We start from the raw sequence: 122,290 nt of genomic DNA, 5'->3' as shown, positions 1-122,290 counted from the left end.
ATAGAAGTACATCTATTACGTTCATGGTAAATATTGCTACGTATGATTGATCTACAGAAATCTTCAGTGAAAACAAAGAAAATATGAAACTTTTATATATGCTGTGGTATACTGTTTTATTTGGAACCATTTAAACATATGACTGAAAAAACTGTATTACGTATTTAAGAAATTTGGCACAAAGAATATTTAGGATGGTTTAATAATAACTGATTAAACAATATTTGACCTTTCAAGTCACTTATATGACTGAGGCCTAGCTTGCAACCAATTGTTTATATCTGTTGTACGCTGTTAAATGTTTTAAATTAAAAACACTAGAGTGTGTCCTCTGGGTCGGGATATAGATCCTTTTGTTGGGATCTGGGAGGGTCCCCTTCTTCCCTCCAGCAAAGTATACCATCGTGTCTGTTAAATGCTAAGAGTATTATATGTGAGGGTTTTGCGTCATTTACAGACTTTAGTTACTACAACCCCCTCTCAAAGCCATGCTCACTCACATAGTACGTGTAGCATTTTTTATGTTAGCACATACATTTATTTGTTTAGTGTCTTTGGGTTGTTGTGTTTGTATGGGAGTGTATAGTGTTTGATTTTGAGCAACACGTTCGTTGATAGCACTGAAATGATACTGGCACATGTGTGTTTTGAATGTATTCTGTAGGTTGGTAGCTTTGGCTTTCTGTGAATTGTACATGTTGTAATGCTGTGTTGATATAATTTGTTAGTGTGTGACGTGTTCTGATTTTTGTGGCTCTTTCCAGAATATTTAGGATCACTTTAATAACTTACTTGTCTGCAGAAATGGTCCCACCTGTCACTAGAAAAACTTGGTTTGGTTTATTTCGAATATCGTGCAAAACCATTCTAGGGCTCTCTGCTAGGGTTGTCCATAATTTAGATGTAATGGACTAGAATGAAAGGCAGCGAGTCAACACCACCCACCGTCAAATCTTGGGCGACTTTTTTACAAACAAAAAGTGGATTGACCGTCATATTACAATGCCCCCACGTCTAAAAGGGAACATTTTCGGTGGAAGGGATTCGAACCCGCGACCTGCAGAGTGCGATCCAAATGTCCCAGCTACCCAATTTTTAAAAAGGAAGTGGTTCTTTTCCACTTATTTCAGCTTGATTGGAACGGGTTTAAAAGTTTTTATCGGTGATATTATTTTTGATTGAATACTTAACACAGCAATATCCTTCACAAAATTAATTGTTGACACTTGTTCTATAACTTAGTTTACAACAGCACAACAATTGTACCATAGTTTTAATCATGTACAAAGAAGAGTCTGCTACGCGCAGAATCGTTGAATTCGCGTGCAAATGGATGGATTTATTACGTGCAGTATTGGGAGATTCTTTGATCTTAGCACATAACGATGGATTGTGCACAAAGAAGATGGATCTACAGACAGACAGACACAAAAATCGCATACCTGAAGTGACTTGTTGATGTACACCAAGGTTTTGATGATAAAATTTTTTTAAATGTTTTCATTACCTAAAGGCCTACAAATTCGTCAATTTAAAAATATTATTCGGTTTCTCAGTGACACGACGGTATGTCTTTGGACTGACAACGGTAGAAACTGCGTTTCGATACCCGTAGTGGGTAGAGCACAGATGAACTATTATATGCTTAACAAAAAACTTTGGTTCGAATCCAGGTTGTACCAAACATGTTCGCCCTTCCAACCATGGGGACGTTATAAAGTTACTGTCAATCCCACTATTCGTTGGTAAAGGAGTAACCCAAGAGTTGGCGGTAGGTGATGATGGCTAGCTACCTTCCCTCTAGTCTTACACTGCTAAATTAGGGACGGCTAGTGCAGATAGCCCTCGTGTAGCTTTGCGCGAAATTCAAAACAAACTAAACAATAAACTTTATTTTTTGTGTTTTTATATATTATTAAACCGTGTGTCATTTAGAATGTCAATTACATTTCGGTAAATAAGAGGAAAGAAACATTGGACAATCTGTTACGTCTACCGAAGGGAATCGTACCCCCTAATTTTAGCGTTGTAAGTCTGTAGCTTATCGTTATTCCACTAGAGGGCACGTAAGATGAGGAAGGTGAACGTTTGTGTCCATGGCTGTTAAAGATTTAAGTGGTGTTTCAAATGGCGTGGTTTATGTTTGTGTGCTTTTCTTATAAGAAAGCCATATCGGTCTATCTGCTGTGTCTACCGAGGGGAATCGAATCCCTTGATTTTCGCGTTGTAAATCCTTAGACTTATCGCTGTCCCAGTGGAGGACACTATTTCAAATGGATGCTACGACGTTTGTTTTGCTTGGGCGTTATAAAGTTACGGTTAATCCCACTATTCGTTGGCAAAAGAGTAGGCCAAAGAGTTGGCAGTGAGTGGTGATGACTAGCTATTTTCCCTCTAATCTTACACTGATAAATTAGGAACGGCTTACGCAGATAGCCCCTGTGTTGCTTTGCGCGAAATTCAAAACAAACCAAGAATATAAACAAGTTTTGCTCGTTATGTGAAGTGGCGCTTTCTAGCTAGGCATTCTCGTGGACGTTTTATCTTAATGTTTGTACCTCGGTTGGTTAGCGGAAGTTAACTGAGTTATAACGCTAACCTTGATTCGATCGCAGATGGTCCATTGTGTATTTTTGTGCTAAAGCAACATAAATGATAAACATCTAGATGTCTTCATTCGCTTCCTTATCTCGTTGTAACAGTTGGATCCGCTATTAAAATATTAAATAAAATTTTGAAATGAGGTCATCCATTTTGAAGTAAAAATATACCGTATTTCTGTTTTACGTAACCTATTGGGTGTTTCCTATGTGAATTATGGACAATTAAAATACTGTTGTATTATATTTCAAAAAAGGGAATAATGTATGGGCAGCGATAGAAATGAAATAATATAGATAAAAGATGAATTTGTTTGTTATAGATTTGCGGTAAATTTCTAAAACAAACAAATTCGTGAGTCCGTGGATGCGTTCTAAACGTAATGGGATGAGAACCTGGAACCCATGGGTAAATTAACCACTAGAAGTGGGGAACATTTACATAGAACGCAATAAATTCCGGTGAAAAAAATGAACAAACTGCGTTTATAATTTTAATATGTACAACGCACATATTAGAATGTTTTAACAAAGAAACTATAACGTGTTTCTGTTAAAAAGGCGTGCAGTTTATTTATATTTCTTTAAAAAAAAGTCATTTGATTTGGCTTTTTTTCATTCATGATGAAGACGAACTATTTGTTTTATCGGAGGTTTAAAATAATAGAATGAGACTTTTTTTCGATGCTTCGGTTTTATTAAACTAACAACTATATCGAAGTACAGCAGTATACTATATAAAGAACAACAACTAATTTTATATAAAGTAAACAGTCAAGACTTTGAATTAAATACAAACATGTTGTGTCTTTAGATAAATATATTTTGTTTTTATCTCTGTGTGTGTGACGATTTGATATACGTTTCATCTCTCGTTTCGCCTTCTTCCTCATTTTACTGTTGTAGGATGTTAATATCCTTCCAATTACTTCAATTAATCTCCTTTGTATATGTTACTAAACTACGTTTTAAATACAAACTTATATAATATAAATTAACTTTTATAGTTATCACAGATATTCAATATGCGGAGCCAAATCCACTCGTCATGAAATCCAAAGACTAATTAAATTTAGATTATACAACAACAGTTTTAGTGCTAACGTAAATGAACCAAATTAATAATCAGTAACAGCCCCTGGTAGTGTGTCTTCTGTGTCAGACTCGTGGGAATCCTCTATGAAGAGTTGCCGAATTTCTTGAGAAGACACCATTCCCAGCCTCGTAAGTACCACCATTGTGGCCATGTCTTCTTGGGATTCCGCACTAACCTCATCCAAGACATGATTTATCCAGTCGTTTATCATATCAAGGCGTTGATCCAAAGCATCTAAACGGCAGTTTATGGAATCCATGTCAGAGCTGATTGCGTCACAGAACACAAGAGCCTCAGTGGTTCCTGGAGAAAATTAAAAAGTCTTCCTTTATAATAGTGGGTAAGTAAACAGTACGATATAAAATAAGCTAAAATTTAAATTCACAGCAATAGAACAATAGTAAGTAAGTAAACAGTACGGTGTAAAATAAGCTAAAATTTAAATTCACAGCAATAGAACAATAGTGGGTAAGTAAACAGTACGGTGTAAAATAAGCTAAACTTTAAATTCACAGCAATAGAACAATAGTGAGTAAGTAAACAGTACGGTGTAAAATAATCTGAAATTTAAATTCACAGCAATAGAACAATAGTGGGTAAGTAAACAGTACGGTGTAAAATAATCTGAAATTTAAATTCACAGCAATAGAACAATAGTGGGTAAGTAAACAGTACGGTGTAAAATAATCTAAAATTTAAATTCACAGCAATAGAACAATAGTGAGTAAGTAAACAGTACGGTGTAAAATAAGCTAAAATTTAAATTCACAGCAGTAGAACAATAGTGAGTAAGTAAACAGTACGGTGTAAAATAATATGAAATTTAAATTCACAGCAGTAGAACAATAGTGGGTAAGTAAACAGTACGGTGTAAAATAAGCTAAAATTGAAATTCACAGCAATAGAACAATAGTGGGTAAGTAAACAGTACGGTGTAAAATAATCTGAAATTTAAATTCACAGCAATAGAACAATAGTGGGTAAGTAAACAGTACGGTGTAAAATAATCTAAAATTTAAAGTCAGAACAACGGAACAATACTAAGTTTATACGAAAACCTTGAATGAATGATTAAATTTGGTAGTAAGGCTTGTAGAAGATGTCGAGTATTTATTAGGTATTTGTAGTTATGAGCGAGTTCAGTCGTAAACCACAACAAAAGTGAGCAAAGAATGCTGAATCTAAGTGCACAGATTTGGAAAGAAGAAAACACGTGAAGTGTTAAAACTAACTAGTACCCACTTAAACTTGCTGTCGTTACGTTATTGTGTATTTAAACTGTATTTTATATCTTCCATTGATTTACAAATTGCCTAGCGCAAATATCCCTCATGTAGCTATGCGCGAAATTCAAAAACAAATTTACAAATCGCATATCACCAGGGGGGCGTATAAATATAATTTTATTATTAGCACAATCCTTTAAACAACTTGACCTTAAAGTTAAAAAAATATTACAAACAGATTAGTGGAGGAAAAATATTTTGTGTTTCAGAAGACACTGTCATCAGGACAATTAAAGTTTTTTGTTTGTTTGTTTTGAATTTCGCGCAAAGCTACACGAGGACTATCTGCGCTAGCCGTCCCTAATTTAGCAGTGTAAGACTGGAGGGAAGGCAGCTAATCATTACCACCTACTGCCAACTCTTTGGCTAATCTTTTACCAACGAATAGTGGCATTAACTGTCACATTATAACGCCCCCGCAGCGAGCATGTTTTGTGCGACCGGGATTTGAACCCGCGATCCTCAGTTTAGGAGTCGAACGCCTTAACCCACCTGGCCATGTCGGGCCGACAATTAAAATAAAACATTAATCAAGTTTACATGTCAGGGCAGTATGGTTATTTCGTTTTATTACTGTTGTGTATTGATACGGTAAAAATACAGATCAAATACGTCTTTTTTATAAAGATAATTTCTTCAATATTTCAGTAGAAATGAGTTATGTATTTAGTCTTAGTCTCTGCTGGATTCTAACAACAAATATGAATTCATAACTCTATAGAAAGATATTAATGGAAGGTGATTCATTAAGTAAGCACTGAAGCCATATATATTTTACTCTCTCTGACAAAAGTCTGTAAGTTGCTTGTATTGAATTTCGCGCCATCTATCTGTATGTTTTATCATACAGTTTCTTTGTTTGTTTCACAGGTAGGCCAAATTGGGCTACCTGTTCTGTCCATTGCGAGGAATCGAACCCCATATTTTACCGTTATAATTCCATAAACTTGGCACTGCCCTACCGGAAACAAAACGTTTGTGAAGCAGTAAAAACATGTAACAAATAAACAACAGAACGTGGACTGTGTGCCAAAAACTCGAGGTACACAGTAGGACAAAATAATTATGTGTAGGTTATAAATTTTCTTAGAGTACGTTAAATGTTGGGAACTACAGTATGACAATGTATACTAAAACAAAAGGACTAAATTACAGTCTTTCTGTTTCAACTTTTTCTATAACCTTAATTATAATTCACCTTCTATAACTTATATTTATTTATTCTCTTCCATGTGTGAATCTTCCGATTAGACATCTCTCTCACTAACTACAGTTAACACCTCAACACGTATAGTCAACACACCGAAGTTGGAAGAGCAACTACATCTGATGAGGGCAGGTTAACACCTATTCATAATCTTAAGCCTAACATACACTGCATATGTACGTGTTTTATCGCGTACATTTTAGAAATTACTCGATTTTGAAGCCTATAACTACCATATTTCCTAGGGCGGGAACAGTGGTGCATTCTCTGATCACTACAGGATTATTTATAACAGGACTGTGGTACAGTTAACGCCCTCGGGTAAGTTTGCTTGTTTCACTTGTGCAGTGTTGTTGTTTTTAACTCGAACACGTCTCTTGTTCTCACCTTCGTCATCGTTGTCTTCTTCATCGTCTACAGAGCTTTTAAAAAAGCTAGAAAAGTCTACGCCGAGCAGATCCTGCAGCTGTTTTAGTAGAAACTCCATGATTTCATATTCGTTCTGTTTTTCTTTTGTTGCTTCCTTCACAGCGCTGAAACTTCCGTTAACGATGGAGATAAACATGTTTAGCAAGATGAACGTAACAATCAAAACGTACGCCAGGTAGAAGCACAGTCCATAGTAGCCGTGAGTCATGAACATCGTCTCGAAGTCGATATCTCCTATTAACGTGAGCAACAATGATGTTATTAGTTTTTTGTTTTTGAATTTCGCGCAAAGCTGCACGAGGGCTATCTGCGTTAGCCGTCCCTAATTTAGCAGTGTAAGACTAGAGGGACGGCAGCTAGTCATCACCACCCACCGCCAACTCTTGGGCTACCCTTTTAACAACGAATAGTGGGATTGACTGTAACATTACAACGCCCCCACGGCTGAAAGGGCGAGCATGTTTGGTGCGACCGGGATGCGAACCTGCGACCCTCAGGTTACGAGTCGCACGCCTTAACCACCTGTCCATGCCGGGGCCTTATCAGTAAAGTATCTCGACAGTGGTCGATGTCTGTTACTGGGTGACATTGGAAGGAATAACACCTTCCTGGTAAAACTTTAAAGTCCTCAAACTTTATGACTTAACATTGTTTGATTGCTATTTTACAATATTTATCATTAGTATAGTAAATGGCACTATGATATTGTTGAAACTTAACACACATATGCTATGTTATAAGTATTTTATTATAAAATAATTGTCATTACGTTGGTATTTGCGATTATTTAGAAAACAAGTTTTTTTTTTTTCTTTTGACAAACAAACAAATTTTACTTCTGGAGCTTAACAAACTTTTTCGGTTGACCAATCAAATATCTGGTTCTGTGTCTTTAAGGAATTTGAAAATAACAATAGTATTATAAATAGGCTTACCAAAATAACTATAGTATTATAAATAGGCTTACCAAAATAACTATAGTATTATAAATAGATTTACCAAAATAACTATAGTATTATAAATAGGCTTACCAAAATAACTATAGTATTATAAATAGATTTACCAAAATAACTATAGTATTATAAATAGGCTTACCAAAATAACTATAGTATTATAAATAGGCTTACCAAAATAACTACAGTATTATAAATAGGCTTACCAAAATAACAATAGTATTATAAATAGGCTTACCAAAATAACTATAGTATTATAAATAGGCTTACCAAAATAACTACAGTATTATAAATAGGCTTACCAAAATAACAATAGTATTATAAATAGGCTTACCAAAATAACTATAGTATTATAAATAGATTTACCAAAATAACTATAGTATTATAAATAGGCTTACCAAAATAACAATAGTATTATAAATAGGCTTACCAAAATAACTACAGTATTATAAATAGGCTTACCAAAATAACAATAGTATTATAAATAGGCTTACCAAAATAACTATAGTATTATAAATAGGCTTACCAAAATAACAATAGTATTATAAATAGGCTAACAATAGTATTATAAATAGGCTTACCAAAATAACTATAGTATTATAAATAGGCTTACCAAAATAACAATAGTATTATAAATAGGCTTACCAAAATAACAATAGTATTATAAATAGGCTTACCAAAATAACTATAGTATTATAAATAGGCTTACCAAAATAACAATAGTATTATAAATAGGCTTACCAAAATAACAATAATATTATAAATTGGCTTACCAAAATAACAATAGTATTATAAATAGGCTTACCTAAGAGATGCATGATCATTGATTCGGCTGTAGTAATGATTCCACTGTATTTGGACATGTCAGTTCCGTACGCTACAAACAAATAATTTTGTTAAGACAAACTTTACTGCTAATATATAAACACCAGTTGTTGCTTTTAACCCAATAAAGGAGAGATATTAAAACTATATTTATTTCTAGGCTATCAAACATTTTACACTGTAACACTCTCTAATAAATGTCGTATTCATTCCTAGGTTCATAATGTATATGTTATAAATGAGACAACCCGCATCAAAGTAATATACAAGCAGATTAATGGACGTAAATCGGATTATATTAGATATAAACTGCAGAACATTCGTGATGACGAGAAACCCACTTGAAGATTGTTCGTTTGTTTTGAATTTCGCGCAAAACTACTCGAGGGCTATCTGCGCAACTCGTCCCTAATTTTGCAGTGCAAGACTAGAGGGAAGGTAGCTATTCATTACCACCCACCGCCAACCTTTGGGCTACTCTTTTACCAATTAATAGTGAGATTGACCGTCACATTATAACGCCCCCACGGCTGAAATGGCGAGCATGTTTGGTGCGACCGGGATTCGAACCCGCGACCCTCGGGTTACGAGTCGAACGCCTTAACCCACCTGGCAATGCCGGGCCGTCTCACTTGTATAAGCGTATCTCAGGACGGCATTTAAACTGTAGAATATTTTCTAAAGTTAATTCTATATTTGAATATAGAGCTCGTGTTATAAGTTGTTTCAATTATTTTTCTAGTTATATTTTATAGACATTTGTAACGTTACTTCTAAATATCTTCTTCAAAAATAAGGACAAGAAAACGTCTATGATCTATGTTCTGTCGTTATCTTCTTGACAAATGTTTGTAATAAGAACATGAAATAACAATCGGTGTCGTGGATAAGCTCCTTGAAAATCAAACGTGTCGCGAGGCTCGTGTCGTCTATCTATATTATTTATATCACGTGTATAAAGTTATATAAACAGTTGTAACATTCCAGGATTTTGCTATTTTTATTTAAAAAACAACTATGACAAGCTATTTTGTTTTAATGATTAATTAGTCGGAGTACAAAATACAGTACATATTTTGTAACCTGTGTGTGTGTGTGTTTTCCTGTACTCTACTGCCATCTAGGAGTAAAATTAAGTATTTGGATAAACAAAAAAAAAATTACAGGAGAATTAGAAACTTCGCAGTGGTTACTTTTCTTTTAGCCAGTTTGATCAACATCTTAAAAAAAAAAGATATTTTTAAGCTCAGGTTTTATGGAGCCTAGAATGTTACATAAGTTAGCAACGTATCGTATCAAGTTTCTTGCATTACGATCACGACAGCAGTTGTTTGCTTTGGAGGAACACTGCACAATTGTCTATCTGGTATGGGTTCGCCGCGTGGATCGAACCCCGAATTTTAGATTTATAAGGCTAAATCTCGTCGCTGAACCACCGGAGGACTCGAGTAATGGAAATCAGTGTTTCGTGGAGATAATCATTGTTTTATTTTATGTGAACAAGAAATCAAATAACAAAACCCACTGAAATAGAGACGTTGGAAGAGGAAAGGACAATTTTACCGATATATGCAAACTGAGCGAACGCCATAAAGATGAGAAGGAATGTGACAGAAAAGGTCATTAGGTCCTTAGAGGAATCCTTCAGGGTCATGGCTAGCAGTCTGATACGTGTATTGAATCTCAATAGATGGAGTATTTCCAGAAGAGAGATGAACACAACGAAACTCATGACGATAACGAAAAGTTCATTCCAGGAAGTAAAGATGTGGAAGTTCAAGAATTCACCTGTAGGGGAAACAAACGGAGGAATGCGGACATTATAAAATTAGAAGTCACAACGAATTTCTCGGTGAATGAAATACCTATTTAACACCTACTTGTCTTTAAACAGTATATTATGGTTTATAGAGTAATAACACTGACTAAATTGTTTATATAATTTTGTTTAATTAATAATAATTTTGGCTCATATGTTTAGGGAGTACCGTGTTGTTTATATGATTTACTAAAACTAACTCTGACTTGATTGTTTAGACAATGCCGTCTGGTTTACTGAAACTAACTCTGGCTTGAATGTTTAGACAATACCATCTGGTTTACTGAACTTAACTCTGACTTGAATGTTTAGACAATACCGTCTTGTTTACTAAAAATAACTCTGACTTGAATGTTTAGACAATACCGTCTGGTTTACTGAAATTAACTCTGACTTGAATGTTTAGACAATACCGTCTTTTACTGTTAACTCTGACTTGAATGTTTAGACAATACCGTCTTGTTTACTCTGACTTGAATGTTTAGACAATACCGTCTGGTTTACTGAAATTAACTCTGACTTGAATATTTAGACAATACCGTCTGGTTTACTGAAATTAACTCTGACTTGAATGTTTAGACAATACCGTCTTGTTTACTGAAATTATCTCTGACTTGAATGTTTAGACAATACCATCTGGTTTACTGAAATTAACTCTGACTTGAATGTTTAGACAATACCGTCTTGTTTACTGAAATTAACTCTGACTTGAATGTTTAGACAATACCGTCTGGTTTACTGAAATTAACTCTGACTTGAATGTTTAGACAATACCGTCTGGTTTACTGAAATTAACTCTGACTTGAATGTTTAGACAATACCGTCTGGTTTACTGAAATTAACTCTGACTTGAATATTTAGACAATACCGTCTTGTTTACTGAAATTATCTCTGACTTGAATGTTTAGACAACACCGTCTGGTTTACTAAAAATAACTCTGACTTGAATGTTTAGACAATACCGTCTGGTTTACTGAAACTAACTCTGACTTGAATGATTTAAAATTTCACTAAATATTTCGCTTTCTTCGATTTCTTTTTTCTCTCGGAAGGTTCTTTAGACACATTGTGTTGGGTAAAGTCATGACGTAACGAATGGTAATAATTTTTAACTTTTTCCTCTAACAATCCGAATCTGCGACATTATAACTCACTGAACTTGTAATGTAACATTAATATTTATTAAGAATAATATTTGATCAGATTTTAATATTTAAAACTGTAACACATTGTCCACCGAAGCTAGATTAGAACACCGAGTTTTGTTTTGTTTTTACCTTTCCTTGTTTCCAAGCTGCTCAACACGACGTTCAAGTAAACATTTTGAATGGCATACATGACAATTGTTACGATACTGAGAATCAACTTAGAAAACTCCATAACGTTCCAAAATTCTTTGAAATAGGAGGTCTTCTCCTGAAATTAGAGTGATTATTGAGAAACAGGTACTGATATGTATAATGCAACTTAAGCCAAATCACAGAGTAATATTAAGTTATTTGCACACGTCTTTTGTATTAACGTAAAAGCTGCTTATGTTTTGGATCGTTGTTTTCTGACGTTTACCTTCTGACCAGAGGAGAAGGAGCCAATCAGCAGCTTCCTACCATCCAAATTAGGAGACTGAGTGACAATCTTCTAACGCACTCAATAGCTAGTATTATAATTTTCTACAAAAATAAATCGCATTGATAACACAGTTTCTCAATAAATAGCCTAGTAATTATAATATTATTAACATGAAGTATTAGCTGCACGTTGAATTCTATTTAAAAAATAAACGTTTTTGTCTAAGAACCTAAAGAGTAAGTTGTGCTTTGATTCCTTGAACTTAGGATTGGTTTGGTTTTTGAATTTCGCGCAAAGCTACACGTGGACTATCTGCGCTTGGTGTCCCTAATTTTGCATTGTAAGACTAGAGGGAAGGCAGCTAGTCATCACCACCCGCCAACTCTTGGGCTTCTCTTCTATCAACGAATAGTGGGTTTGACCGTAACTTATAACGTCCTAACGGCTGAAGGGGCGAGCATGTTTGGTGTCACGAGGATTCAAACCCGCGACCCTCAGATTACGAGTCGAGCGCCCTAACCACCTGGCCATACAGGGTCTGATAGGTTTGAACTTCTAAAGTTGTACTTGGTTACAGGTACAAAACATTCTACCACAGAGTTCAATTTAAGTCACTGCCTTACGTTTCTATTGTTTTATTTTATTATTCTGTTTTACTGGATACCATGTTGAATTTTGCCCAAAATTACTACGTTAGCTAGCTCTAATTTCGAAGTTATTGGTTAGAGAAAAGTAACTGGTCAATATCACCCGCCGCCAATTCGTGTGTTATTCTAATCAAATAGTAAAATTTAACCGTTGCTGTTATAATGCATTTACAGCCTAAAAGCCCGGATTGCGGACTTTCAAATTTTGTTTTCGTGTCAGCAAATCCCAAACCAGGATATCAGGCTTGGTTCAGTTCGACTCCATCTGACGATTCTTTCTGAAAATGGGGCCCTCTAATGGGTGAGCTATAAGCATCTAGAGTAATGACGTAATGACGGTACAAATGGGACTTCGATTTCCCTTGTGGACGCAGCACAAATAGTCCATTGTTACGTTTCGGACCCCTTGTGTATATATATACACTGCTGGCCAAAATCTTAAGGCCAATGAACATAAAGAAAAATATGCATTTTGTGTTGCTAGACTCAACCACTTATTTGAGTAGAGCTTCGAAAGATGAAAATAAGAAAAGGGGAAAAAAACCTTTTTTAGCATTTAATAGGGAAGCTGTGAACACTATGAAATTAGCCTAAATAATAACTGGTCAAAGTTTATGATAGTATCAGTTAATGTATTCTCCTTTTTATGTCGTTTCAATTCGAATATTGAGACAGAATATATATAGGTGTAAAGTATAATTAAACACATAATTAAATGTCCACTTCTCATTGGCTCAGCAGTTCTTGTGACGTTAAAAAAACAACCAACATGATTTCATTGCACCGCGTTGGCATAGCTAAGATTGTTTGTTTGTTTTGAAATTTCGCGTAAAGCTACACGAGGACTATCTGCGCTAGCTGTCCCTAATTTAGCAGTGTAAGACTAGAGGGAAGGCAGCTAGTTATCACCCACCACCGCCAGCTCTTGGACTACTCTTTTACCAACGAATACTGGAATTGACCGTCACATTATAACGCTTCCAAGGCTAAAAAGGTGAGCGTATTTGGTTTGGCGGGGATTCGAACGCGCAACCCTCAGGTTACGAGTCGAACGACTTAACCCACCTGGCCATGCCGAGCCGCACAGCATGGTTTAGTTTCGCGCTTAAACATGAAACGTTTTTTTTAAAACGAATTAAGCGATAGGTACATAGGCTTATAAAGCTAAAAACAGGTTTCGATACCCTCTGTAAGCACAGCTAGCCATTTATGTAGATTTGTGCCAAACAACAAGGCAGACGAATGGTAACATAAGTTAACAATGTTAGCGACACCTTTATCAGTCTAAAGTAATAACTTGTAACACGAAAGTTAAAGTTTTATTTTTAAAACCAAATACCACTCTTCATGGTAGAAACCATAACAGTTTTGTTCTATTTTTCAATTGTATCCACCTAATGATGTTAGGAAAAATCTAGCGAAACGTAGCGTTTCTTTAAAACTAAAAACACATTACTTATGTTATCGATACATATGACTGTTTTATTAGCGCCATCTGTTGAACATATATATAAATATGTCGAGTTTTAACTCGCCATCTACAGAACAAAATAAGTACTAATATATAAAACGTAAATATATATTCCTACCTTTTTGAGTTTTTTAGTTTCAGTAATGAAGAAATAAATCAAACACACGAAAATGGCAAACTGGCAAACTACAGACACAATGGCCTGTGGACCAACGTAAGAGTAGAGCTGACACGTGTGGTAGTGAACACTTGGCACCACAACCGCCGTGTGAGAGAATTCCAGTAGCATGGACACTCGACTAAACAAATTAACATTGGCATTGTAGACAGTAAAATCTATAAAAATAGCACGGGTCAGCTTGTCAATCCAGTTATTCTCGTTCAGGTCCTGGAGCATGCGCTTTATCCTAGAGAGTGGGCCAGTCAGATCTGCAACGTAGCCTCCGGCATTATAAGTCTCTATGGTACCAACGTGAGGAAGACCTTGGTAAGAATACAAAATGCAGTGCTTATAAGTTTACCATGATACGTTTAGTGGAACAACATAGTAGATATACAAGAAAAAAAATAAGAAAAGAAAGCACTATATTACTGTGTTAGCGTTAACGATAATTATGATAACACAATATTTAGGGACAACAAGAAACCCTAGGTCCATCTTGGCTGCTCCATCCTGTAAATCTAAATAAAACCATTAAATAAATAACAAAACCCAGCCCTTGTCATTTATATACCTATCAAGAATTCTTTTAAACTCACTTATATTTACTGCCTCCACAACGTCTGAAGGTTAACCCATTTCAATAGACCAACCAATCTGTTTGAAAAATAAATGTTTTAGCTGAAGACGAATTTTACCTTGTCAAAATCCATATTTGTGTCCACTAGTTCTCGCTGTTAAGCATTATCAATTCCTTTTACAATCTTAAACACTTCAACCAGATCACTTCTAACTTTTCTTTATTCAAGAGAAAACCAGTTTAAGAATTCTAATCTCTCCCCATATAATAAGCCCTCCATACCAGGTATTATTTTAGTAACATTGTTCGAACTTTTTTCAACAACTCAATGTCTTTCCTAAGGTAAGAATCCCAAAACTGAATAAAATAACCTAAATATGGCCTACACGTGACATGTACAGTGAAATTATAACCTCTTTAGAGTTGTATTTAATATTTCTTTTGATACAACCTAAAATTTTATATGCCCTGTCACTAGCAATAACATACTGTTTAGATGGCTTAACTAACTGATTATCTATTACACCAAGAATAACATACTGCTTAGATGACTTAACTAACTGATTATCTATTACACCAAGAATAACATACTGCTTAGATGACTTAACTAACTGATTATCTATTACACCAATGATAACATACTGCTTAGATGACTTAACTAACTGATTATCTATTACACCAAGAATAACATACTGCTTAGATGACTTAACTAACTGATTATCTATTACACCAAGAATAACATACTGCTTAGATGACTTAACTAACTGATTATCTATTACACCAATGATAACATACTGCTTAGATGACTTAACTAACTGATTATCTATTACACCAAGAATAACATACTGCTTAGATGACTTAACTAACTGATTATCTATTACACCAAGAATAACATACTGCTTAGATGACTTAACTAACTGATTATCTATTACACCAAGAATAACATACTGCTTAGATGACAACTAACTGATTATCTATTACACCAATGATAACATACTGCTTAGATGACAACTAACTGATTATCTATTACACCAAGAATAACATACTGCTTAGATGACTTAACTAACTGATTATCTATTACACCAAGAATAACATACTGCTTAGATGACTTAACTAACTGATTATCTACTACACCAATGATAACATACTGCTTAGATGACTTAACTAACTGATTATCTATTACACCAAGAATAACATACTGTTTAGATGACTTAACTAACTGATTATCTATTACACCAATGATAACATACTGCTTAGATGACTTAACTAACTGATTATCTACTACACCAAGAATAACATACTGCTTAGATGACTTAACTAACTGATTATCTATTACACCAATGATAACATACTGCTTAGATGACTTAACTAACTGATTATCTATTACACCAAGAATAACATACTGCTTAGATGACTTAACTAACTGATTATCTATTACACCAAGATTCTTTTCTTTCATGAAACTGTTAAGGTTGTCCAAGTCCAAATTATATGAATAATTATAATTATGATAATACACATACGTTATCTTTCATTTATCATAACTTAAAATCATCTGCCATTTATTTGTCCAACTCACTAGATGATCTAAATCCTTGTGTAAAGCAGCATCCTCTTTGCAGCTAGAAACACCAAATATCTTGATATCATCTGTAAATTTAAGTAATTTATTGACCATTCCTTCTATCTCATCAATGTAAACCAAAAAGAACAAAGGTCCCAAGACTGAGCCATGAGGTGCCTCACTTGTGACAATAATCGAGTGAGAAGGAACTCCATTTACAACAACTTTCTGGTGACTTCCATCGAGCTACTTTTGTATCCAATCAATTAATTTATCCCTCACATCTACTAAGTTTTTTTACAAGTCTTTTATGTGGCACTTTGTCAGATACTTTCAGAAAATCCAGATACACCCAATCTACAACTTTACCCTCATCTGCATAAGCAGTAACATATTCAAAAAATGTTAAAACATTTCCTACGCAGAATTTTCCCTTCGTAAAACCTTGGTATCTGATAAAATTCTAAACTTTGTTAAATTCGAAAATTAAATAATTCTGATGGGGCATTGAAGTTTAATAACCTATTTATTTAGCTTACGTGTCAAATACACGTAAGTTGTAATTCAGATTGAATGGGTCAAACACCATTAATTACACTAGCCTGCGATGGTTTTACTGTCTTGAAATTTTTACACATCCTACAGTAATTCCTATATGTTCAATCTGAAATGTTGTCCATTTTTCTCCATCAGTTACAGATTTTTCACAAAACGTCATATGTACTCTTATATAAGTGAATCATTTTCACTGGAATCTGAACACATTTTATCATGTTGACATTTTAAAATGTTGACAACCATTGGCTGTAGATTTCTCTAGACCAATGGCGACGTGAGAGTCTTATCGATTATTCTAGAACCCAAACATAACAAACGTTATAATAAAAATGTTCATTGTGGTAAAGGAAATAATAATTTGATCTAAGTAAGAGTTTTTTTTCTTCTTCCCGAAATCTACGTAGCTGAATTAGGGAAAAAAAATATGTTACTAAAACCGAAACAACTTTTATGAAGTTTAAATTCTTAGGCCTATCTTACTTTAACTATCTTTATCACCACCGATATAAATGTAGTTGAAAAATTTATCGATAACTGACTCAAAAGAATAACAGTTTTTATTTGGAGGTTCACCATGGGTTCTGGGTATTTCATTACTCTAATACTGTATTAACCAATGGGAATGCGTTAAGTCAAGATGAAACGAACCGATAAATCATCCATTGTGACAATTATGTATAAGCAACATCTTTTCCTTGAAACACAGTTTTAAAAATTCAATAACATAAGACATAATTAGGTCACCCAATGAAGGAAATAGTTATATGAAGGATGTAGTTATATCAAAAAATCAATGATAGAATTTGATGACCACGATAAAGGACATTGTTGTTTTTGTTTTGTTTTTTAATTTCGCGCAAAGTTACACGAGGGCTATCTGCGCTAGCCGTCCCTAATTTAGCAGTGTAAGACTAGAGGAAAGGCAGCTAGTCATCACCGCTAACTCTTGGGTTACTCTTTTACCATCGAATAGGGGGATTGACCGTAACATTATAACGCCTCCACGACTGAAAGGGCAAGCATGTTTGGTGCAACAGGGATTCGAACCCGCGACCCTCAAATTACCAGTCGAACGCCTTAACCCACTAGGCCATGTCGGGCCTCAATAAAGGAGTGTGTGTGTGTTTTTCTTTTAGCAAAGCCACAAAGGGCTATCTGCTCAGCCCACCGAGGGGAATCGAACCCCTGATTTTAGCGTTGTAAATCCGGAGACATACCGCTGTACTAGCGGGGGGCCTCAATAAAGGACATAGTTACGTCATCAGATGAGGGTTGCAGTTATATTACCAGCTCAAGGATGTAGTTATCTCAACAACTGAAGGATACAATCAGATCAACAGAAAGAGGAAGGTTACTGGTTATGTAACCAAAATATCCGACTGTATTTGGAAAGATGGAGTTCAATACTTAAATACTGGAAAGGAAGGAACAATAAATTATACAATAAAACAATTATACAATTATACAATAAATTATGCCCTTTCAAAAAGTCAAATAACAACAACATCTGATATTTTGTGAATTGTCTTCGACATAATATATTTTTACCTTTCAGTTCGAAAATATCTTTGTAAATCCAAGGTGAGTTAGATGGAATTGAAGAGATGTCGGACTCATTGACCTTCTCCCAATGCTTCTGGAACATGGACTTTTCCTCATTGAAAAAGGAATACGGAAGGTAACAACCATCTATCACCCTCTTCATCATCTTAGAAACTCGACATCCATCTGGACACATTCAAAATATTCGTTCCATGTCTACTTTTTTTTTTTTTTCTCCAACTTATCATTTGATGAACAAAATTAATTAAATGATATTTAAAGAAAACAGAGTCTCTTAACTTGGCCAAAAAAGATAGCTTGGAAATTAACCATGAAAGATTAAACTCATCCGTGAAACTTATTAGCTAATAATGTCTTAATATTAATGCATTGTTTGAAACAACAAATTATCCTCTTATAATTTAAAATAACAACACATTTACTGGTGCAGCTCCTTATAATAATAACAAAAATTATGAATATTAATTTCGGTATACCTTGCTTCACCCGTAGTTGTCTTATTCTTGGAGCTCCAACTCTGAATGAAACCAAATTTGACATATAAGCGGTGTCCAAGCCTATGAGAGGTTCTGCATTGTAATGTTCTGTAGCAAATAAGCCTGGAAGAAGTGCTTCATCTATCCAGGTCCAGAAGGAATCGGGGTCAGAAATCTTTGCAAAAAACACAAAACAAACAATTACTTCTCATAATGACAAGAAAACTGCCTTTTGAATTCGGGGAGTTACAGAAGATTGCTGGTCCGACATGGCCAGGTGGTTAGAACGCTCAACTCAGAATTCGAGGATCGAGGGTTCGAACCGTCACACTAAACATGCTCGCCCTTTCAGCCGTGGGAAGGTTATAATGTGACAGTCAATCCCAATATTCGTTGGTAAAGGAGTAACTCAAGAATATTACGTTGTTAAAAGTAGGAACGGGTAGCGCAGATAGCTTTAGTGTAGCTTTGTGCAAAAAATTAAAACAACAACAAGTGAAACAACAGCTGCTTTAACTGGTGTTTTGTTACGAATAGATGAGTAATAAACTTATATATTAACTGGCCCGGCATGGCCAAGCGTGTTAAGGCGTGCGACTCGTAATCTGAGGGTCGCGGGTTCGCATCCCGGTCGCGCCAAACATGCTCGCCCTTTCAGCCGTCGGGGCGTTATAATGTAACGGTCAATCCCACTATTCGTTGGTAAAAGAGTAGCCCAAGAGTTGGCGGTGGGTGGTGATGACTAGCTGCCTTCCCTCTAGTCTTACACTGCTAAATTATGGACAGCTAGCACAGATAGCCCTCGAGTAGCTTTGTGCGAAATTCCAAAACAAAACAAACAAACAAATATATTAACTGTTTTCAGTTATTTCTGGAAGAATTCTCAGTCTTGCTCAGAACTTGTTTATTACTTATAAAATGTTTCTTTTTAAAATTTCGCGCAAAGCTAAGCGAGGGCAATCTGCACAAACCATCCTAATTTAGCAGTTTAAGACTAGAGTGAAGGCAGCTAGTCATCACCATCCACCGCTAATTCTTTTGCTACTCTTTTACCAACGAATAGTGGGACAGACCGACATTATAGTGCCCTCACGACTGAAGGAGCGAACATGTGGATTCGAACCCCCGACCCTCAGCTCACAAATCAAGCACCCTAACCACCTGGATATACCAAGCCTTGATGATACGTTGCCCTGTAATATATTTACGGAGTAAATCCTTTTGTTGACGATAATATATGGAAATAATATATTTACCGAGTGAAACCATCCTCATGATGATAATATATCTAAGTAAACTATTTACCGAAGTAAAGCCTTGTTATTGACGATAAAATATCTAAGTAATATATTTACCGAGTAAAACCGTTTTCTTAACTGTAAGATATCTAAATAATATATTTACCGAGTAAAGCCCTGTTACTGACTATAAGATAACTATGTAATATATTTACCGAAGTAAAGCCCTGTTACTGACTATAAGATTACTATGTAATATATTTACCGAAGTAAAGCCCTGTTACTGACTATAAGATAACTATGTGATATATTTACCGAAGTAAAGCCCTGTTACTGACTATAAGATAACTATGTAATATATTTACCGAAGTAAAGTCCTGTTACTGACTATAGGATAACTCTGTAATATATTTACCGAAGTAAAGCCCTGTTACTGATTATAAGATAACTATGTAATATATTTACCGAAGTAAAGTCCTGTTACTGACTATAGGATAACTCTGTAATATATTTACCGAAGTAAAGCCCTGTTACTGACTATAAGATTACTATGTAATATATTTACCGAGTAAAGCCCTGTTACTGACTATAAGATAGCTATGTAATATATTTACCGAAGTAAAGCCCTGTTACTGACTATAAGATAACCATGAAATATATTTACCGACTAAAGTCCTGTTACTCACTATAAGATAACTATATGATATATTTACCGAAGTAAAGCCCTGTTACTGACTATAAGATAACTATGTAATATATTTACCGAAGTAAAGCCCTGTTACTGACTATAAGATAACCATGTAATATATTTACCGAAGTAAAGCCCTGTTACTGACTATAAGATAACTATGTAATATATTTACCGAGTAAAGCCCTGTTACTGACTATAAGATAACTATGTAATATATTTACCGAGTAAAGCCCTGTTACTGACTATAAGATAACTATGTAATATATTTACCGAAGTAAAGCCCTGTTACTGACTATAAGATAACTATGTGATATATTTACCGAAGTAAAGCCCTGTTACTGACTATAAGATAACTATGTGATATATTTACCGAAGTAAAGCCCTGTTACTGACTATAAGATAACTATGTAATATATTTACCGAAGTAAAGCCCTGTTACTGACTATAAGATAACTATGTAATATATTTACCGAAGTAAAGCCCTGTTACTGACTATAAGATAACTATGTAATATATTTACCGAAGTAAAGTCCTGTTACTGACTATAAGATAACTATGTAATATATTTACCGAGTAAAGCCCTGTTACTGACTATAAGATAACTATGTAATATATTTACCGAAGTAAAGTCCTGTTACTGACTATAGGATAACTCTGTAATATATTTACCGAAGTAAAGCCCTGTTACTGACTATAAGATTACTATGTAATATATTTACCGAGTAAAGCCCTGTTACTGACTATAAGATAGCTATGTAATATATTTACCGAAGTAAAGCCCTGTTACTGACTATAAGATAACCATGAAATATATTTACCGACTAAAGTCCTGTTACTCACTATAAGATAACTATGTGATATATTTACCGAGTAAAGCCCTGTTACTGACTATAAGATAACTATGTGATATATTTACCGAAGTAAAGCCCTGTTACTGACTATAAGATTACTATGTAATATATTTACCGAGTAAAGCCCTGTTACTGACTATAAGATAACTATGTGATATATTTACCGAAGTAAAGCCCTGTTACTGACTATAAGATAACTATGTAATATATTTACCGAGTAAAGCCCTGTTACTGACTATAAGATAACTATGTAATATATTTACCGAAGTAAAGCCCTGTTACTGACTATAAGATAACTATGTGATATATTTACCGAAGTAAAGCCCTGTTACTGACTATAAGATAACTATGTGATATATTTACCGAGTAAAGCCCTGTTACTGACTATAAGATAACTATGTAATATATTTACCGAGTAAAGCCCTGTTACTGACTATAAGATAACTATGTAATATATTTACCGAAGTAAAGCCCTGTTACTGACTATAAGATAACTATGTAATATATTTACCGAAGTAAAGCCCTGTTACTGACTATAAGATAACTATGTAATATATTTACCAAAGTAAAGCCCTGTTACTGACTATAAGATAACTATGTAATATATTTACCGAAGTAAAGCCCTGTTACTGACTATAAGATAACTATGTGATATATTTACCAAAGTAAAGCCCTGTTACTGACTATAAGATAACTATGTGATATATTTACCAAAGTAAAGCCCTGTTAGTGACTATAAGATAACTATGTAATATATTTACCAAAGTAAAGCCCTGTTACTGACTATAAGATAACTATGTAATATATTTACCAAAGTAAAGCCCTGTTACTGACTATAAGATAACTATGTGATATATTTACCGAAGTAAAGCACTGTTACTGACTATAAGATAACTATGTAATATATTTACCAAAGTAAAGCCCTGTTACTGACTATAAGATAACTATGTGATATATTTACCGAAGTAAAGCACTGTTACTGACTATAAGATAACTATGTGATATATTTACCGAAGTAAAGCCCTGTTACTGACTATAAGATAACTATGTAATATATTTACCAAAGTAAAGCCCTGTTACTGACTATAAGATAACCATGTAATATATTTACCAAAGTAAAGCCCTGTTACTGACTATAAGATAACTATGTGATATATTTACCGAAGTAAAGCCCTGTTACTGACTATAAGATAACCATGTAATATATTTACCAAAGTAAAGCCCTGTTACTGACTATAAGATAACTATGTGATATATTTACCGAAGTAAAGCACTGTTACTGACTATAAGATAACTATGTGATATATTTACCGAAGTAAAGTCCTGTTACTGACTATAAGATAACTATGTAATATATTTACCAAAGTAAAGCCCTGTTACTGACTATAAGATAACCATGTAATATATTTACCAAAGTAAAGCCCTGTTACTGACTATAAGATAACTATGTGATATATTTACCGAAGTAAAGCACTGTTACTGACTATAAGATAACCATGTAATATATTTACCAAAGTAAAGCCCTGTTACTGACTATAAGATAACTATGTGATATATTTACCGAAGTAAAGCACTGTTACTGACTATAAGATAACTATGTAATATATTTACCGATGTAAAGCCCTGTTACTGACTATAAGATAACTATGTAATATATTTACCGAAGTAAAGCCCTGTTACTGACTATAAGATAACTATGTGATATATTTACCGATGTAAAGCCCTGTTACTGACTATAAGATAACTATGTAATATATTTACCGATGTAAAGCCCTGTTACTGACTATAAGATAACTATGTGATATATTTACCGAAGTAAAGCACTGTTACTGACTATAAGATAACTATGTAATATATTTACCGAAGTAAAGCCCTGTTACTGACTATAAGATAACTATGTAATATATTTACCGAAGTAAAGTCCTGTTACTGACTATAAGATAACTATGTGATATATTTACCGAAGTAAAGCACTGTTACTGACTATAAGATAACTATGTAATATATTTACCAAAGTAAAGCACTGTTACTGACTATAAGATAACTATGTAATATATTTACCGAAGTAAAGTCCTGTTACTGACTATAAGATAACTATGTAATATATTTACCGAAAGTAAAGCCCTGTTACTGACTATAAGATAACTATGTAATATATTTACCAAAGTAAAGCCCTGTTACTGACTATAAGATAACTATGTAATATATTTACCGAAGTAAAGCACTGTTACTGACTATAAGATAACTATGTAATATATTTACCAAAGTAAAGCACTGTTACTGACTATAAGATAACTATGTAATATATTTACCGAAGTAAAGTCCTGTTACTGACTATAAGATAACCATGTAATATATTTACCGAAGTAAAGCACTGTTACTGACTATAAGATAACTATGTAATATATTTACCGATGTAAAGTCCTGTTACTGACTATAAGATAACTATGTAATATATTTACCGATGTAAAGTCCTGTTACTGACTATAAGATAACTATGTAATATATTTACCAAAGTAAAGCCCTGTTACTGACTATAAGATAACTATGTGATATATTTACCGAAGTAAAGCCCTGTTACTGACTATAAGATAACTATGTAATATATTTACCGATGTAAAGTCCTGTTACTGACTATAAGATCACTATGTAATATATTTACCAAAGTAAAGTCCTGTTACTGACTATAAGATAACCATGTAATATATTTACCGAAGTAAAGCCCTGTTACTGACTATAAGATAACTATGTGATATATTTACCGAAGTAAAGCCCTGTTACTGACTATAAGATAACTATGTAATATATTTACCGAAGTAAAGTCCTGTTACTGACTATAAGATAACTATGTAATATATTTACCGAAGTAAAGCCCTGTTACTGACTATAAGATAACTATGTAATATATTTACCGAAGTAAAGTCCTGTTACTGACTATAAGATAACTATGTGATATATTTACCGAAGTAAAGCCCTGTTACTGACTATAAGATAACTATGTAATATATTTACCGAAGTAAAGTCCTGTTGCTGACTATAAGATAACTATGTGATATATTTACCGAAGTAAAGCCCTGTTACTGACTATAAGATAACCATGTAATATATTTACCGAAGTAAAGCCCTGTTACTGACTATAAGATAACTATGTAATATATTTACCGAAGTAAAGCCCTGTTACTGACTATAAGATAACTATGTAATATATTTACCGAAGTAAAGCCCTGTTACTGACTATAAGATAACTATGTAATATATTTACCGAAGTAAAGCCCTGTTACTGACTATAAGATAACTATGTAATATATTTACCGATGTAAAGCCCTGTTACTGACTATAAGATAACTATGTAATATATTTACCGAAGTAAAGTCCTGTTACTGACTATAAGATAACTATGTAATATATTTACCGAAGTAAAGCCCTGTTACTGACTATAAGATAACTATGTAATATATTTACCGAAGTAAAGTCCTGTTACTGACTATAAGATAACTATGTAATATATTTACCGAAGTAAAGCCCTGTTACTGACTATAAGATAACTATGTGATATATTTACCGAAGTAAAGCCCTGTTACTGACTATAAGATAACTATGTGATATATTTACCGAAGTAAAGCCCTGTTACTGACTATAAGATAACCATGTAATATATTTACCGAAGTAAAGCCCTGTTACTGACTATAAGATAACTATGTGATATATTTACCGAAGTAAAGCCCTGTTACTGACTATAAGATAACTATGTGATATATTTACCGAAGTAAAGCCCTGTTACTGACTATAAGATAACTATGTAATATATTTACCGAAGTAAAGCCCTGTTACTGACTATAAGATAACTATGTGATATATTTACCGAAGTAAAGCCCTGTTACTGACTATAAGATAACTATGTAATATATTTACCGAAGTAAAGCCCTGTTACTGACTATAAGATAACTATGTAATATATTTACCGAAGTAAAGCACTGTTACTGACTATAAGATAACCATGTAATATATTTACCAAAGTAAAGCCCTGTTACTGACTATAAGATAACTATGTGATATATTTACCGAAGTAAAGCACTGTTACTGACTATAAGATAACTATGTAATATATTTACCATTGTAAAGCCCTGTTACTGACTATAAGATAACTATGTAATATATTTACTGATGTAAAGCCCTGTTACTGACTATAAGATAACTATGTGATATATTTACCGATGTAAAGCCCTGTTACTGACTATAAGATAACAATGTAATATATTTACCGATGTAAAGCCCTGTTACTGACTATAAGATAACTATGTGATATATTTACCGAAGTAAAGCACTGTTACTGACTATAAGATAACTATGTAATATATTTACCGAAGTAAAGTCCTGTTACTGACTATAAGATAACTATGTAATATATTTACCGAAGTAAAGTCCTGTTACTGACTATAAGATAACTATGTGATATATTTACCGAAGTAAAGCACTGTTACTGACTATAAGATAACTATGTAATATATTTACCAAAGTAAAGCACTGTTACTGACTATAAGATAACTATGTAATATATTTACCGAAGTAAAGTCCTGTTACTGACTATAAGATAACCATGTAATATATTTACCGAAGTAAAGCACTGTTACTGACTATAAGATAACCATGTAATATATTTACCAAAGTAAAGCCCTGTTACTGACTATAAGATAACTATGTAATATATTTACCGAAGTAAAGCACTGTTACTGACTATAAGATAACCATGTAATATATTTACCAAAGTAAAGCCCTGTTACTGACTATAAGATAACTATGTAATATATTTACCGAAGTAAAGTCCTGTTACTGACTATAAGATAACCATGTAATATATTTACCGAAGTAAAGCACTGTTACTGACTATAAGATAACTATGTAATATATTTACCGATGTAAAGTCCTGTTACTGACTATAAGATAACTATGTAATATATTTACCGATGTAAAGTCCTGTTACTGACTATAAGATAACTATGTAATATATTTACCAAAGTAAAGCCCTGTTACTGACTATAAGATAACTATGTGATATATTTACCGAAGTAAAGCACTGTTACTGACTATAAGATAACTATGTAATATATTTACCGATGTAAAGTCCTGTTACTGACTATAAGATCACTATGTAATATATTTACCAAAGTAAAGTCCTGTTACTGACTATAAGATAACCATGTAATATATTTACCGAAGTAAAGCCCTGTTACTGACTATAAGATAACTATGTGATATATTTACCGAAGTAAAGCACTGTTACTGACTATAAGATAACTATGTAATATATTTACCGAAGTAAAGTCCTGTTACTGACTATAAGATAACCATGTAATATATTTACCGAAGTAAAGCCCTGTTACTGACTATAAGATAACTATGTAATATATTTACCGAAGTAAAGTCCTGTTACTGACTATAAGATAACTATGTGATATATTTACCGAAGTAAAGCCCTGTTACTGACTATAAGATAACTATGTAATATATTTACCGAAGTAAAGTCCTGTTACTGACTATAAGATAACTATGTGATATATTTACCGAAGTAAAGCCCTGTTACTGACTATAAGATAACCATGTAATATATTTACCGAAGTCAAGCCCTGTTACTGACTATAAGATAACTATGTAATATATTTACCGAAGTAAAGCCCTGTTACTGACTATAAGATAACCATGTAATATATTTACCGAAGTAAAGTCCTGTTACTGACTATAAGATAACTATGTAATATATTTACCGATGTAAAGCACTGTTACTGACTATAAGATAACCATGTAATATATTTACCGATGTAAAGCCCTGTTACTGACTATAAGATAACTATGTAATATATTTACCGAAGTAAAGTCCTGTTACTGACTATAAGATAACCATGTAATATATTTACCGAAGTAAAGCCCTGTTACTGACTATAAGATAACTATGTAATATATTTACCGAAGTAAAGTCCTGTTACTGACTATAAGATAACTATGTAATATATTTACCGAAGTAAAGCCCTGTTACTGACTATAAGATAACTATGTGATATATTTACCGAAGTAAAGCACTGTTACTGACTATAAGATAACTATGTGATATATTTACCGAAGTAAAGCACTGTTACTGACTATAAGATAACCATGTAATATATTTACCGAAGTAAAGCCCTGTTACTGACTATAAGATAACTATGTGATATATTTACCGAAGTAAAGCCCTGTTACTGATTATAAGATAACTATGTGATATATTTACCGAAGTAAAGCCCTGTTACTGACTATAAGATAACTATGTAATATATTTACCGAAGTAAAGCCCTGTTACTGACTATAAGATAACCATGTGATATATTTACCGAAGTAAAGCCCTGTTACTGACTATAAGATAACCATGTAATATATTTACCGAAGTAAAGCCCTGTTACTGACTATAAGATAACCATGTAATATATTTACCGAAGTAAAGCCACTTTCTTCAAAGGTGTTCTTCAGATGGTTATTAACCCAGAAGGCATTTAGATTTCTATGTTGGTGAGCCACATATAAAAGTAAACTCAGGAAGATCATATAGAGACATATGTCTTTCAGCACTGCCATCATTTCGCGCTCTTTCATTCGCTGTTCTCGTGCCTTGCGCAGAACTTCCGGATCCATAGGAGCGATTTCAATCTTCGTTCGATGTCCTATCAGAAAAAACAGAGTCCATAAATATCACGACGTAATACCTTCTAAATAAAACTCTTACGTACAACTAAATTAAAAGAAAATCGAAAGTTTTAAGATCCGTTCCGCTTCTTTTTTTTTAATAGCCAAAAAAACAGAAATTACAAATATCCTCATGAAGATATCATCGGTTATATTCTGAGTTTATATTATTTATTAACTTGGTTTTGTTTGTTTGTCGTTGAGCCCAAAGATACACATTAGTCTCTCTGTAATCTGCACATCCGTGTGTCCTAGGTTTCCATTGGTATCCTAGACATTTCTCCTTGTGTCCTAGGTTTCCATTGGTATCCTAGACATTTCTTTTATGCAGTTGGATATGAAATTATTTTTAAGTTTCACAGATGTTTGCGATAGAAACGTGTTGTTGTGTTTTTAATTAAATAACGTTTGGATGTTTCGTAGCTGTGTGTATCACAACTCTTGACCAATGGATGATACTGCTCTAATTAATATCCGCGGAGACATTTTCGTTAATACAAACACATTACTCAAAGTAATCACTCAAAAAATAGCCCATTGCAAATACATTTCTCAGACAAGTGTTTGAGAGATTTTGGTTGAGTTTGCTATTTACGTGCTAAGCAAAAATAATCTAGTAAATATTAAATAACGATTCTGTTATAGAGGTCACTTTATCTTCATGTACTTACGTAATTGGTTTTCATCGTACACAACAACAGTTACTGTTGTTGTTTTCATATTTATACTGGAACCCAGTTCTACCGTAAAACTAGGTGTGTATTATCTCAGCTTCAGTTTCTCTTTAACAAATAAGAATTCATTGTTTCAAAAAAGTGCTTGAAATACACGTCAATCTTGGAATAATTAAGTGGGAGGTTATTATGCAACAGTTGACAAAAATCATTGAAACGGACTACAGCAAACACATTTCGATTAATAAAGGGGATATTTGCCCATCCACTTTTTTCTTGTCCCCTCCCTCCCAAATTTAACCCTACATATGTGGAGCAAGTGCGATAAGAAAACACGTTCGCACGCGCACTACCTTATAACAGGAGTTGTTTTTTTTTTCTTGTATGCGAGAAGTCTGTTGTTTGTTTGTTTTTTTTCATTTCGCGCAAAGCTACTCAATGACTATCTGCGCTAGCCGTCTCTAACTTAGCAGTGGAAGACCAGAGGGAAGGGAGCTAGTCATCACCACCCACCGTCAACTCTTGGGCTACTCTTTTACCAACGAATAGTGGGATTGACCGTTATATTAATACGTCCTCATAGCTGAAAGGGTGAGCATATTTGGTGCGATGGGGATTTGAACCCTGGATCCTCAGATTACCAGTCGAACGCCTTAACCCACCTGGCCAGCGAGAAGTCAACCAGATATATCGTGCAATACTAAATACCCCATTTAACCATACTTTTTTATATACCAGAGGTACTAATGCACTAATTATTTATTTAATTAATCAAATAATGCTCGAAAGAACCCAGAAATAAAAGAGTCTCAAGTTTTGGTGTGTGGTCTTTAACTGCTGAAAGATAGAAGCTTGATCATTAACCTCATTTTCAAAAGAGTCTCGAGTTTTGGTGTGTGATCTTTAACTGCTGAAAGATAGAAGCATGATCATTAACCTCATTTTCAAAAGAGTCTCGAGTTTTGGTGTGTGATCTTTAACTGCTGAAAGATAGAAGCTTAATCATTAAACATGATTCTGAAAACTTCCCTTTGTATTTCCCATTTTCTTTACCTTCTTTTGGTTTACAACTCAGAAGTTCCTCGTCATCTTGTGGAAGGTTGTTCATTATGCTGTCATCATCTCTGGCATCTTGATAGTCTGGTTTTTTGAAGATTATGGAGATGACAGCAGCAATGATGAATACCTGAAATTATATAAAATTAACAGATTCACAACACATGCTTATTATACTACGTACTACACAGATTCGGGTGTTTTGGGGTGTTACTTTTGAGGGATCACTTGGCCACAGTTTGGTTTAGTTTGTTTTGAATTTCGCGCAAAGCTACACGAGGGCTATCTGCGCTAGCCGTCCTTAATTTAGGAGTGTAAGGCAGCTAGCCATTACCATCCACCGCCAACTCTTGGGCTATTCTTTTACCAACGAATAGTGGGATTGTCCGAAACATTATAACACCCCCACAACTGAAAGGGCAAGCACGTTTGGTGTGACGGGAATTCGATCCCGCAACCCTCAGATTACGAGTCGAGTGCCTTAACCACCTGGCCACTCCGGGTCAATCACAGTTTCAGGTGTTTTGAGGAGTTCATTCTGATGGATTACCTGACCACAATTTCAGATGTTTTGGGGTGTTTGTTCTGATGGATTACCTAACTACAGTTTCAGATGTTTTGGGGTGTTCGTTCTGATGGATTACCTAACTACAGTTTCAGATGTTTTGGGGTGTTCGTTCTGATGGATTACCTAACTACAGTTTCAGATGTTTTGGGGTGTTCGTTCTGATGGATTATCTAATATTAATGATCACATTTTTGTTTTGATAAGTGAAATTTCGGGAAGCATTTCTTTTATGGTCTGACCACAGTTCTGCTCACGTCAGCCCAAGTTATTTCGACTTTACTGTGACTTCAAAGTATTTCATAACTTATAATTGTGGTATGACTACTAAATGTGTAGCGATACACCGGTCCAATAGTAGTATCGTATCGTGAAGCCAGGATACGATTGTACTGATAAATCGACTGATGTGATACGATAACATTTATTTATCTTCACGAAATTTGGCAGACTTCTAGTAAACATTATAAATGTTTTGTACAGAGAACAGCAGAATTTCTAATACAGTATTGTTACTAAAAATTAGTGATTAAATAAACAAAGCTGAGTATTGAGTACTATATGTCATCTTAACTTATTTTATCAAAAAACATTACATGTGAAGTAACATAACAAATTAACAATAACAAAATAAATAGATACATCAACGTTTTTATTTTATTTCTATTAGCAGCTGTCATTTAGTTTATCAAATATAATAATTTGAGAAATCCCTGTAAAGTGTCAAACACTTACATAAGAATATACTAGTGATATAGATAATAAATTACAGACAAGACTGCCAAACTTTGTGAAAATTTGTTGATAAAACTTCTATACCTAGATAAGTATCGTATGAACTGTTGTGACGGAATACGCGCCCCTAACAGGTGCTGCGAGATCCAAAACAGTTGAATCATTAAATAATTGTAACAATAACTTACACTTTATTTCTTGTTTTGTTTGTGGTGGTTTTCCTCCTACGATCTTAAAAATGTGGTTTTCCAATACATATATATATAGTTTCTGGGAAGGCGTGAAGTGTTTGTGATGGATCAAACCAGAGGTTATATACTTTTAAACCATAACCTGACCTTCTTACGAGTTACTACTCCTTATGTATATACGAACCTATTTTAAGATCCAAAATTTGTGTTTTAAAAAAGACGCAGTACATAAGGTTTAAAAATATATATCTTTATTGGAAGGGAAAAACTCACCTTTAATGGTTGAACGAGAAGAACTGATTCGAAAACTGACAAAAATATCGCCTTCAACCAGCTCTCAGATTTCTCCTTCCCCCACTGCATACTGTAAGAGAAGACAATAAAAACAGAAACACCAGCGGAGGCAAAGACCAAGAACCAGCCAATGTAAAGAAACCAATGTGGAAACATTCGTTTCTTCTTTTTCTTGGGTTTCAAAGAATCTGTCGTCTGAGACTGTGGACGACTTGACACTTCGCACTGAACTTCAGTTGGTGACACTGTTCTGTGGTCTGACGTTTCCGGTTTATCCAAAGAAGTTCCCTCAAGTTGCTGTCTTCTGCGTTCCCAAAGAGGTCCCGTTTTTGATGGCTTGGGTCTGGTTTTTCGAAATATCTGATCCATTAAAACACTCGGAGGAAGAACAATGAATGATCCGCATATGCTGACCCACAGTTGATAAGTTGTTATTGTTAGTGGTCCCAGTTTGATCGTGGCCACTTTCACTCCTTCGTCACGTTCGTAAAACATGGCGTTGACCATCATGGTCATAAACAGCAAAGCCATGATAACGGAGACGCGTTGTACACGTGTGAAGTTACTCCTCTCGGGTCTTGAGAATACGGACACCCATAAGTGACTGTCTGTTAGGTTCTTTCGAGAGATACTGGAGAAAAGGTTTCCAAAACTGGTAATATCCTTATAGCCAGCTACCGGAACCAAGCGGTCAACGAGACCATCGCCTTCATCTACAGCTAGCCAATCATTACAGAGGAAGAAGAATCTGCAGCAAGAAAGAAAAAAAGTTATAGTTTAAAAATGAGATTCGACACCTTTGTTCAGTAACCAGTAAATATATCAGCTTTGAAGAGGAAAAGTTTTACCAATGGATAATTTATTGAATATGTCGCAATACTGGAGCATTATTAATTGAAATACATATATGTACTGCTTCCTTTGCCCAGCATCTATGATTACACACATTATTTTTAAAGAACCTAACACAACTGTGATTATCCAAGTGACTTTAGAAGACAAACATAGCATTTGTTCTGGTGAAAACCGAAAGACTTTAAAGACTTCATACGTACGTGCTTCCGTTCTGGAGATCCTGGACAATTATTCTGTTTAAGTACCAGCTGGAATTGGCCCCTCCACCGGAGTTGTCATGCCAGATCCGTAAATAGTTTAGAGCCCCAAGAGAACTCGGTACACTCAACACATATCGAATTATGCTACCAGACTCGTGCCCCTGTGAATGTCAATACAGAACTTCTGTGATTCAATTAAGATTAGGTTTACTGTTTGAGACAAACATCATGAGCCAATTACAGATAAGAACAGTAGGATTATAGCCAAAAATAAATGAATACAAAGTGCAGAGGAATATATAAACGTGTATATTTTCATTGAAAACAGGTTACAGTTTGTTATGCTTAAAATGTTGACAACCACTGACTATAGATTTCTATAGACCAATAGCGACGTGAGACTCTTATCGATCGTTCTAGAAGCTTCCTGTTAGTACAGCGGTAAGTCTACGGGTTTACAACGTTAAAATCAGGGGTACGATTCCCCTCGGTGGGCTCAGCAGAGCGCCTGATGTGACTTTGCTGTAAGAAACATACATACTCTCGTTCTAGGAACTCACTGCTGGTATATAAACAGTTAAAAGGTCGCACAAAGTGTCCTTTCTGGAAAGCACTTGTTTGTGTGTGCACTTTAATATAACCTTCTCTTTTCGATATTATATATTCGTCGCTATGGCAATAAGAGATTGTGTGAGTGACACAAATATATTATGTTACATTTGTGTTAGATTTGTTGTAGATGTGATCTAAGTAAGAGTTTTCTATTGGCTTTGTTTGTTTTGTTTGTTTTGGAATTTCGCGCAAAGCTACTCGAGGGCTATCTGTGCTAGCCCTTTCTATTGGCTTCTCGATTTGTAAGAAATTCCTGGCCCGGCATGGCCAAGCGTGTTAAGGCGTGCGACTCGTAATCTGAGGGTCGCAGGTTCGCATCCCCGTCGCGCCAAACATGCTCGCCCTTTGAGCCGTGGGGGCGTTATAATGCTACGGTCAATCCCACTATTCGTTGGTAAAAGAGTAGCCCAAGAGTTGGCGGTGGATGGTGATGACTAGCTGCCTTCCCTCTAGTCTTACACTGCTAATTTAGGGACGGCTAGCACAGATAGCCCTCGAGTAGCTTTGTGCGAAATTCAAAAACAAAGAAATTCCTACGTGATAGAAACAAATTGATATTACTTCGAAATCTAAGGAGCTGAATTACTGTAAATCCGTTATTAAAACCAAAACAACTTTTATGAAATTTAAATGTGCAGACTTGTGTAATCTATGACTGGATTATTTAAATTTAAATTTCATAAAGAACGTAATAATTATGTGATTTACTTCACATTAATAAAACACATTATGAAATCGATATTTTAGCATCCTATAAAAAATACACCAATACGACAAAAACTACTAAAGATATAAACAGTAAACATATACACGTTGTTTCAAATGAAATTATCGAAGATCGATTTCAATGAAGAGATTAAAAAGTTACCTTGGAAGTAAAAATCGTATATCGTTGGGTAAATTACGAATATAATAAAACCACTATAAAAGATTGAATAAACCTGTCATTTAGCTCTTCTTCACAGAAAACAGTTACCGTGTGAATCTATGTCACTGAATAATATTGTCTCTTGGTGTTGCTGGGTAAGTAACGGTTATAGTGTGTATGGATGTCACTGAATAATATTGTCTCTTGGTGTTACTGGGTAAGTAACGGTTATAGTGTGTATGGATGTCACTGAATAAAATTGTCTCTTGGTGTTACTGGATGAATAACGGTTATAGTGCGTATGGATGTCACTGAATAATATTGTCTCTTGGTGTTGCTGGGTAAGTAACGGTTATAGTGTGAATGGATGTCACTGAATAATATTGTCTCTTGGTGTTGCTGGGAAAGTAACGGTTATAGTGTGAATGGATGTCACTGAATAATATTGTCTCTTGGTGTTGCTGGGTAAGTAACGATTATAGTGTGAATGAATGTCACTGAATAATATTGTCTCTTGGTGTTACTGGGTAAGTAACGGTTATGGTGTGAATGAATGTCACTGAATAATATTCTCTTGGTGTTACTGGATGAATAACGGTTATAGTGCGTATGGATGTCACTGAATAATATTGTCTCTTGGTGTTGCTGGGTAAGTATCGGTTATAGTGTGAATGGATGTCACTGAATAATATAGTCTCTTGGTGTTACTGGGTAAGTAACGGTTATAGTGTGTATGGATGTCACTGAATAATATTGTCTCTTGGTGTTGCTGGGTAAGTATCGGTTATAGTGTGAATGGATGTCACTGAATAATATAGTCTCTTGGTGTTACTGGGTAAGTAACGGTTATGGTGTGAATGAATGTCACTGAATAATATTGTCTCTTGGTGTTGCTGGGTAAGTAACGATTATAGTGTGTATGGATGTCACTGGATAATATTGTCTCTTGGTGTTGCTGGGTAAGTATCGGTTATAGTGTGAATGGATGTCACTGAATAATATAGTCTCTTGGTGTTACTGGGTAAGTAACGGTTATAGTGTGTATGGATGTCACTGAATAATATTGTCTCTTGGTGTTGCTGGGTAAGTAACGGTTATAGTGTGAATGGATGTCACTGAATAATATAGTCTCTTGGTGTTGCTGGGTAAGTAACGGTTATAGTGTGAATGGATGTCACTGAATAATATTGTCTCTTGGTGTTACTGGATGAGTAACGGTTATAGTGTGTATGGATGTCACTGAATAAAATTGTCTCTTGGTGTTACTGGGTAAGTAACGGTTATAGTGTGTATGGATGTCACTGAATAAAATTGTCTCTTGGTGTTACTGGGTAAGTAACGGTTATAGTGTGTATGGATGTCACTGAATAAAATTGTCTCTTGGTGTTACTGGGTAAGTAACGGTTATAGTGTGTATGGATGTCACTGAATAAAATTATCTCTTGGTGTTACTGGGTAAGTAACGGTTATAGTGTGAATGGATGTCACTGAATAAAATTGTCTCTTGGTGTTACTGGGTAAGTAACGGTTATAGTGTGTATGGATGTCACTGAATAATATTGTCTCTTGGTGTTACTGGGTAAGTAACGGTTATAGTGTGTATGGATGTCACTGAATAAAATTGTCTCTTGGTGTTACTGGGTAAGTAACGGTTATAGTGTGAATGGATGTCACTGAATAAAATTGTTAGTGGCCACTCTCGGGCTCATTTTATTATATAACCTTTTTTTTAGGGCTAAATAATTTTAATAAATATATTGCAAGTGCTACAATGACATATGAACACTTTATTTGTGAATTTTTTAACAGCTTATTGCAGTCGGTTAGAGAAACATGAAGATAAAAGTGTATCTGCTACTTACCTGTCGGACACCGTCCGCTAACTTTCTGACCCCGGTGTCATCAACATCGCCAGATAGGACAAAGCTGATGTTGGACTTGGTTCCTGCGCCACGTCGAGTACCGGTGTAAACAGTGATTTCATAATAATATGTTTCACTGGCAAGGTTGTCGTCTAAAGGTGTCACTCCCCACTAGCACAAAGAAAGGAAAAAAAATCACAAATCGCACGTTGCCGATTTCGAGGTAAACAATCGTGTGAACTTAACGTTATAACCGGTTAACACTGCACAACAATTTTTTTTAAAAGTTTTTGCTGATTGTGACAGGTGGATATGCACATATATAGTTTTGGTTTTGCTTCATCACGTAGGAACTCTGAGAAATAGACAGTTAACTGTTCACCGGCAATAACGTATTTAATTGCGTTTATGTTTCTAATACGCTATTAAGTTCAACATAATTAAAAGTGTTTTGCTCCTGATTTTCGTTTGCATTCAATGTCCGGTGCATCACATTGCAGTGTCCAACAGTGGTCAGCAAGCATTGACGGATTCCAGTTGCCCTGATATCGTTTTTCCATTGTAGAAAATCTGAAGATTTCAATGAAACGGTACGTGATGGGTAAATTTGGATGTGATTTTCGTGATCAGCAGCCAAAAATCTATAAGGAACAGCCAACAGTGTTCAAGAAGCAAAAACTTTGTTGTGCAGTGTTATTAGTGTTCTATCCAAACGTGTGGCTGATGACCGACCCAACACTGTGTTATATTATCGTATGAAAGGGAGGGAAATGGTCGACTGTGTGTAGATAAGATTCATTACTCAAACAAAAAAAAAATGAAAATAATGAAATTAAACAAAGGGAATTTCAGGAGAAACAAGAATTTATAGAATGGTTATTATTAGTAATAAAGTTTTTGTGTTAATATATGATCCCTGATCGAGCGAAGACTGTGGAAGCTGTGGCTAAGATAATTTGAAGACGACCCTTTTGATACAACTCACCATATTAGCTCGCTTCCTTCTACAAAACAAATGAAGTAGGAAACCCTTTGATTGAAAAACTTAAAGTCATTTTCTCGAATGTGGCCACGATATCCGACTTACACTTTATTTAAATCTGCGAAAATCCAACGTTTCTAAACTGATTTAAGTCTCGTGCATCCTAACATTTTAGCAGATGGTTAGAGGGCGCTCGACTCGCAGTCTGAGGGTCGAAAGTTCGAATCTCCGTCCCACCAAACATGCTCGCTCTTTCAGCCGTAGGGACGTTATAACAGTCAATTCCATTGTTCGTTAGTGAAAAAAAAAGTTGTTCTCATTTGGCTTTGCGCGAAATTCAAAAACAAACAATCCGTAAGAAGCGTAATTAGAATCTAAGGAAAACAAAAAAACAATACAAATTCATTACCCTGATCACGTCTTGCTTGTCTTTTCTTCGTGCCCAGATCACGACGATGACGTATAAACCAAAAACTGTACATATCATCACCAGAACACCAAAGTTACTTTTGAGTTTCGCGTCCAAATTACTGAATGCTGCCTTAAAGTCGATCGTGTTTGGTGGTACAAAGAAGTCTGATCCAAAGCTGGTTAAGTGGTTACAGCTGCACCATATCTCCTTGGTATTTGTTCTCGGATGCACCTAGATATTACGAACAAAATACAGAAAATTCTAATGTTTTTCTTTTTTGTTTTGTTTCTTTGCCACGTTACTTTGAAAGAAATCTCTGATTAACATAAAAACAATGTATCGTAATTAGATTTTAATTATTTTTAAGTCACTCTGCTTTAGAAATAATAAAAAAAAGATATACAAACATTCAGGATTGAATCTAGATACTGCTATTGTCGGATAACAGTAGTTAGGCCTTGCAACAGCCAGAATATAGAAAGTCCCGATCATTGGTCGCTAACCGACCAATGTCTCGTCAGGCGTTGTTCCAATCTTTTGCTTTATGGTTCAATCTCATTGTTAGGTTTACCGGTTTCTATTAAATTCCTTTTATTAGACAGTAAACGCGATTTAAAACATTTTCTCAAAATATGGATAAACATCTCAATACAGGCTGATATATTTTGTGGAATTCGGAACACTGACGATTGTTGTAAGGTCAGAACAAACGTGGTGTACAAGTTAATTGCAGCTGTTGGTTTTGATATATGCTGTATATGTTTCGTACAATATTTTATCAAAGTGTTTTTCCTTTTCGTAATAGAACACAGTATTCTACTGTTAAGCCTTTCTGTTGAATTTAGCCAAAAAATCGTGAGGTCGCACGTTCATTTTATATTGTAAGAAGAAGAACAAAAAGCTATGTCTAGAATGGTAAAGAAACCAGCGTTATATTTAATGGTTTGTTTATTTTTCTTATAGCAAAGCCACGTTGGGCTATCTGCTGAGCCCACCGAGGGGAATCGAACCCCTGATTTTGCGTTGTAAATCTGAAGACATACCGCTGTACTAGCGGGGAGCATATTTAAGGTTCTATCGCTGTGATAGACAAAGGAAAGGTGTCCCATTGGCCCTTAACAACAAGCTAACAAAGTCCGAAGCTCACAGGCCCGGCATGGCCAGGTGATTAAGTAACTCGACTTGTAATATGAGGGTCTTGGGTTCGAATCCCCGTCGCACCAAACATGCTTGGCCTTTCAGCCGTGGGAGCGTTATAATGTGACGGCCAATCCTACTATTCGTTGGTAAAAGAGTAGCCCAAGAGTTAGCGGTAGGTGGTGATGACTAGCTGCCTTCCCTCTAGTCTTACATCGCTAAATTAGGGACGGCTAACGCTGATAGCCCTCGTGTAACTTTGCACGAAATTCAAAACAAACCAAACAAACCCGAAGCTCTCATTAGGTTTATCGTATCTACAAATAAATATTTGTTGGAACTGAGCACGTGAGTTACGTCACACCAAGTGCCAAACGTTTAATATTTACAAATGTTATCATTTGTTTTCGAAATCGATTATAAACTTTACTCACCCTACATCCTGTCTGTTCCCACGATCCAGTGGTTTCGTTCCAAAACCTGCAATCCGTGATCATTGTACGCACGTGGTAGTTTGTCAGGTTATGTTCTTCTATTAAATCTTGGTTGTCAATGTACCAGAATGGAACATAGTCAGGGCTTTCAGGGTCATTCTGGTTGAGTGCTTCCTCTCGAAGAGCAGTCATGTTTACTTGAAAGAAACGTTCATAATGAAACAGAGAAAACACACAGGCGTAAAGAGGCCAATCTCAGAACTAAGACTGTTAACAAACAATTACTACATTATTGTTCGGGTTCAACTGACCTTAGGTTTCTATAGCCAATATCCTCAACCAAACCTGTGGTTTCTATAGCTAATCTATCTCTTCAACCAAACCTGTGGTATCTATAGCTAATCTATCTCTTCAATCAAACCTGTGGTTTCTATAGCTAATCTATCTCTTCAACCAAACCTGTGGTTTCTATAGCTAATCTATCTCTTCAATCAAACCTGTGGTTTCTATAGCTAATCTATCTCTTCAACCAAACATGTGGTTTCTATAGCTAATCTATCTCTTCAACCAAACCTGTGGTTTCTATAGCTAATCTATCTCTTCAACCAAACCTGTGGTTTCTATAGCTAATCTATCTCTTCAACCAAACATGTGGTTTCTATAGCTAATCTATCTCTTCAACCAAACCTGTAGTTTTTACAGCCAATATCTTCAATCAAACCTGTGGTTTCTATAGCTCATTCTTTGGGAAGTCTAATATAAGGTACTTACAGTGTATCATGAGTTTTGAATGGTTATCTAAGAATAATTTTTAATGTTCCTTTCATATTATAATCAAACATGGTATCGTTAAAAATAAATGTTCGTGATGTAATTGCATTTTTCTGCCGTTTGAATGTCTTTAGTTTCAAATTAAAAGCAACACAATCATTGTGGACTAATAAATCAGAATACAGATGAGTTGACTGATGAAGAATCTTTTTGTAAATTTTGCAATTAAGAAAGAAAACATGGAAAACATCCAAAGAATTACGTCTTAAGAAAAGCAATTTGTTTCCATCATGTACTACTCCTGAGTAGTTCAAACAGGTCCGCGTTGTAAAGATATGACTTCACAACCCAACAATGTGTTTAAATAAACACAATTTTGAATTGTAAACCGCACGTTGTTTGTGTTATTATAAAACACAAGATTTATGAGTTATATCCTTAAAACGGTCATGGCCAAGCGTGTTAAGGCGTACGACTCGTAATCTGAAGATTGCGGGTTCGCATCCCCGTCGCGCCAAACATGCTCGCCCTTTCAGCCGTGGGGGCGTTATAATGTGACGGTCAATCCCACTATTCGTTGGTAAAAGAGTAGCCCAAGAGTTGGCGGTGGGTGGTGATGACTAGCTGCCTTCTCTCTAGTCTTACACTGCTAAATTAGGGATGGCTTGCACATATGGCCCTCGAGTAGCTTTGTGCGAAATAAAAAAAACAACAACAACAACAAACAAACAATCTTTAAAACAATTAATTATGTCATAATTCATCCATTTATGTGTTTGGAGAACACAATTTATGTTGTTGTGCGATAGAGTGTTTTTTGTAATTAACTACAACAATAATTTTATATTTTAAATTAAAACATCAGTTTTTATAAAATATGTTATCCTTATTAATTATTAATTATTAAAATATGTTATCCTTATTAATTATTAATTATTAAAATATGTTATCCTTATTAATTATTAATTATTAAAATATGTTATCCTTATTAATCTCTTTATGCTCCATTTAATTGGTAAGATATAGATTGAAAAACAAAAGTCCTTGCCTAAACACATGCCATAACAGTTTGTTTCAAAGTATTTGAAATACAGTGCAAGTTATTCTGTTTTTACAGAAATTTCAACTTACCTCTCTCTTTCACTGCCATGTAGTAAAATCCTGCACCAAAAAGAACAATAGTTTCTGGTGGCAAAAAAATGGTGTATTTCAGTTCCATCTGCACATCGGGATGCATATTTTCACTGCCTTCTGGTGGCGAATGTGGTATTGTAAAAGAGTAATCGAAATCGTCTACGGAAGCGTAGGTTCCGAATTTGAGGTAGCAGTCAAAAACTGTTTCAGGGTTCTCAGGTGTGAGAATAATATGAAGTGTTGAATCATTGTAGGGCACCCGTATCATGTGATGAACCAACATGTCTGACCCTTCCGGCTCGTTTATGACATACAGTTCACGAGGAATATCTTCTGGGTCAACAGGGATGTTAATTAGAATATCCTCCAGTGTATTTTTAACCTCAATTTCGCCACCGTCCATTTTTGATAGGGTCAAAGATGCTACAGCTGTAGTGATCCGATCCGACTTGCTCACCCACGTAAACGGATTCTCCCTGGATGTCATCATCTACGATACAGAAACCATTCCAACCATCAACAAATAATTCCACTGAGGTTTGAGTAAACTTATATATTATCATAATAGTAATACGCTTTAATCGTATTTCAGAGTATTCATTAATTACTATGACGGTCTGAAACTGTGGCATGTGGCAAGCATTACTACTATAATGCTCTGGGCAGAATCTAAATTACTAAAAAGGTTTGAAAAATTGTGGCACGTGGCAAGCTGATAACATTGTACAACCAATGAGGAACCGAAGTCATACTCAAGGCCTAGTGGTTAGGTAACTTGATTCGCAATCCGTGGGTGTGTGATTAAACCCCTTCATTCAAAATACTCGCCCTTTCTGTCATAGAAGCGTTATAATGTTACTGTCAATCCCACAGTTTGTTGGCAAAACAGTAGTCAAATAGTTTAGTGTGGGCAGTGTTGATTAGCTGCCTTCACTTTAACTTATTCCTTCAAAATTAGGGACAGACAGTGCATGTGATTATCAAGTTGCTTTGCAGGTAAGAAAATAAAATAAAACAGAGACACGCTGTCAAACTTTTACACCCATCAATATTCATTTCGTTTTACTTTTTACTCAAATATTATCGTTCCCAAGTGTGTCAGTGGTAAGTTTACGTACTTATTTACAATGCTAAAATACGAGGGTCAATTCCCCGCAGTGGACACAGTGCAGTTAGCCCATTCTGTGGCATTTCGCTAAAAAGAACGAAAGGAACTGAAACTTACTTTCTCAGAAAGCGGTATAGGGGCGCCATCTGTCGGAAGACATTCAAAATATATTAGTCCTAGCAAGATAGTCTGTTGTACCATGTTCATATTGTATGGCATTTGAAAATTGAAGCAAAATTTTGGCGCAATTTTATGGAGACTTTATATTATATATACATATATATGTATATATATAAAACTAAATAGCATAAACTCACTAGAATATTACTAACACACAAAAGTTATACTGCACCATATTAAGAATAAACAGTAGAAGCGGTTGAAAACGTTTATAAAAAAGGTAATAGATGTAAATATGACTAGCATCTCTGAGAAACACTTCTAAAGCATAAAGGAAATCCAACAACATGTGTGAAACTCCTTTAAATAACTAAATTTATTTATAGCAAATCCATTAAAGTGTATGTAACGTCGAAGTTCGATTGTTAGTGTTTTCTCTGTTTCCTTTTCATTCAGTTTTTACCACATCCTGTTCAACAGTAAGGATCACTTGTAATGGGATAAGTGGTTAGGTGGCGCTTGAATCGCTCTTGAAGCCATGGGAAGGTTTAATGTGATAGCCAATCCCACTGTTGATTGGAAAAGAGTAGTCCAAGAACAGACGGCGGGTGGTTTTGAATAACCGTCTTCCTTCTAATTTATAAACATTAAATTAGGGACGGCTCGTTTTTTGTGAAATTCAAAACGAAACCCAACAAGTAAGTGGATACACATATATTTTTATCTCGATGTCAGACAATAAATGCATTTTTGTACCTTAAGGTTTAAAGATAAATCTTTATAATTTTATTATAATAAAACGCAGTCTCTTGCCTTTGAAGTTAATAATAAATACATCTTAATTCTACCCTAGTGATAATTACACATTATTAATTATACTTTAACATTAAACTGAAAATGTACTTCTTGAAACATATTCGCTACAATAAACATATACATCAAGCAGACATCGCTACAATAAACATCAAGCAGACAAGCAATGAGTCATGTAGTTAAATATGAATACTTTTCTTTAGAGAAACATGGGGCCCGGCATGGCCAAGTGGTTAAGGCACTCGCCTCTTAATCCGAGGGTCGCGGGTTCGAATTCCCGTCACGCCAAACATGTTCGCCGTTTCAGGCGTGGGGGCATTATAAAGTAACGGTCAATCCTACTATTCAGTATTGGCAAAATTTCTGTAAAAACTTAGAAAAAATCAAGAACAATCCAAAAGAATTTTGGAAAAAATTCAAGAGTATTGCTTCAGACAAAAACACAAATCACATGCTATAACATATCACACACAACAATAAAATTGCAAGGACGGACGTAGAGAAAGCTGACTTATTACCTGACTATTACGAATCCTCCTTTAGCGACCTAAACTCAGTAAACTTTGACACACAACACCAACACCATGTCAACAAGTTCATAAATACAAACCAAGCTTCATTCTCACCATGGTTCCCTGGCGAGACACTAGAAACATACTCAAGTTCAATCAATAGAAAAATAACCATAACCGAACTAAAAATTAATATTAAAAACTTGAAGAATACTTCCCCCGGACATGACCAAATACCAAATATTATTCTCAAAAAAAGTTCCACTCTCCTATTACAACACCTCACAAACATCATGAACATTTCACTAACAACTGGATATTACCATGACACTTGGAAAAAAGCCATCATAACCACGATCCCAAAGAAACAAACCAACAGAACCAATCCAGATAATTTCCGCCCCATCAGTCTGTTAAGCTGCCTTGGCAAACTGATGGAGAGAGTTATCTCCAACCGTCTTCTCCATTTTTGTGAATCAAATAACATCCTTCCATAATCCCAAAATGCCTCCAGGAAAAACAGGCAAACAACAGATCACCTCACGCGACTAACCGAATCAATCTATAAAGCTTTCAACAACAAGCAAGTACCCATTGGGGTATTCCTAGATGTCAAAAAAGCATTCAACAGCGTATGGCACAATGCCATCAAATACAAACTAAAACACCTGCAAATAAATCCCACTATAGTTAAATGGATTTCAAATTTCTTAACAAATAGAACAGCACAAGTAAAAGTCAATAAAACTATATCCAAATCATTTAATATAACTGCAGGAGTGCCCCAAGGATCAGTCCTCTCTCCACTTCTATACATAATTTTCGTCAGTGACATACCTTTCCCAAATCTAACATACACGCATAATTCAAAATACGCAGACGACATCGCTATCTGGAGCACCTCCAGAAACCCAGTGATGGCCATGTCTCGCGTACAAGAATCACTGAACAACGTCTCAACATGGAGTAACAAGTGGAGAGTAGTGTTAAATCCAACTAAAGCACAAGCAATCACCTTCTACAGGAAACTAAAAAAACAAAGAAAAAATCTAGAAAAAATAAAATTATCACTCGGAAATACGACCATTAACATGAGCAAAAACATCACATTCCTTGGCATCACTTTCGACACAAAACTAACATGGAAAAAACATATAAACAATATACACTCATCAATTAGAAAAAGGATTTCACACCTAATGACTCTAACCAGTAGACAATCGAAATGTTCACCAAATACCATTATCCAAATATACAAGGCTTACATCCGTCCACTAATAGAGTACGGATGTCAAGTAACATACAATATGTCAAATAACACACTCCAGAAAATCCAAGTTCAACAGAACAAAATACTAAGATCTGCATTCAGTCTACCGTCATTCACGCCAGTAAATTATGTACATCAAATCAGTAACTTACCAACACTAAGAGATAGACTAACGGAAATATCATAACAAATATTATCTAAAAGCAGAAAACATAAACAAACTAACGGCATCACTATACAAATTAACTAGTGCACCAACTAAATACATATCACCTTACAACATATTTCAAGAATCACAAATTACACAACAAACTATCTAAAGAATTAAACTCATGTTAATAATATGTATTCTCTTTTTCAGATATCGGGTACAGGACAGGCAAAACTTTCGAAGCCTGTCCTGTGAAAGTGGGTTTTCTCGGGGCACTCCCGTTTCCCCCCACAGCAAAAACTTAGGCATTGGATTTTTAGATCCCAGCCCAAGCAACTTTATTGCCAGACCCTGATTCGGGTCGTTTGAGTTCATGTTCATATTTACTTTGACTTCTGCCTTTCGGGACGGGACCTGGCCGTTCTCTCCGGTGCTGCCTTTGCCTCGGTCTAGGATAACATTAAGAATGACCTCCTTCACCCAAAAAAAGAGTCAAAAATTATTTAATAAATAAATAAATAAAACTAAACCTAATAACCTTTCACGAAAGGGGACGAAGAGGAACCACAACGTTCCTGAACACCCCAGTTGGAGAGAGAATTCTTACGATTTCTCTCTCTCTAAACTAAACCCCTGCCACGTTAGGTTGCGTTTGCGTAGTTTGCGTTACTATTCAGTGGTGAAAGAGTAGCCCAAGAGTTGGCAGTAGGTGGTGATGACTAGCTGACTTCCCTTTAGTCTTACACTGCTAAATTAGGGACAGCTAGCGCAGATAGCCCTCGTGTAGCTTTGCGCGAAATTCAAACCAAACAGAGAAGAACCTTCCCAATATAGGATAGTTATAACATAAAGTATACAATTTTATGTGACTCTAGATGTGGTTTTGATGACTAGGATAAGAACTGGACCTTTTACGATAACTTTGAAGTTGCAACATCAGTTGTTAGGCACTATTGTCCCTAAAGACAGATGTCATCATCAGGACCAGATATCAACAAGTCTTCCGAGTACAGTTCATAATCTACATTGTATTTTGTATTACAGCTGAAAACGTTTCCTTTACAGATGAAACTTTGTGTTAAAATTAAAGTTATACATTTCAAGTTTTTTATTTATTATTATAAATTTAATAATGTAGTAATGTATTACTCTAACACTTATCTGTTAATACACCCAATATTACTCTTACATTCATTCAGTAATACACCCTTTTACTCTAACATTAATCTATTAATACACTCTGTATTACTCTAGCATTTATTAAATAATACACCATGTATTACTCTAACACTTATCTGTTAATACACCCAATATTACTCTTACATTCATTCAGTAATACACCCTTTTACTCTAACATTAATCTATTAATACAGTCAGTCTTACTCTAACATCCAACCATTAAATGTTGTTCATACCTTCTCATTCAAGAGATCCTGTCCTACCTTGACATTTAACGTGGATCTAAACTTATTACATTATTTGACCCATTCCAATGTTCACATTCAACGACTTACACAAGTGCATTTTAATTATTTAAACCGACGTCATTGTAACACAATGTATAATAACATTGTACATCTCGACATTCAACAATTAATACAATCTATTCTCTAACCAACTTGTAACACTGTGTTACACCTTCTCATATCAGTGGCTCAGCGGTCACCCCGAAGGGGCTCACAACTTTAAACTCTGGGTTTCTATTACCGTGGTGGGAGCACCATAGATTGCCCATTGTGTAGCTTTGTACTTAATATCAAACAAATAAATAAACATTGTGTGTTTCTTATCCAAAGTTATATTATCAACAAACTCTGTTTGATTTTTTTAATATGGCGCAGTTTTCTATTAATAATATTTCTTTCTCTCTCTCTTTTCTTTGTTGTTGTTGTTGTAGGATTCTTAAAGTTGTTCAATTCTGCCATACCTTGAAATCGACAACATCTAACAGGAAATTCTCCCCTAAGGTAGAATTGACTGGTGGGAGTTGAAATCCTGCATCTTCTCCTTGCATCACAGCGTTGTCCATCTGCTCGATTGTTTGACGTGCCATGGTGTAGTCAAACGACTTGGTCTTCACTGTTATAGGTTCACTTCCAGGAGCCTGGATCGATAGAACAGCGTCCGCCAAGGACGAGTAGAACGCCAAAGCTTCCTCCATTACTCGTTGATGCTACAAATGATTTAACAAAATCACTGCTTTAATGATTTACATTGGTACCAAAGACTGGGCTCATATTAACAATAGGAAAGAGAGAATATCGTTTATCTCGGTACCGAAAACTGGGCTCATATTAACAAGAGGATAAAGTGGGAGAGATAAATCATTCCTAATCAAGACTTATAGTTGTTTTAGATCAATGAAGTTAGTTTATTTGTATCCAAACTTTCTGAGCTCCAAAACTGAAAATATAAGCTCGACTCTTATTTATATCTTACTCTGTACGTCTGTTCTATCACTTCTTCTGTTGTAACTACTGAACCCGTAGTTGAATCGGCAGATGCTTCGGTTTGAGCAACAAGTAGGGTGTTTTTGGCCGCTGCTGTAACCGCCGCAAGAGTTTCAAAGAGACCTAATAGTACACATATATATAAAGTATATTCACGAAAACATAATCATACATGATGCACAATAAAAAGACCAAAGCTAGGTTTAGTAGTACACATTTAACAGTAATTATCGTTGATACTAGAAGGATATGCCTCTGTAGAAAATACAACAGAAATTGTTCCAAATAAACCTTAAAATAACCTGGATTGAGAACCACATAGTTAAACTAAGAGAAACAATTTTTTTACATAACTATTCAACCCTACGAGTAACATAATTCAACCAATTGAAAACTGACAAGAATCATTCAACCAATTGAAAACTAACAAGAATCATTCGACCAATAGAAAACTGACACGATGATTTTATTTCAGTTATTACGCGTTGATACCATTCATCACGTGCTTAGATATGAAATTTTAAATGTGGAAATATTGAATATAAAATACTTAGTTCGAAATTTCGCCACTAACTATAAATATTTTCCAAGATATTTGATTTTAAATGATAATCTTGAAGCAAAATTATGATTTTTTAAATCTTCAGTTTTACTTCTAAATTAGGCCCAGCATGGCCAGGTAGGTTAAGGCGTGTGACTCGTAATCCGATGGTCGCGGGTTCGCATCCCCGTCGCGCCAAACATGCTAGCCCTTTTAGCCGTGGGGGCGTTATAATGTGACGGTCAATCCCACTATTCAGTGGTGAAAGAGTTGGTGGTGGGTGGTGATGACTAGCTGCCTTCCCTCTAGTCTTACACTGCAAAATTAGGAACGGCTAGCGCAGATAGCCCTCGAGTAGCTTTGCGCGAAATTAAAAAAAAAAAACTTCTATATTACGTAACCTATCTAAAATATACCAAGCCTTTTTCTTCGTCGTTATTCGTGTTTATTTTTAGCAAGTTACAAAGATTAGGAGCTTTATAGATAAAAGAAAACTACACTATGTTTGGTAGTTTAAAAAAAAAGGAATTCTCTGTCTGGAGCAAGCTATCTATTGTATAAATCAAAGTTTGTATATCTGGGGAAAAATACACAGTCGTATATCTATAATTTCTTATCTGTTCCTTACATTTTTTGATCAATCAGTACCAAACTTAAAACAGTGACATAGGATGGCATGAGGAAGATCATTAAAGTGTTGGGGTTGGACACACGCCCTCTATCTTCTATATAAATAAACGTCAATATGTGTGTCTGTGTATCTGTTCCTTATACACTTCCACGTTTCTCGATCAATCAGCATCAAACTTGACACAGTGATATAGGATGATATGAGGAAGGTCAAGAAAGGGGTGAGGAGTTCAACCCCTGTCTAATTTCGGAAAAAACTACCAAACCAACATAATTTGACACAGTGATACAAGATGACAGCGGAAGGCCATGAGAATGATTGCCTCCCACAATGTAATTTTACATTGATAGAATGTTTTAAAACATCGTCTTTTTCCAGTATTGGTACCTTTATGTATTTTTATTTCACTTTTAATGTTTATTATATTATAAAAAAAATAGAAGCACAATTTCTTATCCTTTTTGTTTCACTTCAGCCACTAGTATTCTCTAAAAGTTTGGTTTATTTGTTTTGTTTTTAATTTCGTGCAAAGCTACACGAGGGCTATCTGCATTAGCCGTCCCTAATTTTGCAGTGTAAAACTAGAGGAAAGGCAGCTAGCTATCACCACCAACCGCCAACTCTTGGGCTACTTTTTTGCCAACGAATAGTGGGATTGACCGTAACATTATAACGCCCCCACGACTGAAAAGGCGAGCATATTTGGTGTGACGGGGATTCGAACCCGCAACCCTCGGATTACGAGTTGAGTGCCTTAACCACCTGGCCGTGCCGGGCCTATTCTCTAAAGAGACTCACAGAAGGATTTCACTTTTCACACATTTACGTGCACATTTTTCAGTCCGAAGTTATCTTTTCATGAATTGTTATTTTTCACACATTATTTACTGAAGAGACATGAAGGTGTTGAAAGTAGTGTTATCGAAGACGTCTTTTGATAAAACGTGCTTTAAAAAAACTGATTTTTCCCCCTCTTTTTGAATTATCAACGAATTTCTGAAAACTTTCTAAACGTAAAATTATTGTTCAGAAAACCTCCCTGAATATTTTAATTATATTCAGTTAATTAAACCATTCTCTTGACACTTACCCTCTAACACTCCACTAAGGTCTTCATTGCTGAACATTTCGATGTTTTCTTTAAGCGACTCAGTGATGCTACTAACCTTTTGTAGAGCCGTTTCCTATGGGACAACAAATACATCAACACATTACAAGTAACGTATAACTTGCTTATAAAGTTGTATTCCGTGCCTTTCGTAACTTATTTCCCATTAAGAAAAAAATTGGATTTACTCCATTTTAACGTCTAAATCATTATCAAAATAGCCGATGTCACGTGAAGTAACCTTTCTCGAGACAAGACACGTTTGTGTCATTGTATACAATCAGTCTCGAGGCTAGATATGCACGTGGCATTGTATACAATCGGTAATACGAACTACACTGTTGCCTCCAGTTTGAAGATTGGTAGTAAGTATCAGATGTTGGAGATTAAATCCACAATCTTTAAACACACATATGTATCTGAATTCCAAGCTCTTGGCTTTGATTTTATCTAATAATCAAACTTAAATATTTAAAATACTTTGTTAAGATAATTTCCGGAAACTTACGATGTTGACTTTTAGTTTCGAAGTATAGAATAATAGAGCTATGTTTTCTGTTCTGCCGATTGTAATAATACAATTTCCAAAACATCAGTGCATAAAGGTAGAACCATCTTATTAAAAACAACTAACAAGTGATGTTAGATTTTTCAGCCTTCACTATCTTATTTAACTTTGGGATCACACGTTATTTGTTTTTAGATTATTAACCATTATAATTACTTCAAAACTTTATCATTGCTATGGGCATGCTATGTCCCTCCTTCTGATATGTGGTGAAGCCCAAGGGTGAACTTGTAACTATGGCAAAAGTAGTAAATAAATTATACCAGAAAGTACAAATGTTACATAACATAATAGCAACAATTAACATGGGAAAAGTATGGGTTGGGGCGAAAGAAACTGCATCTTTAGGAAGAGGGGGGCTATACAAATGTTTGCGCACCAAACCAGTACACGTGCCATCGGCACGCAGTTAGGCCGCATTATACAACCTTTATTTTAGCTTTGAAAAATGTGATATTAATTTAAATTTCATCAGATATCGATGCCCAATAAAATCAAAGATTTTATAATTAATTTTAAAAATCACAGTATATGCATATTGATTGGAAGATTTTGGAAAGATATTCACAAAAATAATTTTACTTAATGTTTCTTATGACCTGCAAAACGTTATCGCTGTGAAAAATTCTGGTAACTATTTTTAAACAATCTATTTTGATGTATTAATTAATAAAAGATATATACGTATTTAAATAGCGCCACGTTTCTCCGAGAACCGGTATGGCCAAGTGGTTGGGGCGCCTGACTAGCAATCTGAGGGTTACACGTTCGAATTCATCTCCAAATAAACATCCCTCTCAGCCATGGGAACATCATGACGTAACGATCAATAGGTGGATAAAAAGGAGTTGTCGATGGGTGGGGAAGGCTCTCTGCCCTCTCTCCAATCCCTCACTGGTAAATTAGGGACGGATAGCGCAGGTAGTCCCTGTATAAGGTTCGCACGAATTTCAAAAACGAAACGCCTTTCTATGTTTATCTAAGAATAAATCCAGAAGTGAATGAGTTATTTATGAAAGAGTTAAATAAACGTTTTACATCATTAACGGTGGAACATGTATATGAAACATTCCAAAATCTTTCAACATGTGTCTACAAATTGTTTTCGCTTGAACATTTTAATATTCATCATTCGATAGCGAAACTTCGAATCTGCTGGAATAATCACATTGAATCAGATTTGGGCTTCTCACAAGCTGCCCATATCCTTGACTTGACCGATTTTACTAGATGGGCGATTTTTACCGAGTTAAGAGAAAGACACTAGAAGGTAAAACGTGAAAATAAGTCAAAGTTAAGTCGTTCATAGCCCGCTGTTTCTTAACGAATTTCACTAGATTGCGTATGGTTTTATTAGCCCTCTTAAAAACACGACTAAATCAATTTCAGGTTAAGCAAAAATAATACACCACCACAACACCTCATACCAAGTAAAAATAATTAAATAAATACAATAATTCACGACCAATCAGAAGAATGAATAGGGTAATAAACAACCAATGACGTACCTTCCTAAAACCCTACATTAACAACATAGTGATTCCAGAATAAATACTTGACGATGTTTCTAAACTGAGACAAAGTCGTTTTACCTGAGCCATTGGAGAGAGTTCATCTGGAACACTTGTTACAACTGGAAGAACACCAGCTATCAATCTGATACCTTCAGCTGTGGAGACATCTACAGACTGCAATGTTTTCATCATGGCTTCTCGCATCTGTAAACACGTGTGATATTAAACTACCATAAAGATCTTTCTTTTGTTTACATATAAAATACCGGCGTATCCTGGTCGGTGGCTTTGGTGTATTGCACTTATATATACTTGTACAACGGTAACCAAAATAGATAGAAATATCCAAAATCATTATGGAAAATACGTCACTTAAAATTAATTACCATTTAGCGTAAAATATAATAATAAATAAATAGCACAGCCAGCCCTCGTGTAGCTTTGCACGAAATTCAAAAACAAACAAACAAACAAACTGTACATTAGAAGTTTTATTACTTCCAATCTGTTCCTACAAAAAGACGACCCCTAATATGAGGCTGTCAATCCGCCATAAAAGTAACATTCAAGTCCGTCATTCGATCAGACAAGCACCCCAGTGGCACACAGCGGCACAACTGCGGGCTTTCAGCTCTAGAATCCAGGTTTCGATAGCCATGGTGGGCAGAGCACAAATAGCTCACTGTGCTGCTTTGTGTTTAATTTCAAACAAATAAACGAACAGACGAGAGTAACCAAATATTGAAGATGTGTGTACTTTCAGCTTTAACCTTCAAACTCAAATTTAGCATAAGCTGAAAACGCGAAATTCGGACACAGACAAATCCGAAAATATATACAAAAAATATGTACTAAAGAATAAACGCAATCCATAAAGCAAGAGAACGATAAACATATCTTACTTTCATTTTCTTTTCCAGTAAAAGTTTTCTTTCTTCAGAGGTCACTGTTGTCCAAATGGTTCCTGATGTACCTGTTAGTATAGTGCTGGAGCCATCTGTAACCCCTTCGGTACCGGATTCCTAAAATGTAAAACAATGTGTCTAAATATCTCTAATTTTGCTCAACTGACAATGTAATTCTTTCAAATAAAAGAAATAAATACATAAAAGTCAATTTCCGGTTCCGGTACGTAAAATCTAAGCATGACCAAAAACGTTGTATTCAAATAAACCCGATTTACCAGATGCAAACACATACACTTTTGCGAGATAATAATAAAAACGGAGTTGAGTTATATGACCTAATAAACTTACTGTGGATGTGGGTGATGAAAACGTCATATCGTTCAAGAGAGCTGCCAAAGCAGTCACGTGTTGTGTGACTTCTTGCAGTTTGCCTTCAGAGATCATCTTGTTAAGATCTGATTCCAGTGAATTACTCATGGAGGTAAAACTGTCCAGATCCATTTCCAATTCCTTGACCTGCCAAGAAAACAACGGAATTGTTACATTCGTTACTCAAAACCACAAATATGGTTCTGGATTACATTAGATTAAAGAAGACGGAAGAAATAGAATCATTTATGGATTACATTAAGTTGAAACATAAATGAAGTAGAGTTTTGGATTATATTAGATTAAAGAAGACAGAAGAAATAGAATCATTTATGGATTACATTAGGTTGAAACATAAATGAAGTAGAGTTTTGGATTATATTAGATTAAAGAAGACAGAAGAAAAAGAATCATTTATGGATTACATTAGGTTGAAACATAAATGAAGTAGAGTTTTGGATTATATTAGATTAAAGAAGACAAATGAAATAGAATCATTTATGGATTACATTAGGTTGAAACATAAATGAAGAAGAGTTTTGGATTATATTAGATTAAAGAAGACAAATGAAATAGAATCATTTATGGATTACATTAAGTTGAAACATAAATGAAGTAGAGTTCTGGATTATATTAGATTAAAGAAGACAGAAGAAATAGAATCATTTATGGATTACATTAGGATGAAACATAAATGAAGTAGAGTTTTGGATTATATTAGATTAAAGAAGACAGAAGAAATAGAATCATTTATGGATAACATTAGGTTGAAACATAAATGAAGAAGAGTTTTGGATTATATTAGATTAAAGAAGACAGAAGAAATAGAATCATTTATAAATTACATTAAGTTGAAACATAAATGAAGAAGAGTTTTGGATTATATTAGATTAAAGAAGACAAATGAAATAGAATCATTTATGGATTACATTAAGTTGAAACATAAATGAAGAAGAGTTTTGGATTATATTAGATTAAAGAAGACAAATGAAATAGAATCATTTATGGATTACATTAAGTTGAAACATAAATGAAGAAGAGTTTGGATTATATTAGATTAAAGAAGACAAATGAAATAGAATCATTTATGGATTACATTAAGTTGAAACATAAATGAAGAAGAGTTTTGGATTATATTAGATTAAAGAAGACAAATGAAATAGAATCATTTATGGATTACATTAAGTTGAAACAGATAAATGAAGAAGAGTTCTGGGTTATATTAGATTAAAGAAGACAGAAGAAATAGAATCATTTATGGATTACATTAGGTTGAAAGATAAATGAAGTAGAGTTTTGGATTATATTAGATTAAAGAAGACAGAAGAAATAGAATCATTTATGGATTACATTAGGTTGAAACATAAATGAAGTAGAGTTTTGGATTATATTAGATTAAAGAAGACAAATGAAATAGAATCATTTATGGATTACATTAAGTTGAAACATAAATGAAAAAGAGTTTTGGATTATATTAGATTAAAGAAGACAAATGAAATAGAATCATTTATGGATTACATTAAGTTGAAACATAAATGAAGAAGAGTTTTGGATTATATTAGATTAAAGAAGACAGAAGAAATAGAATCATTTATGGATTACATTAGGTTGAAACATAAATGAAGTAGAGTTTTGGATTATATTAGATTAAAGAAGACAGAAGAAATAGAATCATTTATGGATTACATTAGGTTGAAACATAAATGAAGAAGAGTTTTGGATTATATTAGATTAAAGAAGACAGAAGAAATAGAATCATTTATGGATTACATTAAGTTGAAACATAAATGAAGAAGAGTTTGGATTATATTAGATTAAAGAAGACAAATGAAATAGAATCATTTATGGATTACATTAAGTTGAAACATAAATGAAGAAGAGTTTTGGATTATATTAGATTAAAGAAGACAAATGAAATAGAATCATTTATGGATTACATTGAGTTGAAACATAAATGAAGAAGAGTTCTGGATTATATTAGATTAAAGAAGACAGAAGAAATAGAATCATTTATGGATTACATTAGGTTGAAACATAAATGAAGTAGAGTTTTGGATTATATTAGATTAAAGAAGACAAATGAAATAGAATCATTTATGGATTACATTAAGTTGAAACATAAATGAAAAAGAGTTTTGGATTATATTAGATTAAAGAAGACAAATGAAATAGAATCATTTATGGATTACATTAAGTTGAAACATAAATGAAAAAGAGTTTTGGATTATATTAGATTAAAGAAGACAAATGAAATAGAATCATTTATGGATTACATTAAGTTGAAACATAAATGAAGAAGAGTTTTGGATTATATTAGATTAAAGAAGACAAATGAAATAGAATCATTTATGGATTACATTGAGTTGAAACATAAATGAAGAAGAGTTCTGGATTATATTAGATTAAAGAAGACAGAAGAAATAGAATCATTTATGGATTACATTAAGTTGAAACATAAATGAAGTAGAGTTTTGGATTATATTAGATTAAATGAAGAAGAGTTTTGGATTATATTAGATTAAATGAAGAAGAGTTTTGGATTATATTAGATTAAAGAAGACAAATGAAATAGAATCATTTATGGATTAGATTAAATGAAGAAGAGTTTTGGATTATATTAGATTAAAGAAGACAAATGAAATAGAATCATTTATGGATTACATTAAGTTGAAACATAAATGAGAAAGAGTTCTGGGTTATATTAGATTAAAGAAGACAGAAGAAATAGAATCATTTATGGATTACATTAAGTTGAAACATAAATGAAGTAGAGTTTTGGATTATATTAGATTAAATGAAGAAGAGTTTTGGATTATATTAGATTAAAGAAGACAGAAGAAATAGAATCATTTATGGATTACATTAAGTTGAAACATAAATGAAGTAGAGTTTTGGATTATATTAGATTAAATGAAGAAGAGTTTTGGATTATATTAGATTAAATGAAGAAGAGTTTTGGATTATATTAGATTAAAGAAGACAAATGAAATAGAATCATTTATGGATTAGATTAAATGAAGAAGAGTTTTGGATTATATTAGATTAAAGAAGACAAATGAAATAGAATCATTTATGGATTACATTAAGTTGAAACATAAATGAGAAAGAGTTCTGGGTTATATTAGATTAAAGAAGACAGAAGAAATAGAATCATTTATGGATTACATTAAGTTGAAACATAAATGAAGAAGAGTTTTGGATTATATTAGATTAAATGAAGAAGAGTTTTGGATTATATTAGATTAAAGAAGACAAATGAAATAGAATCATTTATGGATTAGATTAAATGAAGAAGAGTTTTGGATTATATTAGATTAAAGAAGACAAATGAAATAGAATCATTTATGGATTACATTAAGTTGAAACATAAATGAGAAAGAGTTCTGGGTTATATTAGATTAAAGAAGACAAATGAAATAGAATCATTTATGGATTAGATTAAATGAAGAAGAGTTTTGGATTATATTAGATTAAAGAAGACAAATGAAATAGAATCATTTATGGATTACATTAAGTTGAAACATAAATGAAGAAGAGTTTTGGATTATATTAGATTAAAGAAGACAAATGAAATAGAATCATTTATGGATTACATTAAGTTGAAACATAAATGAAGAAGAGTTTTGGATTATATTAGAGCTGTGATTCCCAACCTTTTTTTATGTCCCGCACCCCTAAAAAATTTTAATATGTTCTCGCACCCCTCACTGTAATTATTTATTTAAGAATAAAGGTGAAGGTGGCCAAAACAAATGTTATTTCGCATCCCATGGAACGCTATCTCGCACCCCTAGTTGGAAACCACTGTATTAGAGAGTAACAGTGACCAGTTTCTGTTTCCCGTAACTGAAAGTCTTTAAAACTTAACAAAATCTGTAACATTGATGCTATATGCTGCCCAGCTTTCGAGATAACACTGGAAAATGTATCATGTGATTTGCTCTCGGCCAATCATAGGGAAAAAAATTATTCTAGGAAGCAGAATAAAGATGATATATTAGGGCTTGTGGGTTATATTAGTTTCAAAAAATAGATGTAAGGAAGTAGTGTTAACTAGAAGACTTTTGTGGGAAATCAAGCGTTTTTATTATACCAATAAACTTTACGTTAACAGGACAATAGTTGGAAAAACAAAGACATTGAATTAAAAGATTATATTTCAAGTTCACACAGTTCAATAGGGTTAACCTGTTGACTGCCAAGTATTTCAGCTGCTACAATACAACTCTAATGCTTCTTCATTTTGTAACTTTTTCGTGACGCCATTTTGGATCGAAAGTGAAACAATTTGTAAGTAGGTCAAATGCACATATGGTGCTGACATCCAGCGTTGAAGTTAGGTATTATTGAGAACGAATTAACTTGTCCGTGGCACTGTGTTACTGATCGGCTTGGACGAATTATCTCGTCTACAGCAATGAACAGGTTAAAAAATATAGTATAATTAAAACAAGATCTACTAACTTTTATTTTATACATTACTTGGGGACATCTTGAAAGTGATTTTTTTTCAAATATTTATGAATATCAAGAATGATCCTTTGTTTTTTTTAATTTAATTCTAAAAGTATCAATTTGTACTTTCTTGTTCAACATTTTTTCAGGTTGATGTTAAGTCAATGTATACGATTCGTACAGAATATTTTGTTTGTTACTTTCTTTGGTAGCATAAAATTACGCAATTTACTATCTGTGGTTTGAAACCTTGGATTTTGTGTTATAATTCCGTAAACTTACGTCTGTTTCACCATAGACCACCATAAGTTTGTGTTTGAGTAACGATCTCACTTTTTATCACCCCCACACACACACACACGACTGGCCAGCAGCAAGTGTGTGGACTTTTAACGATAAAATTGGAGGTTCAATTCTTGCGGAGGGAGACAACATGGATAGTCCCTCGTGTAGCTTTGCGCTTAACAACAAAATAAACGTTTTACCTTGCTAAACTTTTACATTAGGACATCATGAAGCTTGAAAAGACGCGTGAAGGCGATCCGCTTGTGACACTCTGTCACATTGTTAGCGACACATTGTTGACAAGCGTAAGGGAAGGGTGATCATAAAAAAAGTAATTTTTGCTTTGCAACTTTTATTCTTGAAAGAAATTGGCTGTGAAGAAGCTTCGTTTGGTTTGTCTTGAATTTCGCACAAAGCTACTCGAGGGCTATCTGCGCCAGCCGTCTGTAATTTAGCAGTGTAAGACTAGAGGGAAGGCAACTAGTCATCACCATCCACCGCCAACTCTTGAGCAACTCTTTTATCAACGAATAGTGGGATTGACCGTCACATTATAACGCCGCCACGGCTGAAAGGGAGAGCATGTTTGGTATGACGGGGATTCGAACTCGAGACCCTCGGATTACGAGTCGTGCACCCTAACCACCTGGTTATAATAGGCCTGAAGAAGTTAATGAACTTCCATTTGAACCTTAGAATACTTTAAGCGAAAGTAAAGCAAGTTAAGCACACCTGAACCTGAAGCTTCACTTCTGCATACGTGTGGAATGGCTGGTTAATCCGAACCAAAAGATCCATTGAGTAACCAGTTGTAATGTTGGCAGGAGGTAAAACAAAACCAGGTGTAACAGCATCTGCTCCACTGTACAGAAGAACCAGTTTTGTCTTATTTACGGGTTTGTACAGCAGCTCGTAGCCAAGATTGTCCATTGTATCGTCTTCTGGATTTATCCAATCCTCACACTGTACCACAAATGTTGTGTTAAGAGACGCGCCTAAGAAAATAAAATGGCGACATGTTTAATGAGCTCTTTTGTTACAGTGTCTCCAACTCAATTCTACGAAACCCCTGTTATTGGTATTGAATATTAAGATCTCTAAAAAAGTAATTTGTGGAATAATAACCAAAGTACATGAAGAAACTGTTTATTTAACAACCCGAAACTATTCTACACTTCGAAAAAGAAGTGACTTTCCACCCTTCATCTGAAAATTGGATTGTAAATTTACATAAGTGTTTTGAAATATTAAATACTGATATCTTAAAGAATCCACATGCCATACAAGGTTAGGACTAAATCTGTTTAACTTTTCAGTCGTACTCTCCCCCCCCCCTATAAGCTTTATCATAAAACTAATTCAATAAAAGATAATAGTCTCACCTTGAAAATAGTAACTATTTTCATGCTATTAACTCGCACCATTACCTCATTTATTCTGAATTAATATATTTAAAAGAATATAAGATCCTACCATGAAAATAATAACTAATTTCATGCTATTAATTTGCACCATTACCTTATTTCTCCTGAATTAACATATTTAAAAGAATATACGTTCTTACCTTGAAAATAACAAGCGTGTTTGTTGAAACCGTTTATTTTGTTATTAGAAAATGAAAACTTTAAAAAACAAAACACACAAACATAACAATAACAACTAATTTTACCAAGGGACGACCGTCAGTAAAGGTGGATTTTAATCTAAGTTATAAATGGAAACCTGCTCATTGAAGAGGATTCAGATTTAAAAGCGATCCACTTTAATTTACGTTAATTTATTTGACATGGATTGCAACAGAAAAGATAAGTACAGAAGAGGGGCCATATTTAACTTTGTAGAACGTTACCATAGCGTTAAACATTTGTTCCCAATATTGATTCGAAGTTGTAGTATAAGGAAACGTTTTCTCTATGACACATCTAAATATCCACACACACACACAGAGACCCTAAACAACTCCTGCTTTAAAGAGTGAACAAAGTTGCCATTACTGAAAAAGACTTTGACGTTCGGCCCTTGTAATATTTCTGTCCATGTTGTTTTTCTTAGAATCAGAATTTACCTACCACTTGGTGGATAAACATTACAAGATCCACCGTAAGGTGGCAGGGCTGTAGTGATCACACGTTTGGTCAAGGCTGTAGAATAACCCGGAAGTGACGCTGCCACCTGAAGTTTGTACCGATGACCACCTTTAAGACTGTTTGATTTGACCGCCAACCCTTTGGCTTTCGTTCCTGTAAAGAAAAGTTTGTTAAAAAAAGATTTTAAAAATACTTCCGAGACGGACCTGATTTTAACAGTATTTTAGCCATAAAAATTCAAATAATTATTTAATTTGTTCATAAACTTGTGTTATTTTGTAATTGCGCAAATTTTATTTTTCTTTAATTTCGCGTATAGGTCCTTAATTTAGGAGTGTAAGACCACCCTCCGCCAACTCTTGGGCTACCTATTTGCCAACAAATAATGAGATTGACCGTCACAGTATAGCATCCCTATGGCCAAAAGGGCGAGCGTGTTTGGTTGGATGGGAATTCGAACCCGTGATCCCCAGATTACGAGTCAATTGTCCTATCCACCTGGCCATGCCGGGCAACACGCGTCTTTAGGGAATGTACAGATGTGAAATGTACCCTTTTCTGAGCATTTAATAAAATAGATGTTCACGCTGTCGAACTGTACGGTTTCCTTAATAAAACAAACGTTAACTTTGTTGCCTCACGAGTTTTGAAGTTGGATTCCATAAGTGCGCTCAGTGTTTGGTAACTAAGGGTTATCACGAAGCTGTTTGTTTGTTTGTCTTTTTTAATTTCGCGCAAAGCTACTCGAGGGCTATCTGCGCAGGCGTCCCTAATTTAGCAGCGTAAGACTAGAGGGAAGGCAGCTAGTCATCTCCACCCACCGCCAACTCTTGAGCTACTCTTTTACCAACGAATAGTGGGATTGACCGTTACTTTCTAACGCCCCCACGGCTGAAAGGGCGAGCATGTTTTGGTGTGATCGGAATTCGAACCCGCGACCCTCGGATTACGAGTCGAACGCCTTAACACACTTGGCCATGCCGGGCCCCACGAAACTGAGCATAGTTACCTGTAAGAGAAGTTATCTCCTGAAAACCAGTTACTTCTGTGTAGGTCTTGTTGTCCACCAAGTACTCGTACAGTTTCCATTCGTACTTAGGTCGTTGATACGGGCTACACGATGTACAGTTCGTCATGAAAACCAACTCGCTGAATGGATTAACCTTCTTGCCACAGTTCTTTATACATCTAGCAAGCAAAACAAGCCTTCTTAATCGTGTTTCAAACTTCACAACAAAAAACTCAAAGATTTCTTTTCAAAAGCGCTAGTTTCTTACATTGTGCAATATAACATATTTTAGTAGCCTTTTACCACTACTGTAAATTGTGCGCTAAAAGTTGCTAATGTAGATAAACAGTGTATCAATTGCTTAATTGATTGCAATAAACAATAAGCACCCAGATAGATTAACGGAAAGTTTAGAGACGTATACGCAAAAATCCAAGGTTCGATTCCCTCAGTGGCGACGGTATATGACCCCATTCGGCTTTGTCCCAAATCAGATAATAAGTAATACCCTTTATTCTTTGGAAGAAGGATAGCGAACTATCCGAAAGCGATCGAGTCTCGGGTCTCGTTTAAAAACCATTACATCTTTTGTATATGATCCAGCGCATTAACTAGAATAGTACTGAATAATATTTAACATAAGAAACAAGGTTATTCTTAATGATAAGAAACCCGCCTGAAATAAAAATGTATCTCAGAATGGGTGGTATAGGTATTGACACTTTTACTAATAAAACAGAGAACAACATTTCGACCTTCCTAGATCATTTTCAGGTTAACAATGATACAAAGAAACAATGTATAATTTAAAACTAAAATTGGCAAATAACTGAGCAAATAATAGAATGCTTGCACATACGTCAGCAGCCCTAGAAACTTTGCGTTAATATTTCATGCTTGCACATACGTCAGCAGCCCTAGAAACTTTGTGTTAATTTTTCATGCTTGCACATACGTCAGCAGCCCTAGAAACTTTGTGTTAATATTTCATGCTTGCACATACGTCAGCAGCCCTAGAAACTTTGCGTTAATATTTCATGCTTGCACATACGTCAGCAGCCCTAGAAACTTTGTGTTAATTTTTCATGCTTGCACATACGTCAGCAGCCCCAGAAACTTGTTGTTAATTTTTCATGCTTGCACATACTTCAGCAACCCCAGAAACTTGTTGTTAATTTTTCATGTTTGCACATACGTCAGCAGCCCCAGAAACTTGTTGTTAATTTTTCATGCTTGCACATACTTCAGCAGCCCTAGAAACTTGTTGTTAATTTTTCATACTTGCACATACTTCAGCAGCCCTAGAAACTTGTTGTTAATTTTTCATGCTTGCACATACGTCATCAACCCTAGAAACTTGTTGTTAATTTTTCATACTTGCACATACTTCAGCAGCCCTAGAAACTTTGTGTTAATTTTTCATGCTTGCACATACGTCAGCAACCCCAGAAACTTGTTGTTAATTTTTCATACTTGCACATACGTCAGCAACCCCAGAAACTTGTTGTTAATTTTTCATGCTTGCACTTATACTTTTATTTATATCATTAATACGTGAGAAAAACATCACACTTACACTATTGACACATCCGGCGGATCCCCCTCGATAACATTCAGAATTTGTTCCACCCACGCTGACTTATTTGTCGGGGTGGTTATGACGAGCCGGATACTGTTACTTGTATTAACCACCATGGCGCTACTGTCCAGCTGGAACGATCCGCTGGTGATGTTTAATCTGCCAGATCCAGTACCAAAACATCCCCCCAAGTCTTCACGTAGAGTGTAATTATCGAGAATCTCGGGGATCTCCACCACATTTTGCATCAAAAAGTCAGTTAATGGTTCTTCCTCTCTGTGACAGTACCAATTAAATGTCCACTCGTTTTTGTACTCTTCCAAAGGCTCGTCTGGATCAAGTGAGCTTCGGATCCCATCAATGGTAAAAATTTTATTAAACCCCACAGTGCGAGCACTCCCTCCTTCGATGACAGCTTGAAGAGGTGAGGGGTGTTTGATTAAGAAAATACTTGCTTTTTGGAAAACCAGTGGATGCTGTACCATCACTACCTTCAAGGTGACATTGTAGAGACCGGGTTTGAAAGATGATCCTTTCAAATTAACATATGGGGTATATCCTGCGGTACTTTGAGGAAGTGAAGAAACGTTGTATGGATCTAAACTAAACTTGGTGTCGTTAAACCTGTTCATCTTAAATATCATCCATCGATACACAGCTGAAGAGTTACCACAGTCGAGTTCAACCGTGCTCTGAAGTTGAAGCCCCTCAGAGGGTATTTCTAACGGTTCCTCTGGAGTTCTTCCTTTACCCCTGATAAGAATATGGGGATAGTTGCACTTTATAACTGTCACGGCAACAACGTTCTCAATAGAACTCTCCGATACGGGATTTTTGGCACGAACTGTGACGAAGTAAGTGTTCTCTGAGCCATAAGTATGAAGGTGCGTGAGAACCAGTTCTTGCGCTAAAAGTTTAAACACTCCAGTACCATATTGGTTCATCATTTCAGCGCAATCAGAATTCACTTTGCCATAATACACCAGCGCGCTTTCATCTCCCATGTTCCACAGAATGCAGGATTTCTCTCCCAATGTTGCCATTTCTAGTGTGAACGTCACACCATTGCTGACATTCTTTGGACCATCATTCGTTAATCCAAGCAAGCTTACACCTTCTAAAACATCAACAGTGTGTGTAACAGTTTCTGTATAGAACTCGTTAAGCACTGCAACAGACACTGTTTTCTGGCCACCGGTTCTAAAGGTGTGCTGGACAGAGGACGTCAGTGATGCCGGTAAGGTTTCTGTAATTGTCCACTGGTACTTGAGGTTGTTGCCCGTTGTGTGGAGAACTGAAAACATGACAGGAAGATTGATCGGAAATTGGTCATTCATATAAGTCTTCTCCTGGTCTTTGCTTGTGGCATTGGCTTGGATAGTTAAACCAGAAATAGGTTCTAGTACGCGGACCTGTTGAATTCTTGTTTCATAGGACACCGAGTTCTCCACGTTTATATAAGCTGTAAAAATGCCAGGAAAACTGTACGAATGTAACGTTGTGAAGGAATTTCCTATGACCTCTGTTTCACTGTAATTAAACCTTTCGTAGTTGTGGTCTCTATAGTCAATAGAAAAGCTTATGTTAGATCCTGACGTTATGGATATTCGAAATTCAACAGGCATGTCCACACCAATCACATCTGAAGAAACGTTTACATATAAGCCTTCTATTTTGCCCACCAACTCTAACGTGTGTTCGAGAACTTGAGAACTCACCATATTGCTACAGTTTACCGCGACAAGGACTTGACTAGGGACCTGGGCGTCAGTAATGTTGTACAAAACATAATGACTCGTCAAAAAATTGTCTACCGTCGTAGATACAGTCATCATTTCTTCTTCCATGAGTGTCCAGATGCAAGTTACGTAGTTAGGTGTTGTTCCAGCTGGTAAGATCTCAGCAGAAAGTTTACCAGGAGGAACCATTACGGCCGAAGGAGCAGATATGGTCAGATTTTGGATTGGTATATAATTAATAACTTCTGCGTTTGTTCCTTTTTGGGTGAGTTCACCTTTACCGGCCGTAGAACCTACAGAAAATAAAAATAAATAAATGAACAACGATTATACAAGTTTGTTTTAATATTTCCTGTTAACACACAGAATATATTAAAATTAATGTGTGAAAAATTATAGCATCAAGCGAACTTTGTAACGATCCTTCTCGTGTAAATCCATACAGTTTGTAGTTTTGGAAAAACCCTGACTATATAGAAATAAGTTCCATTGGATCGTTTGGATCCATATATTGCGTGGCCATATGAGAAGAATCATCGCAAAAGATTATTAATAAGTCACATATGTGTATAAGTATACCCCCTTCTTTCTGCAAATGGAGATTACATTTAATTATAATAGGTCTTCAATAAATGTATTAGGATATCAGTCCTGATATCCCGGATTAAGACAACTATCATCAAACAATGACGGCTCACAATCAGGGTTACAGATTGTCGAGGATCTTATAAGTTAATGTCTTGGCTTGGATTCCCGAGAAAATCCTCTTTCACAGCGCACGCGCTTAATAATATGCCTATCCTCTGTCCAAGCTGTAAGAAAAAAAAACACATAAGATTAGTTATTAAAACTTAAAGGACGTTTGTGCTGTGCGCATGTTGTGTGTTTGGCTGCGGTACATAATGTATAGGATATTGATTTGTGTGGTGCACATGTAACTGTGTGAAGGGCAAAGGTTAACGTGTTTCATGTTTCTGCTTTTTTGTAATAATGTTCAATCAATGTTTGTCTTTAAGTAGTGGTATTTTACTCAGTTTGTGTAAATAGCTAATGAGGACGTAACTTGGAAGTATTAGGGCTAGTCTTAACATTCTACTCTGTTTATATTGTAGTTTCTTATGCGTGTTGTCGTAGAGTAGTTTGGTTTGTCTTTAATTTCGCGCAAAGCTACACGAGGGCTATCTGCGCTAACCGTCCCTAATTTAGCAGTGTAAGACCAGAGTGAAGGCAGTTAGTCATCACTACCCATCTCAAATTCTTGAGCTACTATTTTACCAACAACCAGTGGGATTGATCATCACATTATAACGCCCCCACGGTTGAAAGGGCGAGCATGTTTGGTGCGACGGAGATTCGAACCCACGACCCTCGGATTACGAGCCTTAACCCACCTGGCCATGATGGACCTCATTGTTTGTATTTAAGCACAAAGCTACACAATGAGTTATCTGTCCTCTGCCCAACATGGGTATCGAAACTCGGTTTCTGGCGTTGTAAGTCCGCAGACATACCGCTGTTCCACTGGAGGGCTCAAGATGTTTACTATTCATGCTGATGTTGATTGGATGTGGTCTGTGTGTGACGTCATCATACCAAACACTGTCAAAGGTTTTACAGGCATGAAGAAAACAAGTGTAAGGAAAAAAGTCACAATTTGGAAATTCATGTTTATAATTTTTTGTTTAAGTTTATACAAGTTAAATTATTGAAGAATTCCAGTCATTCATGTGATGATTGACCACATACATGCCTAAAAAGTTAACTTGACCGTATTATATATAAATACACTTGCTAAGTTAACTTAACTCTGCATTATATATAAATACACTTGCTAAGTTAACTTAACTCTGCATTATATATAAATACACTTGCTAAGTTCACTTAACTCTGCATTATATATAAATACACTTGCAAAGTTAACTTAACTCTGAATTATATATAAATACACTTGCTAAGTTAACTTAACTCTGCATTATATACAAATACACTCACGAAGTTAACTTAACTCTGTATTATATATAAATACAATTGCTAAGTTAACTTAACTCTGAATTATATATAAATACAATTGCTAAGTTAACTTAACTCTGAATTATATATAAATACACTTGCTAAGTTAACTTAACTCTGAATTATATATAAATACACTTGCAAAGTTAACTTAACTCTGAATTATATATAAATACACTTGCAAAGTTAACTTAACTCTGAATTATATATAAATACACTTGCTAAGTTAACTTAACTCTGAATTATATATAAATACACTCACGAAGTTAACTTAACTCTGAATTATATATAAATACACTTGCTAAGTTAACTTAACTCTGAATTATATATAAATACACTTGCTAAGTTCACTTAACTCTACATTATATATAAATACACTTGCTAAGTTAACTTAACTCTGAATTATATATAAATACACTTTCAAAGTTAACTTAACTCTGAATTATATATAAATACACTTGCAAAGTTAACTTAACTCTGAATTATATATAAATACACTTGCAAAGTTAACTTAACTCTGAATTATATATAAATACACTTGCAAAGTTAACTTAACTCTGAATTATATATAAATACACTTGCTAAGTTCACTTAACTCTACATTATATATAAATACACTTGCTAAGTTAACTTAACTCTGAATTATATATAAATACACTTGCTAAGTTAACTTAACTCTGAATTATATATAAATACACTTGCTAAGTTAACTTAACTCTGAATTATATATAAATACACTTGCTAAGTTAACTTAACTTTGCATTATATATAAATACACTTGCTAAGTTAACTTAACTCTGCATTATATACAAATACACTCACGAAGTTAACTTAACTCTGAATTATATATAAATACACTTGCTAAGTTAACTTAACTCTGAATTATATATAAATACACTTGCTAAGTTAACTTAACTTTGCATTATATATAAATACACTTGCTAAGTTAACTTAACTCTGCATTATATACAAATACACTCACGAAGTTAACTTAACTCTGTATTATGTATAAATACACTTGCTAAGTTAACGGACCGCTTGTAGAGTAATCTTTGATCAAAAATAACGACACTATTAACCTTAATAAAGAAATGCTCAGACACGTGTTAGTAAATTCAATGTAGGATATGTAAGAGGAAACCATTCAAGATTCTAATTCCAACTATCTCATGTCAGGTTAGATGTCAAACCGTGTTCTACAGATATTGTGGTAAGTCAGCTTTGCTACTTAGTTAATGTCATATTTATACACATTTATTTCCGATGACTTCATTTCTGGTATTCTTTTCGCTAATGTTATCTCACCTAGTTCACCTAGTGTGCTCACCACGAGTATTGAAAGCCAATTTGTTTGTGGCATGAGTCTTAGGTTTACTCCTAAACCTCTGGGCCAGTGGTAAGGTTGATGGTTTTAACTATAAAAATCGAGTTTCATTATCTACGGTGGGTACAGTACAGCTAACTCTTTCTGCAGCTTTCTGATTAACAAAAATAAACCAACCAACCTGTGGCACCAGTGTCGCTGATTACAGCTGTTCTAAAAATCATGATAAATGACACAAATGTGTGAAAATTACGTAATTTGTGTACGTGTTTCAATGACGTAGGTCTCAAGTTATATACTTAACTTTCAAAAACTGAGTTCTAAGTCACGTTCTTACTGATAAATTCATTCTGACTGCAGGAGGTTTGACGTTACTCGAATTCGTGTAATGTTTCGCACTTGAGGGTGAGTTTATTTTTACTTAAAGTAGTTTATTTTTATGTATTTCGCGCAAAGCTACACGAGGACTATCTGTGTTAGGCGTCCCTAATTTTGCAGAGTAACACGAGAGAAAAGGCAGCTAGTCATTACTACCAACTTCTCATAGTGGGATTCAGAAAAATAAACTGCTTTAAGTAAAAATGAACTCACCCTTAAGTGCGAAACATTATACGAATTCGAGCAACGTCAAACCTTCTGTAGTCAGTATGAATTTAGCACAGCTCGCCCTTTCAGCCGTGGAGGCGTTATAATATGGCGGTCAATCCCACTATTCGTTGGTAAAAGAGTAGCACAAAAGTTAGGGGTGGGTGTTGATGACTAGCTGCCTTCCCCTCTTGTCTTACACTGCTAAATCAGGGACGGCCAGCGCAAATAGCCCTCGTGTATCTTTGCGCGAAATTCAAAACAAACAAACAAACCATACCTAAATTACTGTCAAGTGGGAAAACATATCAATGGTTCATCAGCTTTAATTAAACATTTTTTGCACATGACGTCCCATTAGAGGCCACTGAAGTCTCAAACACACAAACATACACAAATATATAAGACTTATTATAAGACTTATGATGTGTAATAAAGTAATTTTCAGCCCCGATTAGCCATAATATTGGTGTTTTCTGACGATTAGCGCATGCTCAGTGACACTTTCGAAACCAGAGCTAATTAATTATATATAAACCAATTTCATTAAGCGTCATTATTTTCAAGATGAGAAAGTAGCCAACTGGCAAAGAATTTCGAAAGAATATCATTGAAAAAAATAAAAAATTAAAAAAGATACGTAAAACACGTATCTAATCAGAAAGTGTACATCCGACAGTCGTTTAATATTTCATGCTAAAGTCGACTTTTATTAATTTGTTTTATTGCAATGAACGATGCAAAAAAGATAACAATAACGATAACAAAAGAGTTAAGTGAAAAGATGTCTGCTTGTTTTCTGAGCTTCGCGCAAAGCCGCATGAGGGCGATCTGTCCTTAGAATCGAAAATGTCGAAAATAGGTACATCCATCTCCACATTAGGAACTACTGGAAAAGGGATAAAGGATATGTCGAATAAAATGTGTTGTAGATGTTTGAGAATTAGAATAGTAAAATAGAGCCCTTTATTTAACCTCTGTGATACCTCTCGTGTTGATAGCACTCGAAGAATAGAATAATGGGTGTAGTAGCTAAACAGTGAGTAATGTTAGGCCTAACAATTTCATGTTCCAGCGCGAAATTAACTTATCTGACAGCGATAGTCGTGGCCAGAACATAAAGAAATTTTAAACCTGATTGTCAGGTAAGCATATATAAATATTTCACATGCTTATTTTACATGTTGACATTGAAGTTACTTTACACAAGAACGTATTCCTGTCACATGTGTGAAATGTTTCGTCTTGTGCCATTTATGCGGGGAGGGAAGGTTGGTAATAGTAGTTATTGGAGGGGATCTCTCGTTGTAAATTAATAATAAACAAAAAGTGAAAAGAAAGGTGTACCATAACGGAAATCTCTCTAGTTGACATGAAACAGCAGATTATTTAGTCTAATTACTGCAGGCTAACAGGTTGTCAAATAAAAAAGATTAAGCTAAGAAATAGAAAATAACAAATAAATAAAGATATTTATTATGTTAGAAAATACATATGTTCAAGAAGGCTTGATAGAAATGAAATAAAACCCTGTAACCCGAGAGCTTTCGAAAGGGGTATACCTTTCTTCTTCAGGGGTAAACTAAACTTTCCACATAGTATGTTTCAGGTTTTCGTGTAACATGTATGACCATGTAAGTTTACTCTTTGGTTACAGGGCTTTTTATTTCAATAAATAAAGATAAATACGGTAACAATGTGTACGTTTTTGCGTGCCTGGTTTCATATATTCTTGAAAAGCGTTTCAAAAGCACACGGATAGGCGATGCTCACTTTACGTTTACCGTCATTAAGTTTCATGTAACGTGTATACAATGTGTCACGTTTTCATGTAGCTTTGCGACCATGCAAGTTTTTAGATAGCATGTTTCTTAGAAAACTTACATGGTCATGCATTGTACATTTACAGGTAACATGTTTCTCTAGTTTTTAGGTAATATAAGTTTTCCAGGCGGCATGTGTAAAATTTTCATATAACATATAAGTTCTCCCAGGTAGCACGTTTGAGGTTTTCATGTAAGGTAAATGAACAGTAAGCTTGTTTTTAAGCTTGTCTGTATCAAACTGCCTAAGTAACAGTAATTATTATCATACCAAAGTTAGTTCCCTGAAGACTTAAAAATCCCACATGGTAACTAGTAAGTGTATGAGAAACGATACTTTTGAATAGCCTGACCTTGGCTAGTACTAACACGTATATGAATAAACGAGTAATACAATGCGCAATCGGTTAGATTTTATAAAAAAAACAAAGGATCGCAGTGTCGCGTTTTTGTCTATTCAACAGATGGCGCTATCGTCGCGTATATGGAAACTACTGCAAAACATATTGACCGAGATTAAATCGCAGGTGCGATGAGAAAATGATCTACCGATAGTTACAGAAGTCTTAAGCGCCAACTTGAGGCTTTAACAGTAAGATCTGTAATAACTGGTAATTACCTGAAAATAAATATCATATCTGTTATCATACAGTGATGAATCCAGGGTCAGAAGATAGAAATACAAAAAAAAAAATAATCGACCATATCAAAACTTAGCTTGGTTGGTAAATGCAAACTAAGAGATCGGTGATTATGAAAACTGAATGTTAGAAGGAATATTGGAATGCACTTACCACTGAGTACTGAAGTCTGTGTTAGGATATCTGAAGTTTTCTTGTCACCTGCTGTGTGCGGAGTCACATAGGGAGAAGAAATGTTAAACGTATCTTCAACTGAAGTTGTAAACACTAGTGAAGATGATATGGGTTGGTTTTCGGTTACAGAAGGCGCTCCAGTAGACATACGATCAACAGAAGAGGTAGCATCACTGAGATGCCCATCTGTTGTGGAAGAGTAACATTTTGAAAATAAAAATACGACAGAAGAAAATTCAAGATGTTCGGACAAAGCTACACAACAGTTTATGTTTCGTTTTGAATTTCGCGCAAAGCTACTCGATGGCTATCTGCGCTAGCTGTCCGTAATTTTGCAGTGTAAAACTAGAGAAAAGGCAGCTAGTCATCACCACCAACTCTTGGGCTACTTTTTTGCCAACGAATAGTGGGACTGACCGTACATTATAACGCCCACACGGCTCAAAGGGCGAACACGTTTGGTGTGACAGTGATTCGAAGTTACGACTTTCGAATTACGAGTCGAGTGCCTTAACCATCTGGACATGCTGGGCATTGGTTCAAGATGATCGAGCCAAGACCTATTGACAAGCTCCCTGGTGATTCAGCAATAAACCTTAAGGCTTTGAACGCTAAATATCATCTTTGATAGCAGCGATGACTCCAGCAAAGATAGTCTATTGTGTAGCTTTGTGGTTAATGATAATAACAATAATAAACAATGAAGAAAAACCTGTTGATAAATATATCAGGCCCGGCATGGTCAGGTGGTTAAGGCGCTGGATGGACTCGTAATCTGAGAGTTGTGGGCTCGAATCCCCCTCACACGAAACATGCCCATTTTAAGCCGTCTATGTGTTATAATGTGACGGTCAATACCAGTTGATAAAAGAGTAGCCCAAGAGTTGGCGGTTGGTGGTGATGTGTAACTGCCTTCCCTATAGTTTTACGCTACTAAATTAGGGACGGATAGAGCAGATGTACCTCGTGTAGCTTTGCGCGAAATTAAAAAAATAACAACAAACAAATATATTAAAATTTGCACTGCACGTGATTGCATCAAGTGAGAGTATTCCTTTCATCTATCTGGCTACATATTATTGTACATTTCATGTTTATGTATTGGTTGGTGAAAGTAGAATAATTTCTAATTTTGATACGGTTTAATCGATAATACTGGGACACAGAATCGCCTCTAATGGGAAAATTTAAGACACTTATAATTTGAACACGGACTTTTGTTTTCTACATTTCGAGGGTGAGTTTTTTGTTGTTGTTTTTTTCTCCTTGTGATTCCGATATTTTGATTTAAAAATCGCCGGATAATAACTTTTCGTAAGTATAATTCTTTTATGGTTAAGAGGTGGAAAAAATGCTGATATTAAGAAATCTGTTTTATTATACGGTATTCCAATAAGGGTAGAATGGTAATTTGTTCGCCGCTGTTGACGAAGCAATTACTGAGTGCTGTAAGTCATTTTATTTCGCCATTTTATGCAGCTGATATCTTAATCTTACCTGCTATAATAGTGTAAAATGATAAAAGAATAATTAGTGTTCCCAATTTTAATGTAATCTTTGACCCAGCATGATGTGGTGGTCAAGGTACTTGACTCGAAATCTGAAGGTCGCGGATTCGAAGGTCATCGAACACGAGTCTCCCCTCTACCGATGGAAGCGTTTATAAAGTCACGCTCAATCCCACTATTCGTTAGTAAAACAGTAGCCCAAGAGTAGGCGGTGGGTTGTGTTGACTAGCTGTCTTCCCTCTACTTTATCATTGCTAAAGTAGGGACGGTAGATTGCAATCGTCTAGCTTTCCGCAAAATTTGAAACAAACGCACTTAACCTTTTGACTGCGGCTGTGCTACACGAGTCGTGTACAGTACAGTCGAATTCAGCTGTCGGAGGTGGACAGTACCATATACGGCGAATCAGCAGTCAACAGGCTAATAAAGATCAAAGCACTTACTTAAAGTACAAGAACAGGCCAAATACATGAAATTTATAGTGTTAACAACGTCAACCTAACAGCACTGCCAGTCCTTCCTCAGTTAATGGTTTTACGTCACTTCCAATTTGGAATTTGTCAGCTAAATTATACGTTCTAGGAAGAACTTGAAATTTTAGAAACAGAAACCTCTGGATGAAATCTAGCGTTATGTTTGTGTTATTTCATGATTTTCTCAGATGTGGCAATTTTCATGAATATTTTGTTTGTTGATCTGAGAGACTTGGGCTAATAATCTGCAGAACTCAGCAAAATAAAAATCGGTCCCCTGCTCTGAACTTACCGTAAAAAGATGATGATTGTGTGTCCATTAATCCAACGGTAGTAGAAAGTATTTCTAAATCAGAGGTGTTCATGTTACCAGATGTTGGCTGAACTGAAGTCGTTGTTAAATTATCAATTATATTTCCCGAAGAAGATGTAATGACAGCTGATGGCACCTTCCTTGTTGTAGCCATCAGATCTGATGGCACCTTCCTTGTTGTAGCCATCAGATCTGATGAAAGAGTATAAGATGACAATTGATCATTTTCTGTAGATTTCACCGACGCTGAACTGACACTTGCAACACCACTTTCAGATATCTTTGTGGTAAATGGTGACAAAATCTTTTCTGTTGTGTGAGTTGTTAATGGTATTGTTACTGGATCTTCTGGTGTTAGACCTGTCTGTGAAGATTCCTTTTCCATCGTAGAAATTGGAATATGTCTTAATCTATGAATAGTTGGATTTGAGACTGTAGATGATTTGGATGTCTCTTGTGCAGTTTCTGTTTTACCAATACGATTGAAACTTGTTGGCTTCTGATTTATTTCTAAACTGGTTGTGTTTATTTCGACTGTACTACTTTGATAACTTGGCTCGTAACTCCTAGGAAATGATACTTTTGGAAGATTAGTAGACTGACCAGTTCGTGAGGAAGTCGTTTTGGAGAATTCAACCAGATTAGAGTTAGAATGGTAATCTTCTTCCAACATGTTGGTTTGAGTTGAGGATGAATAAGGATTTGCTGCTGTTGTTTCTTTTCTAGATGCAGAATCTTTTGGTTCTAAGAGTAGTGTTGAATTCCTCGCGTATGTGGAGCTATAGCTGCTTGTAAGATTCTCCATTGCTTCTTTGATAAATAGAGTACTATCACGAGTTGAATCATCAAAGGTTGATGATATTGTTGAAGTAAAATTAATATAATGGGTTGATGTCGTTACATGTTTAGTTGGCATAAAATGAGTCGAACTATGAATGCCTTCCAGTAACACAGATTCCGATGTTACATCAAACTGATAAGACGTAATATCCTGGGGTCGAGATACATTTTCAGATGACGTTAATATGAATTGATTAGGAGTATCTTTTGATTGTGATTTTATCGATCCAGTAGTAGTTGGAGTGGCTATAGAATGAGTAAAAGTCTCTTTATATGATTGCTCTTCTGGTGAGTCACTTGTGACTGATGTTAACTCAGAATGACTAGAAGTAGAATGTTTTGGTTGATATTCTGAAGATTCGATTTTTATTGGCATTGATATGGAATTAGCTTGAGAATATCCTTCTGTTTCTACATCAAATGTTCCAGTTGATTTTACAACAGACTCATTAGGTGTTATTTCTTGTGTTTGTGAGTCGAAGGATACACTTGTTCCTGACGTCGATAGCTGCTTAGTTGAAGTATGTTTATATGCTGGATATTCCGATTTTAATGGATACGTTGTTGTCTTAGCTTTTTCTGGTTGGAATTCTGACGTTTCTCTACTAGTTAACGTTAACGTTGACTGTGATGAGGTAGTTTCCTCTGGTTTAGATTCTAACATCTCACTGGTAGTTGATGACAGAACAGACTTACTAGGAGTTGTTGCTTTTTGTTGTAAATCTGATGAGGTACTTGAAGTGAAGTTTAGAATAGACTCACTAGCTGTCATTTCTTGTGGTTGTGATTCTGAAGATACACTTGTTCCTGACATCGATATTGACAAAGTTGAAATGTATCCTTCAGTTTCTGATTCTGTGGTAAATGGAAACATTGTGGTAGTATATTCTCCTTGTTGCAATTCTGACGTTGCACTTGCAGTTGACATTAACTTTGACTGTGATGAGGTACTTTCCTGTGGTTGAGATTCTAAAATCCCACTTGTAGTTGACGATATAACAGATTCACTAGAGATCATTACTTGTGGTTCTGATTCGGATGATATACTTGTTCCTGATGTCGATAGGTGCCTACTTGAAGTAGGTTCTTTTGGTTGAGATTCTGATGTTAATAGAGACATTATTGTAGTAGCTTCTTCTGGATGGAATTCTGACGTTCTGCTTGCAGTTGACGTTAATTTTGTCTGTGATGAGGCACTTTCCTCTGGTTGAGTTTCTAACATCTTACTTGCAGTTGATGACAGAACAGACTCACTAGAAGTCGTTGCTTTTTCTTGTGATTCTGGTGATCCACTCGAAGTTAATTTTAGAACAGACTCACTAGGTGTTATTTTTTGTGGTTGTGATTCTAAGGATAGTGTCGTCAATACGGACTTGGTTGAAAAATATTCTTTTGGTTGAGATTCTGAGGATAAGAGAGTCATTGTTGTAGTAGTAGCTTTTTGTTGTTTCAATTCTGAGGTTCCACTTGCCGTGGACGTTGACTCTGACTCTGTTGTGGTACTTTCCTCTGATTGAGATTCTATCACTTCGCTTGAAGTTAATGACAGATGAGACTCACTAGAAGAAACACCACTAGATGTTGTTGCTTTTTGTTGTGATTCTGATGATTCACTTGAAGCTGATTTTAGAACAGACTCACTAGGTGTCATTTCTTGTGGTTGTGATTTTGAGGATACACTTGTTCCTGACGTCGATATTGACCTACTTTCCGATTCTGTTGTAAATAGAGATATTGTGGCAGTATATAATTCTCCTGGTTGTAATTCTGATGTGCCACTTGTAGTTGACATTAACTTTGTCTGTGTTGATGTACTTTGTTCCGGTTGTGATTTCAATTTCACACTTGCAGTTGAGGTTGGAACAGACTCACTAGAGGTTATTCCTAGTTGTTGTGATGCATGCGATCCACTCGTTCTGGAATTCGACGCGGAACTGCTTGAAGTGGATTCTTTTCGTTGAGATTCCGAGGTTAATGAAGACGTTGTTGTCGCATATTCTCTTGGTTGCAATTCTAACGTTCCACTTGCAGTTGACGTTAACATTGACTGTGATGAGGTACTTTCCTTTGATTGAGATTCTATCACTTCGCTTGAAGTTAATGACAGATGAGACTCACTAGAAGAGACACCACTAGAAGTTGTTGCTTTTGTTGTGATTCTGATGATTCACTTGAAGCTGATTTTAGAACAGACTCACTAGGTGTCATTTCTTGTGGTTGTGATTTTGAGGATTCACTTGTTCCTGACATCGATATTGACATAGCTGAAATGTATCCTTCAGTTTCTGATTCTGTGGTAAATGGAAACATTGTGGTAGTATATTCTCTTTGTTGCAATTCTGACGTTCCACTTGCAGTTGACGTTAATATTGACTGTGATGAGGTACTTTCCTCAGGTTGAGATTCTAACATCCCACTTGTAGCTGACGATAGAATAGATTCACTAGAGGTGATATCCTGTGGTTGTGACAGCCTGTTTGTAGTTGATGGTAGAATAGACACATTAGGTGTTATTTCTTGTGTTTCTGAGTCGAAGGATACACTTGTTCCTGACGTCGATAGCTGCTTAGTTGAAGTATGTTTATATGCTGGATATTCCGATTTTAATGGATACGTTGTTGTCGTATCTTTTCTGGTTGGAATTCTGACGTTTCTCTACTAGTTAACGTTAACGTTGACTGTGATGAGGTAGTTTCCTCTGGTTTAGATTCTAACATCTCACTGGTAGTTGATGACAGAACAGACTTACTAGGAGTTGTTGCTTTTGTTGTAAATCTAATGAGGTACTTGAAGTGAAGTTTAGAATAGACTCACTAGCTGTCATTTCTTGTGGTTGTGATTCTGAAGATACACTTGTTCCTGACATCGATATTGACAAAGTTGAAATGTATCCTTCAGTTTCTGATTCTGTGGTAAATGGAAACATTGTGGTAGTATATTCTCCTTGTTGCAATTCTGACGTTGCACTTGCAGTTGACATTAACTTTGACTGTGATGAGGTACTTTCCTGTGGTTGAGATTCTAAAATCCCACTTGTAGTTGACGATATAACAGATTCACTAGAGATCATTACTTGTGGTTCTGATTCGGATGATATACTTGTTCCTGATGTCGATAGGTGCCTAGTTGAAATAGGTTCTTTTGGTTGAGATTCTGATGTTAATAGAGACATTATTGTAGTAGCTTCTTCTGGATAGAATTCTGACGTTCTGCTTGCAGTTGACGTTAATTTTGTCTGTGATGAGGCACTTTCCTCTGGTTGAGTTTCTAACATCTTACTTGCAGTTGATGACAGAACAGACTCACTAGAAGTCGTTGCTTTTTCTTGTGATTCTGGTGATCCACTCGAAGTTAATTTTAGAACAGACTCACTAGGTGTTATTTTTTGTGGTTGTGATTCTAAGGATAGTGTCGTCAATACGGACTTGGTTGAAAAATATTCTTTTGGTTGAGATTCTGAGGATAAGAGAGTCATTGTTGTAGTAGTAGCTTTTTGTTGTTTCAATTCTGAGGTTCCACTTGCCGTGGACGTTGACTCTGACTCTGTTGTGGTACTTTCCTCTGATTGAGATTCTATCACTTCGCTTGAAGTTAGTGACAGATGAGACTCACTAGAAGAAACACCACTAGATGTTGTTGCTTTTTGTTGTGATTCTGATGATTCACTTGAAGCTGATTTTAGAACAGACTCACTAGGTGTCATTTCTTGTGGTTGTGATTTTGAGGATACACTTGTTCCTGACGTCGATATTGACCTACTTTCCGATTCTGTTGTAAATAGAGATATTGTGGCAGTATATAATTCTCCTGGTTGTAATTCTGATGTGCCACTTGTAGTTGACATTAACTTTGTCTGTGTTGATGTACTTTGTTCCGGTTGTGATTTCAATTTCACACTTGCAGTTGAGGTTGGAACAGACTCACTAGAGGTTATTCCTAGTTGTTGTGATGCATGCGATTCACTCGTTCTGGAATTCGACGCGGAACTGCTTGAAGTGGATTCTTTTCGTTGAGATTCCGAGGTTAATGAAGACGTTGTTGTCGCATATTCTCTTGGTTGCAATTCTAACGTTCCACTTGCAGTTGACGTTAACATTGACTGTGATGAGGTACTTTCCTTTGATTGAGATTCTATCACTTCGCTTGAAGTTAATGACAGATGAGACTCACTAGAAGAGACACCACTAGAAGTTGTTGCTTTTTGTTGTGATTCTGATGATTCACTTGAAGCTGATTTTAGAACAGACTCACTAGGTGTCATTTCTTGTGGTTGTGATTTTGAGGATTCACTTGTTCCTGACATCGATATTGACATAGCTGAAATGTATCCTTCAGTTTCTGATTCTGTGGTAAATGGAAACATTGTGGTAGTATATTCTCTTTGTTGCAATTCTGACGTTCCACTTGCAGTTGACGTTAATATTGACTGTGATGAGGTACTTTCCTCAGGTTGAGATTCTAACATCCCACTTGTAGCTGACGATAGAATAGATTCACTAGAGGTGATATCCTGTGGTTGTGACAGCCTGTTTGTAGTTGATTGTAGAATAGACACATTAGGTGTTATTTCTTGTGTTTCTGAGTCGAAGGATACACTTGTTCCTGACGTCGATAGCTGCTTAGTTGAAGTATGTTTATATGCTGGATATTCCGATTTTAATGGATACGTTGTTGTCGTATCTTTTCTGGTTGGAATTCTGACGTTTCTCTACTAGTTAACGTTAACGTTGACTGTGATGAGGTAGTTTCCTCTGGTTTAGATTCTAACATCTCACTGGTAGTTGATGACAGAACAGACTTACTAGGAGTTGTTGCTTTTGTTGTAAATCTGATGAGGTACTTGAAGTGAAGTTTAGAATAGACTCACTAGCTGTCATTTCTTGTGGTTGTGATTCTGAAGATACACTTGTTCCTGACATCGATATTGACAAAGTTGAAATGTATCCTTCAGTTTCTGATTCTGTGGTAAATGGAAACATTGTGGTAGTATATTCTCCTTGTTGCAATTCTGACGTTGCACTTGCAGTTGACATTAACTTTGACTGTGATGAGGTACTTTCCTGTGGTTGAGATTCTAAAATCCCACTTGTAGTTGACGATATAACAGATTCACTAGAGATCATTACTTGTGGTTCTGATTCGGATGATATACTTGTTCCTGATGTCGATAGGTGCCTACTTGAAGTAGGTTCTTTTGGTTGAGATTCTGATGTTAATAGAGACATTATTGTAGTAGCTTCTTCTGGATGGAATTCTGACGTTCTGCTTGCAGTTGACGTTAATTTTGTCTGTGATGAGGCACTTTCCTCTGGTTGAGTTTCTAACATCTTACTTGCAGTTGATGACAGAACAGACTCACTAGAAGTCGTTGCTTTTTCTTGTGATTCTGGTGATCCACTCGAAGTTAATTTTAGAACAGACTCACTAGGTGTTATTTTTTGTGGTTGTGATTCTAAGGATAGTGTCGTCAATACGGACTTGGTTGAAAAATATTCTTTTGGTTGAGATTCTGAGGATAAGAGAGTCATTGTTGTAGTAGTAGCTTTTTGTTGTTTCAATTCTGAGGTTCCACTTGCCGTGGACGTTGACTCTGACTCTGTTGTGGTACTTTCCTCTGATTGAGATTCTATCACTTCGCTTGAAGTTAATGACAGATGAGACTCACTAGAAGAAACACCACTAGATGTTGTTGCTTTTTGTTGTGATTCTGATGATTCACTTGAAGCTGATTTTAGAACAGACTCACTAGGTGTCATTTCTTGTGGTTGTGATTTTGAGGATACACTTGTTCCTGACGTCGATATTGACCTACTTTCCGATTCTGTTGTAAATAGAGATATTGTGGCAGTATATAATTCTCCTGGTTGTAATTCTGATGTGCCACTTGTAGTTGACATTAACTTTGTCTGTGTTGATGTACTTTGTTCCGGTTGTGATTTCAATTTCACACTTGCAGTTGAGGTTGGAACAGACTCACTAGAGGTTATTCCTAGTTGTTGTGATGCATGCGATCCACTCGTTCTGGAATTCGACGCGGAACTGCTTGAAGTGGATTCTTTTCGTTGAGATTCCGAGGTTAATGAAGACGTTGTTGTCGCATATTCTCTTGGTTGCAATTCTAACGTTCCACTTGCAGTTGACGTTAACATTGACTGTGATGAGGTACTTTCCTTTGATTGAGATTCTATCACTTCGCTTGAAGTTAATGACAGATGAGACTCACTAGAAGAGACACCACTAGAAGTTGTTGCTTTTGTTGTGATTCTGATGATTCACTTGAAGCTGATTTTAGAACAGACTCACTAGGTGTCATTTCTTGTGGTTGTGATTTTGAGGATTCACTTGTTCCTGACATCGATATTGACATAGCTGAAATGTATCCTTCAGTTTCTGATTCTGTGGTAAATGGAAACATTGTGGTAGTATATTCTCTTTGTTGCAATTCTGACGTTCCACTTGCAGTTGACGTTAATATTGACTGTGATGAGGTACTTTCCTCAGGTTGAGATTCTAACATCCCACTTGTAGCTGACGATAGAATAGATTCACTAGAGGTGATATCCTGTGGTTGTGACAGCCTGTTTGTAGTTGATGGTAGAATAGACACATTAGGTGTTATTTCTTGTGTTTCTGAGTCGAAGGATACACTTGTTCCTGACGTCGATAGCTGCTTAGTTGAAGTATGTTTATATGCTGGATATTCCGATTTTAATGGATACGTTGTTGTCGTATCTTTTCTGGTTGGAATTCTGACGTTTCTCTACTAGTTAACGTTAACGTTGACTGTGATGAGGTAGTTTCCTCTGGTTTAGATTCTAACATCTCACTGGTAGTTGATGACAGAACAGACTTACTAGGAGTTGTTGCTTTTTTGTTGTAAATCTAATGAGGTACTTGAAGTGAAGTTTAGAATAGACTCACTAGCTGTCATTTCTTGTGGTTGTGATTCTGAAGATACACTTGTTCCTGACATCGATATTGACAAAGTTGAAATGTATCCTTCAGTTTCTGATTCTGTGGTAAATGGAAACATTGTGGTAGTATATTCTCCTTGTTGCAATTCTGACGTTGCACTTGCAGTTGACATTAACTTTGACTGTGATGAGGTACTTTCCTGTGGTTGAGATTCTAAAATCCCACTTGTAGTTGACGATATAACAGATTCACTAGAGATCATTACTTGTGGTTCTGATTCGGATGATATACTTGTTCCTGATGTCGATAGGTGCCTAGTTGAAATAGGTTCTTTTGGTTGAGATTCTGATGTTAATAGAGACATTATTGTAGTAGCTTCTTCTGGATGGAATTCTGACGTTCTGCTTGCAGTTGACGTTAATTTCGTCTGTGATGAGGCACTTTCCTCTGGTTGAGTTTCTAACATCTTACTTGCAGTTGATGACAGAACAGACTCACTAGAAGTCGTTGCTTTTCTTGTGATTCTGGTGATCCACTCGAAGTTAATTTTAGAACAGACTCACTAGGTGTCATTTTTTGTGGTTGTGATTCTAAGGATAGTGTCGTCGATAGGGACTTGGTTGAAGAATATTCCTTTGGTTGAGATTCTGAGGATAAGAGAGTCATTGTTGTAGTAGTAGCTTTTTGTTGTTTCAATTCTGAGGTTCCACTTGCCGTGGACGTTGACTCTGACTCTGTTGTGGTACTTTCCTCTTGTTGAAATTCTATCACTTCGCTTGAAGTTAATGACAGATGAGACTCACTAGAAGAGACACCACTAGAAGTTGTTGCTTTTTGTTGTGATTCTGATGATTCACTTGAAGCTGATTTTAGAACAGACTCACTAGGTGTCATTTCTTGTGGTTGTGATTTTGAGGATTCACTTGTTCCTGACATCGATATTGACATAGCTGAAATGTATCCTTCAGTTTCTGATTCTGTGGTAAATGGAAACATTGTGGTAGTATATTCTCTTTGTTGCAATTCTGACGTTCCACTTGCAGTTGACGTTAATTTTGACTGTGATGAGGTACTTTCCTCAGGTTGAGATTCTAACATCCCACTTGTAGCTGACGATAGAATAGATTCACTAGAGGTGATATCCTGCGGTTGTGACAGCCTGTTTGTAGTTGATTGTAGAATAGACACATTAGGTGTTATTTCTTGTGTTTGTGAGTCGGAGGTTACACTTGTTCCTGACATCGATATTGACATAGTTGAAATGTATCCTTCAGTTTCTGATTCTGTGGTAAATGGAAACATTGTGGTAGTATATTCTCCTTGTTGCAATTCTGACGTTCCACTTGCAGTTGACATTAACTTTGACTGTGATGAGGTACTTTCCTGTGGTTGTGATTCTAAAATCCCACTTGTAGTTGACGATATAACAGATTCACTAGAGATCATTACTTGTGGTTCTGATTCGGATGATATACTTGTTCCTGATGTCGATAGGTGCCTAGTTGAAGTAGGTTCTTTTGGTTGAGATTCTGATGTTAATAGAGACATTATTGTAGTAGCTTCTTCTGGATGGAATTCTGACGTTCTGCTTGCAGTTGACGTTAATTTTGTCTGTGATGAGGCACTTTCCTCTGGTTGAGTTTCTAACATCTTACTTGCAGTTGATGACAGAACAGACTCACTAGAAGTCGTTGCTTTTTCTTGTGATTCTGGTGATCCACTCGAAGTTAATTTTAGAACAGACTCACTAGGTGTCATTTTTTGTGGTTGTGATTCTAAGGATAGTGTCGTCGATACGGACTTGGTTGCAGAATATTCTTTTGGTTGAGATTCTGAGGATAAGAGAGTCATTGTTGTAGTAGTAGCTTTTTGTTTCAATTCTGAGGTTCCACTTGCCGTGAACGTTGACTCTGACTCTGTTGTGGTACTTTCCTCTGATTGAGATTCTATCACTTCGCTTGAAGTTAATGACAGATGAGACTCACTAGAAGAAACACCACTAGATGTTGTTTCTTTTTGTTGTGATTCTGATGATTCACTTGAAGCTGATTTTAGAACAGACTCACTAGGTGTCATTTCTTGTGGTTTTGATTTTGAGGATACACTTGTTCCTGACGTCGATATTGACCTACTTTCCGATTCTGTTGTAAATAGAGATATTGTGGTAGTATATAATTCTCCTGGTTGTAATTCTGATGTGCCACTTGTAGTTGACATTAACTTTGTCTGTGTTGATGTACTTTGTTCCGGTTGTGATTTCAATTTCACACTTGCAGTTGAGGTTGGAACAGACTCACTAGTGGTTATTCCTAGTTGTTGTGATGCATGCGATCCACTCGTTCTGGAATTCGACGCGGAACTGCTTGAAGTGGATTCTTTTCGTTGAGATTCCGAGGTTAATGAAGACGTTGTTGTCGCATATTCTCTTGGTTGCAATTCTAACGTTCCACTTGCAGTTGACGTTAACATTGACTGTGATGAGGTACTTTCCTCTGATTGAGATTCTATCACTTTGCTTGAAGTTAATGACAGATGAGTTTCACTAGAAGAGACACCACCAGAAGTTGTTGCTTTTTGTTGTGATTCTGATGATTCACTTGAAGCTGATTTTAGAACAGACTCACTAGGTGTCATTTCTTGTGGTTGTGATTTTGAGGATACACTTGTTCCTGACGTCGATATTGACCTACTTTCCGATTCTGTTGTAAATAGAGATATTGTGGCAGTATATAATTCTCCTGGTTGTAATTCTGATGTGCCACTTGTAGTTGACATTAACTTTGTCTGTGTTGATGTACTTTGTTCCGGTTGTGATTTCAATTTCACACTTGCAGTTGAGGTTGGAACAGACTCACTAGAGGTTATTCCTAGTTGTTGTGATGCATGCGATCCACTCGTTCTGGAATTCGACGCGGAACTGCTTGAAGTGGATTCTTTTCGTTGAGATTCCGAGGTTAATGAAGACGTTGTTGTCGCATATTCTCTTGGTTGCAATTCTAACGTTCCACTTGCAGTTGACGTTAACATTGACTGTGATGAGGTACTTTCCTTTGATTGAGATTCTATCACTTCGCTTGAAGTTAATGACAGATGAGACTCACTAGAAGAGACACCACTAGAAGTTGTTGCTTTTGTTGTGATTCTGATGATTCACTTGAAGCTGATTTTAGAACAGACTCACTAGTTGTCATTTCTTGTGGTTGTGATTTTGAGGATTCACTTGTTCCTGACATCGATATTGACATAGCTGAAATGTATCCTTCAGTTTCTGATTCTGTGGTAAATGGAAACATTGTGGTAGTATATTCTCTTTGTTGCAATTCTGACGTTCCACTTGCAGTTGACGTTAATATTGACTGTGATGAGGTACTTTCCTCAGGTTGAGATTCTAACATCCCACTTGTAGCTGACGATAGAATAGATTCACTAGAGGTGATATCCTGTGGTTGTGACAGCCTGTTTGTAGTTGATGGTAGAATAGACACATTAGGTGTTATTTCTTGTGTTTCTGAGTCGAAGGATACACTTGTTCCTGACGTCGATAGCTGCTTAGTTGAAGTATGTTTATATGCTGGATATTCCGATTTTAATGGATACGTTGTTGTCGTATCTTTTTCTGGTTGGAATTCTGACGTTTCTCTACTAGTTAACGTTAACGTTGACTGTGATGAGGTAGTTTCCTCTGGTTTAGATTCTAACATCTCACTGGTAGTTGATGACAGAACAGACTTACTAGGAGTTGTTGCTTTTGTTGTAAATCTAATGAGGTACTTGAAGTGAAGTTTAGAATAGACTCACTAGCTGTCATTTCTTGTGGTTGTGATTCTGAAGATACACTTGTTCCTGACATCGATATTGACAAAGTTGAAATGTATCCTTCAGTTTCTGATTCTGTGGTAAATGGAAACATTGTGGTAGTATATTCTCCTTGTTGCAATTCTGACGTTGCACTTGCAGTTGACATTAACTTTGACTGTGATGAGGTACTTTCCTGTGGTTGAGATTCTAAAATCCCACTTGTAGTTGACGATATAACAGATTCACTAGAGATCATTACTTGTGGTTCTGATTCGGATGATATACTTGTTCCTGATGTCGATAGGTGCCTAGTTGAAATAGGTTCTTTTGGTTGAGATTCTGATGTTAATAGAGACATTATTGTAGTAGCTTCTTCTGGATGGAATTCTGACGTTCTGCTTGCAGTTGACGTTAATTTCGTCTGTGATGAGGCACTTTCCTCTGGTTGAGTTTCTAACATCTTACTTGCAGTTGATGACAGAACAGACTCACTAGAAGTCGTTGCTTTTTCTTGTGATTCTGGTGATCCACTCGAAGTTAATTTTAGAACAGACTCACTAGGTGTCATTTTTTGTGGTTGTGATTCTAAGGATAGTGTCGTCGATAGGGACTTGGTTGAAGAATATTCCTTTGGTTGAGATTCTGAGGATAAGAGAGTCATTGTTGTAGTAGTAGCTTTTTGTTGTTTCAATTCTGAGGTTCCACTTGCCGTGGACGTTGACTCTGACTCTGTTGTGGTACTTTCCTCTTGTTGAAATTCTATCACTTCGCTTGAAGTTAATGACAGATGAGACTCACTAGAAGAGACACCACTAGAAGTTGTTGCTTTTTGTTGTGATTCTGATGATTCACTTGAAGCTGATTTTAGAACAGACTCACTAGGTGTCATTTCTTGTGGTTGTGATTTTGAGGATACACTTGTTCCTGACGTCGATATTGACCTACTTTCCGATTCTGTTGTAAATAGAGATATTGTGGTAGTATATAATTCTCCTGGTTGTAATTCTGATGTGCCACTTGTAGTTGACATTAACTTTGTCTGTGTTGATGTACTTTGTTCCGGTTGTGATTTCAATTTCACACTTGCAGTTGAGGTTGGAACAGACTCACTAGTGGTTATTCCTAGTTGTTGTGATGCATGCGATCCACTCGTTCTGGAATTCGACGCGGAACTGCTTGAAGTGGATTCTTTTCGTTGAGATTCCGAGGTTAATGAAGACGTTGTTGTCGCATATTCTCTTGGTTGCAATTCTAACGTTCCACTTGCAGTTGACGTTAACATTGACTGTGATGAGGTACTTTCCTCTGATTGAGATTCTATCACTTTGCTTGAAGTTAATGACAGATGAGTTTCACTAGAAGAGACACCACCAGAAGTTGTTGCTTTTTGTTGTGATTCTGATGATTCACTTGAAGCTGATTTTAGAACAGACTCACTAGGTGTCATTTCTTGTGGTTGTGATTTTGAGGATTCACTTATTCCTGACATCGATATTGACATAGCTGAAATGTATCCTTCAGTTTCTGATTCTGTGGTAAATGGAAACATTGTGGTAGTATATTCTCTTTGTTGCAATTCTGACGTTCCACTTGCAGTTGACGTTAATATTGACTGTGATGAGGTACTTTCCTCAGGTTGAGATTCTAACATCCCACTTGTAGCTGACGATAGAATAGATTCACTAGAGGTGATATCCTGTGGTTGTGACAGCCTGTTTGTAGTTGATTGTAGAATAGACACATTAGGTGTTATTTCTTGTGTTTGTGAGTCGAAGGATACACTTGTTCCTGACGTCGATAGCTGCTTAGTTGAAGTATGTTTATATGCTGGATATTCCGATTTTAATGGATACGTTGTTGTCGTATCTTTTTCTGGTTGGAATTCTGACGTTTCTCTACTAGTTAACGTTAACGTTGACTGTGATGAGGTAGTTTCCTCTGGTTTAGATTCTAACATCTCACTGGTAGTTGATGACAGAACAGACTTACTAGGAGTTGTTGCTTTTTGTTGTAAATCTGATGAGGTACTTGAAGTGAAGTTTAGAATAGACTCACTAGCTGTCATTTCTTGTGGTTGTGATTTTGAGGATTCACTTGTTCCTGACATCGATATTGACATAGTTGAAATGTATCCTTCAGTTTCTGATTCTGTGGTAAATGGAAACATTGTGGTAGTATATTCTCCTTGTTGCAATTCTGACGTTCCACTTGCAGTTGATATTAACTTTGACTGTGATGAGGTACTTTTCTGTGGTTGAGATTCTAAAATCCCACTTTTAGTTGACGATATAACAGATTCACTTGAGATCATTACTTGTGGTTCTGATTCGGATGATATACTTGTTCCTGATGTCGATAGGTGCCTAGTTGAAGTAGGTTCTTTTGGTTGAGATTCTGATGTTAATAGAGACATTATTGTAGTAGCTTCTTCTGGATGGAATTCTGACGTTCTGCTTGCAGTTGACGTTAATTTTGTCTGTGATGAGGCACTTTCCTCTGGTTGAGTTTCTAACATTTTACTTGCAGTTGATGACAGAACAGACTCACTAGAAGTCGTTGCTCTTTCTTGTGATTCTGGTGATCCACTCGAAGTTAATTTTGGAACAGACTCACTAGGTGTCATTTTTTGTGGTTGTGATTCTAAGGATAGTGTCGTCGATACGGACTTGGTTGAAGAATATTCTTTTGGTTGAGATTCTGAGGATAAGAGAGTCATTGTTGTAGTAATAGCTTTTTGTTGTTTCAATTCTGAGGTTCCACTTGCCGTGGATGTTGACTCTGACTCTGTTGTGGTACTTTCCTCTGGTTGAGATTCTATCACTTCGCTTGAAGTTAATGACAGATGAGACTCACTAGAAGAGACACCACTAGAAGTTGTTGCTTTTTGTTGTGATTCTGATGATTCACTTGAAGCTGATTTTAGAACAGACTCACTAGGTGTCATTTCTTGTGGTTGTGATTTTGAGGATACACTTGTTTCTGACGTCGATATTGACCTACTTTCCGATTCGGTTGTAAATAGAGATATTGTGGTAGTATATAATTCTCCTGGTTTTAATTCTGATGTGCCACTTGTAGTTGACATTAACTTTGACTGTGTTGATGTACTTTGTTCCGGTTGTGATTTCAATTTCACACTTGCAGTTGAGGTTAGAACAGACTCACTAGAGGTTATTCCTAGTTGTTGTGATGCATGCGATCCACTCGTTCTTGAATTCGACGCGGAACTACTTGAAGTGGATTCTTTTGGTTGAGATTCCGAGGTTAATGAAGACGTTGTTGTCGCATATTCTCTTGGTTGCAATTCTAACGTTCCACTTGCAGTTGACGTTAACATTGACTGTGATGAGGTATTTTCCTCAGGTTGAGATTCTAACATCCCACTTCTAGCTGACGATAGAATAGATTCACTAGAGGTGATATCCTGTGGTTGTGATAGCCTGTTTGTAGTTGATTGTAGAATAGACACATTAGGTGTTATTTCTTGTGTTTGTGAGTCGAAGGATACACTTGTTCCTGACGTCGATAGCTGCTTAGTTGAAGTAGGTTTATATGCTGGAGATTCCGATTTTAATGGAGACGTTGTTGTAGTAGCTTTTTCTGGTTGGAATTCTGACGTTTCTCTACTAGTTAACGTTAACTTTGACTGTGATGAGGTAGTTTCCTCTGGTTTAGATTCTAACATCTCACTGGTAGTTAATGACAGAACAGACTTACTAGAAGTCGTTGCTTTTTGATGTAAATCTGATGAGGTACTTGAAGTGAATTTTAGAATAGACTCACTAGCTGTCATTTCTTGTGGTTGTGATTCTGAAGATACACTTGTTCCTGACATCGATATTGACATAGTTGAAATGTATCCCTCAGTTTCTGATTCTGTGGTAAATGGAAACATTGTGGTAGTATATTCTCTTTGTTGCAATTCTGACGTTCCACTTGCAGTTGATATTAACTTTGACTGTGATGAGGTACTTTTCTGTGGTTGAGATTCCAAAATCCCACTTGTAGTTGACGATATAACAGATTCACTAGAGATCATTACTTGTGGTTCTGATTCGGATGATATACTTGTTCCTGATGTCGATAGGTGCCTAGTTGAAGTAGGTTCTTTTGGTTGAGATTCTGATGTTAAGAGAGACATTATTGTAGTAGCTTCTTCTGGATGGAATTCTGACGTTCTGCTTCCAGTTGACTTTAATTTTGTCTGTGATGAGGCACTTTCCTCAGGTTGAGTTTCTAACATCTTACTTGCAGTTGATGATAGAACAGACTCATTAGAAGTCGTTGCTTTTTCTTGTGATTCTGGTGATCTACTCGAAGTTAATTTTAGAACAGACTCAGTAGGTGTGATTTTTTGTGGTTGTGATTCTAAGGATAGTGTCGTCGATACGGACTTGGTTGAAGAATATTCTTTTGGTTGAGATTCTGAGGATAAGAGAGTCATTGTTTTAGTAGTAGCTTTTTCTTGTTTCAGTTCTGAGGTACCTTTTGCAATTGACGTTAATTTTGACTGTGATGAGGCACTTTCCTCTTCTTGAGATTCTAACATCTCACTTGTAGTTGATGACAGAACAGACTCACTAGGAGTTGTTGCCTTTTCTTGTGAATCTGATGATCTACTTGTTGTTGATTTTAGAATAGACTCATTCGGTGTCATTTCTTGTGATTGTGATTCTGAGGACACACTTGTTCCTGACTCTGATATTGTCCTAGTTTCTGATTCTGTTGAAAATAGAGATATTGTGGTAGTATGTGTTCCTGGTTGTAATTCTAATGTTCCACTTGCAAGTGACATTAACTCTGACTGTGTTGATGTATATTCTCCTGATTGTGATGGTGATGTCTCACTTGTAGTTATCGTTAATGCGGGCTTAGTGGTAGAAGCCTTTTGTGGTGTGGAATCTGATGTTCTTTCCTCACTTTGTGTTACTACAGTTTGAGAAGAGGTTTCTTGTTGTTGTTCCGATTCTTGACTTACTCGTGTACTTGAAGTTAATATAGGCTGAATAGATAAATGTTGCTCTGGTTGGAATTCTGAGGGCACATTTGTAGCAGGATGTAAAACAGAGGGTGTTACAACATTTGTTGTTCCTGATTCCACTGTCGAATATTCTGAAATAAACGTTTGTTCGGTAAAAATATTGTGTCAGATATCTTTAGCTTAGCTTATGTCCCTCTGCTTTGGTCTTACTACTAGCATATCTCTGCTTCAATTTATCTGAAGTCATTTGAATCAATAAACTTATTCCAAAGGATGTTAGCGAACTTAATACATTACGGAAATGAAATTGAAGGAAGTTATTTATTTCTTGGTAGATTAAAGGGTGACTGATAATAATATCGTCTTGAAGAGTTTCAGGTGGTTTTATAAGTTACTTAAACTGAGATAGTTCTGTACATTACTAAATGAGTTCGGGGTTCGACATGGTACACGGTGAGTTATTAGAATACTTTATGCTATCTTTGAATGGTTTTAAAGTTGGCTAAAGTTGTGGTATTTGTTGGAGTCGTATTATATGTAACTGGAATGATGAGGTGCTTAACAAGTCATTAAAATGTCATGTAGGCTTCTTCGTAAGTAGGATCTCAGACAGTTTTATTAAATAGTGTATTGTTTCAGGAATTATTAGAACAGTTCAAAGTTGTCTAAAATAAATAAAGTTTTAGAAATGGTTTAATAAATAACTGGAATTGTAATTATTGTGAGTTTTATTTCTGTCTGTAAAAGTATATGGAAGAGTAGAAATAAATGATGTGGCTCATTAAATTATTTTCCTTATTAAATGATGTGGCTTATTAAATAATGTAGCTTATTAAATAATGTAGCTTATTAAATGATGTTTCTTATTAAATGATGTGGCTTACTAAATAATGTAGCTTATTAAATGATATCTCTTATTAACTGATGTGGCTCATTAAATAATGTAGCTTATTAAATGATATCTCTTATTAACTGATGTGGCTCATTAAATAATGTAGCTTATTAAATAATGTAGCTTATTAAATAATGTAGCTTATTAAATGATGTGGCTTACTAAATGATGTGGCTCATTAAATAATGTAGCTTATTAAATGATGTTTCTTATTAAATGATGTGGCTTACTAAATGATGTGGCTCATTAAATAATGTAGCTTATTAAATGATGTTTCTTATTAAATGATGTGGCTTACTAAATAATGTAGCTTATTAAATGATGTTTCTTATTAAATGATGTGGCTTATTAAATAATGTTTCTTATTAAATGATGTGGCTTACTAAATAATGTAGCTTATTAAATGATGTGGCTTATTAAATGATGTTTCTTATTAAATGATGTGGCTTACTAAATAATGTAGCTTATTAAATAATGTAGCTTATTAAATGATGTTTCTTATTAAATGATGTGGGTTACTAAATAATGTAGCTTATTAAATGATGTTTTTTATTAAATGATGTGGCTTACTAAATAATGTAGCTTATTAAATGATATCTCTTATTAACTGATGTGGCTCATTAAATAATGTAGCTTATTAAATGATATCTCTTATTAACTGATGTGGCTCATTAAATAATGTTTCTTATTAAATGATGTGGCTTACTAAATAATGTAGCTTATTAAATAATGTAGCTTATTAAATGATGTTTCTTATTAAATGATGTGGGTTACTAAATAATGTAGCTTATTAAATGATGTTTTTTATTAAATGATGTGGCTTACTAAATAATGTAGCTTATTAAAAGATGTGGCTTATTAAATGATGTTTCTTATTAAATGATATGGCTTACTAAATAATGTAGCTTATTAAATGATGTTTCTTATTAAATGATGTAGCTTATTAAATGATGTGGCTTATTAAATGATGTTTCTTATTAAATGATGTGGCTTATTAAAAGATGTTTCTTATTAAATGATGTGGCTTATTAAATGATGTTTCTTATTAAATGATGTGGCTTATTAAATGATGTGGCTTATTAAATGATGTTTCTTATTAAAAGATGTGGCTTATTAAATGATGTTACTTATTAAATAATGTGGCTTATTAATTGATGTTTCTTATTAAATGATGTTTCTTATTAAATGATGTGGCTTATTAAATGAATGAAATAGTTTAAAATTTTATAAACTACTGAAACTTTTAAATTAGTTCGTATTTTTAGTTGCTGGAATAGTTTAAGGAAGATTATAAATCATCGTACAAGATAGGATGGTATTAATTAATTAATTATTTTTGTTAAGCACAAAAGCTACACTATGGGTTATCTGTCACGTTCCCATCGCAAGAATCGAAACATTTTTGGCATTATAAGTCCGTATTTTAAATTGCTCAAATAGTTTGGGGAGACTTATAAAAGATTGTAATAAGATGAGGTGATATTCTGAGTTCCTGATGTTGGGTTCGTAAAGTACAGGAATTGAGAGGGGCTTGAAAAGTGTTGCACTTGATTGATCAGAATTAATCACAAAGCTACACAGTGGGCTATCTGTGCTCTGCCCATCATAGGTATCTAAACCTGGTTTCTAGCAGTGTGAACGCAGACATATCGCCATTTGGAGGGCAAGTGTGGAAGAACTGAAGGGTATTCGTTACAAGGAAGATAGAATATTGTATGGTTAACAAGAGACTGGAGTCATTCTTCAGTGGTCTTTGCAATAGAATTGACAACATTCTACAAAATGTTAACGTCTATAGTTCGTAAACAACTACATACTGTACACACTAGAACAAGAAGTCTTTTACATACTGTACACACTAGAACAATAAGTGTTTTACATACTGTACATACTAGAACAAGAAGTGTTTTACATACTGTACACAATAGAACAATAACTGTTTTACATACTGTACACACCAGAACAATAAGTGTTTTACATACTGTACATACTAGAACAATAAGTGTTTTACATACTGTACATACTAGAACAAGAAGTGTTTTACATACTGTACACAATAGAACAATAACTGTTTTACATACTGTACACACCAGAACAATAAGTGTTTTACATACTGTACACACTAGAACAATAAGTGTTTTACATACTGTACATACTAGAACAATAACTGTTTTACATACTGTACACACTAGAACAATAAGTGTTTTACATACTGTACATACTAGAACAATAAGTGTTTTACATACTGTACACAATAGAACAATAAGTGTTTTACATACTGTACACACCAGAACAATAACTGTTTTACATACTGTACACAATAGAATAATAAGTGTTTTACATACTGTACACATTAGAACGATAAGTGTTTTACATACTGTACACATTAGAACGATAAGTGTTTTACATACTGTACATACTAGAACAATAAGTGTTTTACATACTGTACACAATAGAACAATAAGTGTTTTACATACTGTACACACCAGAACAATAACTGTTTTACATACTGTACACAATAGAACAATAAGTGTTTTACATACTGTACACATTAGAACAATAAGTGTTTTACATACTGTACATACTAGAACAATAAGTGTTTTACATACTGTACACAATAGAACAATAAGTGTTTTACATACTGTACACCAGAACAATAACTGTTTTACATACTGTACACAATAGAACAATAAGTGTTTTACATACTGTACACATTAGAACAATAAGTGTTTTACATACTGTACACACTAGAACAATAAGTGTTTTACATACTGTACATACTAGAACAATAACTGTTTTACATACTGTACACACTAGAACAATAAGTGTTTTACATACTGTACATACTAGAACAATAAGTGTTTTACATACTGTACACAATAGAACAATAAGTGTTTTACATACTGTACACACCAGAACAATAACTGTTTTACATACTGTACACAATAGAATAATAAGTGTTTTACATACTGTACACATTAGAACGATAAGTGTTTTACATACTGTACACATTAGAACGATAAGTGTTTTACATACTGTACATACTAGAACAATAAGTGTTTTACATACTGTACACAATAGAACAATAAGTGTTTTACATACTGTACACACCAGAACAATAACTGTTTTACATACTGTACACAATAGAACAATAAGTGTTTTACATACTGTACACATTAGAACAATAAGTGTTTTACATACTGTACATACTAGAACAATAAGTGTTTTACATACTGTACACAATAGAACAATAAGTGTTTTACATACTGTACACTGGAACAATAACTGTTTTACATACTGTACACAATAGAACAATAAGTGTTTTACATACTGTACACATTAGAACAATAAGTGTTTTACATACTGTACACATTAGAACAATAAGTGTTTTACATACTGTACACAATAGAACAATAAGTGTTTTACATACTGTACACATTAGAACAATAAGTGTTTTACATACTGTACACATTAGAACAATAAGTGTTTTACATACTGTACATACTAGAACAATAAGTGTTTTACATACTGTACATACTAGAACAATAAGTGTTTTACATACTGTACACAATAGAACAATAAGTGTTTTACATACTGTACACACCAGAACAATAACTGTTTTACATACTGTACACAATAGAACAATAAGTGTTTTACATACTGTACACATTAGAACAATAAGTGTTTTACATACTGTACATACTGGAACAATAAGTGTTTTACATACTGTACACAATAGAACAATAAGTGTTTTACATACTGTACACACCAGAACAATAACTGTTTTACATACTGTACACAATAGAACAATAAGTGTTTTACATACTGTACACATTAGAACAATAAGTGTTTTACATACTGTACATACTAGAACAATAAGTGTTTTACATACTGTACATACTAGAACAATAACTGTTTTACATACTGTACACATTAGAACAATAAGTGTTTTACATACTGTACATACTAGAACAATAAGTGTTTTACATACTGTACACAATAGAACAATAAGTGTTTTACATACTGTACACTGGAACAATAACTGTTTTACATACTGTACACAATAGAACAATAAGTGTTTTACATACTGTACACATTAGAACAATAAGTGTTTTACATACTGTACACATTAGAACAATAAGTGTTTTACATACTGTACACAATAGAACAATAACTGTTTTACATACTGTACACAATAGAACAATAAGTGTTTTACATACTGTACACACCAGAACAATAAGTGTTTTACATACTGTACATACTAGAACAAGAAATGTTTTACATACTGTACATACTAGAACAAGAAGTGTTTTACATACTGTACATAATAGAACAATAAGTGTTTTACATACTGTACACAATAGAACAATAAGTGTTTTACATACTGTACACATTAGAACAATAACTGTTTTACATACTGTACATACTAGAACAATAAGTGTTTGGTTCTAGTTCTAGCTTGGTATGTTCTCTAACATTAGAAAACTGATTCCTGTGGTTAAAGTTATGCTTCAACATGTGGTAACAAGCTTATAATATTAATTACTATATACATTAAATGTATTGTATTGACTATAATTATACTTTAAAAGTAATAGAAAACTGCATTTTAAACAACTGTTGAGCCCCGTCATGATCAGATGCTTAGGGCTCTCTACTCGTTATATGAGGGTCGCGGATTCAAATCCCCGTTGCACCAAACATGCTCACCCTTTCATTTGTGTGGATGTCAATCTTACTATTCGTTGGTGAAAAAAGTAGCCCAAGAGTTGGCGGTGGGTAGCGATGACTAGTTGCCTTCCATTACAGTCTTATACTACTAAATTAGGGATGACTAGCGAGATAGGTCTCGTGTAGTTTTGCACGAAAATTAAAACAAACCAAATCTGACCCGCGACCCACAGATTGTGAGTCGAGCATCTCCTGACCGAAAAGACATAACAATACAGCGATGCCTGCTGTGAAACTTATTAAAGTCGTAAATACTAAACGTTAGAGATTTAAAAGTTGAAAAAAACAATAAATACTCTGACGAAAGTAATATAAATTCTCCGTACCTTTTATGAAGCGGATAAGTTTTGTCAAAGATCTTTGTATATATATGTGTGTGAGAAGAAAGCCTGACATAGAGACCTCTTGTTGCCTTTCACTGGTGTAGCAACTACGGGTATCTTTACTTCGCCAAATATCTGAAATCCAGTGGGAAAGTAGAGTGTGTGTGTATTTTCTTATAGCAAAGCCACATCGGGCTGTCTGATGTGTTCACCGAGGGAAATAAAACCCTTGATTTTAGCGTTCAAATCCGAAGATTTACCGTTGTCCCATAGCGGGACGGGGAAGTAGGGAATAAGTTAGACAAGTATAACATCAAAGTATGTTCGAAGACAGTGACTGTGTCACGTCATGAGAAAGGAAAGATATATTCGATGAATCTGCCTGTTGTTGGTTTATAACACAAACTACCACACAATAGGTAAAGAACATATATTCGTTGTGATTAAATATATTTCTTCTCTGATTCTTCTCCTGATGAAAACATCGTCGTCATCAAAACAGAACCAACGAAAAAAATTATTCTTGATCAGCTCACGTGCAGGTGCCCGGCATGGCCAGGTGTGTTAAGGCGTTCGACTCGTAATCTAAGGGTATTATGTCCCCTTTAGAGCACTGCCATTGGAGGATATTTGTCCTTCTCTATAGCAGCACTTCGATAGGCAGATATATATCCCTTTCTTAGAGCACTGTCATTAGCAGATACGTATATCTCTTTCTGGAGCACTGACATGCGTATAGTTGTATCCCCTTTAGGGTACTGTCATGAGCGCGCGCAGTATGTCTCGCCCTAGATCAGTACTATGGGCAGTACAACTTTACCTGTCTTCAAGTTTCAGATAGCTAATATTAAATATTGTCTTTGTTTTTATTTTTGCTGTATATATCCACAAATGAAACCGTGACTGGGAGAGTTGTTTGTCTATAAACACACTACTGTAAGGGTAATAGGTACATTTAAGTTATATTATGACTGCAGTGATTTCTATATAAAACTACTTTGGAAATATTTTAGGTGTCTGCTAACCTGGGTGACATTTATACTCTTATAAAACAATAATAATAAAACATTGTTGCGTAAGTTAATTCAGACTTTTAACAAAAAGCTAGTTTTTGTCTTAAACGACTCTTTGTTTTAATTGCCATGGCTTTCTGTAAACTACACTTTATATGAAATATGCATGATTCGCTAAAGCACCGTCTCAGATATCTGTTTGATTTCTTCTGGTCTGGTGTTTCGTTAATCCTCGTTAGGATCTACATGAACTTTCTTTAGTTTGTTGAATTAAAGAATATAAAAGAGTTTGATTTAAGCCATCTATTTCTCTAGTTGTCTGTTTGCGTCGACACTGTGACATAAATACTGTATAAATATATAAAAAAAGGTAGAAAAACATTTAAGCCTAATAATCATGTGGTTTCCATTAGAAGGTGCTGTAGCAACGTAAGTTTTTTACTTTTCTTCTCGATTTTGCTAGGATTTTCATAAAAATATGTCGAGATGGTTCTAATTGGATATTCACAATTTCAAATATTTTTCGAAATAATTGAAGAATTGTCTTATGAAAAATTTAACGTTAGGAAGAAAATATAAAGATTTCAAATAAAATGATTATTCATTCGATATAGTTTCTTACATTTACAATCTGAGCGGCCACCTGATGCAACACGTGAGCTTAAATGCCTAGTCCAGGTTCCTCAAATCACCAGTTACTCTTAATTTAGAACTGATAACCAGAGGAAGTACATTTAATGCTACCAACATCTGTCTGCCATCTTCAACTTTATAGCGATGTGACAGCGCCCCCTATCAGTACGGAGCATTCTCTGCAGTGTATCGCAACTAATCAAACTACTTTATGTTCATGACCGTCTATAATTTGGAAATGACAAGACTAGAAGGAAGACAGTTATAACGAGCAACTTTGGGGTTTTGTATTGTCTAAAAGAAAATTGTGGAAACATTTTTTTTTTCTTTTTGCTGCAACAAGTCTCGAACCATAAACCCTTGGACCTACATTCCGAATATATTAACTACTCTTAGTTTACTGGAAAAGATTTGGTTCTTTTATGGCTCAAAATGATGCTTTAAAAATTGAGAATGGAAATAAGAGACAAGATTTTCTTTGAAATCCACCAACATTCCACTGTGTGACTCCTACACAACAGCACATTAAATTAAAATACACATAAACATTTCTATAGGTGAGTAAAATAAATTAACAAATTCGAAAATCAACTTACCAGTGGCTTCCATCACTGTACTGGTAGCAGTTTTTCTACTAGCTGCTGACTGGTCAACAGATGTGGTTAAATGTTCCCTTGGTGTGCTCTGGATGAAGTCTGATAGGAGAGTAGAAACTGGCGTTAGAGTAGAAACGTGATCAGAATGAAGATTGTCGATTTCCGACGTTGCGTTTCCAGAAACACTTTCCGAAACGTCCGTGGCCAGATGTGAAATCAATATTTCTGGTGATTGAGAAGCGAATACTGTTGTCTCATTGGATAGTTGACTTCTTGTTGTTAAACCCGTAGGTGGAGTTACTTTCTGTATTGTAGAAACCCGTTTATTTGTTACATTTTCGAAATACGTGTACGAAGAAGTGGATAATTGGAGCTCATCTTGTAAAGTCTTCGACTCCGCGAGCTGATTCATTATTGTTGGTTTTTCAGCTATTTCCACACTAGCTGTCTGGACCTTAGCTCCTTCTGTAGATCTACTTGTCTCTTTTCCAGTGGACAACGTTATCATTTCAGATACCGAGGAAGATTTAGATCGAAAAGTGGCGCCCTCTGCATCACCTATGAGTGAGTTGGTCACAGGGTTGTTTACTGCCAAAGATGACTTTTCAGTTGGTACATGGAATTCTTCAGTTATTACTGGAAGTTTGGTTACAGCTAGTGTAGCAACGTTCTCTGATATCTCTGAGGTGAGTGGTCTTTCCGTGTGATTGAAGTCTGAAAACAGGGGAGACTAAACTATGGTGTATTTCTATAAAGTGTTACAACTATTGTTTGATTAAAAAGTGACTAACGTAATGTACAACACACAAGAAGAATGTCGTTTGACTTAGTTCACTATCACACTACCAGAGGGAGATATTATTTAGATTTCCATGCACCTAATGTCTATTTTGTAAAAATAGCTTTGTATTTCTAAGGTATATTATGGGTATTAAATGACACAAAACAAGACACAATAAAACTGTAAGTTTTCTAAACACAGAGAAGTTCAATGTTTGTGGATCTTGCTTATAAATCTGTACTTGACATAACCCCCTACATTTCTTCTTAATCTTACTAACATTTTATAACCATCTCCTTTGGTTAACTGAAAACTGGTTAACTGAGTACAGCTATCTAAACAAGAAATTATTACTTTGTAGATAAGCACAAAGCTGCACAATGGAAGAGCAAGTCAGCAGCCCAGTCAGCAGGATGGACTATTTACCACAGTTACAACGCAACTGTAGCCCAAAGTACATTTAAGAGTTCGAACCTGTAATTTCAGAAAACACGTCAGCTACTAAACTGTGCTTGCTGCTATCGTATACACTAAAATGTAAGATTCTAAAACTAATTTCATTTGATAATAAACACAAAGCTGCACAGTGAGCTACCTGTGCTTTGCCCACCTTGGGTTTTGAAACCCAATGTTTAGTGTTATAAGCCCCCATATTTGCTGCTGAACCACTGAAAGAGGAGTGGTAAGTAAAGTCGGAAGTAAGTCACATACAACCCATCTCGGAATTAAGTCACATACAACCCATCTCGGAAGTTAGTCACATACAACCCATCCAGACTTTTGTCTTGTAACGGATCAAAACAAAACCTTGTTTTATTTTGAGTTACGTAGTTAAAGACAAACGTGCACTTGAGATTTTCATAGTGATTCTTACTTAGCTGCATGAATTCTTTAAGAAAATAACCTTCATGGATTAAAAATATACCAAGAATACGTAGGAGTTAAGGCACTTAATATTTTATCTTCACCAACATTATTTATTACCAATTTCTGAATAGGTAACTTATCGTTTGCTTTTTAAGCAGAAAGTTGCACAATGTGCTGTCTTATCCCTAACCACCACCAAGAATCGAACCCCGGATTTTAGTGTTGTACTTCCGATCTACTGGGAACTACACCTGTGTGAAAATATTATCAGAAAACAAAAAACGTGTTTATTACTGCTATTTTGTACTTTCATATTTTATGGAAAAAGGTTTTTCAGTAATTAAACACAAATAAAGTACAATAATATACAGAAAGTCAAAGATATTTCTCAGTAAGTAAACACAAAAAATTCAAGTACAATATACACAGAAAGTGAAAGATATTTCTCAGTAAGTAAACACAAAAAATCCAAGTACAATAATATACAGAAGGTGAAAGATGTTTCTAAGTAAGTAAACACAAAAAATTCAAGTACAATAATATACAGAAAGTGAAAGATGTTTCTCAGTAAGTAAACACAAAAAATTCAAGTACAATATACACAGAAAGTGAAAGATGTTTCTCAGTAAGTAAACACAAAAAGTTAGTGTACAATAATGTACAAAAAGTGAAAGATGTTTCTAAGTAAGTAAACACAAAAAGTTAAAGCACAATAATATATAGAAATTGAAAGATATTTCTCAGTAAGTAAACACAAAAAATTAAAGTACAATAATGTACAGAAAGTGAAAGATGTTTCTCAGTTAGTAAACACAAAAAAATTCAAGTACAATAATATACAGAAAGTGAAAGATGTTTCTCAGTAAGTAAACACAAAAAATTAAAGTACAATAATGTACAGAAAGTGAAAAATGTTTCTCAGTAAGTAAACACAAAAAATTCAAGTACAATATACACAGAAAGTGAAAGATATTTCTCAGTAAGTAAACACAAAAAATTCAAGTACAATAATATACAGAAAGTGGAAGATATTTCTCAGTAAGTAAACACAAAAAATTCAAGTACAATAATATACAGAAAATGGAAGATCTTTTTCAATAAGTAAACACAAAAAATAAAATAATACACAAGAGTGGACAAAAAGTAGCCCCCCTTGAAATTGTTGTTAATTTGTTGCATCTTTTATCAGACAACAGAAAAATATATAAAACTATATGTTTTTAGAATGCACTTGACGAGAAATGTTCAAATATAATCTCAGATCCTAATTTTAACACTGGTCTATGCACATACCTGAACTTTTAATGATTTTAGTTACATATTCACCGAACAAGTGTTATTTATCTGCTGTCGTTTCTTAGATCTTCTTACTACAATTATCTTACAAAATTATCAAATAAGTTTCGCTGCAATTGTAGAATTGTTAAAAGATATCTTAGAAATAAGATAAATAATGTTAAGGAATGGCCAGGTTAGTCTCCCGATGGGCCCAGCATAGTCACGTGGTTAGGGCTTGGGAATCGTAATCTGAGGGTTGCGGGTTTGAATCCTTAACATGCTCACCAATTCAGCTGTGAGGGGTGTTATACATGTATGGTCAATCCTACTATTCATTGGTAAAAGAGTAGCCTAAGAGTTGGTGGCAGATGGTGGTGATGACTAGCTGCCTTCCCTCTAGTCTAATGCTACTAAATTAGGAACGGCTAATGCAGATAGCCCTCTTGTAGCTTTGTGCAAAATTAAAAAACAGACAAACTTATTGCCCATAATGGTTTCTTGTGTGTTTTAATGTTTTGATTCCTGAACGGCATCTTATGTACGTGTGGTGTAAGCAACCAGATCGTACAATTGGGTCCAGGGTCCAGTTACGGACGTTCTTAATTTGGAATAAGTAACCACAAAAAAAAAGCTATCGGTGACTAACACTCACCATCACAAGAGCTTTCTCTCATTATTTTAATCTAATAATGAGACTGAATGCCACTTTTATAATGTGCCTACGAGTTAAAAATTCAAAGCTTGTTCAGCTATATCACATCTCAAACCCTGAATCTTTGAATCAGTTTTCAACCTAGAGGTCATGCCCAGGCTATATTATTATTATGATCTAATTTAACATTCTGTTCCTTTACCAGGTTTGCTTCTAGTTAGGTACAAAGCTGCACAATGGGCTATCTGTAGTCTGACCACCACAGATATCAAAATCCACTTTCTTGTGTTGTAACTCTGAAGACATACAAATTTGCGACTGGTGAGGCATCTGTTTATCAAAGATTTTAAAAAATTCCTCTAAAATATTTGATTTACAACATAGTCCTAATAAATGGACATTTTAATGACACAAAAAAAATTTAGGTTTAAAACTGATATTGAACAAAGGGATTACATAATAATCAATAAGCCCGGCAAGGCCAGGTGGGTTAAGGAATTTGACTCGTAATCTGAGGGTTGCAGGTTCGAATCCCCGTCGCACCAAACATACTTGCCCTTTCAGCCGTGAGGGCATTATAATGTTTCGGTCAATCCCCTTATTCGTTGGTAAAAGAGAAGCCCAAGAGTTTGCGGTGGGTGGTGATGACTAGCTGCCTTACCTCTAGTCTTACACTGCTAAATAACGTAGTGTAGATAGCCCTTGAGTACCTTTGCTTGAAATTCAAAAATAAACAAACAATTGTACTCAATAAACAAAAAATGAAAACATTTGAAAAAAACACAAGAAGTAAAATATTTGTTGTTTATTTCAAACTAACTTTCTTACCTGTAACTGAATTTATCATAACAACATTTATCATAACAACAACAATTGGCAGTGCTATTAAACACTGTTTTAACATAATACATTACGCATGCATAATTATTAGTTTTCTCGGAAAGATGTGAGAAAATTCAATTACTTTTACTTAACCAGGACATATAAGAATTGTTTAGCACATTTTTTACTAAAGTAAAAAAAATGTAAACATTATAATACTAAACTCAATGTTTCTTAACACATTATTACATTCAAAACAAAATATAACTTGCAGAAAGAAGTGAGAAAGAAAACTGATGTACAAAATGTGTCCCAAATTATCAGAATACCGATTAGGTTTCTTAACCATACATTTTTATACTATAACAGAAAGTGGAAAACAAATAACATTACACATTATGTAATAAAATTATCTTACCGTTAGAAGAAGTGACGAAAGAACCAGATGAATAAGACTTCAGAATGGTGGATGTTTTTCCTTCTTTACCGGTTGCTTCCTCAACAGGATGAATCGTTGAAACCTCCGAAATAAGAATATTCTGCATTTTTATTGAACTTGACGTATCATTTACTATTGCTGTTGGAGTTGATTCTACAAATTTTGTTGTTACTTTTTCATTAGAAGTTTTTCTAGATGGTGTAGTTTCTCCTGTTACCTCTGGAACTTCTGAAGTCTGTGTTTCTAATGCACTTGTTATTGCAGTTACAGAAGATTCAGTACCTTTCGACATTGAAGAGGTTTCAATTAGTTTGTTGGTGAATTCCTCACTACCAGTTTTACTAGATGCTGTAGTATGTGTTGTTAATTCAGGTATTTGTACAATCTGTCCTTCTGAGGCAGTAGATATCTCAGCCACTGATTGTTCCGTACCCTTTTCTGATGCAGAGGTTTCCCCTAGATTTATTGTCAATTCCTCACTACTAGTTTTACTAGATACTGTAGTTTGTGTTGTTAACTCCGGCATTTGTGTTGTCTGTACTTCTGATGCAGTATATATCTCAGCTACCGATTGTTCAGTACTCTTTATTGATGCAGAGGATTCTACTGGTTTTGTTGTCATTTCCTCAATACCAGTACTATTAGATACTGTAGTTATTGTTGTTAACTCGGACATTTTTGCAGTCTGTACTTCTGATGTAGAAGGTGTCTCATCCACTGATGGTTCAGTACCCTTTACCGATGAAGAGGTTTCTACTGGTTCTGTTGTCACTTCCTCACTACCACTTTTACTAGGTACTGTAGTTTGTGTTGTTAACTCGGGTATTTGTGTAGTCTGTACTTCTGATGTAGAAGGTATCTCATCCAGTGATGGTTCAGTACCCTTTACCGATGAAGAGGTTTTTACTGGTTCTGTTGTCACTTCCTCACTACCAGTATTACTAGATATTGTAGTTTGTATTGTAAACTCGGACATTTCTGCAGTCTGTACTTCTGATGTAATAGGTAGCTCAGCCACTGACGGTTCAGTAGTTTTTATTGATGCAGAGGATTCTACTGGTTTTGTTGTCATTTCCTCAATACCAGTATTACTAGATACTGTAGTTCTTGTTGTTAACTCGGACATTTGTGCAGTCTTTAATTCTGATGCAGTAGATATCTGAGTTACTGATGGTTCCGTACCCTTTTCTGATGCAGAGGTTTCTACTAGTTTTGTTGTCAATTCCTCACTACCAGTTTTACTAGATTCTGTGGATTGCGATGTTAAATGAGGCATATGTGTAGTCTCTATTTCAGATGCAGTATATATCTCAGCTAGTGATGGTTCAGTACCCTTTACCGATGGAGAGGTTTCAACTAGTTTTGTTGACAGTTCCTCAATACCACTTTTACTAGGTACTGTAGTTTGTGTTGTTAACTCGGGCATTTCTGTAGTCTGTACTTCTGATGCAGTATATATCTCAGCTAGTGATGGTTCAGTACCCTGTACCGACGGAGAGGATTCTTCTAATTTTGTTGTCAAATCGTCACTAGCTGTTTTACTAGATTGTGAAGTTTGTTTTGTTATCTCGGTCATTTGTGTTGTCTGTACTTCTGATGTAGAAGGTATCTCATCCACTGATGGTTCAGTACCCTTTACCAATGGAGAGGTTTCAACTAGTTTTGTTGTCAGTTCCTCACTACCAGTATTACTAGATACTGTAGTTTGTGTTGTTAACTCGGGCATTTCTGCAGTCTGTACTTCTGATGTAATAGGTATTTCAGCTAGTGATGGTTCAGTACCCTTTGCTGATGGTGAGGATTCTTCTAATTTTGTTGTCAGTTCCTCACTACCAGTATTACTAGATACTGAAGTTTGTGTTGTTAACTCGGATATTTTTGCAGTCTGTACTTCTGATATAATTGGTATCTCAGCCACTGATGGTTCTGTACTTTTTATTGATGCAGAGGATTCTACTGGTTTTGTTGTCAATTCTTCACTACCAGTTTTACTAGATAGTTTAGTTTGTGTTCTTGTCTCGGGCATTTGTGTTGTCTGTACTTCTGATGCAGTAGATATCTCAGCTACTGATGATTCTGTACCCTGTATTGATGGAGGGGATTCTTCTAGATTTGTTGTCAGTTCCTCACTATCAGTTTTACTATATTTGGTGGATTGTGTTGTAAACTGAGGCATCTGTTTAGTCTGTACGTCTGATGCAGTAGATATCTCAGCTAGTGATGGTTCAGTACCCTTTACTGATGGAGAGGTTTCAACTAGTTTTGTTGTCATTTTGTCAATACCAGTATTACTAGATACTGTAGTTTTTGTTGTTATCTCGGGCATTTGTGTAGTCTGTACTTCTGATTCAGTAGATATCTCAGCTAGTGATGGTTCAGTACCCTTTACCGATGGAGAGGATTCTTCTAATTTTGTTGTCAGTTCCTCACTACCAGTATTACTAGATACTGAAGTTTGTGTTGTTAACTCGGACATTTTTGCAGTCTGTACTTCTGATATAATTGGTATTTCAGCCACTGATGGTTCTGTAGTCTTTATTGATGGAGAGGATTCTACTGGTTTTGTTGTCAATTCTTCACTACCAGTTTTACTAGATACTTTAGTTTGTGTTGTTAACTCAGGCATTTGTACAGTCTGTACTTCTGATACAGTATATATCTCAGCTACTGATGATTCTGTTCCCTGTATTGATGGAGGGTATTCTTCTAGTTTTGTTGTCAGTTCCTCACTATCAGTTTTACTATATTTGGTGGATTGTGTTGTAAACTGAGGCATCTGTTTAGTCTGTACGTCTGATGCAGTAGATATCTCAGCTAGTGATGGTTCAGTACCCTTTACTGATGGAGAGGTTTCTACTAGTGTTGTTGTCAATTCCTCACTACTAGTTTTACTATATACTGTAGTTTGTGTTGTTAACTCCGGCATTTGTGTTGTCTGTACTTCTGATGCAGTATATATCTCAGCTAGGGATGGTTGACTACCCTGTACCGATGGAGAGGATTCTTCTAGTTTTGTTGTCAATTCCTCACTACCAGTTTTACTAGATTCTGTGGATTGTATTGTTGACTGACGCATCTGTATAGTCTGTACTTCAGATGCAGTAGATATTTCAGCTACCGATTGTTCAGTACTCTTTATTGATGCAGAGGATTCTACTGGTTTTGTTGTCATTTCCTCAATACCAGTACTATTAGATACTGTAGTTATTGTTGTTAACTCGGACATTTTTGCAGTCTGTACTTCTGATGTAGAAGGTATCTCATCGACTGATGGTTCAGTACCCTTTACCGATGAAGAGGTTTCTACTGGTTCTGTTGTCACTTCCTCACTACCACTTTTACTAGATTCTGAAGTTTGTTTTGTTATCTCGGGCATTTGTGTAGTCTGTACTTCTGATGCAGTAAATATCTCAGCTAGTGATGGTTCAGTACCCTTTACTGATGGAGAGGTTTCTACTAGTTTTGTTTTCAATTCCATACTACCAGTTTTACTAGATTGTGGAGTTTGTTTTGTTATCTCAGTCATTTGTGTTGTCTGTACTTCTGATGTAGAAGGTATCTCATCCACTGATGGTTCAGTACCCTTTACCGATGGAGAGGTTTCAACTTGTTTTGTTGTCAGTTCCTCACTACCAGTATTACTAGATACTGAAGTTTGTGTTGTTAACTCGGACCTTTTTGCAGTCTGTACTTCTGATGTAATAGGTATTTCAGCTAGTGATGGTTCAGTACCCTTTGCTGATGGTGAGGTTTCTACTAGTTTTGTTGTCAAATCGTCACTACCAGTATTACTAGATACTGTAGTTTTTGTTGTTATCTCGGGCATTTGTACAGTTTGTACTTCTGATACAGTATATATCTCAGCTACTGATGATTCTGTTCCCTGTATTGATGGAGGGATTCTTCTAGTTTTGTTGTCAGTTCCTCACTATCAGTTTTACTATATTCGGTGGATTGTGTTGTAAACTGAGGCATCTGTTTAGTCTGTACGTCTGATGCAGTAGATATCTCAGCTAGTGATGGTTCAGTACCCTTTACTGATGGAGAGGTTTCATCTAGCTTTGTTGTCATTTCCTCAATACCAGTATTACTAGATACTGTAGTTTTTGTTGTTAACTCGGATATTTGTGGAGTCTTTCCTTGTGATGCATTAGATATCTGAGCTACTGATGGTTCCGTACCCTTTTCTGATGCAGAGGTTTCTACTAGTGTTGTTGTCAATTCCTCACTACTAGTTTTACTAGATACTGTAGTTTGTGTTGTTAACTCCGGCATTTGTGTTGTCTGTACTTCTGATGCAGTATATATCTCAGCTAGGGATGGTTGACTACCCTGTACCGATGGAGAGGATTCTTCTAGTTTTGTTGTCAATTCCTCACTACCAGTTTTACTAGATTCTGTGGATTGTATTGTTGACTGACGCATCTGTATAGTCTGTACTTCAGATGCAGTAGATATTTCAGCTACCGATTGTTCAGTACTCTTTATTGATGCAGAGGATTCTACTGGTTTTGTTGTCATTTTCTCAATACCAGTACTATTAGATACTGTAGTTATTGTTGTTAACTCGGACATTTTTGCAGTCTGTACTTCTGATGTAGAAGGTATCTCATCCACTGATGGTTCAGTACCCTTTACCGATGAAGAGGTTTCTACTGGTTCTGTTGTCACTTCCTCACTACCACTTTTACTAGGTACTGTAGTTTGTATTGTTAACTCGGGCATTTCTGTAGTCTGTACTTCTGATGTAGAAGGTATCTCATCCAGTGATGGTTCAGTACCCTTTACCGATGAAGAGGTTTCTACTGGTTCTGTTGTCACTTCCTCACTACCACTTTTACTAGGTACTGTAGTTTGTGTTGTTAACTCGGGCATTTCTGTACTCTGTACTTCTGATGCAGTATATATCTCAGCTAGTGATGGTTCAGTACCCTCTACCGACGGAGAGGATTCTTCTAATTTTGTTGTCAAATTGTCACTAGCAGTTTTACTAGATTGAGAAGTTTGTTTTGTTATCTCGGTCATTTGTGTTGTCTGTACTTCTGACGTAGAAGGTATCTCATCCACTGATGGTTCAGTACCCTTTACCGATGGAGAGGTTTCAACTAGTTTTGTTGTCAGTTCCTCACTACCAGTATTACTAGATACTGTAGTTTGTGTTGTTAACTCGGACCTTTTTGCAGTCTGTACTTCTGATGTAATAGGTATCTCAGCCACTGATGGTTCAGTACCCTTTACTGATGGAGAGGATTCTACTGGTTTTGTTGTCAGTTCCTCACTACCAGTATTACTAGATACTGAAGTTTGTGTTGTTAACTCGGACCTTTTTGCAGTCTGTACTTCTGATGTAATAGGTATCTCAGCCACTGATGGTTCAGTACCCTTTACTGATGGAGAGGTTTCATGTAGTTTTGTTGTCATTTCCTCAATAACAGTATTACTAGATACTGTAGTTTTTGTTGTTAACTCGGACATTTGTGGAGTCTTTACTTGTGATGCATTAGATACCTGAGCTACTGATGATTCTGTACCCTGTATTGATGGAGGGGATTCTTCTAGTTTTGTTGTCACTTCCTCACTACCAGTTTTACTAGATTCTGTGGATTGTATTGTTGACTGACGCATCTGTATAGTCTGTACTTCAGATGCAGTAGATATTTCAGCTACCGATTGTTCAGTACTCTTTATTGATGCAGAGGATTCTACTGGTTTTGTTGTCATTTCCTCAATACCAGTACTATTAGATACTGTAGTTATTGTTGTTAACTCGGACATTTTTGCAGTCTGTACTTCTGATGTAGAAGGTATCTCATCGACTGATGGTTCAGTACCCTTTACCGATGAAGAGGTTTCTACTGGTTCTGTTGTCACTTCCTCACTACCACTTTTACTAGGTACTGTAGTTTGTGTTGTTAACTCGGACCTTTTTGCAGTCTGTACTTCTGATGTAGAAGGTATCTCATCCAGTGATGGTTCAGTACCCTTTACCAATGAAGAGGTTTTTACTGGTTCTGTTGTCACTTCCTCACTACCAGTATTACTAGATATTGTAGTTTGTATTGTAAACTCGGACATTTCTGCAGTCTGTACTTCTGATGTAATAGGTATCTCAGCCACTGACGGTTCAGTAGTTTTTATTGATGCAGAGGATTCTACTGGTTTTGTTGTCATTTCCTCAATACCAGTATTACTAGATACTGTAGTTCTTGTTGTTAACTCGGACATTTGTGCAGTCTTTAATTCTGATGCAGTAGATATCTGAGTTACTGATGGTTCCGTACCCTTTTCTGATGCAGAGGTTTCTACTAGTTTTGTTGTCAATTCCTCACTACCAGTTTTACTAGATTCTGTGGATTGCGATGTTAAATGAGGCATATGTGTAGTCTCTATTTCAGATGCAGTATATATCTCAGCTAGTGATGGTTTAGTACCCTTTACCGATGGAGAGGTTTCAACTAGTTTTGTTGACAGTTCCTCGATACCAGTATTACTAGATACTGAAGTTTGTGTTGTTAAGTCGGGCATTTGTGCAGTCTGTACTTCTGATGTAATAGGTATCTCAGCCACTGATGGTTCAGTACCCTTTACTGATGGAGAGGTGTCTACTAGTTTTGTTGTCAATTCCTCACTACCAGATTTACTAGATTGTGAAGTTTGTTTTGTTATCTCGGGCATTTGTGTTGTCTGTACTTCTGATGTAGAAGGTATCTCATCCACTGATGGTTCAGTACCCTTTACCAATGGAGAGGTCTCATCTATTTTTGTTGTCATTTCCTCAATACCAGTATTGCTAGATACTGTAGTTTTTGTTGTTAACTCGGACATTTGTGGAGTCTTTACTTGTGATGCATTAGATATCTGAGCTACTGATGGTTCCGTACCCATTTCTGATGCAGAGGTTTCTACTAGTGTTGTCAATTCCTCACTACTAGTTTTACTAGATTGTGAAGTTTGTGTTGTTAACTCAGACCTTTTTGCAGTCTGTACTTCTGATGTAATAGGTATCTCAGCCACTGATGGTTCAGTACCCTTTACTGATGGAGAGGTTTCAACAAGTTTTGTTGAAAGTTCCTCACTACCAGTATTACTAGATACTGAAGTTTGTGTTGTTAACTCGGGCATTTGTGCAGTCTGTACTTCTGATGTAATAGGTATTTCAGCTAGTGATGGTTCAGAACCCTTTGCTGATGGTGAGGTTTCTACTAGTTTTGTTGTCAAATCGTCACTACCAGTATTACTAGATAGTGTAGTTTGTATTGTAAACTCGGACATTTCTGCAGTCTGTACTTCTGATGTAATAGTTATCTCAGCCACTGATGGTTCAGTAGTCTTTATTGATGCAGAGTATTCTACTGGTTTTGTTGTCATTTCCTCAATACCAGTATTACTAGATACTGTAGTTTTTGTTGTTATCTCGGGCATTTGTGTAGTCTGTACTTCTGATGCAGTAGATATCTCTGCTAGTGATGGTTCAGTACCCTTTACCGATGGAGAGGATTCTTCTAATTTTGTTGTCAGTTCCTCACTATCAGTTTTACTATATTCGGTGGATTGTGTTGTAAACTGAGGCATCTGTTTAGTCTGTACGTCTGATGCAGTAGATATCTCAGCTAGTGATGGTTCAGTACCCTTTACTGATGGAGAGGTTTCATCTAGCTTTGTTGTCATTTCCTCAATACCAGTATTACTAGATACTGTAGTTTTTGTTGTTAACTCGGACATTTGTGGAGTCTTTCCTTGTGATGCATTAGATATCTGAGCTACTGATGGTTCCGTACCCTTTTCTGATGCAGAGGTTTCTACTAGTGTTGTTGTCAATTCCTCACTACTAGTTTTACTAGATACTGTAGTTTGTGTTGTTAACTCCGGCATTTGTGTTGTCTGTACTTTTGATGCAGTATATATCTCAGCTACCGATTGTTCAGTACTCTTTATTGATGCAGAGGATTCTACTGGTTTTGTTGTCATTTCCTCAATACCAATACTATTAGATACTGTAGTTATTGTTGTTAACTCAGACATTTTTGCAGTCTGTACTTCTGATGTAGAAGGTATCTCATCCACTGATGGTTCAGTACCCTTTACCGATGAAGAGGTTTCTACTGGTTCTGTTGTCACTTCCTCACTACCACTTTTACTAGGTACTGTAGTTTGTATTGTTAACTCGGACATTTGTGTAGTCTGTACTTCTGATGTAGAAGGTATCTCATCCAGTGATGGTTCAGTACCCTTTACCGATGAAGAGGTTTCTACTGGTTCTGTTGTCACTTCCTCACTACCACTTTTACTAGGTACTGTAGTTTGTGTTGTTAACTCGGGGATTTCTGTAGTCTGTACTTCTGATGCAGTATATATCTCAGCTAGTGATGGTTCAGTACCCTGTACCGACGGAGAGGATTCTTCTAATTTTGTTGTCAAATCGTCACTAGCAGTTTTACTAGATTGTGAAGTTTGTTTTGTTATCTCGGTCATTTGTGTTGTCTGTACTTCTGATGTAGAAGGTATCTCATCCACTGATGGTTCAGTACCCTTTACCGATGGAGAGGTTTCAACTAGTTTTGTTGTCAGTTCTTCACTACCAGTATTACTAGATACTGTAGTTTGTGTTGTTAACTCAGACCTTTTTGCAGTCTGTACTTCTGATGTAATAGGTATCTCAGCCACTGATGGTTCAGTACCCTTTACTGATGGAGAGGTTTCAACAAGTTTTGTTGAAAGTTCCTCACTACCAGTATTACTAGATACTGAAGTTTGTGTTGTTAACTTGGGCATTTGTGCAGTCTTTACTTGTGATGCATTAGATACCTGAGCTACTGATGATTCTGTACCCTGTATTGATGGAGGGGATTCTTCTAGTTTTGTTGTCACTTCCTCACTACCAGTTTTACTAGATTCTGTGGATTGTATTGTTGACTGACGCATCTGTATAGTCTGTACTTCAGATGCAGTAGATATTTCAGCTACCGATTGTTCAGTACTCTTTATTGATGCAGAGGATTCTACTGGTTTTGTTGTCATTTCCTCAATACCAGTACTATTAGATACTGTAGTTATTGTTGTTAACTCGGACATTTTTGCAGTCTGTACTTCTGATGTAGAAGGTATCTCATCGACTGATGGTTCAGTACCCTTTACCGATGAAGAGGTTTCTACTGGTTCTGTTGTCACTTCCTCACTACCACTTTTACTAGGTACTGTAGTTTGTGTTGTTAACTCGGACCTTTTTGCAGTCTGTACTTCTGATGTAGAAGGTATCTCATCCAGTGATGGTTCAGTACCCTTTACCAATGAAGAGGTTTTTACTGGTTCTGTTGTCACTTCCTCACTACCAGTATTACTAGATATTGTAGTTTGTATTGTAAACTCGGACATTTCTGCAGTCTGTACTTCTGATGTAATAGGTATCTCAGCCACTGACGGTTCAGTAGTTTTTATTGATGCAGAGGATTCTACTGGTTTTGTTGTCATTTCCTCAATACCAGTATTACTAGATACTGTAGTTCTTGTTGTTAACTCGGACATTTGTGCAGTCTTTAATTCTGATGCAGTAGATATCTGAGTTACTGATGGTTCCGTACCCTTTTCTGATGCAGAGGTTTCTACTAGTTTTGTTGTCAATTCCTCACTACCAGTTTTACTAGATTCTGTGGATTGTGTGTTAAATGAGGCATTTGTGTAGTCTCTATTTCAGATGCAGTATATATCTCAGCTAGTGATGGTTCAGTACCCTTTACCGATGGAGAGGTTTCAACTAGTTTTGTTGTCAGTTCCTCATACCAGTATTACTAGATACTGAAGTTTGTGTTGTTAAGTCGGGCATTTGTGCAGTCTGTACTTCTGATGTAATAGGTATCTCAGCCACTGATGGTTCAGTACCCTTTACTGATGGAGAGGTGTCTACTAGTTTTGTTGTCAATTCCTCACTACCAGATTTACTAGATTGTGAAGTTTGTTTTGTTATCTCGGGCATTTGTGTTGTCTGTACTTCTGATGTAGAAGGTATCTCATCCACTGATGGTTCAGTACCCTTTACCAATGGAGAGGTCTCATCTATTTTTGTTGTCATTTCCTCAATACCAGTATTACTAGATACTGTAGTTTTGTTGTTAACTCGGACATTTGTGGAGTCTTTACTTGTGATGCATTAGATATCTCAGCTACTGATGGTTCAGTACCCTTTCTGATGCAGAGGTTTCTACTAGTGTTGTCAATTCCTCACTACTAGTTTTACTAGATTGTGAAGTTTGTGTTGTTAACTCAGACCTTTTTGCAGTCTGTACTTCTGATGTAATAGGTATCTCAGCCACTGATGGTTCAGTACCCTTTACTGATGGAGAGGTTTCAACAAGTTTTGTTGAAAGTTCCTCACTACCAGTATTACTAGATACTGAAGTTTGTGTTGTTAACTTGGGCATTTGTGCAGTCTGTACTTCTGATGTAATAGGTATTTCAGCTAGTGATGGTTCAGTACCCTTTGCTGATGGAGAGGTTTCTACTAGTTTTGTTGTCAAATCGTCACTACCAGTATTACTAGATAGTGTAGTTTGTATTGTAAACTCGGACATTTCTGCAGTCTGTACTTCTGATGTAATAGTTATCTCAGCCACTGATGGTTCAGTAGTCTTTATTGATGCAGAGTATTCTACTGGTTTTGTTGTCATTTCCTCAATACCAGTATTACTAGATACTGTAGTTTTGTTGTTATCTCGGGCATTTGTGTAGTCTGTACTTCTGATGCAGTAGATATCTCAGCTAGTGATGGTTCAGTACCCTTTACCGATGGAGAGGATTCTTCTAATTTTGTTGTCAGTTCCTCACTACCAGTTTTACTATATTCGGTGGATTGTGTTGTAAACTGAGGCATCTGTTTAGTCTGTACGTCTGATGCAGTAGATATCTCAGCTAGTGATGGTTCAGTACCCTTTACTGATGGAGAGGTTTCATCTAGCTTTGTTGTCATTTCCTCAATACCAGTATTACTAGATACTGTAGTTTTTGTTGTTAACTCGGACATTTGTGGAGTCTTTCCTTGTGATGCATTAGATATCTGAGCTACTGATGGTTCCGTACCCTTTTCTGATGCAGAGGTTTCTACTAGTGTTGTTGTCAATTCCTCACTACTAGTTTTACTAGATACTGTAGTTTGTGTTGTTAACTCCGGCATTTGTGTTGTCTGTACTTTTGATGCAGTATATATCTCAGCTACCGATTGTTCAGTACTCTTTATTGATGCAGAGGATTCTACTGGTTTTGTTGTCATTTCCTCAATACCAGTACTATTAGATACTGTAGTTATTGTTGTTAACTCAGACATTTTTGCAGTCTGTACTTCTGATGTAGAAGGTATCTCATCCACTGATGGTTCAGTACCCTTTACCGATGAAGAGGTTTCTACTGGTTCTGTTGTCACTTCCTCACTACCACTTTTACTAGGTACTGTAGTTTGTATTGTTAACTCGGACATTTGTGTAGTCTGTACTTCTGATGTAGAAGGTATCTCATCCAGTGATGGTTCAGTACCCTTTACCGATGAAGAGGTTTCTACTGGTTCTGTTGTCACTTCCTCACTACCACTTTTACTAGGTACTGTAGTTTGTGTTGTTAACTCGGGGATTTCTGTAGTCTGTACTTCTGATGCAGTATATATCTCAGCTAGTGATGGTTCAGTACCCTTTACCGATGGAGAGGATTCTTCTAATTTTGTTGTCAAATCGTCACTAGCAGTTTTACTAGATTGTGAAGTTTGTTTTGTTATCTCGGTCATTTGTGTTGTCTGTACTTCTGATGTAGAAGGTATCTCATCCACTGATGGTTCAGTACCCTTTACCGATGGAGAGGTTTCAACTAGTTTTGTTGTCAGTTCTTCACTACCAGTATTACTAGATACTGTAGTTTGTGTTGTTAACTCAGACCTTTTTGCAGTCTGTACTTCTGATGTAATAGGTATCTCAGCCACTGATGGTTCAGTACCCTTTACTGATGGAGAGGTTTCAACAAGTTTTGTTGAAAGTTCCTCACTACCAGTATTACTAGATACTGAAGTTTGTGTTGTTAACTTGGGCATTTGTGCAGTCTGTACTTCTGATGTAATAGGTATTTCAGCTAGTGATGGTTCAGTACCCTTTGCTGATGGTGAGGTTTCTACTAGTTTTGTTGTCAAATCGTCACTACCAGTATTACTAGATAGTGTAGTTTGTATTGTAAACTCGGACATTTCTGCAGTCTGTACTTCTGATGTAATAGTTATCTCAGCCACTGATGGTTCAGTAGTCTTTATTGATGCAGAGGATTCTACTGGTTTCGTTGTCATTTCCTCAATACCAGTATTACTAGATACTGTAGTTTTTGTTGTTATCTCGGGCATTTGTGTAGTCTCTACTTCTGATGCAGTAGATATCTCTGCTAGTGATGGTTCAGTACCCTTTACCGATGGAGAGGATTCTTCTAATTTTGTTGTCAGTTCCTCACTACCAGTATTACTAGATACTGAAGTTTGTGTTGTTAACTCGGACATTTTTGCAGTCTGTACTTCTGATATAATTGGTATCTCAGCCACTGATGGTTCTGTAGTCTTTATTGATGCAGAGGATTCTACTGGTTTTGTTGTCAATTCTTCACTACCAGTTTTACTAGATACTTTAGTTTGTGTTGTTAACTCAGGCATTTGTACAGTCTGTACTTCTGATACAGTATATATCTCAGCTACTGATGATTCTGTTCCCTGTATTGATGGAGGGGATTCTTCTAGTTTTGTTATCAGTTCCTCACTATCAGTTTTACTATATTCGGTGGATTGTGTTGTAAACTGAGGCATCTGTTTAGTCTGTACGTCTGATGCAGTAGATATCTCAGCTAGTGATGGTTCAGTACCCTTTACTGATGGAGAGGTTTCATCTAGCTTTGTTGTCATTTCCTCAACACCAGTATTACTAGATACTGTAGTTTTTGTTGTTAACTCGGACATTTGTGGAGTCTTTCCTTCTGATGCATTAGATATCTGAGCTACTGATGGTTCCGTACCCTTTTCTGATGCAGAGGTTTCTACTAGTGTTGTTGTCAATTCCTCACTACTAGTTTTACTAGATACTGTAGTTTGTTTTGTTAACTCCGGCATTTGTGTTGTCTGTACTTCTGATGCAGTATATATCTCAGCTACCGATTGTTCAGTACTCTTTATTGATGCAGAGGATTCTACTGGTTTTGTTGTCACTTCCTCACTCCCAGTATTACCAGATACTGAAGTTTGTGTTGTTAACTCGGACCTTTTTGCAGTCTGTACTTCTGATGTAATAGGTATCTCAGCCACTGATGGTTCAGTACTCTCTATTGATGTAGAGTATTCTACTGGTTTTGTTGTCATTTCCTCAATATCAGCATTACTAGATACTGTAGTTTTTGTTGTAATCTCGGATATTTGTGTTGTCTGTATTTCTGATGCAGTAGATATCTCAGCTAGGGATGGTTGACTGCCCTGTACCGATGTAGAGGATTCTTCTAATTTTGTTGTCAAATCCACACTACCACTTTTACTAGGTACTGTAGTTTTTGTTGTTATCTCGGGCATTTGTGTTGTCTGTACTTCTGATGCAGTAGATATCCCAGCTAGTGATGCTTCAGTACCCTTTACCGATGGAGAGGTTTCTTCTAGTTTTGTTGTCAGTTCCTCACTACCAGTATTACTAGATACTGATGTTTGTGTTGTTAACTCAGACATTTTTGCAGTCTGTATTTCTGATGCAGTAGTTATCTCATCCACTGATGGTTCAGTACTCTTTATCGATGAAGAGGTTTCTACTGGTTTTGTTGTCATTTCCTCAATATCAGCATTACTAGATACTGTAGTTTTTGTTGTTATCTCGGACATTTTTGCAGTCTGTACTTCTGATGCAGTAGATACCCCAGCTATTGATGGTTCAGTACCCTTTACCGATGGAGAGGTTTCTACTGGTTTTGTTGTCATTTTGTCAATACCAGTATTACTAGATACTGTAGTTTTTGTTGTTAACTCGGGCATTTGTGTAGTCTGTACTTCTGATGCAGTAGATATCCCAGCTTGTGATGCTTCAGTACCCTTTTCTGATGCAGAGGTTTCTACTAGTGTTGTTGTCAATTCCTCACTACCAGTTTTACTAGATACTGTAGTTTGTGTTGTTAACTCCGGCATTTGTGTTGTCTTTACTACCTTTGCAGTATATATCTCAGCTCGGGATGGTTGACTACCCTGTACCGATGGAGAGGATTCTTCTAGTTTTGTTGTCAATTCCTCACTACCAGTTTTACTAGATTCTGTGGATTGTATTGTTGACTGACGCATCTGTATGGTCTGTACTTCAGATGCAGTAGACATTTCAGCTACCGATTGTTCAGTACTCTTTATTGATGCAGAGGATTCTACTGGTTTTGTTGTCATTTCCTCAATACCAGTACTATTAGATACTGTAGTTATTGTTGTTAACTCGGACATTTTGCAGTCTGTACTTCTGATGTAGAAGGTATCTCATCCAATGATGGTTCAGTACCCTTTACCGATGAAGAGGTTTCTACTGGTTCTGTTGTCACTTCCTCACTACCACTTTTACTAGGTACTGTAGTTTGTGTTGTTATCTCGGGAATTTGTGTAGTCTGTACTTCTGATGCAGTATATATCTCAGCTAGTGATGGTTCAGTACCCTTTACTGATGCAGAGGTTTCTACTGGTTTTGTTGTCATTTCCTCAATACCAGTATTACTAGATACTGTAGTTTTTGTTGTTAACTCGGACATTTGTGTAGTCTGTACTTCTGATGTAATAGGTATCTCAGCCACTGATGGTTCAGTACTCTTTATTGATGCAGAGTATTCTACTGGTTTTGTTGTCATTTCCTCAATACCAGCATTACTAGATACTGAAGTTTGTGTTGTTAAATCGGACATTTTTGCAGTCTGTACTTCTGATGTAGTAGGAATCTCAACTGCTGATGGTTCAGTACTATTTACTGATGCAAAGGTTTCTAATGGTTTTGTTGTCATTTCCTCATACCAGTATTACTAGATACTGTAGTGTTTGTTGTTGATTCGGACATTTTTGCAGTCTGTAATTCTGATGTAGAAGGTATCTCATCCACTGATGGTTCAGTACCCATTTGTGATGCAGAGGATTCTACTAGTTTCGTTGTCAATTCCTCACTACCAGTTTTACTGGATTCTATGGATTGCGTTGTTAACTGAGGCATCTGTGTAGTCTGTATTCGATGCAGTATATATTTGAGCTACTGATGGTTCAGTTTCCTTTATTGATGGAGAGGTTTCTACTAGTTTTGTTGTGAATTCCTCACTACCAGTTTTACTAGATTCTGAAGTTTGTTTTGTTATCTCGGACATTTGTGTTGTCTGTACTTCTGATGCAGAAGATATCTCAGCTAGTGATGGTTCAGTACCCTTTACCGATGGAGAGGTTTCATCTAATTTTGTTGTCAGTTCCTCACTACCAGTATTACTAGATACTGAAGTTTGTGTTGTTAACTCGGACCTTTTTGCAGTCTGTACTTCTGATGTAATAGGTATCTCAGCCACTGATGGTTCAGTACTCTCTATTGATGTAGAGTATTCTACTGGTTTTGTTGTCATTTCCTCAATATCAGCATTACTAGATACTGTAGTTTTTGTTGTAATCTCGGATATTTGTGTTGTCTGTATTTCTGATGCAGTAGATATCTCAGCTAGGGATGGTTGACTGCCCTTTACCGATGTAGAGGATTCTTCTAATTTTGTTGTCAAATCCACACTACCACTTTTACTAGGTACTGTAGTTTTTGTTGTTATCTCGGGCATTTGTGTTGTCTGTACTTCTGATGCAGTAGATATCCCAGCTAGTGATGCTTCAGTACCCTTTACCGATGGAGAGGTTTCTTCTAGTTTTGTTGTCAGTTCCTCACTACCAGTATTACTAGATACTGATGTTTGTGTTGTTAACTCGGACATTTTTGCAGTCTGTATTTCTGATGCAGTAGTTATCTCATCCACTGATGGTTCAGTACTCTTTATCGATGAAGAGGTTTCTACTGGTTTTGTTGTCATTTCCTCAATACCAGTATTACTAGATTCTGTAGTTTTTGTTGTTATCTCGGGCATTTTTGCAGTCTGTACTTCTGATGCAGTAGATATCTCATCCACTGATGGTTCAGTACTCTTTACCGATGAAGAGGTTTCTACTGGTTTTGTTGTCATTTCCTCAATATCAGCATTAGTAGATACTGTAGTTTTTGTTGTTATCTCGGACATTTGTGTAGTCTGTACTTCTGATGCAGTAGATATCTCAGCCACTGATGGTTCAGTACCCTTTACCGATGAAGAAGTTTCTACTAGTTCTGTTGTCAATTCCTCACTACCAGTTTTACTGGATACTTTAGTTTGTGTTGTTAACTCAGGCATTTGTACAGTCTGTACTTCTGATACAGTATATATCTCAGCTACTGATGGTTCAGTACCATTTACCGATGGAGAGGTTTCATTTAGTTTTGTTGTCAGCTTTTCACTACCAGTATTACTAGATACTATAGTTTGTGTTGTTAACTCGGACATTTTTGCAGTCTGTACTTCTGATGTAATAGGTGTCTTAGCCACTGATGGTTTAGTACTCTTTATTGATGCAGAGGATTCTACTGGTTTTGTGGTCATTTCCTCAATACCAATATTACTAGATTCTGTGGATTGCGTTGTTAACTGAGGTATGTGTGTAGTCTGTATTTCAAATGCAGTAGATATTTCAGCTAGTGATGCTTCAGTAACCTTTACCGATGCAGAGGATTCTTCTAGTTTTGTTGTCAAATCGTCACTACCAGTTTTACTAGATACTGAAGTTTGTTTTGTTATCTCGGCATTTGTGTTGTCTGTACTTCTGATGCAGTAGATATCCCAGCTAGTGATGCTTCAGTACCCTTTACCGATGGAGAGGTTTCTTCTAGTTTTGTTGTCAGTTCCTCACTACCAGTATTACTAGATACTGAAGTTTGTGTTGTTAACTCGGACATTTTTGCAGTCTGTACTTCTGATGCAGTAGATACCCCAGCTATTGATGGTTCAGTACCCTTTACCGATGGAGAGGTTTCTACTGGTTTTGTTGTCATTTTGTCAATACCAGTATTACTAGATACTGTAGTTTTGTTGTTAACTCGGGCATTTGTGTAGTCTGTACTTCTGATGCAGTAGATATCCCAGCTAGTGATGGTTCAGTACCCTTTTCTGATGCAGAGGTTTCTACTAGTGTTGTTGTCAATTCCTCACTACCAGTTTTACTAGATACTGTAGTTTGTGTTGTTAACTCCGGCATTTGTGTTGTCTTTACTACCTTTGCAGTATATATCTCAGCTCGGGATGGTTGACTACCCTGTACCGATGGAGAGGATTCTTCTAGTTTTGTTGTCAATTCCTCACTACCAGTTTTACTAGATTCTGTGGATTGTATTGTTGACTGACGCATCTGTATGGTCTGTACTTCAGATGCAGTAGATATTTCAGCTACCGATTGTTCAGTACTCTTTATTGATGCAGAGGATTCTACTGGTTTTGTTGTCATTTCCTCAATACCAGTACTATTAGATACTGTAGTTATTGTTGTTAACTCGGACATTTTTGCAGTCTGTACTTCAGATGTAGAAGGTATCTCATCCAATGATGTTTCAGTACCCTTTACCGATGAAGAGGTTTCTACTGGTTCTGTTGTCACTTCCTCACTACCACTTTTACTAGGTACTGTAGTTTGTGTTGTTATCTCGGGAATTTGTGTAGTCTGTACTTCTGATGCAATATATATCTCAGCTAGTGATGGTTCAGTACCCTTTACTGATGCAGAGGTTTCTACTGGTTTTGTTGTCATTTCCTCAATACCAGTATTACTAGATACTGTAGTTTTTGTTGTTAACTCGGACATTTGTGTAGTCTGTACTTCTGATGTAATAGGTATCTCAGCCACTGATGGTTCAGTACTCTTTATTGATGCAGAGTATTCTACTGGTTTTGTTGTCATTTCCTCAATATCAGCATTACTAGATACTGAAGTTTGTGTTGTTAAATCGGACATTTTTGCAGTCTGTACTTCTGATGTAGTAGGAATCTCAACTGCTGATGGTTCAGTACTATTTACTGATGCAAAGGTTTCTAATGGTTTTGTTGTTATTTCCTCTATACCAGTATTACTAGATACTGTAGTGTTTGTTGTTGATTCGGACATTTTTGCAGTCTGTAATTCTGATGTAGAAGGTATCTCATCCACTGATGGTTCAGTACCCATTTGTGATGCAGAGGATTCTACTAGTTTCGTTGTCAATTCCTCACTACCAGTTTTACTGGATTCTATGGATTGCGTTGTTAACTGAGGCATCTGTGTAGTCTGTATTTCCGATGCAGTATATATTTGAGCTACTGACGGTTCAGTTTCCTTTATTGATGGAGAGGTTTCTACTAGTTTTGTTGTGAATTCCTCACTACCAGTTTTACTAGATTCTGAAGTTTGTTTTGTTATCTCGGACATTTGTGTTGTCTGTACTTCTGATGCAGAAGATATCTCAGCTAGTGATGGTTCAGTATCCTTTACCGATGGAGAGGTTTCATCTAATTTTGTTGTCAGTTCCTCACTCCCAGTATTACCAGATACTGAAGTTTGTGTTGTTAACTCGGACCTTTTTGCAGTCTGTACTTCTGATGTAATAGGTATCTCAGCCACTGATGGTTCAGTACTCTCTATTGATGTAGAGTATTCTACTGGTTTTGTTGTCATTTCCTCAATATCAGCATTACTAGATACTGTAGTTTTTGTTGTAATCTCGGATATTTGTGTTGTCTGTATTTCTGATGCAGTAGATATCTCAGCTAGGGATGGTTGACTGCCCTGTACCGATGTAGAGGATTCTTCTAATTTTGTTGTCAAATCCACACTACCACTTTTACTAGGTACTGTAGTTTTTGTTGTTATCTCGGGCATTTGTGTTGTCTGTACTTCTGATGCAGTAGATATCCCAGCTAGTGATGCTTCAGTACCCTTTACCGATGGAGAGGTTTCTTCTAGTTTTGTTGTCAGTTCCTCACTACCAGTATTACTAGATACTGATGTTTGTGTTGTTAACTCGGACATTTTTGCAGTCTGTATTTCTGATGCAGTAGTTATCTCATCCACTGATGGTTCAGTACTCTTTATCGATGAAGAGGTTTCTACTGGTTTTGTTGTCATTTCCTCAATACCAGTATTACTAGATTCTGTAGTTTTTGTTGTTATCTCGGGCATTTTTGCAGTCTGTACTTCTGATGCAGTAGATATCTCATCCACTGATGGTTCAGTACTCTTTACCGATGAAGAGGTTTCTACTGGTTTTGTTGTCATTTCCTCAATATCAGCATTAGTAGATACTGTAGTTTTTGTTGTTATCTCGGACATTTGTGTAGTCTGTACTTCTGATGCAGTAGATATCTCAGCTACTGATGATTCAGTACCATTTACCGATGGAGAGGTTTCATTTAGTTTTGTTGTCAGCTTTTCACTACCAGTATTACTAGATACTATAGTTTGTGTTGTTAACTCGGACATTTTTGCAGTCTGTACTTCTGATGTAAT

The 122,290-nt window shown here is 35.7% G+C and overlaps 3 protein-coding genes across 3 annotated transcripts; all 3 read right to left on the bottom strand.

The window, feature by feature from the left end:
• Positions 1–3,292: 3,292 nt before the first annotated feature.
• LOC143245781 (polycystin family receptor for egg jelly-like) lies at positions 3,293–104,977 on the bottom strand. Its single transcript, XM_076492035.1, has 30 exons — positions 104,597–104,977; positions 102,685–104,188; positions 97,867–98,580; positions 70,830–71,036; positions 62,552–64,586; positions 60,976–61,154; positions 59,949–60,119; positions 58,612–58,874; positions 53,119–53,286; positions 52,765–52,884; positions 51,941–52,066; positions 49,763–49,856; positions 47,490–47,623; positions 46,978–47,223; positions 41,074–41,566; positions 39,172–39,368; positions 37,598–37,831; positions 36,207–36,377; positions 32,865–33,025; positions 31,789–32,557; positions 30,022–30,154; positions 28,046–28,272; positions 18,804–18,978; positions 18,313–18,492; positions 14,021–14,385; positions 11,493–11,631; positions 9,960–10,184; positions 8,377–8,448; positions 6,577–6,852; positions 3,293–3,999 (listed from the first exon to the last, which is right to left on the bottom strand). The coding sequence occupies exons 1-30, from the start codon at positions 104,975–104,977 to the stop codon at positions 3,719–3,721; spliced, it is 10,440 nt and encodes a 3,479-aa protein (XP_076348150.1). The 3' UTR covers positions 3,293–3,718.
• LOC143246638 (uncharacterized) lies at positions 73,020–76,075 on the bottom strand. The gene has a single exon (XM_076493686.1). It carries the CDS (start codon positions 76,026–76,028, stop codon positions 73,086–73,088), a length of 2,943 nt encoding a protein of 980 aa, XP_076349801.1. The 5' UTR covers positions 76,029–76,075; the 3' UTR covers positions 73,020–73,085.
• On the bottom strand, positions 78,748–80,180 carry LOC143247880 (uncharacterized). Its single transcript, XM_076496436.1, has one exon. It carries the CDS (start codon positions 80,131–80,133, stop codon positions 78,748–78,750), a length of 1,386 nt encoding a protein of 461 aa, XP_076352551.1. The 5' UTR covers positions 80,134–80,180.
• Positions 104,978–122,290: the final 17,313 nt, after the last annotated feature.

This window comes from Tachypleus tridentatus, chromosome 3, assembly GCF_004210375.1.
Source record: "Tachypleus tridentatus isolate NWPU-2018 chromosome 3, ASM421037v1, whole genome shotgun sequence".
In the NCBI taxonomy this organism is placed as follows: Eukaryota; Metazoa; Arthropoda; class Merostomata; order Xiphosura; family Limulidae; genus Tachypleus; species Tachypleus tridentatus.
Note: the sequence above shows the minus strand (reverse complement) of the source record. Positions and strands in the feature narration are given on the sequence as shown.

What these genes read in the sequence shown, in the direction of transcription:
- LOC143245781 (XM_076492035.1), bottom strand. Translation starts at nt 104,977, where the DNA reads ATGACAACAAAACTAGTTGAAACCTCTCCATCAGTAAAGGGTACTGAA. An exon ending in CCGCCGGATGTGTCAATAGT is followed by an intron (nt 61,155 to 62,551) that starts GTAAGTGTGATG and finishes TTTGCTTGCTAG; the next exon opens with ATGTATAAAGAACTGTGGCA. An exon ending in ACAAGCAAGACGTGATCAGG is followed by an intron (nt 36,378 to 37,597) that starts GTAATGAATTTG and finishes TCTTTGTGCTAG; the next exon opens with TGGGGAGTGACACCTTTAGA.
- LOC143246638 (XM_076493686.1), bottom strand. Translation starts at nt 76,028, where the DNA reads ATGTTAACGTCAACTGCAAGTGGAACGTTAGAATTGCAACCAAGAGAA.
- LOC143247880 (XM_076496436.1), bottom strand. Translation starts at nt 80,133, where the DNA reads ATGTTAACGTCAACTGCAAGTGGAACGTTAGAATTGCAACCAAGAGAA.